The sequence below is a fragment of the Dromaius novaehollandiae genome, chromosome 1 (genome assembly GCF_036370855.1).
Source record: "Dromaius novaehollandiae isolate bDroNov1 chromosome 1, bDroNov1.hap1, whole genome shotgun sequence".
NCBI classification, from domain to species: Eukaryota; Metazoa; Chordata; class Aves; order Casuariiformes; family Dromaiidae; genus Dromaius; species Dromaius novaehollandiae.
In genome coordinates, this window is record NC_088098.1 from 90,882,462 (window position 1) to 91,025,702 (window position 143,241).

General features: G+C 43.5%; 3 protein-coding genes and 1 long non-coding RNA gene across 18 annotated transcripts; 2 read left to right on the forward strand and 2 right to left on the reverse strand.

Moving 5' to 3' along the window:
• The first annotated feature begins 18,006 nt into the window (after window positions 1-18,006).
• On the forward strand, window positions 18,007-50,748 carry B4GALT4 (beta-1,4-galactosyltransferase 4). Of its 12 annotated transcripts, none has more exons than XM_064520050.1 (9): window positions 18,331-18,394; window positions 25,797-25,902; window positions 27,372-27,435; window positions 36,386-36,875; window positions 38,618-38,850; window positions 42,369-42,556; window positions 46,736-46,858; window positions 49,427-49,531; window positions 50,040-50,748. In XM_064520050.1, exons 4-9 carry the CDS (start codon window positions 36,602-36,604, stop codon window positions 50,179-50,181), a joined length of 1,065 nt encoding a protein of 354 aa, XP_064376120.1. In that variant the 5' UTR covers window positions 18,331-18,394; window positions 25,797-25,902; window positions 27,372-27,435; window positions 36,386-36,601; the 3' UTR covers window positions 50,182-50,748. The 12 variants fall into 12 exon arrangements, with proteins under 12 accessions (XP_025966341.1, XP_025966340.1, XP_064376120.1 ...); XM_064520060.1 differs by lacking the exon at window positions 18,331-18,394 and adding an exon at window positions 18,624-18,701; XM_064520046.1 differs by lacking the exon at window positions 18,331-18,394 and adding an exon at window positions 19,865-19,944.
• A 783-nt stretch (window positions 50,749-51,531) lies between these two features.
• Window positions 51,532-64,650, reverse strand: LOC112989410 (beta-1,4-galactosyltransferase 3-like). 3 transcript variants are annotated; one of them, XM_026110559.2, is made up of 7 exons: window positions 64,475-64,650; window positions 63,713-64,174; window positions 58,171-58,406; window positions 57,140-57,330; window positions 56,395-56,517; window positions 53,408-53,512; window positions 51,532-52,222 (listed from the first exon to the last, which is right to left on the reverse strand). In XM_026110559.2, the coding sequence occupies exons 2-7, from the start codon at window positions 63,948-63,950 to the stop codon at window positions 52,081-52,083; spliced, it is 1,035 nt and encodes a 344-aa protein (XP_025966344.1). In that variant the 5' UTR covers window positions 63,951-64,174; window positions 64,475-64,650; the 3' UTR covers window positions 51,532-52,080. The 3 variants fall into 3 exon arrangements, with proteins under 3 accessions (XP_025966344.1, XP_025966346.1, XP_025966345.1); XM_026110561.2 differs by lacking the exon at window positions 56,395-56,517; XM_026110560.2 differs by lacking the exon at window positions 64,475-64,650 and having other exon boundaries at window positions 63,713-64,451.
• Window positions 64,574-70,130, forward strand: LOC135329919 (uncharacterized). The gene is made up of 2 exons (XR_010391567.1): window positions 64,574-64,919; window positions 67,585-70,130. It is a non-coding gene; the product is annotated as an uncharacterized LOC135329919 (long non-coding RNA).
• A 1,830-nt stretch (window positions 70,131-71,960) lies between these two features.
• LOC112989415 (galactosylgalactosylxylosylprotein 3-beta-glucuronosyltransferase 1-like) lies at window positions 71,961-99,698 on the reverse strand. 2 transcript variants are annotated; one of them, XM_026110568.2, is made up of 6 exons: window positions 99,599-99,698; window positions 80,460-80,608; window positions 79,522-80,060; window positions 77,885-78,181; window positions 77,280-77,387; window positions 71,961-73,568 (listed from the first exon to the last, which is right to left on the reverse strand). In XM_026110568.2, exons 2-5 carry the CDS (start codon window positions 80,569-80,571, stop codon window positions 77,301-77,303), a joined length of 1,035 nt encoding a protein of 344 aa, XP_025966353.2. In that variant the 5' UTR covers window positions 80,572-80,608; window positions 99,599-99,698; the 3' UTR covers window positions 71,961-73,568; window positions 77,280-77,300. The 2 variants fall into 2 exon arrangements, with proteins under 2 accessions (XP_025966353.2, XP_025966354.2); XM_026110569.2 differs by having other exon boundaries at window positions 80,460-80,604; window positions 99,599-99,651.
• Window positions 99,699-143,241: the final 43,543 nt, after the last annotated feature.

Below are 143,241 nucleotides of genomic sequence, written 5' to 3' on the forward strand. Positions count from 1 at the left end.
CAGATGCTTTACATAAGCAGTTAAGCAGAAAAGGATGAAAAAACTCTGAAAGGAATAACTTTAAAAGCCACTTTAAGCCAAATTAAGCTATTATAAAAACTGTGCAAGCTAAAATAATTGATCTGATTCAACCTACAAGGATGTTTATGATAACGGACGCAATACCCAGAAGCTGGTGATCTAATTAGAGGTATTAACAGTGGAAGATACTTTATGCCATATTCAGTAATTCATGCAGATAATTTAACAGCTTTCATTTGTATTATTCAGTTAGTATGCTTTACATGCTCATCAACTTAGACACTTGGAAACTAAGCAATCACACTTTCACCCTTTGCAAACCAGTAAAATGCTAGTGTCTCCTTGTAAAAAAAAAATGTGTATAGGAAGCAGCTCTCTTTAATGCAAGTACACTGTATTTTAAATGCACTTGAATAATCCCTTTCACAGTGATCTATGAACATACAGATTGGGCTAACCTATGAGCACAGTTACTAAAGCTGCACTTCAAATAACTTGTTGACTTCACTGGACTCTGATCAAGTTTGGCAGGTATCTGTAAGAGCAAGATCTCCCCAACAACATTTTTTTTTTTAAACAGCCAGATGAGATCAAAGCTCCCTAGATCAAGTCGAACAAAGCAGCGAGACCACAGATCAGTTTGACTCTAAGCCGGCATTTTTTGCCTTGAACGAGGCAACAGTCCTCCTTTGAGGGAAGGGAAAAGCCTCTGTATAGCTTTCAATTCTTAGTTTAAATTAAGGCATGATTCTACTGTGAGAAAGGAATGTGTAAAAAAAAAAATGCACTCATGACCTTTTACTCCAGTAGATCAGATTCCTGTGTGCATCCAAGTCATAATAAGTTCTCATAAAGAGCCAGCAGAGCAAGTTGGGAGCCTACCAGGCTCCCCCTTCGCTCTTTGTAGGTCCCTGGGTAGCTGCACGTCAGCATTTTTTATTTTACATACAATCTCAGATGCAAGAAGTGAACAACAGTAGACAAAAACTTTTCCTGCCAAGACTCTGTAGTCCATTAGTCTGATTCCACATTGTTTTGAGGGAAGTTGTAGGTGAGCTGGGAGTAACAATGATGTCACACATTTGTAGTGCCTGCCTCCTCAACATCCCCAGAACAGAAACGGCCTAGTTTTCAAGTTCTCCTCTCTCAGGCAGATGTGGACACCATAAAAACACTCGAGAAAGCTTTGAGAACTGGCTACAGAACAGCGGTCCTGTCCATGCAGGTGGAAAGAATATGAGTATGGACAGGTCTTGGGTCACTCTTTCTTCAGGACAGAGACAAAACCTTCAACCGTGATATGGTTAACAGAAGATCCAGGAATGAAATGCACCAGATCGTCTTAGTTTTGATTTATGCATTTAGGACTACAGGAAATATTTAGACATTTTATTTCTCCCTGCCCCCTCCATCAGCTCCTCAGCTATCTGGAAGAGGCAGGATAAAGGCAGGCAAGAACCACTCTTGCAAGCAAGCCTTTACTGATGAAGAGCTAGGCAGACAAGCTATCCACCAGGTTCAGAGGTGAAACAGCACACCACCTCATCCTGCTCCCCAGCGACCATCACTCAGAACCATATTCCTGCATCAGCAGCTGTCTAAACAGCACTTACAAGAAACAAATCAGAAAAGAGCCAGTGACTCATCAGAACGAAAAATCTGCCTGGTTCCCCATCTCTTTGCTGGAAACGCTACAGTGCTTAGCCAGTTATTTTGATGACGTTAATGCTTTTTAATTGGAGAAAACTCCAAGCCTCCAGTCCTCTTGGGAAGCTCGCTGCACTGAGGTCTGAGAACTGCCAGACCCTGGAAAACATTCAAGAGGTTCTCCTTGACTCCAAAAGGCCTATAACCAGAAACTCTTAAGAGCAGAAGAGGAAGTGCGGCGGCCACCCTCATTTGTAGCAATGCGGCTTGAGAAGACCACAGGCCTCTCATTGCAACCCTCCATCTCGATCAAAGCAGTCTTCTTCCTGCCTGAGCATGTGACATCTTGGGGTGAAGCAACACATTGCCTCTGTGGCCATTTGTGAGGGAGCTCGGCCTGCCTCTTCCTCAGCAACGTTTGAGGTTCCCTGTGGTCTCTAGGTCGCTAGCATGATTTTCCATTTGGGGTGCACACACTTTACAGCTAAGTAGGCATCACAGCACACCTGCCATCCGAAGAGGTGCTGCTGAGCTGACACTCTCACTCCCTCGCAGGAAAGCCCAGCAGGCTGCCCCCGCGGCACAGCTGAACACCACTGGCAGTGCTGACATGAAGCATGGGGAGCTACCAGTGCTGACACAACACTGTCAACATCTCTAGACCCTCAGGGTACTGCTGCTAATACCTAGGACCACAGCTAGCATCAAGTGCAAGACAAAAAGCATAAAGAACCATAAGCAGCACAGGAAAGGAATAAGCCAAGGAGTGCAGCAGAAGCCAATGTCCCTGCTATGGCTTCCTTGCTATAGGAAATGGCAGAGTATGTCTCAAAGGCACTCCTGCATCCAAGCACCTAACAGTCCCTCCCACCTCTATACCATGTGTCTAATCCCCTGCTGTTGGGAGCGGTGACTTCTATGTTATTTTCCTTCATAAAGGAAACTATCCTGGGACAGAATTCAAAGGACTGCCTGAATAAGCTCCCACGCTCATGCTTCCCATCCACAAGGGCAAAGGACCATTTAAGATCTTGGCAGTTCATCAGGCTCAGTGAAAATCTTTTTCTCCCAGTGCTGCCACTGAACAGCATAGCCGGTATGTGTAAAACTTTTGGGGATACTCACGGCCAGTGCCAATAAAAAATGCTACAGGTGACAACCACTCACTGTGTGGCAGACAGTGGTTTGTGTATAAAACTTTCTTTGCACAGCACTGACAGGGCCTCAAAGACAGTTACTAGCCACTAGTGAAATAATTTCTGAACAGATGGGAGGAGAAAAACAGGAAAGGATTCTCTAACCTTTGGGATTAAATAAATACTGTAACAATCATGACTTATCTAGCAGATGAACAGCTCTCTCTGTCTTTCTCCTCTTCTTCCTTCCCTCGCATTATCAGTCTCCAGAACTGAAATAAGCACAGTGAAGAATCTTGTCTCTTGGATTATAATCACTGTCCCTGATCAATCTAATCCCAATTTTGCTTTTTTCCTGCAATCCTAACTCCTTTGCAAATTATCAGTGAATTCGTGTGGTTTTCAAGTTTTCTTCGGAACTGCTTTAATCCTACTTATTGTGGCTTATTATTTCCTTTAGGTGTGAGAATTTTATCTCTTTTATAAAAAGAACATTTTGACAGATGGGAAACTTAGATGCAAAGTTGGTAACTGATTTACCCAACACAATGCAATATCAAGAATAGAGCCTAGGAATAGTTATGACTGCACCCATGCTTTGATCACGAGGCCACCTTGTTAGCGCTGTCACATCTGCTGCAGCTAAAGCTGAGATGCCGTGAAACTTCAGCAGAAGCGTTAACATCGCAACAACCAAGTGCTTTTTCATTCCCAAGCCCAGTTTTCAGGGGGAAATAACTGATAGGTTATCAGACTGAAAGCTAAATATTTGGCTTGCCCAGACCTCTCTCCCCGCGTACAGTAAACAAGACCTTTGAACTCGGCCTGGTCACACAGGAGCACACCTGCCACCTGGCGCAGAGCTGGGCGTGGGGAGGCAGAACCGGTTAGGAGAGACATCTCTGAAGTCAGCACATTTTCCACGTCCTCACGCCATACTGAACTCTCAGGAGCAACAGATTAACAGGGAGATGTCGGCACGGACAGAGACAGAAATACCCTAAAGCACAGTCAAGGGTCAGGCTGCCGGGGCACTGAACGCACAGAATAAAAGCTGTGAATCACCACGGTCAGGTGATTCATTATCAAGACTAATTTTTGCTCGATGACTAAGAATCTCCTTTGTAATAACAAAACCAACCAGCGAGACCAAGTTAGCACAGGGTTTTCTGAGAGAGCACAATTCTGGCAAACAAAGAGGATCCATCAACTGGTCTTCTGCACGTGTCCCAAAAGCAAAGGGAAAAAGTTAGCAAGAAAAAGGCAAGATTTCACAAACTGCAACATGCTCTATCACTGATTTCAGGCATCTTCAGGGAGGAAGGCTAGAGCTAAGCAGACAAACAAATGGGGAAAATAAAGCTCTAGCTAAAGACAATATGAAGATAGCACCTGCCATTTGTAGCTGCCACAGTAATTCCAATACCCACTGAAGAAACTGAAGCAGGAAAGCCTATTCTTCCATGGAAAATCTATCCAGGGTAAAATGCAGTAAGCTCAGTTTAGCTCATTCAGCAGACATATTCATGGAAGATGGGACATATATTTGAGTTCTTAATACTCTAGGCCAGTAAAATTATCCAAGAGACTAAAAAAGCCATTTTTAAAAAGCACAGAGATTTCCAACCTGAATCCTACATTCCTTAGAAATCTCCTCAAATACCTTATTTCTGGGGGTGTGAGGAAGAGATTTCCAGAGGCATGCAGGAGATATGGTCCTCTTCAGGATACAGATAAAGTCAGGTCTTTGTGAATTGGACAAAAGGAGATGCATGCTCTAAGCACTCTTAAGGACATTCTGACTAGCAGAAGAAAAAAGCTGCCATTTCTAGACTAATAAAATACTTCAGAACCGTATAATTATCTTGTGTAACTAATTGCTACAGGATGTTAAAACAAACAACTTAGTAAGACTTTAATGAAGAATTATAATAATTTTATGAATGAACTGCAATTAGGTTAAAAAAAAAAAAAGACAAAGTCCTTGGAGCTTATCACCTACAAGTGGCCAATAACACACTTCTCACCTAGAGGACAGTATCGCACAATTAGCCAGATATTAAAATTTTCTTTGGACTCTTCTGAGATATACAGCAATGATCACAGCTAAAAACTGGATTTGGGAATAAAGAAGGCATTTGCTTGTTCTTGCATGAGAGCAAGAAAGAATTGCAACGTTCATCTTTTCCGGCACCAGAGGGAAATGCAGGCCTGACTAGTTGGGTCATGGTCTATTTTTGTCTTACAGTTCCTATGCTCTAAATCATATGGAGAAAGGGATAGTAATTCCACTCTCAGAGAGCAAGAGATTCAAACTGAAGAGCTGGCAGGAATTACTTGGCTAGACGTATGTTTCTCGAAGACAGCTTGCATTGTCATCTGAAAGCCAGAAAGAGTTTGAGATCCAAAATAGGATTCAGATATCTAACAACACAAAAGTTTTGACTTCCAGTTTCATAAGCCTATCACAGATAAAAACAGATGTTTTATCACTCTAGAAATGAATACTCTCTATTTTTCTCCATAACATAAGTTGGCTACCAGTAGGCTAGAGGGTTTACAAGATACCTAGGCATTTCTAGTGTGTCATAGATTCAGAGCTAGATTAGCGTATGGTCAGCTTTGAGGCAGACTAATACTGCAGCAAATAAAGAAGCAATTTAAAAGGGACACTCATTCAAAGGTTGGGAAGTTACGCTAAATCACAAAGATGACGTATTAGCAGACAATATAAGCAAAGCCATCAAAGTCTCCAGTTAATAGAGTTTATCAACACGCATTCTTAAGTTCATCTCACACCGAAGTTCTTTAGGAAATACTGCATACCTGCACAGCACTGCTAAAACACTGCCACTGCTGATGGGCAGAGATACTGCTCTCTGTTACACAGCGCAGTGCACAGCAACTGTCAAAGGAGGGGAATTCGGGATATGGGCACCAAGTTTTTCTTTTCTAACCTATCGGGACAAACATACAGCAAAACAGACCACTCCTGAAGGGAGGGGAAAAAAAAGAAAAGAAAACAAACAAAAGAAACACTTGCCTTAAGAACCTATCCTATAATTTTCAGACAAGTAAGCCACTGAAAGCAGCATTCTCTTCCAAACCTCACAGCACGCGTACACATGGTCTAATGGCCTGAGTACAGGATTGTAAGCCAGGAACTCTTTGCCTTCTAATCTATGCTTTTCAGCTTACTTGCAGGGAAATTGTTTCATCAATTCAGGCCTCAATTTCCTTATTCCAAACAGGATAAACATTTGAGCAAGTATTTATCCTCCCAGGGGTCTCTGTACGTAGCAGTGAAGATTTTTATAGCATTATTTTAGTGCTTGACAAGCTTTGTTTAAACAAACAGAAGCAGCTTTCCTGCTGTTTAGGCTCCTCTGCCAACCCCTATGTTTAATTTAAAGGAGATCAGCCATGGTGACAGATCATGGGGAGTCACTAGGATTTTCTATTTGTCCTCACATAGCTAAAAATAGGGCAGGGCCATCTGTAGCAGTGAGTTTGAAGACAGAGTAGAACACAAGAAATACTTCTCAAAGTCATTTCACATTTTTTCCTAATGGTATCTAACGCAACTTTTACTGGTTCTATGCATGGATGGGTGTGTCCAACTGCACCTAATCGGAATTCATCTAGCAGCTACTCTGAAAGCCCTGGCTTCCTCATGCATTCAAATCAGCTGCGAATTACTTGAGCCTTACTCCAAGTCATCAGACTGGAATTCATATTAGACACTAGCAGTACAATGATGATTTACATATCCCTGACACCGTGGAAAAGTGAAATTATGATAGGGAATTCTAAATAGATCATCCTGAAAACATACTTTGCATAAAAGCATAAAACACACATAAAAATACATTAACTCCCCTCTACCTGTGTCTTGAATAGCAGGTATAGGTAATGTTTTAATCAGCAATCATTTCGTATGATTTCATATGATGCCCTGTGCGTATGCAAGTCTCCAGCAAAACTGCAAGGGCCTTCAGTTCAATTCCCTTTACTCTGGTGGACTTTGTTTCCTGAGTGCTAACTCAGAACCTCATATGACCATTTACAGAGCAGGCAACCTAGCACGTCAGGAAAATTCAGTAGGATATATGAATCCTTTGTATTATTTATTATACCAAGAGTAGTTTAGCTGTCTGAATTTACATGCATGCCCCCTTAAAAACATTTCTGGGCCACAGAAATCTACTGATAATTTTGCTTTAAATCAGTCATTTCAAACCTGCCAGCATACACGGATGCTGTTGCACCATGTTGGCCAGCACAGCTTTTCTGACTAGGTTGCATAATACCCACTTCCCACCAGAAATCTCTTTTTCCGCTTGCAACATGTTTAGTCCAAAACGTCCAAAAAGGTTGGAATGAATACACCCAAATCACTCAAATGAATACACCTCAAAAAGAATGGCAGGAAATCTGTTAGTTGAGTTTGTGATAGCTCATAAATGATTCAGCCATGTCACACAGCAACTAGAGATTTACCTCCAGTTTTAAAAATACACCTATTAAAAGCACTTCAAATTGTAATTCAGCTAGAAAAATCGACTAAAGTTTCCTTCAGCACAAGAGACCTACTTGTGGTGAGGTGAACAAAGAGGAGAACACTAGTTTCATGGCACTATCCATTACCATGGTAGGCCACACTCTGCAGACGGAGAGTGGATTACTGAGATGGTAGAGGAAACGAATCACTGAGAGAAGAGGAAGACTGACTGTCAAAATTTCATATCTTCCTCAACATTTCTTGTGCATAAGCTAACACTACAATATCAGCATTAAACTGCATCAGTTCTCCAACTGAATAGCAGCGCAAAACAAAAAATGGGCCTAAAAAGGAAAAGAAATATATTAAATAATAGAACACTGTACTGCAGAGTTAAGTACAACAGATCAAGTAATATGAAGTCTAAACAATCCAGGCATTTAAGTAGATTCTGCAAGCTTAATTCAACTCTCTGATGTATTTCTCAGTCCATAAACATAACAGGACATGAAATTTTACATTGGACGAACACAAGAATGGCTAGAAATAGATAATTTTTTAAACCAGGTATTCAAATACTAAACACTTTCAACTAAATCTAAAAGTTCAAACAGAAATGGACTGATTTTTCACAAGTGCTAAAAAGGCATACCTCTTTATGTTGACAAAACATCTCCGATTCATTTAGATTCAGAGTATGAATCCAATCAGAGTTTCAGGTTTATAAACTAAAACTGAACCGCATGCTTGTAATGTAACTGACAGAGAAAACTATTTTTCCAAGATTTCATGATACTGAGACACAGAGAAAGCACGGAGAGAGAGGAGTGGAAAGGCCTCAGTCAGTACTGTCTTGTTGCATTACACCATACCCATCTTTAGGAGTTGTAACTCTATGGAGTAATACTGTGTGCTCAACTGGCTTCTGAGCTGAGCGCTCATTGAAACCGGAAGCCAGCTTAACAAACACTTCTAGCACATATTCTCTTGCTCTATTTTCAAACATCCAGATTTGACGCCTGCAGAAGGAAAAAAAAATGTTCATTTTACAATATTCAAACTTGCATTGCAAATTGATTTGAACAACTCAACAGAAAAATTCATGTTCACTGCTGCCTAATTCCAAAACTGACAGAAAATTCCTCAAATTCTACACAAACAATTAATCCTCCAAAAGACCAAAAAGTCATGCCTGAAGAAAACATAGACAGAAAAGTGAGGAAGCCTGTCTGGTTCTGAGTAATACATAACAGTGTAACTACATTGGTGATGTTACATCACTGCAAATATTGCTAATATAGACATGGCATTGAGAGGAAAATAGCTTTATTTGCTTAGGTGTTCAAGGATGGCATTAGTGTCCCTGAGAAAGGAATAATTCAAAAAGCTGCTAACCTATACATCTTAAGAAGGTCTGCAGAAAGGTGCTATCCTATACATCTTAAGAAGGTCTGAAAATAATTTATATTCTCACACCAGAACAGAAACATACCCTGCAAAAGCAGCAAGTAAAATGTTTTATCCCCATTTTATAGTCAGAAAGACTGACACAGAGAGTAAAAGGAAAAAAAAGGGGGATGGCTTGGCTTTTCTAAATTATCAATGATTTTGAATGCTTAGGCTGAGACAACACAGGCACCTCTATCAATGGGAGTGTGAATAACCAGACTTTCTGAAAATCAGGTGTCAATTGCCTGCAAGTCACTAGATCTGTCAAAAGATGGACAAAAATGGTTTGTACAAGAGGTATACAGCTGCTCTCTGGTCTTGAGACTAGGAGTACACATCACATTGGACAAGGCTAACTGGCCAAGCCACGTTTCCTTAGCTCCGCTTTGCCTCCAAGTAAGTTAGCCCTGGATGGCATTCCCACCCTACAAGCTGGTCTGCACTGCAAAACAAGAGTAAAGATGAGAACTGAAGCAAAGAGTACGTGTGTCCACACCTTAAGAAATTCCAGCCTGATAAGGGAGTGGATGAAGTCTCAGCACAACTCTCGTATACATCAACATTGCCTGGCTACCACTTTGGCTTCAGTGGGCCAGCTTTTATCAGCAGCACCATCAAAATGCCACACTGAGCACCTCGGCTGAAGGCATCCGTGCTCCAGAGAAGCAGCTAGAAGGAGAAACGAGCGTCAGAAACAAAGCAGCATCAACGAACACAAGTGCTGAGAGGTGAGCAAAGGAGCAGACAGTGGTTTAAAGGCTTGGTGTCCACTTCCTGCTCTGCTCTTGACATCCTGTGAAACCACAGCTGAACCACTCCAGCCCCAGCCCTGCAGAACTGTATCCCTCTCCCCCCACCCCTCCAAAAAAATCCTGCCGATTGCAGCCAGTCAACAGACCTGAATCGGTTACAGAAAGGACACCTTGTCTCTAAGAAGTTTACAACTTGCCACGTTGGAATACACATATCTCGTTCCTTCATTTACAGTCATAACAAATGCCCATGATACAAGGGGCCTGGTATTCGCAACCAAAAGGCACGCACAAGAGCGACCATACATTGCAGGCAAAGCTGCTTCTGTTTCTGCGGAACATTTGTGTGTTAAAACGATCCCAGGACAGTTAAGGAGCTACCTCATATTATAAGCAAAACCATCAGCGCAACTGCTATCCTGTACAATGGAAGATGATCAAGACCGTGTAAGACAGAGCAGCAACAGAAATACAGGCACACACGTTAATTCTGGAAATGATGTCTTACTGCAGGCTAGGTTTGCTTAGGCTAACATTTTAATACGTTAAATAGAGGACTGTCTCTGCTCTGTCTGTTCCCTGTCACGGTATTCTGTCATACGGCCCTGCTGGACTGACTGTTTAAGGTCCACGTTTTAAAAGCCCAGAGCAAACCTACACATGACCCTGAACAAACTTTCTCATGTTTAATCCTCATAACGCGTCTTTCAATAACATGCCTAGACCTCTTTTCTAACCCAAACATACTGCTTAGGTATCAAGAAATGTCTAAAAAGCAAAAGTTCAGGGCCCAATGTTGCAGTGAAGAGGAACCCAACTGAAAAAAAAACCCAAAAAACACCCAAACCCTCCCCGCTCCGGACTCGCTGAAAACACAACTGCGACGCACCCCAAGGCCCACCGCTCCAGCCGAGCCCGCGGCGCTGGCCGGGGTAGGCAGGGGCACGGCAGCCCGGCTGCCCCGGGGGGGGGCCGCAGCCCGGGGGAGGAGGGAGGAGCGGCCTCCCTGGCCCCCCGCGGCTCCCAGCGGCAGGAGACAGCTGCCGCGGCGGGAAGGGAAGGGGAGGGGAGGGCGGGGGGCGCCGTACTCACACATCCAAGCGCCGACGGGGCAGGCGGCGGCGCAGCTCAGACATGGGCTGCGAGAAGGGTCCCCTTCTACCGGCACCGGCACCGGCACCCCCACCGCCGCGCCGGGCCGCGCCGGGCCGGGCGCTCCCCCGGCAGCACAGCGCAGCGCGGGCGGCCAGAGCCCCCTAGGCGCCCGCGGCGCGGCGCGGCGCGGCGCTGCCCTGCACAGCGGCTGCCCGCGCCGCTGCCGCAGCTGCCCAGGAGACGTGGCAGTGAGGGCTGATGCTCTCATCACAGGGCGACAGGCAGCGGCGGCAGCAGCCACCGCGGCGGCGGCGGGCAGCGCCCGGCCCACGAGGGGAGCGGCGCCGCGGGGGCGGGGCGGCCGCGCCACGCCGCCATCTTGGTGGCGGCAGAGCAGCGGCGGAGGCACCTGCCGCACGGGTGTGATGTCAGAGCCGGGACTGAGGCTCGCGCGTCGCCGCAGTGCTTGGGACGAACCAAGCTGAGCCTTGGTCTGCGCGGAAGGAGCTCCCTCAAGCTCACTTCTCCCGGTTTTTGAGCTCCCTGCTTGCCTCCTCTGCTCCAGAAGTGCAGAGATCATCACCTTCTCGATCTCTGGCAATGCCAACAAGTTGTTTCCTTTCTCCAGCCCTGAAAACATCCTCCTTCCCAGAGGCCTTAATAACTCAGTGGTGCCAGTTCTCCATGCCTCTCTGCAATGCTAATACAAATCAAGCACAATTCAGAAAGTAACTCAAAACTGGTGCTCAGCATCGCTGCTACTTCATCCTTCTGGCTATCCGCATGTTGGCTAGACTCAGGAAAGAGTCTCGAGGGGAGACGCTCTGTCTCTTCGTTTGCTCTTTGCCGTGCCAAGTACATTTTTGTTGCTATAGAGTCATGAGTAATCCAGAAAACTAGACATTTTGCATCACAAGAGGCCAAAAATATAATTCACTGCTTCATTACAGTCAGCAAAAGCTATTTATCCCATGACTGAACAACAACAGCTGAAAACTCCTGCTGCTGTTGCCACCTCCAGATGAGGTGTGATGCAGATGCCAGAAGACCTGGACCACCTGAACATGGAAGCAGGTTACTCTCCTTTCATACAGGCACTCAGGATGGTAGTAAGGCAAGGGCAGAGACACCAAGTGAAAAAAAAACTGGGAAGAAGGAGTATTGGATAATATTTGCAACAGCCACCAAGTGGCAGCATATAGTCAAAGGTAAGTTGATACCAAACCAACTAAAGGCCGTCTTGTGCAGGGTTCAGGAAGGGACTTCTGGGCCAGCTGGTAGATGCTGTCCCAAAGCAAGGAGACTGTATTAGTGAAAAGGTATCCCACTGAATGATTATCTTTCACAATAATAAGAAGAATACTCTTCCAGTCCTTTTGAAAAAAAGGTCTTATCATAACATGTCAAGTGTGAGAGAGGAAATAATGGAGGAAAGAGATAATCTTGAAACCCAATTACACTCAAGGCTGACAAAAAGGAGATTGTCCCTCGTTTCCCATACAGCAATAGCCAAAAATTAAGGAAGAGATGAAAGTTTAGTAGAAATAACTTTACAAATATCTGCAAAAGTCTGCTTTCTAGCCCTTCCACGCATTTATTTTCATGGTCCCACACATTCATTCTCTGGGCTGAAATTTAGTGGGCCCACTGTCAGCCTAATGATGTTTGTCTTTGTTAAAATTCCCTCAGTGTAAAATTTGTTATTTTTAACTATCAGGGTAAACCCCATCTTTTCCTATAGAGTAATTCACACCACCCTTTTGAAAGACAGGCTTACATTATCGCAGAATTCAGTCCAGAATCCTGTTGCCTAATCCTCTATACCATGTGTGAGCTGTAGACAATTCTGCCCGGGGACGCACTACTTACAAGCTTTACACTGAGCACTTGGTTACTCAGGCTGGGCAGACTCCTTTGCTGATCAGGCCAGATGTTTCTATAATGAATGGCATATAGCTGGCCTGCCCAACTCTCCTCTGTTATTCTGTTTTAGTTTTAAAATTATGGTCTGGTAGGGGCTCTGATATGGTCTCACTGGCTCATCAGTGTGGTTGGGCTAGTTTCCAATCTAGAATACATACATACATTTTCCTCCCATCAGTCTCAAAAGCATCTTCAATTAATTTTCATGGCTACAAACCAGACTACAGGGGGTGCATTCTGCTGACCGCATATGCCTCACTTCCTGCTAGTACTACATACATCAGCTTTGCTCATCTTTCTCCCTTTCGCTTAGCATAGATAGCCACAGAAATGACCAGTGACATCCCAATTCTAGCGGCAGATTGGTTGTAGTCCCTGTGTCTGTATCTCTGGATCACTCATCAGTGACAAACTCTGTGTAACACACATACACCTTGTATTAGAAAATCTCCCAAAGAATTTTCCTGTTCTAGATCAGCAGGAAAAAAATCAAACTTGGGTTTCCCATCTTTCAAAATGTGAAGTCTTCAGAAAGTAAATTGTTCTTAACCTCAGTCCAGGTGCTTCTTAGGCCTGAGGTCCATGCTGTAATGGAAAGCTGCCACTTTAGCACAACATGTCCAGGAGATCTTAGCTGATGAACCTGTGCAGTACTGCACAGTTGGGTAACAAACAGAGGTCTGGGTTAATTTGATGGGGGGAAATTCCTTCCTAGACACAAATCTGAACATCAGTCTAAGTCTGGATACATACACATGAATCTTACAGCTACCGAACATTTTGACTCAAAGAAATAACTTTATCATGTTATTTGTAAAATTTAGGCTAGTGACCTGACAACAACTCTGGATATTTTACAGACATACTGTAAACATACGTCCCCCCAACATACTACTTAATACAGAATTCAATGAAGCGTTATAGAGACCTGGAAGCCTCCTCTTTCCCTTTCTGACTCTTGCAGGCAAACAGTATGAGCCTGGGACAATAGGGGAATGAGAATTTTTCCCATCAGTCCTTGATAAATCTGTTTCACAAATTCCTTGCACTTATCTACCAGGGTCTTTGCAGCTGTGTTGTATTTTTATCCCTGAATCTATCAGTGAGAAGGATTTGTGAAACTTTGGTCCCTGCTCTCCTAATACCTGAGAGGAAATTAATCCAGACTGAGCTAAGGAAGCTGGTACTGAGGAACAAGGAACAGCTCAGACAGAATATGAAAGATGAGATCATCAGTACTGGTATCACATTGCTACCTTTTTTGAAATCCTCTCCAGTGTTTTAACTGATCCTTGCATAGGGCATTATCATGTGAAGCACTGGAGTGAGAAGTGAGAAGTCAGTGAGAACCCCAGGAAAGTACAGAGGCTCATGTTCAGAAAGACGTTTCCTTTCTGATTAAATGTTTAATTGCTACAGGGAGTTCTGTAAAATACACACACAGAGTGACCATTCCACCACTTTCCCCACTGGCCAACACACCGGCAAAAAAACAGCGGAATAAAATTCAGACTTAGCGCACTGTCAGCCAGTAGCACATACAATTTTGCCTATCTTTACCTCTGCTCCTATTTTCTCTTAATTCTCATTTGTTTTCTGATGTTTCAGGTTACTGCCCTTTTCATCTCCTCCCTTCTGCCATGCTTTGCATTCGTTTTCTGCTGTCCCTTAAAAGACCTGAACACCTTTTCTTTTCTGTCAGTCCCGTTCTCTCCTGTTTCAAATCCCTTCTCAGTTTCACTGATTTAACTCCTTCCCTTTTCATTTTATGTGTTATGAAACACCCTCCCTACTGTTTTACTCCAGAGCTATTACCCCACAGCCTATAGGATGTAAATGGGTCCTGCCCTGAACAGTCCTGTAAATTTACCTGGGGATACACCAGTTTTTTAATTCAGAGTTTCAAAGCCTTACCTGACAAAGCAAAGCTGTAACTTCCATCTCATGTAGACACATCCAAACAAGGCTGGGGTACCACTAACAGTGCAGCTGTAGCAATACAAAATTCAGCATGAACTAATTACTTGAATGTTCACCCGTTTCCAGGATGAATGTTGAAGCCCACTCTAAATTCCTTGCTGTTGTCACCACACTGTTATCAGCATCTGAGCCACTTTAAAGGCAGCTCTGCTTCATCTACATGTACAACTGTGACAGTAAGTCATGTCAGGATGTATATCCATATAAATTATTTGTTGCTGATTGTTTGAAAGATGCTTAGTGTGTGCTAGGATTTGGCTCCAAGGTTTAAAATAAGGTGTAGGTAAATAAGATACACTAAAAATATGAGTACAGAACTCTGGATTTAACACAATGCTAATGCCATTTCAGAAGATGCAAGTGTCACTGGGTTATGAGTCACTGATGTCTAAACACTTGAGATGAAACTTGCTCTGTACCCACACAAACGCTAATTGGATTTTGTGTGCAAAACACTGCCCAGGTAGACAAATCTCCCTTCCAAAGGTTTCTTTGTATCACAGCTGCATAGAAAAAATGGCTACCGCTGCTGCTCACCTTTCAAGGCCACATTGTACAAAGCAAACAGCTGTTCTCTAAAGGATTTATCAACTAAAAGGACTAAGTATTGAAGAACAGGAAAATGTGTTTAAACTGTGAGATTCAAGAAAGATTTAAAAAAGGGTGCTTTCACACTTTCTGCAAGGAAGAGTCTTATATGGAGTTGTGACCAACTCTGTTCAATAGTGCTTCTGTACATCTCCTACAAGCTGTATTATGGAACAATTCTATTTTAGATCACTGATGTCTGTGTGAATGGGAAACTAACCTGCATGGTCTTAAAATCTACTCCTGCTCAGCAAACAGCAACACTAATAGAAACAGTCCCAAATGACCCACATTCTGGTTCTGTTTGCTCTGAAATTCCAATACTTCTATGATGCTGAGAGATAAGCTACATCCAAAATGGCTTCATTGGTAACTTTTTAGTAGCATAAGAACCTGCTATTATAGATTTGTTTTCTGAGGGAAACTGTTTATGCTGTGCTAAAGAAACTGATAAGGTTATCAGGTTTTCTCTTTGATATCACTGCCTCTTCTAGACAGAAAAAAATGTCCATTCATCACCTCATATCCTCCTCCAGACTGGAGGTGTAGAATTCCACTGAATATCTACTACTAAGTTTACAGATAATTATGCATTGGATGGAATTATTTCCACAACTAATGCTCTTTGTTTTTTTTTCAGATATTTGAAAAATATCATTTTACACTTTGAAAACCTTGAGTCACTGGGACATTTGGAAAAATAGCTTGTACAATATTTAGTAATTTCCATGTGGCGTAGTGCCCAGTGATGCATTGCTAATATTCTGGGCAGCTTGAATTCAGTGCTTTAATTCTACAAGTGGATTTGTGATCAACAACTAAAGATCTCATCCAGGACAACGAATTTTTGAGGTAGAGGAAAATGTAAGGTTTTGTTTAATAAAAGGTTAAAGATGGACCACTGATGGAGGCCCAAGCCTCAGAATGGGCCCCCTCTCAATACAGACTCAGCTCCCTTGACTTCACTGTGAGGTCTTTTGGTAACAAGCATAACATTTAGCCCAAAGGGAAGAAACCTATTTAAAGAGAGTTTGGAAAATTTTACATTTGCTAAATACAGTGCTTGTGGGGGAAAACATGTAGAGCAACTTTCATAAAAGCATACTCACAGTTACTGCTTGATTTTAACAGTGTTGGGTGAGTGAATAAAATGAAGTACGCCATAAAATGAATTGCTCTTCTCAGTGGATTTGTCTCCCACACCCCCCACAGTGCCTTCATTGCAACAGCCCGTTTCCTACATATTCTTTATGTTTCTATGATAAAATATCCTCATTTCTCCAAGTCCACCCAACAACTGTAGGTCCTCTGCACATCTCCTGATTCCCTTCCAGTGTCTTCCCATGCACATTTGGCCATCTCTCCTCTCCCTTTCCCTATACTGCAAGACTACCACTATAGTAGTTTCAGGTCTTACCATTCCTATACCTATCTTTGTTTGTCCTGTGTAATGGGTAAGAATGTGATTTGCTGAGGGTGCTGGGACTTAGACACATGCCGATTAAATACGTAGTATGCACGCAGACAATGTGGATAATGCCAATAGACTCTTGGCCAGGTCAAACAGAATGGCTGAAGCTCTCTGTCCATCTCTCAGCAGAGAAGTGATTTCAGATCTCCTTGTACCCAGTTCTGATTCCCACAGTACTTACCAAATCATACTATCTTTGAGAAAGATGCCTCTTTGACAAATTTGATCACAATCAGCGAGTAGCATCTGGATTGGACAATTACACAGTATTAATCTAATTTCTTTAGAAAGCCAGACTAAAAATATCAATGGGTGTAAATGATACCATTACAGCAGAGGTCACTCATAGTTTTCACTGAGTGCCACTTACCACCATCTTAAGTGCACAGCCTTGGACAACTAACTATACATCTTTTAATTTTGGATTACCAACATCCTGCGCTATTTACAAGCTGAGGGAATGTAGGACATAGTTCATTCTCCTTCACATCTAATTCTGACAGTTTTGATGCAGGCATTTTGCTTTGTTTACTTTCTTACACTTTTAAACTGAAGATTTTCTCCTCTCAGGTTCTTTTCACAGAAGTAATTTCCTACCTCAAAAGAAGATGTATTTTGCTTTTTTCTTTCTTTCTTTTTTTTTTTTTTTAGTGCTTGACAGCACATTACTCTTGGGTGCTACAGACCTAGGACCTTGCTGAGGTCTGGATGAAATGTAGTACATGCCCAGCAGGAGCTGGAGCAGGACAACATATGCAGGCTTGCCCTAGAACTGAGGACTCACTCGGCAGGGTTGCCATCCCACAGTGTAGAGGGCAAAAGCAGCCAGCAAGCCTGCTTGGGAATGCCTAATCAGCCAGCCAGCTGCTCTCATCTGGCTTTTCTTGCCACTGTCAGTGAAACAGTTTTGGTGTTTTGAACAAATACTCAAAGTGATTGTTTCTTCTTTATTTGGTTTATGCTGAAAAGTTGTCCAGGGGAAAACAGCAAATTTTGCACTGTAGTGATACAAACTTTGGTTAATCCAAAGGGTGACTTAATTCCTATTCAACATACCTAGCTTGCAAAATACTGCAGGCAAAAGTACCTTTGAAGCTTTTAGTTCTTAAAATATTCACAAGTCTTACCAGTAACAGATGAAGAAATACTCTCAACCATCTGCAAATACCCATGTGGGCATGCCCACTTCAAGGGGTTTTGTTTGCACTCTGTCAGGGTTTGGACGCAAAAAGCCCTTTCATGTTTCCGCTTCGGATTAAGGAAGGAGAACACATTTCTCTCTAACAAGCAATTAGATTTTGGAAGCAGGTATTTTAAGTTCTGATTGCTGAAAGTCCTGCCAAATCTCATATAACTTCACTTTACAGAAGTCCTGAATAGGACACATTCTGTGAGAAAGTGAAACTCAGCTCTCCACAAATACAAGCAACGCAAGTGCTGTGATGTCAAAGCCCTCAGAGCTCTGCCAAAGCTTCAAACCCAGACAACCCAGCAAACTGCCCTCACGCTCCTGGAAATCACAGAAGCTGGCACAGTCTCTGGTACGCAGCCATAAACTATCCTAGGCATATTTAAACGCCGGCACACCTGACCTGTGCTGATTAAATTATACCTCCCGAGTTTGCTCTGCGCCGCTAAAGCAAACAAGCAGATAAGGCGTGCAGGCCGGCTGCGCCGCCATAGGGCGGCTGCCCCCGCACGCGGTGGGGCCGCTCTATTCCTCCAGCGGGGTCTCTGTGGCAGGAGGCAGCCGCTCTAGGCTCGCTCTCGATGGTTGGCGGGGGAGTCGGGTGGGAGTCGGTGGCGCGGCGGCAGGGAGGGCGGCTGGCAGGTAAGGACCGGCTGCGGGCCGCGTCCTCCGCCGCGCCGCCACCGCCTTCCCCCTTCCTTCCGGCAAGGAGGGTCCGATGCCCCTAGGGGCAACGGTGCCGGCGCGCCGCCTCCATTCCTCCCCTCAACGGCAACACGGTCCCTCGGGGAGCCGTCGGGAGCAGGCGCCCCGGCACCCGGCGGCGGGAGGGGGGAGGGGGCGCGCGGTGGCTCCGCGGCAGCTGCGCCTGCGCGGGGCGGGGGGCGGTGGCGCGGCGCGGCGCGGCGGGGGCCTCCCAGGGCGCTGCCACCCCTAAAGTTTGGCTCGTGTGAGTACGAATTTCGGTAAAGCCGGCGAGTGATAGAAACGTGCCGCCCAGTTGAGTGTCTCATGGGGTCGCAGGTGCCAGCAGCTGCAGCGGGGGTGACGAAGGGGCCGCAGCCATGAGAACGTGAATGTAAAACGCGGGCGAAACTGGTATAAATTGGTGATGGAGGGATGAAAAGATCAGCCCAAATCGTAGCTGCTGACTGGCTTTCAAGAATCACTTCAGTTTTGAATCGTTAGCAAAACCGTTAAGGACGTTTGTTTAATCGTACCTGATGTTTTTGGATGTTTGTATGTTGAAAACACTTTGGCCCCCATCCTGCAGTTGGTCGCTCTTGGGCTGTCCTGCAAATATGCAGGTAGCCCCCTTGAAATTATCACTAATGTATCAAAGGAGAGAATTTGGGCTGTGATCCTGAAAATGCTTACTTTGCTATGGAACTTCATTGTAGTGTAGCATTATACTACAGTGTTAGCATGTTGGTAAAATTGAGAATAATTGCATATCAAAAAATTATGGATAGGCTTAAGTGCTTACCATATTGGGTTTAGAGATTACAAGTCTGGAGGATGGACTTGGTCTGGTGGTGTTTTCATTTTAATTGATGCTTTTGAGCAGTCTTGTAATAAGGCAAGTTCAGTACTCTACTAGGTTTTATTTTCTCCACTTCACACATGGAGAATGTGAAGCACATGCAACTCATACAGCTCAGTTAAATGTTCTCATTGCTGTAACATAAACTCCTTCACTCATTGCTCCGGGTGTTATTTTGGAGGATCCTGAATAATGATCAGAGGGTTAAGAGGGTATGTGCACAGGTTTGTGGGAGTCCTCAGTTCATGAAAATGCCCCAGGTGGGTCACTGGTGATGAATGTGCAGTTGAAGGCCTTGAGGGGAAGCAGAAGTGGGGGTAGTAGCAGGAGTATTTGGGAGGGGTTGTTTTGTGAGTTGTAGCACAAGTGGCTTTTTAAAAGTATAGCTCTGATAAGATTAGAAATGTAGTAGACTTAAGACTTTCACAGCACCATGATAGCGATACTCTATCAAAGAGAGTAATAACGTTTTATTATATGTAATAGGGTTTTCTTAACATCTACTTGACTCAGATAGCAGCAAAGTTGCCTTTTATGGATTTAACATTCTTTCTACCCCTTCACTGAAGAGCTAAGGAAGTTCCCAAGAGATGGCTGAGTCATTCTAGAAGATCTCAGTTCTCAAGAAAGAGGGTTAGAGAAAAGAAAGGTAAAGTTTTGATGTCGTTGAGATGGCTAACATTTAAAAAAAGAAAAAAGGAAGAAATAAGCTTTAGGACTTGTTTATATTCTTTAAATTTAAAAAGTTGTGTTTACTTTTTATCAGTAAGGCTTGTAGCGTTATGTCAGATGCCCTTTCTCTAAGGTATATATTCTGTGCAACTTGATGACAATTATGTAAGTCTTCTATTAATTACAAATATTCTGGTCAGATTTAGGATGCTGGAAAGCAGGTCTTCTGAGTTTTGTTTTATTCTCTGTGACTCTTTAATTAGTGAGATACACTTTATGAACCTTTCTTTAACCCAGCGAAGTATCACCTTTCATCCAAGCTGCTGAACAATGATTGTTCTTGATAAACACCTCTGATGGGTTTGATAGACGGTATCTGCATGAACATGTTTTTGATTTATGTGGGTATTTCATTGTAACTTTTTTATAACAGCTGTCTTTAATTTTTCACAAGTATGCTTCTAGTTTGTGCCAAGAAATTTATTCCTTAAACTTTAGAACGTTTGGGTCTTTCTTTTTCTTTTGAGTTGCCATGTTCTTCTATTTTAAATAGTATGGTGAAAAAAAATTTTTGTTTTTTTTTAATTTCAAATTGCTTTAAATCAGTTTATAATTGATTTTTATTTTTTATTACATGATCCTAACCCTAAGGTGTATGAGTGAGTTTTGCAAACTTGGGTTTTGCTAGTTGAAGATGATATGCCTTAAGATTCTGAAGTTCGGTCAAATGACCGTCTGCTTGATGCAAGGTTTCAGCTCAAAAACTGCTTGCTCAGGCAAGTATGTAGGCCAGAATTCACCCAGCAGGCTACATAATGATGCTAGCTAGCTTTTTGGTTTCAAAAGCTGTGTTTGTAGTGCTGTGTATAAATGGGACTTTGAAAATTTTATAAAACAGTGGGAGAGAGTTTCCATCTCCTCTTTCTTTATAATTTGTAACGTATTTTAGGTGTTTTTATAAATATGGTGCAACTGTACTTCTTTTGGAATCGCTTTGGTATACATACATGGAACATGCCTTACAGCTACGATTGTGTCATCTTGGAGTCTTTCAGTGTTGTTGTTTTTTTTCCATATTTATTTACATATTCCGTATCTCAGCTGCTGCTGAGAGCAAGATCCGCTGGGTAATATTCATTTGTCAGGCAATGAAATGTGGGATAAAGTTATTATCCATCATAATTCAGCTAATTTTCTTGAACTGATAATCATGAAGATTCTAAATGTGCACATTTCCAAACAATAACAAAGTTGTAGGAACTGACATTGCTGGGGCACCTGCAGTGTTAATCTTGTGTTCCTCCTGCTGTACCTTCATCTCCAGTCCTGTAGTTGACTCCCAGACTTCTGCAGCTAATCTGATTACATCAGTGAGATGGGGAGAGGGTGACAAGACTTGTTCAACAGTGAGGAAATGAAGGGTGGCAGAGTTTCCCCCTACTCCTCTTCTGAGCTGAGAGTGTTCCTTTCTGTCTCTTGCTCCTGGAAAGAGCTAGAGGCCAGCTGCTGTTTGTGTGCGGAGTGGCTGGGGAATTGTGTGAGCAGGAGTGCTGTAGAGGAATGGGAGCTCCTTTACCCTGAGGAAGAAGGAGAGGAGGAGTCTGTTCTCCAGATCCCCAGCAAGATCAGATGAGAGGTTAGTAAGGGAGTGGGGGGGAAAGAGATGCACTACCTCCTGCTGCCTGAGCTCTTACTTAGCTACTTGTCCAAAAGGTTCAGTAGTATCCTTATTCTTGGTGGTACCATGGTAAGTTTTTAGAATTACTGCCAGAAGTAGCTTGAATACAATTGCTCATCACTAGCTTGAACAAGAATTGCTGAAGCAGTTCTGAGTCCTGTCAAATACTGTTCTAAGCTGCAGTATTCCTGAAGGATCTTATTTAGAGCTCTTATTTTTTACATCTGGAAGTTTTCTCCTGCACAAAAACACATCTGTAATTGGGCTGAAAATCTGTGTAGCTCTGAATTGTGTTCAAATATGGAAAAGGTCCTGTACATTTAACAGCTTAACAAAATTACGCTGTCAACACTGTTTCCTTATAGCTGCCTTTGTACTAGGCACTAACAATTTGTAATCCTTACTGAGAGAAGACTGCAAAAATAGTTGTAAAATTGTTAAAAGCTTCAACCGGAGTGTCTCAGGTGCAGTTTTCATACAGGAGTACCTCAATGAGAAACAGAATGGGATTCTGTTCTCAGTTATGCATTCATGATATTTGTATAAGTTCATTAGTTTTCATTTTTTACAACATGGTTTACAGATAGACACTTGTAAACTGAAAATTATAAATGTATTTAAATAGCCATAGATCTCTACTACTTACCTCAATTCCAGTCCTATATGGCTTTAGCTATCTGTGGTTGATCCTTTGGCTTAAAAAAAAAAAAAATTGTATTCTGAAGTACTTAAAGCTGCAGTAAGAATGTGCACTGATTTAATTCCATGCCTTTCTCAGGTGTAGTTTAACTGGCTGTATTATTTTCTTTGCAAAGAAAGATGAGTGAAAAATTTGGCTAGAAATGTGTTTCAGCATTGTTGGTTTTTTTCGGAGGGGTGGGTCTTTTTTATGTAAAGTGGAGTAATCTGTGACATCTGGCATCCATACTGGCTGATGCCACTCCAGCAAGGCAGCAGCTGCCAGAAGAAGGTAGAATATTGCCAAGTTGAATCTTAACCTTAGCTTTCCTGTGCATGAGATTCTTGTGTGAGCAGAAATCTGTTTTACCTTTTTCTTTTTCACAGTATTACACTGAGCATACGGGGGAAGGTGTTCTTAAACTATGTTGTAGTTTTAAAAGCCACTTCTATGATGAGCAATTAGGGAGTTAGGGAGTGTGCCAGTTCAGTTTTCTGTTTTCTTGTTCCACCTCTCTGACTGCGCTCAGTCTGACAGTGCTGTGTCTTTTACAGTGAGGTCAGTGGCTCAGCTGTAGTTGTCTGACAAGGGGAGCCATTCATAAATGTGTTTCTTGGCCTGGAGAAGCTGGATTGCATTTTGCAGCAGAAAATCAGAGTTCATTACATCTTAGTGAAAACTCTGCAGTGATATTGAAATAGCACCCACTCAGTTGGCCTGTGTTTGATAATGATGTTGGGTCACTTGCAGCAAAGGCTCTGTAAGTGATTATAAAAAAAGCATAGGTTTTTTGTTAGGCAGTCTCAGAAATCTTAATGTGATGTTCTAGGCGCTGAGTAATTACCAAGAATTAGGCCTTTGTTTGTAAGTGAAACATGACTATATAAGAAAATGTCTCTTTTTGTTCAACAGATTGTCTGGGGGTGTTACAAGTAGCTGTATAGCCACTCTCTAATATTTGAGGTAAAAGGTGGAAAAGACTTTTTATCAACTGTGTGTGCTAGTAGCCAGAAAATGATATATATTCTGAATAAATATACATGACTGCTCATTAAGAAGCCATACATCTCAAGCAATACAATGGATCTTTTAAAGCACTTTGTTAGGTTAGTATTTCACTACCTTCTCTAGTTTTGAGCTAGCAAACAAGTTCTTTCAGGCTTTTATTTTGTCATCGTAAAGTGAATAGATCCATCCATTGCACTGGTCAGATGAGGAGCAGAAAAGAAAAGAAAGGCCAGTTGTGGCCTTAGAAACAACCCCTTTGGTAGTGCATTTTTCAGTCGTTCTCTGGCCATTTCAGCTGTTGTGAGAGGAGCAAAAGTTGTTTTCATATCTTAGTGCTCAGAGGTTTTTACAGTAATAATGGGAATTCTGGTAGTGGGATTAGACTATGGAGGAAAGAAAGTGGGCAGGTAGTAACTGCAGGTGGATTGGCATTGCCAAGAACCACTCTGTGCAGTTCTACAGACTGTCTGTTAGTTGTGGTGCTCTTTGTGGTGAGAAGACATTTGAAAATGTGAATTTGTGTTGGCTGTACCAAATTGAGGCCACCCATTTTTGTTATTAGATGCAGGAATTCTGGATTGAACTTTTCAGTTTTTTTTTTTTTTTAAACAATTAATTTCAGTTGTACAATGTATTTGGATTGTAAAATGAATTTAATGATCCTGGCTTGGCTCTTGCAACTGAGTGCTCTAGGGTATTAAGCTGCTTGTTCACTTGGTGTGCATTTTTAACTTCTTCCCTTGGAAAGCTGCTTATTCATGCGGCTTTATCTAGAACAATGTCAGCAGAAGACTTTTGTAATGTGTCGTCTTATGCAGCATTTTTTTTTTTTTAGGTGTGACTCTTGTCCCTGTTTGTTTTGCACGCCTCTGCTCTCTAAACTTAAAGCCTTGGTAAACATAATACATAGGCATAGAATCCACTTGCGCTGCAGCTGTTTTGATCTTTAGGGAATCTAACATAATTGAATCCTAGGGGAAACTTCTGTAATAAATGAAGGTATGTGAATATCAGAACTCAAGAACTTTAAAATCTACATTTGTCAAACATTTAGCATTAACTTTAGTAGTTAACTTTTAACATCAGCCTGCACTCAAACTTCTTCAGTAATGGGAAGCTAAACTAGCAGGTGTTTCTTGATGCTTTGTGATCTGAGTGCCATTCCGGAATGGAAATGTTTAAGTCTGTGAAATTAAATACAGAGAAACCAGAAGATATAAAATCAATGTTTCCCTAACGTGCTCAAAGAAGAAGCTAGATGTTCTAGGTAAAACAAAACAAAACACCTAGGAACTCATCTGTGTTTGGATGCTAGATTTACCATACAAGCATCCCCTTCAACTGACTGGGCTCAAAGTGTAACATTAGGATGGACAAGATTGTAATGAATTACCATTTCCTATATTCTGTTCTGGTTTTGTTTCTTCATATTTTTCTCACTGTGATGATTGTAATGATTTTGTTCCTGCACTGGCCAAATTCAGCTAAACTTGACACAGGAGTCAAAGTTCAGTACAGAAGTTCCTGTATTTTTTGCAAAAGTAGTTGGCCTCGGAGAGGGAAGAGATCCTGAAGGAAAAGCTCACCTCTCTTTAGAAACCTGACAGCCCATGTGAAAGAGAGAGATCTTTAGAATTCTCAGCTGTGGAGGAAACTAATTGCATCTTAACTCTTTAGAAATTAAGGCAAATCAGTAAAACATAAATTCAAAAGAATTTGTCCAGTGCATTTGCTGTTGAACAAGTTCTTCAGATCATTGATTATAAACTAAAGCATGCTGGAACACAGGAATAGCAATCTTCATCTGGGGTAATACTGCGCAGAAAAGCAATGGCATCCCTGTTGGAGCCTCACTATCTCACTTACCCCTCTGATTTTCTTCTCTTTGTCCTGCGTGTCAGAGTTGAAGCTGTTTGGAGAGTCCTCTTTCAGTGTTTTTTTGCTGTAGTGTTGCTCATGTGTGAAATGGCTTTGCAGTGTTTGGCTGCCAAGCCTTTCCTCACTTAAGCCTATTATAAATATCTTTTGTGATGCTCACGCACACGGAGACAATTTATGTAAACTAAACCTCTAGGTTATTTCCTCGTATGTTAAGTCATCTTTCTATTTTTTAATTTGTAGACTAGGGAGTTGGGGCTGCCATTACTTCGGTTGTTTTACACTCAGCATCAAACAGTTATCGAATAATAAATAACAAGAAAAGAACGCGCAGCCAGCACATCTGCTTATATTCTAGACACAACTGAAATGTTTTCACTGGCAATGGATTTTATTCTAATCAGGCCCCACAGATGCACTTTGGTCTGTTTCTTCTGAACTCATGCATTTCCTCTTTACAATTGGTTTAAGGCAGTTTTTAGAATGTTACCAGTTATTGCCTGGAAATGTATTGTTTTATTATCGTCCTAAAATAACTGTCCCTATTAAACAGAAAGCTGAGCTACTCTTTTTTTTCTGCTCCTAGTTGTACCATGTCTTTTGACATTCTTCAGCAGGAAGAATAGTCAGAGGATCCCAGGTGGTTATTAGAAATACTGCTTGCTTCCTGACCTGGCTTACCTCACATTTGTGTAAGTATTAATGCTAGTGCAAAGGACCTACAGTTTGGGGGTAGGAATGGGGAGAGAAGTGATACAGTGAAAGTCAAGATCCAGGCTGATCTGAATTTATATGACTGTGAGAACACTGGTTAAAAGATACAGTAATTCTAAAGGTTTTTTCCTGTGTTACTGAGTATCTGAAACAAGTTGTTACCCAAAACTTTGGCGCAGCCCTAATAATGAATAAGCTTTGTTGCGTAGAGAAGACCTACAGGTAAAGCTTTGAAATATCTACCATACGTTTCAAGTATGTGTTGCACAAGGAGTTCAAACAGCTATGAATTATAGGAGATTAACATTTGTTATCAGGCTGTAACTATCCTTTCTCTCCCCACCTCTAATACAATCTGTTCTAGCATTGTACTCTGTGGGTACTTCGGTTTCGTCCTTACTGTATTATTTTGCCATTATCACTATGTTGACTGGAAGCATGAGAAAATTCCACCCCTTAACTGGCATAGATGTGCCCATAAATTCCTCTAATGTGGGCGCAACTCTACCAAAAGAAATGTCTGACTGTCAGCTTAATATATGGCCGTCAGGGAGGAGGCCTGGGTAGGTTGGCAGGAAAAACCTCCTGGCAGCTGTGCACCATGTGCCGAATCAGGGCTCGCCTAGCACCGCTAGCACAGTGGCACTGCTGCCCTAGCAGCCTGCAGACGCCCTCATGGGCCACATGGCTAAGAGATGCCTCAGTCACTTATGCGCTGCTGATTCTGCTAGGTTGCTGGAAGAAAGTTATGGGGCAAAGCCGTGGAAAAAGCACCAACAAGAGAGAACCTCACAATAAGAGTAATGTAGCGAGTTACCTTTTGTGGAAATACTAGTCTTTAAACCAGACAGTCTAAATACCCTCGTATAAAGTGCATGCTTCTGTCACTGATGACACTGTGCTTACCAGATGTGACCAGGCGATACGGAGAGAAGTGTGATAGGAATGCCAAGACTTCTCCATGGGTGTGGATGTGAGGAGGGACAGCTTGATCTGTATAAGAATGATATGAGTTTTAACATTAAAAATCCCCAAATAGAACAGGTACCAGAAAGGCTCAGACAGAAACTGTGGTTTGCTTTAGCCTTTGTTTCTGACCGTGGTTTGTTATAATTTGTTTTGCAGTACTGCTTTTGGCACACCGCTCCATCCAGATATGCCTGAGCGTCCCGCCTGCGTGCTGATTCTGTCATGCAGTGGTGCCCAGGGAGAGGGAGGGAGGGAGAGAGGCTGCCTGCCTTCCCTCCCTGGGATGTGGGCAGAGGGGAGGAGCGTGGGGGACGGTGCTAGGGAGCTTCGCTAGGGCTGGAGAAAACCTGGAGGTATTGGCTTTTTACAGTCATCCTGCGAGTTTTGAGCTGACTCTTTCCTGAAGCCTGTTAGTTGTAACAGAGGTCTCTTTATGGTGTGGGGTTTCACAGCTGAAAAGTGTCTGCTGCTTGCATAGGGCTCTCCGTACTTCTTGGAGTGACTGCTCTACAGGAAGGAGGGATGTGGCAGCAGCAGCAACAGTGAGTAATTTAACGTGCTTCCTTTCGGCTTGAAATCCTGAGAAGTGAAAAGTGGGGCAAAAAGGGTGTTTATCTGAGGATTGTTAATATGTATATTTATTTTTTACTGCTGATGCGTTCACCATTTCTCAGTGCAGTTAGTATTTCTTTAATAGGTGGAGGTAATAGGATTATAAAGCTGTTATATAAAAGGGGTGCTAAAATGTGTTCGCTTAAAGCCCAACTGGAAAACTAATCTGCTAAAAAAGACTTGTGAAAGGAGTGGCTTTAGACACTTATAGAACTCAAGGACTTGAACTGTCTTGTGTAGAAAAGCTGACGGTATACATTGATCTTTCTACCCTGTCAGCTGTAAAGAATTTAATTCTTTCTTGGAAGGTTTGAAGAAGGTTGCTGTATTTATTTGTGATACCCCCAGAGCAAATCCCTTGCTGCTTTGAATTTGGGCCCTTAAAAAGTACTAAGTAAGTCTGCACAATATTGATCTGATAAATGCTGTCCTAAGGAGCTCTTTCGTGCTTCATTTCCTGTTTGGAGTTCTGAGGGGTTTTAAAGTTAGGTTGAAAGGAATCCTTTTTGCAGCTGTGGAATTTGTGCATTTCACTGAACTTGAGAAAGCTGCAGAGGGTTCTGGAAAATCCTGTATGATAGGGAACCTCTCCTTACTGGGGAGCGCGAGACAGGCAGAATTGGAAGGTTGCTTTGTGGAAATTCAAAAAAGCTTCCACTAAATGAATTTTGCATGTGTGAAACAGAAGGATCTCTCTAGAGCTGCTCTGCAGGTGTTCTGTACAGGGTGAATTGTTTTAAATAGAAAACACTTGAGAAGTAAAGTTTAGGCAGCAAGTGTTCTGCCTGATTATTTATATTGTTTATATTGACTTAGCTTTTTCTACAAATAACCATGTGAATCTAGGCCTTAAAGTAGTTGTCATAATGACAATTTTTATTTAAAAACATATCAGTGAAAAATAAGTTTTTGAAAAAAAAGAGTTTATCAACCCCAATTGCATGTCAAAGTTTGTTCATAAGATTTTATTTCTTCAGGGCTACCAATAATCCATCTTCCTGCTGACCTTCTCTTTGACTACATAGAAATTTTGTCTAGATGAAAAAGAATGGCTATCAATCTAGAATTTGTGGGTATCTCTCAGCTTGGTTATGGTAGTAGCTTCAGTGAGGCTGCTAGACAAATGCCTATTTCATATGGGCAGATTGACCCTGCAGCCCACATGCACGGGGAGCCAGCTGCACGTATGCTGCTCGTTTGCTATGTGCTTGCACAGCAGATCTGAGTTGGTACACGTGCCTGTGTATTTCTGTTGGGAAAACCCTGAATGAAAGTGGATGGCTATAATCCAGTTGTTTCGCTTAGAAAAAATCTCGTCCATGCAGGAACCTCACTTACTAATTTGGGCTGTCTGCGGACAGGGGCGAGATAGGGTTTTGTGTTCTTGCCCACAAGCCCAGGGATCGTGATTTGAAAACCCCTGTTCACTGAGGGGGTCAGACAGCAGTGCATTTCTGACTGATTCCTACAGGTACCTTATTCTGAGCAGTGCTGGGGAGCCTTGGAAAATGTAAGTAGGGTTTGCCACCTATTTCAAAATATGTAGCAGGTTACAGAACTTGAGCTCACAGACCAGCTGCAGAGCACAAGGGCAGCTGTCAATACAAATAAGATGTTAGGTACCCAACACATCATACGGTATTTATGTGCCTTAGTATGATCATGAATTTATTTAGAATGGTGTTTGCAGTGTCTGCCTAGATATGGATTTGTCTGTCTGTATATGCAGAGAGACCTTTCTCATTCTTTGTAAAGCCTTTGACTTTGAAATTCTGGCTGACTTCATTTTTGGATAACTACGTTATAATTTTTTCATGGATTTTGAAGTGGTACCACGGTCTTTTTAACCTTGTGGCCTGAAGTGCTGTGTTTTTGTTGCGCACAGCTAACCAGCTGCAGCTTTCTAAACTAGGTTTGGTCATGCTTCACTGAGAAGTTATATCACAAGATGAACTGCACTTTAGGTCTGTGTGAAAGGTCCTTGGGTATGTGTGATGAAGGTCAGATCTAGCTAGAGAGAGGTTTGACGGCTACGAGAAGAGTTTTGTTGCACCACTTACGTTTTCACACCCATATTCGAAGGACAGATACCCAGAATTACCAAGTATAGAAGAAGGAAGAACTACATTTCGAGCATCTTGGAGATTATTGGTTAATTTTTGTAGCAAGATTTGTTTAGTATTGTATTTTTGTTTGAATTATTTTTGCACATATTTTAATATCTGACCCAGTGATCTTTTCCTTCTCTGGTGTGTCAGCAGCGATTTGCTTATCATCAGCCTGTACTTAATAGGCGAGGGTTTCCTTTTCTGTAAAGGTTAGGAAGTGCAAAGTATTTGCATTTCACATAAATTGCAGTGTGACCATTGGCCTTTATTAAAGCTGGAGTAGATTCTGCATGACTATTCTGGTCGATATTTTATTTTATTAAGGCTGTTCCATTAATGATGATCTGATGGATGTGCTACAGCTCTGGCTTTTATCCTCTATTTCTGAGTATAACTTTCTATCACTAGCCTCTGGGCCTAATACTTTTTTTCTTTTTACAAGGCCACAACTCTTACTGTTCTTGAGTCAGGGTTAGTTGTCTTAGCAACCCAGGAACACCAATCTTTTAAACTGGCTGGTGAAAAATCACCTTTTCAAAATAAGTAAGCTTTTACTGACTAAGATAAAGCATGAAGAGTCCTTAGCATGAAATGGTAAAGTAAGTACTCCAAACAAGCTTTTATTAAGGCCTAACCTTGTGCTCGTCCTTTTATTTCCAGTTACGGTCATCTTATGTTCACGGGTTCTGCATCCTTGGTGGAAGTCATAAGTGTCAGCTCTTCACTGCTTTTTTTCAGTTGCTGTCATTCATGAGGGCAGAGCTTGTAACAGTTCATTAGTATAGCCCTTCTGTGCACATGCCATTTCCATGTCCCAGGAAAAGACTAATACCTTTTACTTTATGAACTAATAACGTAAGCTGATTGAATTAATTTGTGTATATTTTTCCATTTAACATACCTGAAGCATCTTCATGCTTTCCATGTGTTGCAATACAAACTATATTCTCCATAGAAGACACCAAAATACCAAACTGCAAGCTTAGTTGTTTGTATATAAAATGTTAATTATGCCCTTCTGCATGTGTTGTGATGAGTTGAAAACGACTAATTGTTTGCAATTATGCATGCATATTTATGCCACTTTTATAAAGTGCTCAAGTATAAATATTTTAAGCAAGAATAACGTTCAGCTATTCTGACTGCCATAGAACTCAGAGAAGAAGTTAAGGTATCGTATATATATGATATGCTAACTATCAAACTATATGAATTAACTAATGTTGACAGTAGTAAAATCTGAATATGCGTCAGTGGCAAGTACTGTGAACTTCTAGTAACATATGCTTGTAAATGGCATTCACAAAATTGACAAAATCTGTACACGTGATATTCTACTTAACTCAGTGTGAAGGGGGTACAAATCAGATTGGTGCAGTGAGTTCAGAGTTTGCTTTGTTTCCATAAATTGGTATCTTTGTACCTTAGCAATTTTACATCTGCATGCTCTTCCTGATATAAAAGTATTTCATAAGTTTGTTCTTCTGACTGATGCCCCTGATTGCTTCTTGATGTTTTGTTGTTTTTTTTCATGGGTAGCTTATCTTTACATTTTTATTTGTGAAAAAATAATTTCTCATGGAGGAGGATCTGTTTGCTCCAGTTTATGCATGAGTGGTAAGCAGCTATTTTAACTTCTTTTAGAAAAATACAGTCTGCTTCTGATACTGTGGGGGGCTGTGAATTTAATAAATTGATTTTGATCATTTTTTTTGTCCACTCTGGCTGGGCAGTGGATAACTGCACTTTTATTTGCATCCCCATTGTTTGGGTGATAAGGTGTGGTGGGGCAATAGGGTAAGGGTCTTTGAGCAGTTAATTCTTCAGTTGCTGCAGTTGCGAATCCGAGTCGTAAGAGACAGAGCTGAACTTCGAACAAAGCTATGGTCCAGAATCCCTCCTGTCATGCAAAAATCTTTCTTCAGTATGTATGGCAGGGATCCTGCAAAGGCAGAAATAATTTGATGAAGCAAACCATATTGACAGCTAATTAGGAAACAATGCTTGGGTGAAAGGGATGAACCGATGTTGCAGCAGGCAATATTCAAAAACAAATATTATCCTGTTAACTTCAGTTTTGAGCTTGACTCTGAGCAGTTGTTTAACTCAAGTTATATCAATGTGATATTTCTGCTGTCACCTCTCAGGGCACCATAACTGCAAATTTGTATTACTGTGGCATGTCTGCCAACAAGACTAAACAGAATGTCCGAAGTAAAATTTCATAGCTGAAATAAAATATAATCATAAAATATATTGATATTGAAATATGCTGAAATAAAAATAAGACTGAGATTTTCATTGAATATATTTTGTCTTTCACTCCTTTCCTGTAGATTTTTCCATTTAATCTCATTCTATTCATTTTTCTTTTCCTTTTTCATGCCTCTTTCCCTTTGATATTTGATACATGATAGTTTTATCTGCATCTCATTTTCCTAGTTAGGGGCTTCCCCCCCCCCCCCCCAATACGAAGATTGATTGAGTTGGGACTCTAGAAGTATGGGGGGAGGTTAAACTGGATTTAATTTATTTTTTATTTTGAGCCCATTTGAAACTTTTTTTTTTAAATTCATTTTTCTTAACTGTAAAACAATGATTACTCTTGTCTATTTTCCTGTGCAAACTCAAGCTTTCCTTTTACTGGAAAGTGAATCCCACCCCCTATCTGTGCTGTTTATCTCTTAACTGAGACTTTCCTCCTTCCTCTTTTCCTGTTGCTCTTTCACATTTTAGTTCCCTCCCCTCCCCACCTGCCTGCAATCCCAGTAGTGTGTTTTGGGCATTCCTTCAGTACTTCAGCTGTAGCCTGCAACTCATGTGAGGATCAGCAAAATAAAGTGTGTATCAGTTACTGACAGCAACTGCATTAATATTTTTAAAAGGTTAAAAAAATCCTCAAACCATTATTTGGGGTGTATATGGAGACTCTGGATTTAATTTGTGTTGCCATACATTTGACCAATATAGTATAGATTAGAATACTGAGTTTCTTGCACATCACAGGCTTTTTAGGACAGTAAAGTCCATCACCTTATGTCTGTCATGTGCATAGAGGAAAAAAATAAGTTTTTTTTTCCTGTTTCTTTTTGTTACATTGTAAATGCACCTATCTTTTGTAAAAATAATGTCTTCAGATTCAGGGGAGACATGAAGAACGCCTGTGAAAGGAATGTGGCCAGTGATGGTTACCCACTCAGCCGGGGCAGAAGGGGATCAGGCAGCCTTTGGCGGACCCTAGGGAGGAAAGAACAACAACTTGTTTTTTCTGTGCAGTTGTGATGGCCCTGTTTTCAGAAATATACAGTGGGAGTAAATGTGTCTGGGATATTACCAAAATGTTAAATCTAAACTTTGGAGGGGTGCAAAAACAATTGGATATCTGAAAATATCATAGCATTGGTTCCAGCTTGCTGGCCACCCTGATGTTGTAAAATGCTGCTGCTGTGTTGGTTTGGAGTGTTTGTATCCCTGTGGGCTCATCTGCTGAACAACAGGTACTTGCAGAATAAGGTCCCTAGAGGCATGATTGTTTGTAGTAGCCCTTAGTATGGAAAATGGTGGAATGAGGGCTCTGTTTCAACCTTTAATTTTAAAATATGTAGAAGCACCACACCTCACAAAGCTGATGATGCTTTTCTAGAACAGATTCATTGGACCCCTCACCCTTCAGGGACAGACGCTGGAGTATCCATCTGTCAGAGTCCAGTACACTCTGACCAGGTTCTTTTCGATACTCCACACATGGAGAGGGCAATGCTTAATATTAAAGTTTACTTTGAAGGTATTTGATGTTACACAGGGTTTCTGATTTAGCAGAGTGATACAGCAGTATACCGAAATCTCAATACAAGTGTATACACTTACACAGTTCAATCACAATACCAATATGCTTGCCATTACCAGTCTCTCTAATATGCTCACCATCATGATGCTGGGCATCCCCAGTGGCCAGGAAGGAATACGTGAGTTGAAGCCAGCTCAAGCCTGTTGCTCTATTCAAAATTCCTTTGGTAGTTGTTCAGGTTTTATACTCTGTGTTGGGCTGAGCCATGTATACGCTTCCCCCGTGCTGGTCTGGCTATCTCAAGAAGACATTCATGTTCTTTTGATAAACTCAGGAAGAGTTTACACCAGTTGATCCACTCAACAGAAACAGCTGCTTATCTAAAACAAAAGGTCACCCTCTGGTCCCTTTTGAGTTGAGATAAAGTCAGTGCTCTGTGCAACAGCTGTGGTTAATGGATCACATCCTACATTATTCCTGAGCTTCATGGGCACTTTGCCCTTGCCCATCTTCCCTGAGACTTCTTCCGTTGTAGGGGTTTATTGGTCAGTCACACCATCTCCCTTGGTACCTTCTTCCTTTTCTTTCTCAATTTATGGATTCTGTTCTGAATGCCACAGAGGCTGTGTTAGGACTGTTCACAAAAATCCAGAACCAGTGGGAAGATGGCCAGGTCAAAAGAAGTTTTGTGGGTTTGAAGTGGCCCTTTTTTAAATAGCAAGGGGGGCAGATCCTCGCTGCTCTGCATTGATCTCCAGGCTCTGGAATATCTACATGACAGTATTAATCACTGCTAATCTCTGAATCTGGTTGGGTTGCAGGCCAGATTTCCTCCCTTTTTTTGTAATATTCAGGATGGAGTTGTTTCCAGAGAGCCACGGAAACACGGAAGATTTGCAGTTGGATTTGCAATAATGGTTGTACCCCCTTAGGCGCTCAGTCACTGTGTGTTGCACCCTGTGCTGTAAGTAACAGTTATGTGACAGGTACCAGAAAGAGAACCGGGCTTCCAGATGAACTGGTGCAGGCTGGCTTGTGTGCATACTACTCAAAGTTAGCGCCATGTGGAGCAGATCATCAGCATCACTGCAAAATACTTAGGGTGGATTTAGTCTGGGTCTTGTGTGGTGACCCTGAAACATAACTGCTGTTTATGTGTGTGTGGATGTGTGTGTTAATGTGAGACTGTATTGAGGCCTGCCAGAGTGGTGGAATTATAGCAGGATATTGAGGATTCCTGAGATGTGGTAAAAGGAGTATGAGGTGTCTGGGGAAACATGGCTTGCTGGGGTAGTTACCAGCAGTGAGAGTGGTGCTCTTCTAGGTGTATGCAAGACCCCTGCCAGCTAAATCTGCAGTAAGAATTCATTGGACAGCTCTGACGATAGAGATGGAGAAATAAGTTCATAGTTCACTGTTCTGCTGTTGATGTTTTTGACTGTATAGGAGAAAAAAGTGAGCAAGGCATAGTTTTACCACAGTATCTAAGTGAATGTATGAAGGAGGTGTGCTGAGTAAATATGAAGATTTTTAGAACTGAGGTCATGAGGTTTGTTTGCATTTGGGTCTGAAGGATGTATTTCTTTTCTGTTGGATAGTGCAGAGGTAGGATATATTAGAGTGCCAGAAAGGGAAAAACACTGAATGTTTGACCATGGAAAACAAGTAATCAAGCTTACCATGTCCATGACATATGTTATAGATTGCCCCTCACAAAGTTGCTTTCCAGTTGTTTATCACAAGATTTGAGATCCTTTTGTGGAAGGCACTGTGTACTATCAGCATACAGCTTAGCTTTGCTGATCATCTTGGGTTTTGCAGATGTATATGATAGTCCTTAACTGCACAGATTTTCTACTTCTGTAGGTGAGCTGGGTATCAGCTGTTGCTCTATGGCTGCTGTTTTCTGTTCTGTTCTGGAAACAGCTAATGGGTGTCAACAGAGGAAAGACAAGTTCTGGCTAGTTTCAGACCATTTTCAGACTTCCTTGGAGAGTAGTAGAGACCTATGTTGTCAATGCCTTACAGACTATTCTGACAATTTTCCACACAGAAAACCAGGGAAGAGGGTATAAATGAGAGCACCAAGCTTTTGCTTTGCTTAGCCTCAGTCCTTGTTTTTTTCTGCAGGTGGCTGTTTTCATTTGTATTTTCCTTATCAAAGCTCTCTCTATTGCAATTTCATTCTTTCTCTGCTATGTTCTAACAGGCAAGAATATTAGCATTGTAACTCTATAGTATGGTGGCAATGAAAGCCTGTATGAAGATGGAGATTTTGAAAGAGGTGTCAGGAGACAGAATAAAGGATTGGATCCTTGCAGACCTATCATGGAAAACTGAACCTTTCCTTATAAAAGCAGGATGATTTACCTCTGTCCTGTTTATTCCTCATTACAGCAGCATGTGAGAGGGGAATACTGGGCAATGACCCACAAGGTGATAATGTCAGGCAGTAGGTATGGAATAGTTTCTGATGCCAATTAAGCATTACGTGGTTCACACTACAGTGTATAGCAGCATAGCATTGATAATATTCTCTCTCAGAAGAAAACAGTTTAATTCTTCAGAGATAATTTCATGGGCTCTTCATTTTGATGAGGGGAGCTGGCTTTACCCATGGCCAGCAGAATCTGTGGCCTTGCAGCTGTTGTTAATTTTGGTAGCAATAGCGGTAATTAAGCTTGTGTAGTGCCAGGCACCATACACAGACATAACAGGGGGCAACTGCTGCACATTCTGATTTGAAAAAGGACAGACTGGGAGTGAGGAGCAAAAAAGAAAAGTATTTTGCCTAAAATCATGCAGCTGGTTTGTGACAGAGCTAGGACCAAAGCTCAGTCTCTCAAATTTCTGACCAGTAGATACTTCTTGTTCCTTTTATGTTGTGATGCTCTGATTCTTTGGCTTGTTGTAAGTTCTTTTCTTGAAGTCAGTGAAGGTACAGCATTAAAAGCTAACTTCCCATCCCTCCTTTTTTTGGTCCAGGTTAAGCCAAGTTTTCTGACATTTCGAGGACAAACAGCACCAGAACTCCTTGAACTGCAAAACCAGAGGAAGTGTGGCAGCCATCCTTACCTCCCACTTTCCTTCTCTACTGTGACGTTATTCTTGGGACCTTTGATTTCATCCCCAGTGAGTGTGCAGTGAAGGGCCTACCTCAGGAAGAGAGCTGAGGAAGCAGTCTGCGGACCTGAGGGAGCCATGGCATTGAGCTCTTATGTCCTTCACTTCTTCTATAAGTTCAAAGTGTTGCTGCTTGTCACTTTGTGTTTGATGGTGCTATGGGCCACACTCAGTTACATCGTGGACTCTCGACAGGCAATTCCTAAAGCTAAGAGCGTGGTGGAAAATTTCAGAAAGGTAACCAGCCTGGAGGAGGAAGAGGACAGTCAGAAGGAGAAGACCAAATCGACTGTGAAAGTTCCCACAATGCAGTCATCTCAGGGTCATTGCCCAGCTGTCTCTCCATACCTACGTAAGTGATACTGTTTTCATCTTCTTTTAACAAGTTGCATCTGCTTAGTGCTGCTGACTTGGTTTTCACCTAGCTGTTTTTCAGTCTGGCCTTTTTGCTGTGAACCAAATAACACTACCAATTGCAATAAGTACTTCCGGATGAGGTAGTGACTTGTGGCACTTAGTGCCTTAACTCCTGTAGGAAGATTTGGCTGATGGCATTGGGTAGGCTTGGAAGGGGGCAGGGGAACAGTACAGTGCACGGAACTGAGGCTGTGAAGTGTGGCGATGTAGAAGGTTTCTGGATAGGGCAGGGTGTAGCTCTTTGCCGTGGGAGAACTTTGGAATATAGCTTTTAATGTCAGGAAGCTTGACCGCCTCTGCATTTTCAAGTTGAATGTGGTAGAAACCCGTTAGTCATTCTGCGCTGCTTGTATTTATCTCTGTTGTCACCTTGTATGTGTTCTGGGTGAAAGCCCCTATCCTACCACTTTTGGGATAAGATGAAATGGAAGGCATTCCTACTTGTAGGTTAAACTTGATACTCTATTGGATGTCAGGAGGAGAGGGTACAAAGACAATGGAAAGTCCGTCAAAAAAGCTGCAATAACCTAACACCTATGTATTAAACTTTGCTCTGGACTGCTGACTAGGTATTTAAAAGAGCGTGGACAGTTTTCTTCGCTGCTTACAGCTCTTTAATCTGTAGAGCTGGACAGTTTTTCTTCTGAAACTGTGAACTCTACAATGACAGCATAAAGAAAGATGAGCCTTATCCCTATTTGCCAGTTTCACAGATTTCTTTTTTCTTTTGTTTATAGTGTTCCATTTTTCTTCCACACAAGAGACTTTCCTTTTCATTATCAGATGTGCTTTCACCTCTTTACCTCAACAATTGAAGGTCTTAAAAACTGCTTTGGGGGTAGTACTCCCACTTAGATCACTGTATCATTGAACTTTTGGGGGTAATTTATGGTGAAGGTTCAAATAGGTGACTTTGTTTCCTAGTTTTAGCTGTTTTATTAGACCACTTCTACTGCCTTAGACACCTTGTGCTAGCAGCACCAGGCATCTGTTTTTCAGTACTGTGTCGTCGTCGTCCTCTTCTTCATGAGCCCAATTAGGTACTTGTTTCTGAAACGGGATTCTTCCCTCCTCCCTGATGTAGTCCAAAAGGTTACTGTCTAGGTGCATCCTCCCTCCCACCCCTTTAAGTGTATTTGTTTAAGGTAAAGCCATGTACTCTCACAGTTGCTTGCATTGTTCTCTTTCGTTGGTTTGCTGAATGTGAAGGGGCTAGAATGACAGATCAGTGCAAAAGAAGTGATGAAATTTTAATTTGGCTAGAAAGGGCCCTGGTATATTTTCTCTTATGTATTTCTAGTCTTAAGCCTGAGGTGCTTTTGTTCATGTTTTAAGCTGTGGTGACTTCTCATGGCCTCAGCCCTACATCTCTTTCCGCTTTGCTGTCCTCCTCTTTGTCCTGGCAGCCATCTCTGGTCAATCCTCCTGCAGTAGGCTGGAGCTTTTCTTGATTTTTCTTATCACTGTTCTGTATCAGTTTAAGTGACTAAACATTTGATATCCCCTCCTTCCACTGCCTCTGTAATACCATTGTAGCTCTATTTTTCTCTTTGAAAGCCTGGGAAACGAAATGCTCGAACCTGGGTTTCTTATGCTGGTATCAAAGTACCTTATGAGGGCACTGGACTAGCCACACCCAGAAACAAATCAGGAAAACTTCCTGTGCTTCTCCTGCAGGAGGTGCCAGCAAACTCACCTTCAAAGCATCTCTCACACTGGAAGAAGTAGAAAAGGAGAACCCTCAGGTAGCCAAGGGCCGGTATCACCCCAGAGAGTGCTCAGCATTGCAACATGTGGCCATCCTCATCCCGCACCGCAATCGAGAGAGGCACCTACTGTACCTCCTGGAGCACCTCCACCCATTCCTACAGAGGCAGCAGCTGGACTATGGCATCTACGTTATTCACCAGGTGAGGCAACTATACAGAGACTTGTTTGGGTGGGGGGTGACATCATTGCTCTGCAGTCCGAGGAGAGGTAAGCTGTCACCTCTGCTGTCAAGCATCAGTCCTTTGAGCCTGCTTTGAACATTTCCGGTTGTTGAGGGTCTTCTAATTGTGGTGGGGCTTCCAGCCATTGCTGGTAACACTGGATGATATGAGCTGCTGTTAGGAAAACTTGGAAGTATTAACAAACCCTGTCTTTAACTGTTGTCCATTTCTCAGTCTAACATAATATTTCTGAGTTAGTGTTCAGATCTTTTGACAACTCACTTTTCCTGCACCATATATTTACACAACTAGGCTGAAATATTTTGTGCCTTTAAATTCGGAGATGTTTGAACTAAAGGTCTCAGTTTATATCTAGCTCTTCTCTCCCATCTACTTACTAGCTGTCATGCTTAGTAAGCTGCACATATCGTGTGGTTGTACTTGTTGTCTCGTGGTAAACATACTACCTACTACCTGTAGGTACTGTAGTTGCATGACAAGAGCTGAGGGAAGGAACAGTTATAACATTTGGTTCTTGAAAGACTTAATGACTTCCTTTTTTATATTCTCTTTAGCTCTGCTGATTCAGTGGCTAAAACTTGAGCATTTAGACCTTTGCCAGGTTCTTTTCCATCTCATATGGTGCATATGTTCTGGTGCATATGTTCTGGTCACATGAGTTAAGGCAGCATAGATTTCTCTCTTGTAATATGTTGTCTTTTCTTTGATCTTTAACTGTATCAGTTTTCTTTTACTGTCATTTACTTATGTGCTCTGCTTTGACTGTAGACAGATTTTTCAGACAGCAGGACACAAATGAAGTGATAAGTTAGTGAAATTTCTTTTCCTTTCTGTTTAACTAGCCTGGAGTCATTTAATCAGGAAGAAGCAGCACATTGTAGGAGAAAACTTACGTTTTTGCTCTACGTCATGGCAGAACAATGACAAAAGTCATGGCAGGATTTACTTTCAGTTGGAATATACTGTTCTTTCCTTGTTTATAGTCATCATGTGGACTGTAAAGTAGAAAAGTGGGGCTTTTTTCTGCATTAGTGTGTACTGTAATTGTACATATAATGGCTGAACCCAACTAGCAAGCAGTGGTTAAGAATAAATCATTGGAAGAATGGGCATCCTGGGTTTTTGTTTTATTCTGTTTTATTGAGATATGTGAGGTGGAGAAAGGCTGTCATTATGTAAGCAAAAAGTAATAAGGAGTTCTGAAAGTTTTGTCTGATCTGAGCAGCAATGTGAAGTCTGGAATTGTTCTCTTGAACTTTTTACTTGGAAGATTGGGAACTTTTGCTTAGCCTTTCATGGTGGATAGGCACACCCATACACTGGAAGGTGAGTCTAACTAAAACTTTCTTTTATGGCAAATCCATTTTCAATTTCCATGTTTTATGTATCTTTGAGGAAAGAAACAGATAAAACCAGGATTTAACTATTAAAATATACTACACTATGTATGTACTATACTATACATACTGTAAAATACATTAAAATATAAAAGAGCCTCATTTGGAGGAAGATTAAGAAATGGGCCTTTTATATTTTCTCAGTGAACCATGAAAAAGGCATACATAACTCCAGATTTCTTCTTTATGGTTTGGTATGCTATGGTACTCTTGTAGTCACTCTTCTTCCCTAGAAGAAAAGGAGGAGGATTCTCCTCCTCTCTATAAAAGATGAGAATAGACTTTACTGTTTGTTCAGCATATGGTCCAACATTGAAATGGCCTTTGATGGAAGGCAGTAGTAATTGTCTTTCAGCTATTTTTGTACAGCAAGGGGGTCGTTGTCGTGGACTAGAATGGCAAAGGAGACAGAAAAACCAACAGATAGTAGATGTTGCTGCCGAGCTATGCTGTATTTGCTATACAACATATGTGATGATCTCTGTGTGTTCTTTACCAGTCATCCAAAAAGTTCTGTTGTTCACTCAGTCTATGTTTTTGTCATCAGGAGCTTTTCTGTCAGATTTTTTGTGTGTCCTGTATATGAAAATACTCGAGGACTTTGACATCAAAGATTTTGAGTGAATTGTGTCTAAGTTTTTCTTGGAAATGCACTCTTTCCCTGACTTGAAATGGAAGCAATTGATTCTCCCTCTCTTAATTTTTCAGAACGGGCCCTGGGCTTCATTTCCCTAGCTGCAGGTATGATGAGCCATAAATTCCATGTATCTTTGTGCAGGAGCAGATGGCTATTGGTAGTGGTGAGCAATTTGCTTCTTTGAAGCAAAGTTACTTATTAAAACAATAAAACATGCTTTGCATATGCCTGCTTTTCCCTAGAGCTAACCATTTTCTGTCTGGGGAGGCCACCTTTTTATTCTTCCATGGAGCCTCTTTCTGTCATTTGCTAGAAACTGTCTGGATTCCTTTCTATGAAAAATTGTTTTTTAATCCTTTTAAGTTCACCAGGCTGCTAGCTCTGACAAAACTGACCGTCCTGTCCGCCTACAGACAGGATTCTGGAAGCATAAAGCTCATCCCTTTGATTCCAAAGCGAGGCAACTTCCCAGCTTGTCCTCAGGAGCAGAAAGTGTTCTGCTGGCTGGTGTGTGTGTACAGTCCAGTAAAAAATAAATAGATAAGTACTCATGTTGCTTCAGAATGAATTGTGTCATTGTAAGCTTACAAAACTGCCAGATACATTTTATATATATCTATATCTATATATATATTTACACATACATATACACATATATATAAAATCTCTCTCTATATATATCTATATCTATATACATATATTTTAAAAACTGGTGGAAAATGATATTTGTGAAAAGTGAAGATACACTAATGTATAGTAAAAGCAAACAGCTAAAATCAGTAAAAGTAAAGTGAGGCTCTTTGCTAGGAGGAGTCCCTGTGCCGTATAGTAACTAGGGTGTAGGTAGGAGTTAAATAAAACATGAAGAGGCTTACATTTTATTTCCAGCTCTGCCACCTACTGTGTGGCCTAAGGAAATACACTTGAACTCTTTTATGATCGTCCACTCCATTTTGCAGATAGCAATGTTTAATCACCTCTGTCAAGTGCTCGGAAATCTATAAACCAATCACTGTGGGAGTACCGTTATTTTTTTAAGCTTCCATAAGCTGTACAATCACAGTTGCATAGAGTGCTGGTTTCTAAACTGTCTACTGATACCTCTTTTGCTATGTAGCCTGATAGAAATTCCAGGACTGGAGCAATGATAGTAGTGGAATTGTGTCGTGCAGCACGCATACTTCTGGTAGCCAGATAACCGTAGCCTTTTCTGACCCTGACTGTGTTATTTAATGACAAGTAGACAGAAAGAAACACTTTAAATCATTGGCTTCTCTGATGCTATATGTAATGTCATGGAGTAGCTCTTTGTGTAGTTACTGCTGTAAAGGCTGTGAAGCACAAGTGCAATTGTGAACTATGTGATTAGAACAAAAGCCTGGGAGCAGTTCTGGTTAAAAAGGTTTGACTTTTTTAAGAGATTTTTCCTTTCTTTTCCACAGGCTGGCAGCACGAAGTTTAATCGAGCTAAGCTGTTGAATGTAGGATACCTAGAGGCCCTGAAAGAAGAGAACTGGGACTGTTTCATTTTCCATGATGTGGATCTGGTGCCAGAGAATGACTTTAATATTTACATGTGTGACAGACAACCAAAGCACCTTGTAGTTGGCAGGAACAATACCGGATACAGGTAGGAAATCAAGACTGTGGAGAGAATACCAACTGGAAAATACCATATTACTGATAATGTTCGTCTTCTGATGGAGACGTTTATTAGTGTTATTAGTACATTTCCATCTGACACCGGATTTCTGGTGATAACATTCTGCGTCCCTGGAGCTCCTTCTGAACAAAGGTCCTTACAGACTCCTTTGAAGTTAGCCCCTTGGTCATCTATGCAAGTGGTCATCATCACTATTCCTGTTTCTGGGGTGATGTAAAGGCAGTTCTGAGTGTAAAGCAACACACCAGAGGTTGAAATACAGAAATATACTTGTAGCCTTCTGGTCCTGTGGTTTAACAGTATGAACGGTCAGGATTGTGCTAATAAAACTTTTCACTTAGCTTTTGCTGTTGAAGAGGTAACTTCTGGTATTGAGATCTCAAGTGTGAGAATTTGCCAAGGGATAGAATTGCCCTTTAACTATTTGACTGTGCAGTGCCTAACACAGGAGTGCTTCACATGAGTCCTCTAAGTGCTGCTCCTGTGATACAAATCATTTAAAGTGAAGAAGTCAGGTCTAGTCCACCTCAGAGAAAAGAGACTCCTGAGATTAGTGATTTTAATGACTATAGTGGTTTGACTGAACCTCTTTCTTTCAAGATTCACCTCTTAGTCATGTCACTCTAAATATTAATTAGAAATGGACTTTTCAAAAGCTAATCTCGGAGTGCTTTGAAGTGAAACTCTGCTTCATTTCTGGATTTTCTTTATCAAATATATGAGAAAGAGATTGGCTGTGCAAGTTCTTATATAGAATAATATTTACTTTACCAATTTTTTAGTAAAAACTGGAACAACCAGAAATGAACTAGGCTTGCGACAGATTTTTGGAGTAGTGTGCATTGCAAAGAGAATACTAAGGACTGCAGGAAGGTCAACACACCAAAGCAACAAAAACACTGCTTTGGTTATTTGACAGACGTGTAGAATCCAGACTAGTAATATGAAACAAAGCTTGAGGTGTTTTACTCAACTTCCTATGCCTTAGTTACTGCATGGGTTTTGATTAGCTAAGCATGCAGATGGATTTTTACTTTTACTAAAGGGTCATCTTTTAATTAATTTCCTTGGGTTTCTCCTGTCTGTGGAAAGGAGCTGATAGCCTTAGGTGAACTTTAGCCTTTGGTTTAAAAAGTCTTACACTGACAAAAAGTTTTTGTTGTGAATACCTTGCACTAGGTGGTACGACTTCAGTTCATGCTTTCTCACTTGTGTTGCTGTCTCTGTTCCCACATCTGTGAGGTGGGGATAATAATTGTCCATTTCCAGGGAAATTCATTGGTTTGTCTGAAGGAATTCAGATCCTGAGCCCATTAAGTACCTAAACTTAGCTGACACCACACATTGAAATCCCAGTTGGGTGACCTCAGCCTTCTGCTTAGGCTGAGGTAAGCATATTGAGACATGTATCTCAGATGAAGTTGAGAAAATGGAAACCATACTTGTTCTGCATTAATACAAAACATCCTGGGCAGCAATGTGGATCTTTTGAGGGGGGCTTTTTTGTTCATTTTCATAAAGGGGGATATCTTCTATGGTGATGCAGTGCATGGTAGTTTTAGCAGCTGCGCTTCTGTGGAGAGCAAGTATGCAATAGTAGTGTTGAGTTATATAAACCACAGCTTGGTTTTAGATTCTGTGAAACAGAAAAAGGTTTACGTATTGAAACCTTGATGGTGGGAAGTGTGGGAAAATTCTTTCTAGCTTAGCTATCTTATTTCCTTGAGACTAGTACAACATCCTTTTCTAATGACCATTTTTATTGTATGGTTTCTTCGGTCTGATTTTAAAAATCCCAAAGGAGCTGATGTTTTCTTATCTTCAGGGAAGAGGTTGTCGAACAGTGATTTGGAGGTGCAGAATACCACACTGATACCTGCTGGAAGGGCAACATAGCAGGGCATAAGCAATCCAGGAGACTTCTTAAGTGCACTGGTGGCAACTTCCTGATACAGGTCATCAGAGCTGATGAAAGGAGGTGCTTTGCTGGACCTCATAAACATGAAAGGACTGGTTGGGGATGTGAAGGCTGGAAAAACAGAGGGAAGGAGGACACAAAGCAAATATCAGGATCACAACCTTTGTACATGAGGAGAGCAGGCTTTGGCCTGTTCAGGGATCTGCTTGGAAGAATCCTATGGGAGATGGTCCTGGAGAGAAGAGAGGTCCAGAAGAGCTGGTTGATTTTCAAGAGTTGCCTCCCCCAAGATCAAGAATAGTCCATCTCCATATGCAGGAAGTCAAGTAAAGATGGTAGGAGGCCTGCACGGTTGAACAAGGATGCTCCTGACAAAACTTAGACATAAAAAGAAAGCATGCAAGATGTGGAAGCAGAGTCAGGTGACTCAAGAACATAGAGACATTGCCCTGGGGGGGGCTGCAGGGGTTGGGTTAGGAAAGCCAAAGCCCATCCAGATTTGAATCTGGCAAGTGGTGACATGACAGGAAGGTAGAAGGGCCTGTACAGGTACATCAGCTGCAAAAGGAAGATGAGGGAAAATGTGGTCCCACTGTTGAACAAGGCAGGGGACCTGCGATACTCAATGCATCTTTGCCTTAGTCTTTACTGGTAAGGTTTGCCTTCAGGAGTCCCAGGCCCCTGAACCAGTGGGAAAGCCTGGAGCAGTGAAGACTGACCTTTGGTAAAAGAGGATCAAGTCAGGAAACATTAAAAAAAAAAAAAATGGACATACACAAATCCATGGGACCTGATGGGATCATTCATGAGTGCTGAGGGAACTGGCTGTTGTCATTGTGGGGCCACTCTCAACTCTTTGAAAGGTCATGCTGATTGGGGGAAGGTTCCTGTGAAGGGCCACAGAGATGATTAAGGGGCTGGAGCATCTGATACATGAGGAGAATTTTAGAGAGCTTAAAAAGAGAAGGCTCAGGGGGCATCTTATCAGTGTGCATAGCCACCTGATGGGAGGGAGTAAAGGAGGTGGAGATGGAGACAGAAACTTCTCAGTGGTATGCAGTGAAAACCAAGAGGTAATGGGTACAAACTAAAATAGAGCAAATTCCATTTAAACAGGAGAAGAAACTTTTTTACTGCAAGGGTGGTCAAACATTGGAGCAGGCTGCCCCAGGAGGTTGTGTAGTCTCCATCCTTGGACATATTCAGAACCCAACTGGACATGGCCCTGAACAATCTGTTGTAGTTGACCCTGCCCTGAATGGGGAGGGTGGACCAGATGATCTCTAGAGGTTGATTCTATGACAGGAGCAAAAATCAGATCAACCATCAGGGAAAAAATAAGGTGTGTGTGTGTCGAGTGTGTGTGTGATGAGTGTGACTGTGACTTTTTTTTCCTTGATTTATCTATGAAATAAATAATAAGCATTTTCACTTTCACTTATTTGACATGTAAATTACTGTAATGTATATTTCTAGCTCTGCCAGTTTGTTCATCTATTTAGATTCACATACATCCACAAATAAAAATATAATCTACAGCCTTTTGCACACCATGTCTGAATTTGGCAGTGGCAGTGTAGCAGAGGCTGTGTTGTAATGGTTACCGTAAGGGCCAAGCAAGTGGAGGATGTCATAAAAAGCAATTACCAGGGCAGTATAAGAAGATAAGTAAACATGGTATGTCATTATTGTTGTTATTTTTAAGTAGATGCAATTTCTAGGACAAGGAAGGTAGAAGTTAGAAAGTGATTTCCTTTTACTACACTTTACCTTGGAATTTGTCTTGTAATATTGCTAGCTCTGCTGAGGAGCGGTTGCACATTCCCCTTAGTTCTTCATCTTAAGTTTTTGAAATTTAGCTGTACGATCATTATTACAAAGGAGAAAGCTCTTGTTGCTTCTTTTATATTATTGCATAGCTTTGTTGCTTTCCTACTCATTTAGAGTCCTTGAGGTAAAGAGCCTTTTTGACTGGCAAGGGAAGTCATGTGTAAAGGAAAAAAAGAACTATTCAAGTAAGAATGCGCCAGTCTCTCTGCATCAGTTGCTTTGGCCTGAAGAAACACTGTATTTTTGGCAAAAGAGGGAGAGAAGAGATTCTGCTCTTGGATTTGTGCACCTTGAACTTTGCAAAAGTCAGGTCTGGATCCAAAGCCTCAGGGTAATATTTTCACCATTAGTAGAGCAAGACTTCTAATTCTTCATTCTCTCTTCTTATGCACTTCTAGGTTACGTTACCAAGGTTATTTTGGAGGTGTAACTGCTCTAACGAGAGAACAGTTTTCCAAGGTGAATGGATTCTCTAACAACTACTGGGGTTGGGGTGGAGAAGATGATGACCTTCGAATCAGGTAAAAAGGGAGCTGGAGGGAAATGGGTATGGGAGGGTGAGGAGTGGGTTTAAAAAAAAAAAACGAACAAAAAAAGCAAAAAACTTGTGTGACTTCACACCTAGCCTCTAAAGGTGATGGAACACTATAGGAGTCTTCAGCTCTAAAGCTGTATTGCTATAGGGATTTGGAGTGTGAGAGGCAATTCTATGAACAGATTCCTCTTTGAAAAGATTAGGCATGCCTGAAGCCTGGTCCTCCTGTTGGGATTGTGTTTTGAGAGGGGATGGGGTGTTGGTTGTTGCTAGTTTTTTGGGGGGTAGGGGAAGGGGAGGGAGGGAGCAGCCTCAGAGCATTTGTATTCTTGGTTTGGGAATAGATTATAACCAAAATAATAGGATTGAAGTGTGGAGTAGTTTTTTTCAAGAAACATAAATGAATTCAGCTCCAGTACTTTGCAAGAGAGTGGCAGCTTTTGGTTTGGGGGAGGGGAGAGGGGTTTGCATTCATTGACTGTCATGATTTCCTCTGAGCATGGCTTAGTTTTTCTGTAAGTGTTAAGATAGTCAATAACTTGCATTTTATATAGACTGCATGTATCTGCTTTATGCCTGTTGCTGCTGTGGTTAAAACTAGTTCTGCAGACTTGGTCTGTTGAAGCAGGAGAAGCTTCTTAGTTTAGTGGGGCAAAGAAACCAATGGAAGATGCATGTTGATAATCAGTCAGCATATATGTTGATGATCAATAAAAGCTCAACGTTGAACTTCTGCCCTGTGCTTTGGAGAAAACCGCTATAATCCCGCATTGCTGTTAGTGCAGAAAGAACGGAGCCTGCAAGCTCTGCTGGCAGAGCCTGTCAATTTGTAACCTGGTGGATAAACTAGTGCTTATCCTTTTCAGTTGCTTAAATATGCAAACAAACATTTCAGGGACATTAAATGCATACTTCTGGTGTTAAATAATTACATTGGAGAAATGAAGCATGTTAAAGTTAGGAATTCCAAATGAAAGTTTTCTCCATGTCAGTCTAGCATGACTGATGTGCTCAGGCTGTGTCTCAAGAAATATAAAAGCTCTAGTGGTAACACAGATTTCGGTCCAATCACTTTTTTTTTTTTTTTTTTTTTTTTTTTTTTTTTTTTAAACCCCTAGCTACAGACACCAATTTGTCTGTGGTAATGTCTTGCGAGTTGCCTTTTTTAGTGGCAGGGAATGGCTTGGTCAAGTCTTATCCCTCAGCTTCCTGAAAAGTGTCACAGTTCATGAGCAGAGATGATGGTGGTGTTCTTTCAAACATTCATGTGATGCAGAACTGGCTGTGCAGCAGATCAACAGGATTTACTGATGGTGTCTAGGGTGTTTGTAAGTGGCTGGAATCAAGTGAGGCTGGCTTGTGCATGGCACCTGATAACTTTGCAGCCATTGTGGTCTGGGTGTGGAAAGGGGTGCACAGCCACGTGACTGTCACCAAACTGTATGGCCCAGAGAGTGCACACTGCAGTGGACTTGGCTTATGTCTCTCCTCTTGGGTAGATCTTGGACTGGGCTGTTTACGCAGTTTGTGGTCAGTGAGTAATGGGAAACTTGCTTTCTCAGTAGGTTGTTGTAGGGAGAGATCCTTGCAGCCTTCCTCTGTGAAGGCAGCAGATGGCAGCATCCCCTTCATTATCTTCAAGAATTCAAGGCTGGAGTGGTTCTGCATTCTACTGTGTTGCCTCAGTGCTAAATGGGACGCTTTCTTTTGGGCCCTTTCCTAAAATGAGCAGCACAAAGAGAATTTCAGATTGTTTGTTGCCTCCATTTGATAAATTATTGCTATATACAGTCATTGAAAATCTGTGGAGGCTCCGTTTCTCAAATTTTTGGTTTCCTATTGCTCTTTTAGGTGCTTTTTTCAAGTAGCAGAGGCTCAGGGTATTCCTTAATTCCACTGTCATGAAATTAACCCTTTCAGCTGACAGCAAAATTGCTGTGTTCCATAGATAGGTTTAAGGCTGAAAGTTCCAAGGAAATGCCTGATATTAGGCACTTAAATCCATCCAGGGGACTTAATGTTTCTAGCAGTATAATCAGAGATTTTTATTCATGTGAACAAAGGTTAAAAATTGCACAGCTGTCTGCAGACCATTAGAAAAGAAATGGACTCTGTTCTTTTTTTGTGGAGATCTACCAAATGTAGGGGCATTACTGCAGCAGTTGAGACAAACTTGTTGCAGAATGTGTGGAATCTTGCTGCAGACCTCCTAGGATAATACATGGCAATAAGAACTACACCAGACAATACTAATTTAAATGTATTCTGTTGTATAACATGTGCTCTACATGATCCCTACTGTAATAATTACCTGCTTCTGTGCAAAAGAAAATTATATCTGTCACTCTACTGGACCTGCTCTCAAAAAACACAAGTCTTTGAGCTCCATTCCTATGGCAAAATGGAGCATGGAAGAGTAAAGATAAGTTCCTTACAGTTCTTGATGTGCTTGTTTCCACAGCTTCTACAAGACCCAAAGTCTCCAAATGTCTTTTTTGCCTTAACACATGGTTTACATGTGGTGTCTTGCTCACTGCACTTTCGCTTCTTTCAGGGTTGAGATGCAGAAGATGCGAGTGATGAGGCCGTCCCCCGACGTAGCCCGGTACACAATGATCTTCCATACTCGAGACCAGGGCAATGAAGAGAATGGAGAGAGGTGAGTCGGGGACTGCGTTCCACCTTGCATTGTCTTGGTAGCTGGCTAAGAGCCAGGGAACTGGTGGCCCAGTTTTTCACTGTAGGCCAAATAGGCATTCTGTGGTACCAGACTCTCTGGGGGACACCACTGTAACACCACTGTTCACAACTGGCAGCTGTGGTTTTATGCATGACATCTGCCTGCAACTGCCTGGGCAACGTTCCTTAAAAACTTCCAAAGTTACAGTCACATAGCTATGATTTGAGCATGTGATTTCAGACGGTAAATGGTTTTAAAAAAAACCCTAAGCCCCACAAAACCCAAAGCCTATTTTCCCATGTCTGACTGAGCATGCATAGTGATGACAGAAAAAGAAAAAGCAGACCTTGATGTTCCCAGTAGACCCAGAATGGCTGTTGCTTCACCTGCAAGTTTACTAGTAATAGGGAAGAGCTCAACACTCCTCTCCTATGCATTTTAATTTTGTGCTGTTATGAAGATTAATTCTTCTCTGTTCTGTCCTCAGGATGAAGCTGTTACGCCAGGTGTCTAGAATGTGGAAAACAGATGGGCTGAATTCTTGTTCATATAAATTGCTCTCAGTGGAACATAACCCTTTATACATCAACATCACAGTGGATTTCAGCATGCAGCCTAAGATCTCGTAAGGGTGTGCACCACACAGATTCTAGGAGATGGGGACGCACCTTCTGTTTGTGGTAGCTGTTACAGCAGCTGAATCCAGCATTCTGCTTGAACGAGTACTTCAGTAGCACAGAGGAAAGTGTTTTTCTTCACAGCATCTAACTGATTGGTTCAGAATTTCCTTTTGTTAGGACTGGAGACGTGGACTGACCTTAGGGACAGCTCCTGGTGTTGTTCTGTGCACTTTTTGCTGGGACGTATATATAAGTTTCCTTGTTTGGGCTGGTCCAGTGGAAGGACTTGAACTACGCCTCCTGAAAAATTTCTGCTCTCACAGCTAAACTTACTGTTTGTTGTACTGGAAAGGCAGCCTAGCACTGCCAACATTGCCATGACTTCAAAAGGAGCAGGCCAGTCTTTTTTCATTCAAAGCACAAGAATACTTCAGCATCTACAAACTTGCTGAGAAGAGCTATTTTTTTCCAGCCTAAGGAAAAGCTGCTTATGTGTGATGGAAGGCAATAATGGTAACAGTCGAGGGGATGTTAAAAACCTCTCAATAAAATAAAACCCATTTCATTCAAAAGGCATCTCTTGTCCTTCATAAGCTCAACTCACCATGCAGTGGGAGTGCTCAAGTGTCGTGCAGCAAAATGAAAGGCTCACTTAATTCCGCAGTAGTCTACAGACTGTGTTATTCTGGAGAGCTATGTAAGGAAATGCACTGGCTAGCTATAGGAAATGGAGAGAAACTGCTGGGTTTTTTTTTTGTTTTTTTTTTTTTTTGGTAATGCTTTGTGCCTCACTCTTGGCACAGTGCATATTCATATAAATACCCAGGCCATTATTATTTGTGTTTTTTGTTTTAGAAGACTGGTGGAGATCTGCGGAAAACTAACAGTTCCAGTATGCAGCAGGATTTCTGCTAAAAATTTGATGACAGCAGTAATGAAAAATAGCTGTCTCAAGCTTGCAAAATAGGTAGGCAGTGCTTCTGACTGCCTTTATAGAGAGTAAGATTACAAAAAGGGCAAGCTTTCACAGTCAGGTAAGTACCTGTGAGGGTCATAGCTCATGTGACTTAGTTATTCTCTGGTATTTCATTTCTCAGAAGTATTTTATGTTGAAGACAGTTCAAGCTTGACAAATTACAGAGGTGATTGAGCAACAGCTGAAATCCTAGATTCATTTCCCTGCACTGAGCAGGCTGGACTAAGTGATAAGCCTCAGGTCCCTTCCAGCCTGAATTATTCTATGACTACAATAACATGTAACTACTGATGGACTTGGCCAGAAGCAGAAGTAAGGATATGACATCTGGTTTCTTTCAACTTTCTCCTTCATTAGACTCTTAAGTAGTATTCTAGAAAATCTCAAACCAAACAGCTATCTCAATTTATTTTACTCAAATTCACAAAAGATATTTACAGAAATGTAAGAAGTTTCAATACTGTAACAGTCAGTGAATTCTTTTTCAAAATACAGTATTTCAGAGGAGCTGTTGCTCCAACAGGATAGGAATGTCTGATGGCATGGCTTCCATCCCATTTACAATTTAAGTAAGCAGCAGGATAGAGCTATCCAGCTATGGAACACAGGGTACTAGAAAACTTGCATCACGTTACTGTCAAGGAGATCTTAATCCTCAAGGCCTGAGGTGCATCTGGCTCAGTAGGTATTGTTTTATAGTGCTTTGATAGAGTCTTTATACAGTAAGCCATATCCTATTCATTAGCTATCATTCCCTATTCCTGAAGTCTTTTCTTCTAAGTCTTGTACACTCAGAAGAGAAGTGAAATGCAGGAGACAAAAGGATTAGTTTCAGGTGGAGCATGCGCTGTACCACAGGAAGTAGAGGCTAAATGCCCATGTGCTGCCACAGTAAGCTCAAACTCACATTTTCTTTTCAAATTTTCATTCCCTTAAGAAAATGGGGGAACATAGCCAATGTCCACAGTGATGTTGGTATAAAGAGGGTGTTTCCTCCTGGAAAGCAGCTTGAACTCTAATGAGTTCATTCCATCATCCTTCCATGTTTTTCTGGTGTTATGCCGGGAAGCAGGCCTGAAGAAGGAAGAATACCTGCAGTTAGTTGCAAAAAAAACCCCACATAGGAAATGCTTGCAGGTGATGCTTTAGAATAGAGGCAGGGAAAGAAATGGTGTTCCAGATGGCAAGAGCTTAGCAGATGAATGAAAGCTGCTAAGCAGAAAAGCTTCAAGAAAATTCTTCTCTCATAAAATACCTTCTCTCTCTAATCTATATTATGAGATAAACTGGAGTAACTTCATGCTGAGTCTTATAAACAAGGAACACAATTTGGACTGGAACACAGGAGATGAGTGAGGTGGCAACTATACTCTGCAAAAATAAGAAACTGGCAGCAGCTTAGAGAGAGACCTGGGGCTACAGGAAAGAGGTTTGCAGTAGGTAGGTTTAGTACAGGACTGTTATGGAAACCTCAGTGTTAAGATGATGAAAGGGAAGCCTGATGTGTCAACAGGAGAAGCCTCCAGCACACTTTAACCAGCACCCTCCTCCAGCTCTTTTATGTAAACTAGGTCATTGTTAAGGGTCTCTGTCATGCACCTTACTCATTTCTTTGAGCTAGAACGCTGCTTTCCACTATTTTAATGGGTCATGGTAAATCTGCAATGATTTTAATGTAGTATAAGCCTTGGACAGAAGAGTAAATTTTTATCATATAGAAGTTGCATAAATATTTTTAGAAAAGGCATAACAAAAGGATCTTCAAACTCAATTTTCTCTATTTACAAGGCAGACTGAGGTGGCACTTTAAAAATTTAGTGCTCAAGTTTGACCCTTACTGGCAGCTGTCTATCAAAACAACACCTTCCTACTAAGTAAGATGGAAGGAAACAAAAGTAATGCATCCACTCTTCAAAGGTAGAGACATGAACAGTACAATTCAGTTGAAACTGACTGGGGATCTGTATTAGCTTCTAATATAACTTATGTATGTGTTGGTGGGACATCTTTTGCATGACGTTAGTCTAAGCGCTACCAGAAAGATGCAGTAATCTAAATTATCACAAGGCAAAATAATATTTTTAAAATAGAGCATCCTCAAATCCATCAGTAAAAACAGGGAGTTTGCTTTATATAGCACCATTAAAGCAGAAAAATAAATGGTGGCATTAGATATACTTTCTGCCTTGTTTGAGGAAGATGATGGTTACAGTAACAAGGTACAGAGTGGCCATCTAGGTGCTCCCCCAGAACAGTTACCTTCTCCAAGACTCTTGGATCTCTGTCTCTTTCTTGTAATCCATCACTCTGTAGCGTCCAAGATGAGATGGTGTCCGGACTATTTTCATTCCTGCCAACTGAATCCTTTAAAACAAAGAATAAAGTGTTTGCCTGTGCATAAGGATGCCACCTCTAGGCTTAGCTAGAGTAAGTTCAAGGGTAGAGATGATTTCCAACATTAATGCAATTTCAGCAAAATGCAGAAGCTGAAAGGAGCAAGTTTAACAATTTGGTGCCAAACTATGTTTCCTAGGGAGTTCTAGCCAGGTTTGGGATGGGAAGCTCCTGGTTGCTATGGGTTTGGACAAGGAACAAAAAAGAGTAGCAAGCAGGGAATGAACAACAGTGTACAGAGCCATCCAAGACCATCTTCCATGCCTCTGACAAGTGAGCATCACTTTCACTTCTTCATAAAGGCAGAGCTTCTACTACCTAGAGGTGGCTCTGTTCAATTTTTTTTTTTTTTTTTGAACACGTGCAGTTTCTACTAAGGAACCTAGTCCTGAGTCTGAGCTCTAGATTAAGCTTCTTCTTTTATTAATGCCATTTGTAGAAAGGGTCTGATGAGAGGACTGACTTCATGAAAGAATAGTGATAAATAAAGCACACCAAAGCAATAAATGCAGGCTGGTCAGCTGCAGTACGATTTGCCAAGCACCAATTGAATGGAAGCTTCAGAATTTCAGCAGAGAGTTGCTAAAAGCTGCATTTTGGGTGACTTTCAAGAAACCCATTGCTGATGGCATCTGTATTAGCTTACCAGCAAAAAATTGCCAGTAATAGTGCTCAATCTAGCAAACCTCTGTTACCACAGGATGGTTCTTCTGCAAAGAAGATTTCTGTGAACATGTATTACAGTGAATGTTTGCTCAATTTAATTCATCTAACTGGTATGTTTGTAACACTTGATGGCCTTCTGATGAGATCTAGTATAGCAGCAAGCTGCACAGAAGTAGGATTGGTACAAGGCTGAAAGGACCAGACTAAAGAACTTACTTAAGATATCTGCTAGTCTAGAGATATCAAATGATTACAACAGTTCATTACGAGTATGTAAGCATTTGATAACATATTATTCTGCCATCCTGGGTTTTAGGCAAGACTTATTTTCTGGACATAAGCATATTACATATTCAATCAAAAAGAAAGAACAGGCAGGAATGCTGAACTAGTTTTGCTGTTACAGTTTTTATATTGCAAGATTAAACTAATAACCCAACAGGAAACAGTTAACACAACATTCATTTACTGTTTTAAAAAGAACTTTGCCAGACCTTTTTCTGTAGTTGATGTTAACATGTAAGTGGTTCCAATTCAAGCAGTGTTTTCTTCTAGTAAAAGGTGAGTGGTGGTGCTTGCTAGGACTAATACTTAGTTTTAACAACTAATATAATAGAGTACTGCAGTCTGGGCCAGTTATAAGTAGCAGCCAGCACTTCTTGGGGGGCTAATTCTGCTTTAATAAGCAGCATTCCAACATGAAGTCTTTATAAAAGACAGGTTTCAATGTCCAGTTTCCAATACTGATTTATTTTTGTTGATCTTTTGTAGGAAGTGCTTGAGCACTTTCTAAAATTCTAATCCCAGTAGGTGTATCATGGTGGCCATTCAAAACCAGTCACCTCATTTCCTGACTTTGGAAAGTTGAATAATCATTAACAGTCACTGCCCATGACCTCTGTGCACCTATGAGCCACAGTACTGCTAATCATTTGTATAAGTTCTCACAGAACACCACAAGCTTCACCTCCCTCAAGAAAGGGCTATTTTGGGATCTACATAACCTACTTACCTTAAGCACTTTCTTAAGGAAGTGCACTCTTACGTATAATTGGTATGACTCTTCATCACTGGTATGTGAAAACCAGACTAAAGGCCTAAGCTGTACCGAGAGAAGAGCTGAATAGACTCAGCATTGTAGTGTTTGATTTAAAGATCTATTTTCCTCGCACTTCATTCCTCAGTAAATGCCGACTCGCTAAACAATTGCATACTCTTAGTTAGCTTTCCTTGAAAGGAAAAGGAGGAATTATATGTTAGAAAACCTAACTCTCAATTCCCCAAAGAATACTGCTTTGTAAAAACTCCCACAGTCCTTGAACAGAACGTTCCACTGAAATTGTATAACTTGTCACACTGTACAAGACCGAAAAAAAAAGAAAGAAAGAAAAAAAAAAAGCCTTTATTGTCAGTTTATAAACTCCCCATGAGCGTGCCTCAGTACACGATGATAAAGGTACACTCCAGATGAAATGCTGCAACAAAGCTGGATAAAAAAGATACAGCCATGATTTTGTACTCATAATGTGCATTATGTAGAGTACTTGGAACTAAAGTCATCAAATTCACTTCTATAGCATACTGCTGCCATAGCAACAAAGGTACAAGAAAAAAGTTTTTTTTTTTCCTGTCACTGACTCATAATAGTACATAGACCTCTCAGTCATCCAACAATGAAGATGGAATTTCTTATGTTCCTGAATTCCAAGTACTAGTGACTAGATAGTATTTACAGTAATATGTATATGCAATGTATCTTAAATTCCCAATTGTTTGGTAATTAAGAAGTACCTGTTTTACTACCTTCTTGGTTTTCTCATTTGTCAAGCTTGTACATTCCTTCCCTTGGGGGCTCTTAATGTCAATGAAGTTACTTGTCAACTACTGGTGGTTATAACCCTTTGGAATCACCCCAGACCAACTGAAGGCACAAGGTTGTGGATTAACATTCTCTACCATCCAGAGTCTGAAGAAAGTTTTGTCCTCCCAGTGTACAATGATTAGATTCATAGTGCCTAAGCATTTTCTGACCTCAACCATTCCAAATGCCAATAACATCTGAATTACAGTGCTACTGCAAGCATGTTAAGGAACAAAGTTTCTTAGTTCCTTTCTTAGGGTAGTGCTACATGTTTCACTACCTATCTTGGTTCTGTTGTAAGAGTATGTGTCCTGTGCATCAGTACCTTGTAGCAATGTCGTCATTTTCACCATCATCGCCCCAGTATGTGTTTGGAAACCCATTCATCTTCATGTAATGCTCTGGAGTCAAAGCAGATACACCCCCAAAAAAGGATTTATATGGCAGACTAAAGGGGGGGGGGGAAAAAAACAACAAAGCATCAAGACTGAGGGCCAATACCAATCCTTCACAAACTATCTAACAACATCATTCGAGTCACATTCATATTAATCTTGTCTTACAGACACTTACAGACCTTTTTTTGTAAAAGTAGATGGATGAAGTGGCAAGTAGTGGCAAGTTTGCCATTGTAATGCCAAAACCCAAAATAGCAAATTCAGTGTAATTCCTTCCCCTGCACCCCCACCACTAGCCCAAAGTAAAGCTGGTTTTAAAATTAGTATCTGATTAGTACCAAAGACCTGTATCATATCACACATATTTGATGGAGTCTAATAATTCCCATCCTATATTTTTATTTTGGAAGGAAAGGCAAACAGAAAAGTCTGCCAGTGTGTACCAGGCTGGTGGTAGGATCATCTGCCAACCTGAACTAACAATAGAATAAGGAACTTCAGGCAACTGTTCAAGATTGCAAGCTTAGGTTAAGAACATCCTTTTCTGGTGAAATCACTAATACAAAAAGCCTCTTAAAAGGTATGTTTTTCATTGTCCCCGTTCATACTATCTGTATCCTGAAAGGGAACCAATTAGAATACATACCTCCCAGAGCAAATGGAGGCACTTACTTGTACTGAAACTTATCCATGGCACTAGCCATATGTTTGGGATAGTATTCATCACAAACATAGAGATTATAATCATTTTCAGGTACTAGGTCTACATCATGCAGAATAAGGCAGTCCCAGTCTTCATCCTTCAGGGCTTCCCGGACACCAACATTAAGCAGCTTTGCTCGGTTAAATGTACCATTCCCCATCTGGAAAAGAAAACCTGCATTTTGTAAAGACGATAATTCCATTAAAATTGATGTTAGTGTAAAAGCCTTATTCAACTGAGTGACACTGGAGTGAATCAGTTTTGGCTGCAAATCTAATGTCACAGACTGAAAATTTTATCCACTCTCTTCACAATATTCTCATTAATTGTTATAAGCTTTGCTGCGTCAGGGGTTATATACCACAAACACACAAAGAAGGCCAACTTTTAAGAGACCAGAAAGTCAATTCTCAGGTCTAAATCTGCGCATCAACACTTTTGTCCTTACTGCTGATTATTAAAGGTGGGAAGTGAGCAAACATCTTGATGATGAAAAAGCTTCCTCCCTTCCCAGTCTGCTATCAGTTTTCCTTAATGAGCCCCAGACTTCCCCCGTCTCCATCAGTAAGTAATAGGTGTTTGACCTGCATAGGTTGGCCCACAGCAAGGTCAAGTCAGATGTTTTTATTTGATATTGAGCATGAACTCTCTATTAGCATTTACTCTCAACAGTTTACTTAGCAACTGTACTGACAGGCTACAGACAAACCACATTTCAACCCTCCCAACAGCTGAAAATACAAGTTACCATTTAAAAATAGCTTTATCCCTTTAGCAGCAAAAAATCAGATCAATAGCAGAGTAATGATGATCTTAGCAAACAGAAAGATACTCCAGTCATTAGTAGCCATGCAGACAGAACAGGATGCAACTGACCTGCTCTCAACCCATTACATAAAATGTTACTTCTACATTAGATGATTTACATTTCTCATTCAGAACCTAACTCCATAACTAGAAAGCTCAGTTACATCACCAGACACATCCAACTTAGATTTACCTGCTGAATCAAGTAGATGCTGTAACTGAGCTGCTGGCGCTGCAAGAAAGGATGAAGATAGTAGAGAAGATGGCGAAGGTACTTCTCCTGGTTCCTGTATGCTACAAGGATAGCTGATTTGTAGTGGGCTAAGCAGTGAGGAGGTCTGTAGCGGCCACCAGACTGAACAAGAGGATTCTTCTGGATGATCATTCTTTCACTGGGCAGCACCCTGAAGGTGACAGTTAATGGACCAACTGCAAGAACAGAGAGACAGCCCCCCCAGAAAAACAAAACAAAACAGAAATAAGGTCAGTGATGCTTCTCAACCATCATTCAAGCCAATCAACTGCTACAGTTCCAACACACACAACATTTTGAGCCTGTACTCACCGACATTCTGTTTAACTGACTCAGAAGGTAGGAACATCCCCTCTCACTACTACATTTTTTTTTTTTTTTTTTTTTTTTTTTTTTTTTAAAGAGAGCTAACAATGGCTGAGGGACCTAACTTTGGAGTAAGATTCAGGCTGTTTGTCCAGAACTGGGAAATGTTTTGCCTGTATGTAGAAGCTGGTATACTTCACATTTCTGACAGGCAAAGCTATTCTCCACAACAGTCTCCTTTTCCTCCTCAAAAAAACCCATACACAATTGCACTTCCTGAAAGGCAGTCTATGCAGCAATGGATCCCATTCTTCAAACTTTCACGAAGGACTAGCCTCTCTGAATTCTACTTTACAGTTCCCCCCCCCCCCTTAAAAAGGAAAACCTGAATTTACCTTGTCAGCAAATGACAAGGTGTTACAATACCAAACTCTTAACTATTACTTTTAAATCCTGCCCTCAGCTTCTAAAAGACAGTGGGAGTTTGAATTTGACTCTGTTACCTTGAACAGGAATATGAAAGTATAGCAATGTATTTATGCCTGAAATAGAATAGCAGTAATTCTTCAGAGAAGCAGACTGAAGGCCCATGAATCTAGATCATATTTATTGCTAATGTATCATGTTATTATCTATGAAGTCAGTTTCCTGTTCTGCCTTTACAAGACCACATTTCAGCTCAGCATTGTTTTTAACTTGTCATTTATGGTGCTTTTTTTTTTCCCCCTGAACTCCCTCATTATCAGTTCTTTTCACTAAAGCACCATTAACCACTGATTCAGCAGCAACTGGAACTTGCTGAAGAGACGTTATATTCAGATTAGATCATTGCTCCAAGGAAAATGTAAGAAAAGGAATTCAACTCTTTTATTCTCCCACAAAGGCATGATTTTATTTTCTCTAGCACAATCAGGGCCCTTCATATTGCAGGGTAGAATTTGCAGTGTTAATCCTCAAATTCCAAAAATCAAGTCTGAATTTGGACATAAGGGTAAGATAACGTGCAATAGCTTCACTCCCATCTCCTTCCATACCCAGATACATGATTCACGAGGGTAACATCTACATTCATCCGGTTTTTCAAAATGTCATGTTCTCCTGAGCTGCCTGGCTCCATATCCCAAACAGCTCAGCTCAGAATCTCAATCTTAACATGTTCCAAGGAAACACAGACAAAGAATTTAAAATCTGTGACTTATATCCCCAAAACCTGTGGCTGCCCCACATTCCTTGGCTATAAACTAAATTCTGGCTCTCAAACCTCCTTCCTGTCTAACTTCAACTAACAAAAGACTAATGCACTGTAATCCAATTAAATCCCAGATGTGGACAGAACAGTTGCAAGCAGGTCCAAACAGGCAAAAACAAAACAGCGAGAGCTCAGCTTTAGGAAAGGAGGCAAAATCCATCTTAGACATGCTAGAGAGCACAAAATTCCAATTCAGACGCGATACAAAATCAATACCTTGAAGTGTCCGAACAATTTTCTTCTCAGCCTGCTTCCTGAGCTCTTTCTACATCTGTACTGCCAAATGGAGGGTGTGTAATATGAACAGCAAACTTTAGTGCGAAGAGTTAAAAACCACAATTCCCTGTCTACATTGTTAGCCAGTTCCAGTGACAGCACACTGCACTATCTGCTTGTTTTACTTTTTAGGCAACATGTTTGAATATTAGGGGGATCTATTGCTTTTGATCAGACCTATTCCACCTTATGAAAGGAACTGCATGACTTCTAAACACCTTCTTCCTATACATTTAGTTCAGAGCAAGCAATTATAATTACTGAGTTCAACAAGGATAAGCAAAACTTCCACAAGCTAGCCAAGCGGAAATAGTAGGAAGGATGAAAATCTCAAAGAGAAAATGCAGTAGCACACTGTGTATTACTGTAGTTATATTTGTATTATTCTACCACCACTTGGATGAAAAATATAAAAAGCAAAAAGCCTTAATTTAAATACCAATTTCCAATGCTAGACTCTGACACTGCCTCAACAGCAGCGAAAGATAAATCTCAGCACCACTACCGCACTTTTTACTTCTCTTCAAATACCAAGGAAAGAAGCTTTAGTTAGGAGAGCATCCATTAAAAAGCACAGCAGGAACTACTCATTACCAGAAGAGATGGACATGCTCATGAAAAGGTTATGACAGATGGGAGGAAAAGGGAGTAAATGTTGTAAGAAGGGCTTGGAAAAAGTTCTTCCATGGCATGAACATATTTAAAACATCAGAGTTACAGACAGAACTTTGACCTATTAAAATCTGCAAGGGACAAATCAACTCACACAGCACATATCATGAAGTAAGGCACCTCTTAAAAAAAATCCCAGTTCTTCTAGAGTCAAGCTTCTTCCTTGTAAGAGGAAAAGATAAATTGAAAGAGATAACACAGCACAAAGTGAGAAGCATAGACTTCAAACATAAATGCCAGTAGGCAAAGTCTGAAAGGCTCAACTTGAGCACATGAATGCTTTGTTTTTCCAAAAACAATGAAGAAGGAAGCAGGCAACTGATATTTGTGTAGAAACCTTTAAGGGAACTGAAGTAACTTATACAATGAATATCTAGTACAAAGGCTTAAAAAGTAACACTAGTCAGCAAAAGTTCAGTTCCTCACAGGCAAAGACATTGAGCAATTATACTTTGAGTTAATTCTTACTCCACTACCCTGGAAGAACCAAGATACTGTGGATTCAGGAGGCTGGAAAAAGATGAGCTGCAGGCTGATCTTACATTCAGAACAATCAGAGAAATGATCTGCTGTATACATAAGTGGAGAAAGTGCTGTACTTCATAAAAGCCCCAATCCAAAAACCATTTAAGGCATTTGGCATTCTTCCAGTTACTTTAACACACTTTGGAGTGGACACAGTGACTTATTACCAGCTCTGAATTGGAGACTGGAGTCCACAAGAATTGATTTGAAATTTCATTTAGTGGAGTTTATGAAATTAATATTAAAAGGCATCATTCTCTCTGATGTAAGGTTTCCAACAGAGATCAGACCCATGAGAGAAGATGATAATCAATCAAGACATTTATGAACCATTTATATATTTATTCATATGTGTCCATCACATACAAAATTGAAGGGCAAGTATCTGCGAGTAGCATGTGCTTTTAGGAAAATAAAACAATCAAACCCCTTTCTCTCCCAAAAGAAAACACTTGGAAGAAGCTGGCATATAGTAACACTAGAAAGAATAACTTGTTTCTTATATTGAAATAAAAATATAATCAAGTAAAATTTAAGGTGTAGCAGAGTGTTTTTTCTTAAACTGAATCTGTATCAACACTCCAAAAGATTATTCAAGTGCTTCACAGCAACAACACTTCACACACTCACTTCTAATTTCTCATACAGCAACACTTCCTTAACATTTTGGGTCATACTTTTTTCCTTCAAGTGAACTTTACTGTTCATTTCTGTTTATAACTAACACCACTATGTTTTCATTTTAGCTCTGGAGTATCACATGCATGCCACCCTCTGTTCTCAGTGCTCCCTGGGATGAAGGGAATAAGAGGTCTTACAAAGTTTCCATAGCTCTAAGAGCACTGATTATTCTAGTGTGATTTTACTCTGCATCTGCCTCCTCCACACGTACCATGTACTGTTGCTTATCTGATGGTTTGCAGGGAAACTGCAAACACACACGTAGTTTTTCAGTTAGACCAAAGCTTCCTCATCTGTCTCTTCCAGGACAGCAGACTCTTGTCAGTAATGGAAACAAGCAGCATACAAGCGTTATTTCCACTATGCTTTTAAGTAAAACAATTTTGGGACACAAAATTGTAGCTTTGCAAAAGAATTGATGGGTTCTAGTTAGTGATGAACAGAGACTACACTAAGACCGTCACAACCAGCACCTGTGCAGAAAGGCTCTACAGTATTAGTATTTCAGTAACATAGTAGACTGGTTTCCAAGTGAAACGTGGAAGTATATACCGAAAAGTTATCCTACAGTTTCATCATACATGCTGCACATATTTAACTGCAGTAACAGAGGAAGAAAGAAAACTCCCGAAAAGAACAAGCATCAACATGAATACTGCAGAGTCAAAGGGCTCATCCACAGTGGCCCAGGTGAGTCTTCTAGCCTAATTATGTAACTTGACACAAGTACACAGCACCAGTTTTCCACAACACTTCCTGTGAACCAAGATCAGGCATCTACTCTTACCATGCTCCAGGTGAAGTGATTTGCTTTCCTACAACACTAGTGCAATCACTAAATAGTACTTCAAGACTGGTTATATTTAAGATTCTAATATACAGTATTCTGTCCAATCAGACAATTCTGTCCAATACAGAAAAACAGAAAAGGGTTACTTACTACACAGTACACTAAGAAGTAGGAATAGCCAAACCAGCTATATGTGCATGGTTACAGAATTTATCCATTTTTTAGCTATCTTGGTGGAACTGATTCACTATTACCAGAGATACTAACTACACTCTAACAGACTTGCTTTATGTGTTTGACTTTGCATTCACTCAAAGTTTCTCAACCATTTTAGTAGCGCAGTAACTGAACTAATGCTGCCTCTAGAAACAGCTCTAATGTGAAACCTGTGACCAAACTTGCAGTTTTAAGCCTAAAGGAGAAGGCCTAGGAAGCATTAACAACCATAAGCCAACAAGGTCACCAAGAAAAGTAAGATATCAAGCTTTTCAGGGTGCCAAGTCCCATTCTCATAGAAACTGTATTTAAAGCCAACATCACCAACTCATTAGAGTCACAGGCTCAACATAAGGCTGAAACAAAGAACCCAGATGAGTCAAAGAGCACAGAGGTCACAGGTATCCAGTTTCTAGACTTAAGATGATTCCCAAAGCACAACTGTTGGCAGACATTTGATACATGACCACAAGTTAAGAGAAAAAACAACTGTATGACAAAAAACTTTTCATAATTTAGTATTAACAGTGTTGTTTTCATTCTTGTTCCCCTACATCCTCTGCAAAAGCCTTAATATTGGAAGGTTTTATATCAGTAAAATACATTCCCTGTTATATCCTATAATTTTGTCAGTGTAATTATAACATTACAACAAAGCATACTGCTTTTAAAAAGGAACAGGTTTAAAAATACAGCTTACTTTTATGAAGCGTGTAATGTCATTATACCCCAAAGCAATATTTCAAACACTAGTGGTTCATACATACCAAATATTGGCGACTGCACTGAGCAGTATGGCATAGCTTCTTCATTAGGAGCTTGGGTAAAAAAGCTGAGGTTTGTATACACATCATGAGTTTTTGAGTAATCCTGAATCTGATGTGACTCTAAAAACCCACGGAACACGTTTGAAGGTCCACCTTGGTACAGTATCAGGATAAATATCGCTTGGAAGACAAGCAGGAAGAGCAGAAAACAAGGATTTTCAACACGGGACAGGGACATCGTTTTTAGACCATGCTCTGGAGTCAGACTTGTAAAGAGTTTAGTTGCCTTTCACAAACTACCGTTTTACTTTCAGGGCTACATCAGCGTGTGTAGAAGAGCTCATCCTTTTCAAGCATTAACTTTCTCAAGCAGCAGCACGCGCTTCCAGCAGGGCTTCCTCAGGACGCTTTGGGCCCCCGCCCGCTGCGCTAGAGCCGAGACACCCCTTCCCACTGCGTGACCTGCACGGCAGGCAAGAGGAGAAAGACAACCGTTAACGGCCATCCAGCACAGCAGTCGGCAGGGCCGACACGCGGGGGCGGGGCGGGGCTGCCCACGCGCCGGGGAGGGGCAGGGGAGCAGCACCGCGCGACGGCCCCCAACGTGCAGGCGGGGGGGAGGGGGAAGGGCGGGAAAAGGCGGAGGTGCGCACGCTCGCTGCCTGGAGGGGGGGCCCACTCCCCCGGCCGCCCCCGCGGGAGGCGCCCGACCTTCCCCGCTCCGTCCCCACCCGCGACGAGGCAGAGAGAGAATCCCCTCACCGGGCGGCGGAGCTGGCCGGCAACGGCGGCAGCGGGGGCCGTTTCCGCCCAACCGTCACGCGGCCGCCACCGCAGCCACGCCCCGGGCCTCGCGCCCGCGTTTCGTGTGAGGGGGCGGCGGCGCGCCGCCGTGCTGCCGCGCTCCCCCCGCCGGCCACACTACAAGTCCCAGCATGCAAGGCGGGGCACGGTGGTGCGCCGGGCGTGGTTGGCCGGAGCGCGGCATGCTGGGAGCTGTAGTCCCCGCCCCTCCGCCGCCTCAGCGCCCTCCGCTGTCGTGGCCCTCAGGGCCGGTGCTCTCTGCTCCTGCAGACTTCCGCAGCGACGTGCTGTGGGCCCATGTGAGGGTGGCAGGGCTGCCCGGCCCGCTGAGTGACGGCCGAGTAACCCCCGGAGGGGAGCAGCCGCCGCTGGAGGGAAGAGGGGCAAGGACCTCTGCGAAGCTGTAAGATGGTTTAAACACGAACATAGTATATAACATGCAGTAATCCATGGTGTCAGTTTTTACATTTACATGACAAATGATTTTTTTTTAATTTACAAGATAATTTTTGCATGGTTCATGTCAAAGTGCCTTTGGGTAGAAATTAAAATTTTGTAAAAATGCTGAAAACAAGCACTTCAAAATTGTTTTCATTAGTTAAAACTTCACCATAGTATTTAGTCTGACTATGCAGAATACATTAAGTTATTTTTATATTTCATACTGATTTATTAAGGAAAGGGAGCAGTGTATGTAAATGGACAGTTGAAGTAACTCTTTCTAGCCACTGTATTTTTCATAATTTTAGAACAAATAAATGTCACGTCACACCTAGTTTTCCATCATAGACAAGGAGTGAGTGAAAGCTCTTCTGTGCTTTCAACACACAGTCGTTTTCTTGACTTTGAGTTAATTATTGAACTGAATTAAATTAGATAAACTGAAATTAATGCAATAATCTCTACCTAGACTACAGCAGGATTTCACTTGGATAGACTGCACAGTGAGGAGCTTTCTTTAACGGCTTAACTGCCTATACAATTTTGGCTTCTACATCTATCTCTTTTTTGGCTGATTTCTTAAAGGTGCTTATGTGATTGTGCTAGCTCTTGCCCTGCCTGTCTTCTCCAATAATAAATTTCAAACGTGCTGTCCACTTTCGCATAGATTTCACAGAGGAAAAGAAGTCTTACAGACATTAAATTCCTACCAGTCTTTAAGAAAAGTCAGTGCCTGGATTTGTACTGACAAGAGTAGTAAACCCCAAATTTGTGCTTGCAAAATGCGGCAGGTTGATTTAGCTCAGCCTCCTGTCCCTTTCTGAGCTGCAGCAGCCAGTGGGGCAGCTGGCTCCTGTGTGTGGACCTGTCAGCCAGCACACGTGGCTCCAAACCAGGCAAAACACATGCTGCTGTTTGCCCAGCCACATGGAATGTGTCACGGGGAAAAGTGTACTCTTGCTTCAGAGCAGGACTAGCAGATCCAGGACACAAATCTATAGGAAACTTGACTTCATTAATTCTGCTGCACAGAACACCCTGTTATTCAATTGAAGTGGATTACTTAAAACCTGGATATAAATTGTCATAATTTGACATTTAAATTACTTGGTTTTAGAAGATAAAATGTACTGAATATTTCTCTTGCCTGGGCAAAGGCTTGTTTTACTGAAACCTGCCCAATATTGCTGCAAAGATTGCTTTTCTTGCACAACACTTTGAATCACTATGTTTTACTTTCTTCTTTTGGCATTCTCTCCATTACCATGTCAAACTCACCTTGTTTGTCTTCATTTTCAAGATTTGTCCTCACCTTACCTGGCATTGCTTAATATCATGAGATCTGCCTGTTCCCATGTCTGACCAGCCCTGAAGATACTTACTCTCCTTTCAAATCCCTCCTTTCCCATGATGTTTAGAGAAAACTGCTGTACTGACATAGCAAATTGATTGCACTAGTCATTGTTAGCTTATTTCCTTGTAATCCTCATCTCTCGTCTTAGACTGTAAACTCTTTGTAGAGAGAATGATTCCACTTGTTCACCATGCGTAGCAATTGTTTACATACTGTCTGGTCCGTGACCAGGACTCTTAGGCATTCTTACTGTACATATCATTAAATTAATAAGCTGGTGACTCAGTAAGTAAAAAAGTAAATATCTAGTTTTACATACCTGGGGCCTTTCCATCTCTCACCATGCTAGTCTTCCACTAACATTCACTAGCATTTATCCTGTCTTCAGATAAGAATCAAGACGTATGTTCCCTCTGCAGTTTGAACCCATGTTGTTTGCACCTCCCAGGTATAGTCAATAGCTTGGTTTGTGATACCACTTCAATGCCACTGTGGTTACACGATTTGTACCAGAAAATATTAACCCTTAGCTTTCATTGAAAGCTGAGAACCTGCAGGAAATAGCATGGTCTGCAGGGAATCTTTCAGAAGACCCCAAATATGTAAACTTGGATTTCTCCTTCATTCAAATTCCTGCTTGTGCTGCTAATGACTAATCCTTTGCCTGGTTTGCAATAAAACAAGGAGACGCTCACTGCTCTGTTGAAAGCTCCAGTGCATAAAATACCATGGTCAGGAAAGAATTAATTGCTGCGTCAGTAGTGAACCAAACAGAGGAACCAAGAGTTCAGTGGTATAGCCTGCGGTTGCTGGCAGCAACTGCTTTAGGACCTGGTACTGCCTGAATTTATGCTTTGGTTGCAATCCTTCCTTGGGTCACAGTAGGAAACCATGGTGTAGGAACAACCTGGGCAAGGCCTGCCTGCCTCTACCCATTTCTGAGGCAGGGAAAAGCCGGGCACCCTGGAACTGACCTGCACCAGCAGCTCAGCTAACTTAAACTGGCAACCACGTGCTAGTTGTTTTGGCTGTCACCTTGTGCTTGCTTCCAGGCACAAGCAGGTCAGTTGCGAAGGTAACAGCCTCTTTATTTAAATCTGTGGGTATATATGCTCTCAAGATTGGAAAACTAACATATAATCAGCTAGACTGACTGTGTGCAAACGGCACGTCTTTTTGTGTTGCCTGGGAGAATTGAACCTCTGAGATTGCCTCCTTCAACATCCTTTCAAAATCAAATACAAGAATTATGATTCCTGTCCTTCCTTTTCAGCCACCATCACCGAAATGGCTGGATCAAAACCCACCATAAGCTTTTTTCTCACCAGAAAGCAAGTGTGGACTGGAGAGCTGAATACAGAACAGAACTTCGTGGTGCCAGACAGACCCAAGACACAGAGCCTTTTCAAGGTCACAGTATCCCTGTTCTAAACCGAGCTGTGGAAAGCTGGGGGTTTTTTTTGAATTCAAAATGAATTGAATTGCTTAAATGAAAAAAAAAAAGAACTGTCTCTACTGAAGCATGGAAGGGAGATGGCAGGCATTTTAGCAACCCCTGAGCACAAATATATTGAGGGCAGTGACGGAAGAAAACAATGTGAGACTGGATCCATAAGAAGCAGGCACAGGGCTATCTTCACAGTCAAAGGTCTGACTTTCTCATTTTCACACATCTGCCTGAGAAATTAAACGAATGCATACTGAAAAAAAAAAAAGACAAACACCATCTTCAACAGAGCTTGAAATTAAGTTTGTGCAAGAGCCTCTGGATGTCCCAGGGGAGGGTGCTTCCCCTCCCTGCAAGTGTAATTTCATCTCCAATCAGTCTTGAATGTGATGAGAGACTGAGAGAAGTACTTCACACCATTTAATAAGATTCATTCTTATTCACCTTTCTCTTTCTCCTATTTCTGTCCCCCCTCTGCTCCCTTCTCCTGGGACCTGCACCAGTTCCCTGTTGAAAATGCAGCAGAGTGGTTGGGAAGCTCAGCCTTTAAGGTGTGTGGCAAACAGAAGGAAGGAACGATGCCCTGGTGTAACAGAGTGATACCCATCAGGGTGGTCAGGCGGTATCAGACAGCGTTACTTGTCTGCTGCTCTCCCCATCCCCAGAGTTTCTATCAAGAAAAGAGGAAGATAGCGTTAATCCTTGCTAAAGGCACTGTAGAGGCTTTCAGCCACCATAGCCAAGCAGAGCTGTCTCTGTTTTTTTGTGGGGAGTGACTGTATTTTCTAGCGGAGCGGAGGTTTCAGGTACCTTGAGCCACTGCAGTTTTTTCTCAGCCTTTCTCAGAGCCTTTTGCTTGTGCACCCCATGTTTCACCTTAAATGATACCTTTGCAAATGTGATTGTTATGACATAAGCAGGCATGGGTTTGGCCTGTCATCTAATACACTAAATTCTTAGCAATGCTTCCTCAAAAGAGTTTTAAAAGTTCTTCCATTTTTCTGAGGGGTAGGTCCCTTATGGTTGTAGAAAAACCCAAAGTTAGAGATAGTTGATGGCATGTACCTTGGCCTAAATGACAGAGCAAATCAGTGACAGCATTAGAAACAGGACCTGAGTCTACTAGCTTCTCCCAAACTCATGGATTAGCCCACGGTGAGGTGCCATCAAATAGGCCTATCCATTTTCCTGCTGCCTGGAGGGTGTAGTAACAATCAAGAGACCAGAGTTGCTTCTCTATCTGATCCCAATGACATCTAGTGCTCTGGTGAGGATTTGTAGACTTTTCCCAATCAGTTGTGGCTTACTAGGAACCTGAAGGAGCAGGAACTGGTAACAATGTGCGATTCATTAGGAAGACAAGACCTTATAATGCCTTAGCCTACTCTTCCTTACCCTGTTGGTGCTGCTCCTGAATGTTTCCCTCTCTCCCCAGGAGATGCAGTTGCACAGGGCCACAAGCTATCGCCCTGGCTGCTGTTCACTGCTACCTGTCCTAAGCAACTGATCCAGCAGGAGGAAGGCAGTTGAAAAATGTCTCTTGAGGGGTTTCATGGCCTCCAGAACCACTTGGGGAGACTTTTCACATAGCACACTGGCCAAACGGATACATGAGCATGGATCAACTTTTGCTGAGACCCTAGATAGCTGATGTGTCGCTGCATTCCTGTGAGGCCACCTTACCATCATGCTGCCAGGAGCTTGTCCTGGCTCTTCCCAGGTGGAAGGACAGGGTGCAGGAGCTGGCTGGCCCTACAAAGCTGGAGTGGGTACATTGCTACCTGCAGAGCAGACTTAAATAACATTACCCAGCAAAAATTATGTAGTCTTTGCTCACTGTCAGCAGCAGCAGCAGCCTTGTTTAGGTATGACTGAGCCATACAGCTTGTCATTGCATTAAGACCCTTGTGATGGAGAACTGCCCTGTGTTTTGACCACCACCCACTTCTGAGTTTTGATCAGCCCTTTTACAGGGTAGTCTTGGTAGGGATTGTCACCACGTCACTCGAATGACAGATTGTGGCTAGAGATGCCACGGGACTGTGTAGTTTAGACAAAATACCCATGTTCCTTTCTGTCTCTTTCCTTGACCTCCATAATGCAGGCAACCTCTTCGAATCCCAGGGAACTGAAGTGTTTTTGCTTACATTTCTCATGTAGCATTTAGGTCAGGTGAAGACTGGAGAGAATAGCTTTGAAAGGAGAACAATTAAACGTTCTTCATTGCAGAGTCCGCTGTTTTCCTGGAAAAGAAGTAAGCACTTACACTGCAAGACAGACAATGGTGCCATATTGTACTATTTACATCATATTTAATAACGCTCTAGTACCATTCAGTATAAATAAATAACCATTAAAAATTACTTCCTTGACATTCTCTTTCCCTTGTCAATAGTATTTTCTGCAACAGGAAATGTTAGTAGTATTCATTGGTTGGTGAACTGGATGAATCTGAGAGAACATGAATATCAGATACTAATATGCTAGTAAAAACAGGAGCTGTGATGCCTTCTCTTGTTTTAAACGCCTTAGGGTCGATCTGCAGCTTCCCTCCCTACTGTACGCGTGTATTTGCTTACCCTGAACCCTGTGGCCCTCACTGCTGCTCCATTCTTGGGCTGACCCACCAAGCTCTGCTAGCAAATAGCTGTTTTAACTTGTATTACCTCTTACTCATCTGCGCTTAGCTGGTGCATCTGGACTGGCAACAGTCCTTGCTGTCCTTAGTCTGCTCTACAAAGAAGGAGTATTTGTGCTGAACAGGTCCCAATGTCTGCTAGCCTGGAACAGTAGTTGTGTACATCCACACTGCCCATACAAGGCTTTGGGTCTGCACAATTTACAGTGATTAATTTCTTGATTCACAGAATTTCCTCCCTTGGAGGGCTTCAGGGTCAGACTGGGTCAAGAATGGAAATGGTGTGAAGGGTCTAGTCCTGAGAGCAGGCTCAGACCTGCACTGAGCTGACAGTGTAGCACAGTTCACGGGAATCCAAGTTCCCAATGGGAAAAGTAGGAGTAACAATTTCACTTTCTTGTAAGAATGCAGAGAGAAGAAATCCCTAAAAAACATGTGTTGGAAGGTGTCCTTTACAATGGCAATAGACCTTTGCTACAGACTTCCTTTAGCAATGCCAAAACTCTATGTAGGACCTGCAGGAAAATCTCAAAAGCTGGATTAAAGGCCAAGGAATCAGTCACCATATCCCCTGCTTTTCATACGGGCAGTAACCTTGCCCATCTCGGAGGGGAAAATGGAGGATCCTAAATAACTCCTTTATTCCCTCTTGCTCATTCATTAACATCACCAAGAAGGTCACTTTCTTGTTTCATTGCAGGGTGGGATCAGTGAGCCTGCCAGTCAGTTGGCAGGGACGGATGGGCAAATCCCACCAGAGGGCAAAGCCTGTTACCTTATGCAGAGGGTGGGACATAAAGCTCTGACAAATGGAGAAGAAAAAATATTTTACAGAAGCCAGGTTTCCTCCCTGCTATCCAGTTCCAACATGCCAGACCCTTGTAAAAAATAGTAAGGACTATTTTCTAGGGTACAGAGAAGACACAGTTTTCATGGTACAGTTAGTGTTCCTTTGTGCTGAGATGACTGGCAACATAGCTTTTTCTCCTGGGCGTGCTTATCTCTAGCCTGAGCCCCACTACATGCAAATTAATGGCAGCCTCCATTTCTCTATTTGCTGCCTATTCTCAATTTCTTGTGAATTCTGCTCCGAGAGGTTGTGCTTTACTCCCTTTCCCCTTTCTTGTACTCTAACCCCCCTCCCATAGCAGGATGTGCTGCTACTAGTTCCACGCAAGGGAATATGGACCGACTCTCTCTCTCTCTCTGTCTCAGATATCCTTTGAAGACCCCTCTTTTTGGAAGCTTCCCAAAATCCCGTGGGGACTGTCTGCTGAGTGAGGCAGTCCTTTGCACGTTTTCACCTTGCTATGACTGCTCGAGAGCCAGAAACTTAGTGCCACCCATGCCTCTTGCATAAAGGAATGGTCGTTTCCCTTGCTATACTCATGTCCTTGCTGTGTTTCTGATTATTTTGCCAGTTTAAGATGCCATTGTAAAGAAACCTCAGGGAATGTGAAACATACGACATCCAGCAGTGAATGCAAAGCTCTACTATTCTTCTGTGAGCATTTGGGGTGAGGGGGGAAATATTCTTTCTTCATGAATATGTTAGATGAGCTAAGCTAAAATGCAGAACAAAACAAGGAATAGGCAGAAAAGAATTGTAGTATAAATAAATCAACAAATAAATAAGTCTCCTGCCAGGCCAGATTTTGTTGGGTGGGGAATGGTTCAATTACTCATAACTTTCCCCCAGCTATGAAAATTCTTAATGTGTTTTGAAAGCCTAAAGCCCTGTTTCTCATGGCTTGAGTGAAGATGGTTTTCAAGATGTGCTTAGAGGGGTTTCTGGGCATTCAGGTATCTTCATGGAAGTTGGAGTGATACCTGCCCCTCTTCTACGTGATACAAACGATTGTGCTTTTAATCCAGTGCATCCTCTAGTCCTTTTTTGCTACCTCTTCCTTTGTGGGCTGCCTTTACCCTCACTGTCCCCCTGTTTTATTAAAGGAAAAGGAAATTGCTCTGGATGACAATCTCTCTTCTCTCTGTTCACAGGGCCAAATATGCCTTTCAAAGTTCACCTGAAAAGCCTTGTCACATTTGCTACTTCTGTTGTCATTTATGGTGCTCAAGAATAGTTTCTTGATGGTGTCTCTCCACATTCCTTGATGTTGTCACAGGAGATGAGCACAGGCTCAGGGTTCCTCTTCTCTGAGCACCTCTCACCTGCCTCCACTCCAGAGAGGTGTCTCTGTCTGTGGAAATTGAGGAAACAACTCTATATATCTGATTTGAGGCTACTGAAGTGCCTGATGAAGCTGCAGCGGGGTTCCAAGCTAGCAACAAAACTTCCAAGTCCACCCATCTTTTTTCCTGCTTTCTGGTCTCTCCAGTGGCACATGGAGGCATGGCCTTTGAGGTACAGTACTTGCCAGGTCTCCCTGAGGGGGAGAGGAACTTCATCCAGAGGGCTGTGGGTCTGGCGATCTGGTATGGCATTTTCCAAAATGACTGTAATTTAGGGCAGTTCTATTCTCAGCTGAAGCAAGAAGCTGAGGTGTAGGCACCAGATCCCTACTTGGTACCTACATACCTTTCTGAACTCCCAAACTGAGAATGAGGTGCTTCAGCACAGTTCCTTCCCCAAAACTGAAGGCTGAGCCACGTAGGTATCTGAGTGTGTCCATCAGAGGGAGAACCTGTCTTAGGCTAGCTTTGTTTTTAAGCTGCTTTGAAAGCATCCCATTCTCAGGCTGACTGACAGATGTGCTTCTGTGACAACTCCGGCCACTGAATCATTGTAGCTCGCCACAGCTGTACAGCTGTAGTTTCACAAGCTGCCAAGAGAGATCTTCAGAAATTCCACAGCCACCCTGGATTTCAGCCTTTCCACTGGCAGAGCAGAGAATGAAGATCATGTCTAATAAATTTCCTGTTTAATGAATGAACACAGGGCCCACGGGGGAAGGGAAGCACTCCTCTTCCAGATGGGAAATGGTAGCCAGTGCGTGAAGTCAAAGGTAAAGATCTGTCAGCTCACAGGGCACCACATCAGCTCTGTCCCTGTTTGTTACCACCTTTCGGGCAGTGGCAGCTGATAGATGTGGCCACATTTGGGGGCATTTATCATCGTCCAGTGGTAGAGCAGAGTGCTGGGCAGAACAGGCAGTATGCATAGCTGTTGCGGTTGCTGTCGAACTTCTGGAACCAGCAGTGCTCTGTGCCTCTGTCAAAACAAACACAAGATAGGGTAAGGAAGGGAGGTAGGTCTCAATATCTTATCCACTACATCATGTCAAGGGATGCATGTTCAAGAGAGCTGTTTTTTGGCTCAGGTAAGCACCAGGCATCAGTAACTAGGTTCCTCAGCCATGCTACCATCTCAGGTTAGGGATATCGCTGAAGTGCTGTTTGTTCTATCCGTACCACAGAGTTCGGGGGTGAGATATTTTTCTTTATGAATTAGTAAAAGGTTTTGAAGGTTTTCTTTTTTCCCCTCAGTAAAATCATTTTTTACCCCCTCTGCTATTTTTTCAAGGAAAAGCAAGATGATTAGGTCTGAGGATCCCTGTTTCGCCTGTCTGGAAGCTCTGGAAAGCGAGGGAATTTCTTTCTCTGTCTCCAGATATCACAAGGCAGAAAGAGCCATGCTAAACTGAGTGAGGTCTTCTCTCTCAAATGCCTGTTATAGGTGATAACAATAAGAACAGGTAATTTTTAACAACACTTTTGAGTGATAGATTTCAGGATTTAACAAAGGAAAAATACTAAGCAAAACTAGTTCTCTCCTGCTCTCAGAAACCAATGTTTTTGTTTCTATGGAGGGTCCCAATACACAGTCTGCAGGGACATATGCTTTTGGTTGATATGTGGCCCTTGTCATAATACAGACAATCCTGAGGATTTCCCACAGCCTAAGCATTCCCCTTCCTACCCTGCATGTCCCCACAGTGTTTTTCAGAGAACAAGCTTATGGCCACTTTCTACAATATCTCCACAGTGAAAGTCTTAGTTTTGCTGAAGACGAGCTCAGAGAGCTCCTTTTTGCCCCTCTTCCTCCTCCACTTTGCATCAAATGGTTGGAGAAGCAGCTGAGGATCTCACTCACTGTCCTTAATCTCAACACATTTCAGATCCTCCCTAATGTTTCTTGGGGCAGAGAAAAGCAGAATTTCTAGTGCATAAAGGTAAAACACTTTCATTAAATTTTGAGCTCTTTTTGTTTTCTCTCATGAAAAGCAAAACTGTGGCATGTATCTTATTGTTTCCTCTTTTCCAGTCTGCTCTGATTTGGAGTGTATAGTTCTTCTCTCATAGATTCACAAACACTGCAGCGGTTCAGCTAAATGCAGCTGAGAGCACTGGGAATGTAGGTGAGGAAAAGAGTGAACTGCAACTGGGAGGATATAACTGCTATTTATGCAGTACCCATTAAAGCCTGATCTTTGCAGTTTACATGATCAGCACATCCCTTTACACTGCATCTGTGGCAATCCAGAGAGTATGCACTCATGCCCAGAGGCCATGAAAGTGGTTGAACTAAGGGGTTAACAGAGCACCAAACCCTGCACCAAGTGATGTCTGCCTGGCTCATGCCCCCAGGTGTTAAAAGGGAAAAAGGCCTCTGGGATGTCTGGGACTTGCCTGGCCTGATCTGACCCAAAATGAGGACACGTTCTCAGGAGGAAAGACAGAATATTCTCACAATTGTAGCTATAGAACAGAACATCCCTAGGGGAGGAATTTTACCTGTTTTTCCTCTAGCTTATCTAGATCATGTCTGCAAGATTCTGAAGCTCAGCAGTCTTGATATTAGGAACCTCCAGAGCACAGTCATCAGTGGGGATGTCAATTTAAAACTTTAAGGGAGAACATAGTGATTTTGCTTGACTGCCGAAAGACTCTCTCAGCTGAATCCACTAGGCTTCTCAGGGCAGCACATTCACAGTCAAGGCATTGCTCTGGAGTTGTCTCCTGGAGTGGGTGCTACTTACCCAGTTGGCAGGTCAGGGCAGGTGCCCCACATCATGAAAGATGATGATACAGAAGGGGCTGTGGGTCAAGTTCTGACCTGCAGGAAGCCATTCCCATGAGAAATCACTGTAGGTGAATGGCATATCTCTTAGAGGATGGTCAGTGTTTGCCCAGGAGGGAGTGAGGGTGAGGACAAAGGAGCAGACACATAGTACATTTGTAAAATCATCACACCCCAACACTCTGCATCTGTAATGGAATACTTAACTCCTCCTCTGATAAGTAGGCAAGCAGGCCTAATATGTCTAATTTTTTTTTAGTCCGCTCATCCTGTGTGAAGTAAGTGGTACCTCCCTATCAGTTAACTGGATCCTGGGCAGAACTGAGCTTGGAAAGTCATGGTTTTACTTTACTGCAGACCCAGCATGAATGGGTATATAAAATTAGCACATTTCTGCTAGTGGATGTCACACATGCACAGGCCAAGAGAGGTGCTGTTGCCAAGCATCTGGCATCATTTTAGTTTCCATAGGATATCTGAGATATTCATGGAAGGCTGGCACATATGACATAGGGTATATGCCCAACAGGAGGGCCAGGTAGGATACACCAGGGTCCCTACTCCCACCCCTGCAATGTGCAGGAGCCGGGGTTGCTTTTCATTCTTTCCATGGCTATCACTCAGAGGTGACAAGATGATGTGGAAATGCTGTACACAACTACAAGTAATACACACACTGGATCAGTGCAGAAGTTGAAACACTCATGACTGTGTGTATAAAAGCTGTCATTCTTGTTCCACTGGTAGATCTGAGCTGAAGTGTATGTTGGGGACAGGACTGAAAGCAGCCTTGGAATATCTTCCAAACGGGGTACAGGATGCTGAATGTGCCATTCCAGGAAGACCTGGATCCTCCCAAATGAGATGCCTTTATTCTGGGATTTGTGGGCTAGGATTCTGCTAAGGACAAACACTGAGATCAGAAGACAGGGCAGTCAATATAAAGAGGAGGTCATAGCCATCAGGTCATGCTGGGTTTGGGTAGCTGGGATAAGAGATACTCATCTGGCTTGATCTGCCATGGTGTCAGCGGTGCTGCTGCCAAGCTCACAGCAATGCAGAGAGCCCAGCTACAGCCTACCATATAGCTCGTACACATTTAGAGGTCAGTGTCTCTACAGCTCCTCTGCAGTCTATTCTTCAACACTCTTAATTTCTAAGAATGTATCACTGAGCTCTGATACATTCCTGCCCTCGCCTGTGGTGGTGGCTATAAATCCTTCCCTCTGCTGAACTTTCCTCTGTGGACCATACAGGCACTCCTAGTGCCTTCACTATTTCTCCTCAACAGCAGACATACCCCTTCCTCTGGTGATGTCAGTACTGGAGCCCCTCAGACTGTATGAGGGTTCATATAGGTTATTTTTTGCTGTTTTGAGATGGTACAAATGTCCCATCAGCCTTTACGTACTGCCCCATACCATGGTTGTTCATGCAGCACCTCTTACAGGACAGAAGCTGAAGGCAGACAAATGAACCACAGCAGAGGTGTCAGGGCTGCAAGGGAAGAAGCTCATCTGCAGGAGTGTGATGTCTTTCCACACACTGTAGAGCAACTGCCTCACTAAAGAGACTTTGGACCTGGTAGGAATGTCTTATAGGGGAGCAAGAACTTTGACTTGTCATTATTACTGAGTGAAACCATGAGATTTTTCTGCCATTTTTTTCTCATCTTTATGCAGGCAAAACTTCCATGTGAACTGCAAGAAGGCTTGAATGAGTAAGAAATGCAGACAGTAAGGGGGTAAAGGTGAGAATCTGTTTCTTGTGCAAAGGGTGAGATGATAAGCAAAATACAGGGACTATCTTATATATGCAGTCCTAGAGGAACTAATAACACAAATAAGGAAAGCAGTATAGATTATCTGCCTTGCTAAAAGTAATAAATACAAGGATACTCACACCCTGGAGCTGGCTCACTGCTTACACCTCTACTCTGGGGTCTGTAAATCCACGTTTGCCTTCATTAACCAAAGTAGGCCTCTCAGTTCTTGTGTGCCAGACTAGCACCTGCAGGGAATCAAAAAGAGAGTTGAGGGGCTCTGGATGCCATGGAAACACTGAGAGCAGCAGGTAGGATCCTGAGCAACCCGGGCTCACAGTTGTTTGAAGCACGCGATTCAAAGGGCTTGACTCAGGACCTGGGGGAGGCTAAGTGCATGAAAGAGTGGCGAGGAGGAGAGATCGTTCTGGACCAAAACCCCAGACTCAACCCTCTGCTAATCCTCCTGGATTTTGGAGAAGAAATCAAGGTGTGAATTATGCAGCTGAGGCTCTTTATTAACACAGTTATAGTGCATAGCACTAAATGTTCCTCAGCACTCATTGAGCTTCTCATCTGCAAAGCATTTGACAGGCTCTGTCTATCTCCCTTTGCACGATTCTGAGCTGAAATGCTCTGGTTCAAGAGCAGGCAGTAGAAGGTGAATGGGGCATAGCAGGAGGCTGCAGGAGAGGCCAGAACCGAGCAAGGGGAAGGCATCTTCAAGGTCTCTTGTCCTGCTCACCTTTGTGCAGTTGGCTGCTTTTGGCTCCAAACCATCCATAGTCACCAGATCCTTCAGCAAACTAGTTTCCTGGTAGCCTCCTTTAACTCCCTCCAACTTGAAACTGGCTTGAGGCTTCTCCAAGATTAGCTTGATGCTGATGGCAAATCCAGCCATGTCAATAGCGAAGGGTCGGTTTGGGTCAAAGACGGTTTTCCAGCCCACGACCTTCCCTGCAGGGCTCACTTTTGGGGATTCATATCGCAGACCCCCAACGAAAGCCACTGGCCAGACTGACACCCTCCTTGTGTAGCGCATCTGTGGGCCAGAAAGAAACAGTGCTGTGAGAATTCAGGCCTGTGACGTTTGTCCCAGCCTGTTAATATACCATCCCCTGTATTGTTTGGCACCTGCCCTCCCCCGTTGGCTTCCTACACAATCATGCAGCTCTAGGCAACACACACTCTTCTTCACCTATGCTACTGCTTGAAAAGCTACAGCCTGCAATGCCATGAGCTCTGTTTTAACACAATCTTCTGTTCTGAGCACCAAATTCGCTTCTTTTTATTACCTATTTTCAATCCCCCAGAAGAGGGAAAACCTTGATTTCTGATCTCATCTGAACTTTTATAAAATTTTTCTGAATAGAAACGTGCCAAACACAACTTCTACTGGGCCTCTAGCTCCCTGTTATCAACTCCACTCACACCATCTTCACCTTTTTTCAAGTAATCTACTTTCCTCACTGATGCATCTTTGCCCTTACTTACAGCAACTTCCACCCCTCACCCTACCTTGTTCTACCGTCCATGGCTATTTCCTAAGAGGGTGTGGGTTTATTGAAATTGCCTGAAAGGACTTGGAAAGAAATAGGAAAGGATGAGCTTAACAGAAATCTAAAAAATTGTGAAAACTGGAAATGTGTTCTGATGCATAACACAGGATTTTGACTGGTCCATTACAGTTTGGTTTAAATTGGTGACAAGTGAGTGTTACTGAAAAATCATCTTTGCAAGTCTGCAATAGACTTGACGTCTCACAAAAGCCAAGTCTCTAATAGAAGGCTGGGCAAGCTTTTCTGATCCCAGGGACACAGCTCTGATGTGGTGGTTGGAACTCAGAATACAGAAGGGCAGGGAAGGGGAAAAAGTGGATTAGACAGTCAGTCAACTTTTCTAACACCACCAGAACAGTGAAGATTTATGTTTTGGCAGAAGTTTGTCTTTGGTGCGTATTTAAACCAAGTCACTTCTCCCTGAACTTCTACTCCTCTGGGGCATCTATTCTATGATCCCTATGAAAACAGACCTGCCAAAAGGAGGCTGTATTTGGTGCAATGCTGGGTGAGTGTTTATGCATACCTGCAGCCTACACCATGGCTGATGTACTCTTTGCTCTTTCAGCCCTTTAAAGAATGGCTACTGGATTTGCATAACCATTGGCTTATATCTGCCCTATTCCCAGCTCCCACAGAGTGCAGAGAGGAAGGGGCTCCAGGCAGCATGCCAGAACCTTCGTCTTCCGGATGGTGCTAAAAGTTCATTTGGTAGTCCTGTGTCAAAGTACTGTTGCAGGCAGTACTTTGCCTTAAGAGGTCCAGTTGTATAGGTTTGCAGCTATATTTTGTTTTCTGTCCTGTGTAATTTTACGGTTCCTACCTCTTCAAAGAGCTCCAGGCTGTAGGTGTTATCATCATCGGCAAAATACACTACCCCTTCTGGTGGTGCAGCGTTGCTGAAGCTGTTCCTCAGCCAGTGCAGCCCCAGATTCCTCTGTAATGTCCCCCTTGGGGTGTGGGATGGGATCCAGGACAGGCCCAGCTTCAGACTCTTGGGGGTCTCCACATTGAGGTGGGTGAAGTTAAGCCCTGCCTTCTCCAGCAGGTTGGATACCAGGTTGGTCCTCCGGGGTGAGTCCTCCACCACCACCCAGTGTAGGTTCTGTACGTGTAGGAAGGTGTTGGCCAATCGGGTCAGCTCAGCTTTTTGCACTGGCCGGGTGTAGGTAGGAGTGATAACGAAGATGGTTGGCAAGTTGTCTGACCATGGGGGAGGCCTGGAGTACACATAATTCTGGATGACTTTAGGCGTTGCCACCATGCTCTGCTGCTGCCTCATGCATGATGGGAGGCCTTCCTCTCTCAGTGCCGAGGTACCGTTGACAAGAGCTTTAGAGGTCACATTCTCATCTGTCTCTTCTGGGGCAAAAGAAAGGAAGGAAGAAGAAGAAAGATGTTAGAAAACTAATCACTGCAGGGCTACCTCCTCTCCAGGGATGCTGGAGACCTGCTTGTCTGGAGTCTGCCTGAGGCAGAGATTTCCTGGCAACCCTCTTCTCGGAGTGCTCCCTCTCACAGGCACCGCAACAGCAATGCTCAGCACAGCAGCCTGCTCTCCCTGAAGACAGCCTAAGGAGCATTTTTAACATGCTCTTAAAGACAGCTTGGGTGCCTGGTGTAGCCAGACACTGAGGGGGCCTTCGAGCAAACTTGTCTTGGTTTAACTCATCTCATGAGGGAGAGTCTCCTACTGAGGGCTCTCACCAGCCATCATCACAGCCATGGGCATGCTGACAGCATGCTGAATCTTACACTTACTTTTCAGGAGGCTGAGGTAGCGGGTGGTTGGGTACTGATGCCACAAGGTTAGGAGAAGAGCCCATGGCAAGGCGATCAGGAGCGTGGTAAGAAGGTTACGTCTCCTCAGCATGCTGCAGAGAGCTTCCGATGCCCAGGCATCTCTCTACCTTTCAGAGCAGAGAAAAGAGAAAGGCCTCTGAAATACCAGTCACCATAAACACTAGGGCAGTAATATCAGAGACCAAACTAAAAGACTGAATTTGGCTTGCTTAGAGAGAGGCATAATAAATGCTGGAGATTATTATACAGCAAAGCATTTGTTGAAGTAAAAGTTTACAAGGAGGCCTATTAGGTTGGAGGCCTGACAATTCCTGGGCTATTGAGTATAAGCTTTTATCTATTTATGTTGCTATAAAGAACCTCCCGCTGCCCAGAGATGAACCAGCTGTCCTTGACTTAAGGTTGCTCACCTTGCTAAATCTGAGGTCTAAGAGGACTATTACTTGCCCCCATTCCAGACGAGTGTTTATTCCTGAGCCTAGTGGTAAACATTTAATGTGCTTAATTGGTAAAATTATTTAAAATCATGTGCAATATTTGCATTCCTGAATATGCCCGTGGGCAAAACAAAGAGAAAATGTCAGGGGTCCTAAAGATGCCTAGCTTCTCTTTCACGCTTGTATTTTTAATTCATTCTCCTTATGCAGACGCATTGATGCAGTCAATAAACACATCATTACCTATTAAGTTTTCCACAAAGCCCCTGCCTCAGTCATTCCACAGTGCTGGTGGTGCTTGCTGAAAGTTTAATTATTCCAGATCTCTTTCTACTGCTGGCTTGTGGTTTTTGGCCACTGCAGCATTTATTTTATATCACAGACTTCAGAATACTTTAATTTCCTTCATAGTATTTCTGTAATGTACATGACCAGAAGATCTGAGGAATCACAACAGTTAACATTTGGTTTCAACCCCTGCACTCCCCATAAGGTGAGAGGAGTTAAAGGAAAATAAAGAAAATTCAAGGACAAAAGTATCAGGAATAATCAACAACAAGGGGTGCCTTATTTACAGGCACTTCAAGCTACAGCAATCCTGTGCTTGCTTTTTCCCAATTGTTGAGCACCTTCGACCAGTCAATATGATTAATGAACAGCCAGCTCATCTGGAAATCAGATCCTTGGCTTCTCAAGGTAGGCATGCCTTCAACAAAATATCCAACATTAATGATCAGTTCAGAAAATACAGACTGAAGTCCTTGGATGTCTGTTACAGACCACTTGTTCAGAGACATAACTCAGTCGTGATGAGATCCCAGTCCTGGCTCTCCTGTTTGAAAGACCCTTCATAGCCTATGTGCAATAAGTCATATGAGCACAAGATCTCAGAGATGAATTCTGGATGTCCAGCATGCATAGTACATGTGTGGCTCTGACACACTGTCGAGAACATTTTCCTCCAGCTTCTGGCTTCTCTTTGGTCTCTCTCTGCATACTAAAGCTCCCAATCCTGTTATCGCACCCCCAGCAACAAAAGCAGTGCTTCAAAAAGAGGGATCCACTTTTGCTGCTGCAGAACAGGAGCCCAAGGAAACACTGAGTGGTACAGAGCAAAGTTGCTTGTTGCCATCTGAAGACTTGTTGCTATCCCTCCAAACAGGTTGCCTGATGATTGAGATCTGTGTTTGCTAGATTTTATTCCCTTCCCCTCCTGGTAACATCTGTGGTCTGTTTCCTCTTGGATTCCTTTCTGATGTCAAATATTTCTCCCAGTGGACTTCCTTCCTACTACAGAGATGCTCCCCGGAGGCTAAAGGGAGCATAAAACTTCCATTAACCTCCTACAGAGAGGTTTCCATTGGGAAACTGCAGTCACACTCCCTGGGAACTGGAGAGCTACTGTATGATACAGTCCCTCCAGGCTCACTTGCTCTCCTAGGTTGAAGATAATTCGAGGGAAGAGGGCTATGGCATCACATTGACACAAAAGAATGAAAGAGATTCAAATTGGTTGGCTCTAAATTTCTGCTCTGCCTTGGATATCCTAGGTGTGCTGCAGGCTGGTCATCTAAAACCAAGGTCCTCAAAGGGACACAGGCACTTTGAATGCAAAGGAAACTCCACGTGCAGGATTGAGGCCCAGCAGTACCTAATCTGTCCAAAGGGGAAGGATTGCCCTGCTTCAGCCTTAGAGAATCTGATTTTCAGTGACAGCAGCTACCTGGTACTCCTGGAAGATATCGGTGGGCATAATGCTAAATTCATCATCTGGGATCTTCTTGGGACCAGTCTTCAATGTTTTCAATGACATTTTACTTTGGTTTCCTAACAAAACAAGGATTATGCGATTGCAGGGCTTATCAGTGCCCTACCACCAGTAACTATCAAACTTATTTCAGCCAAATTTGACAGAGGGGTAGCATGTCCCAGCAAGTCTTCTGACAGGCAAGTAGATGCAAGAAGCCACACTCACATGCCCTAGTAAGGGAATTGCTGCACCATGAACTCATTCCTTATCAGACACCAGCTGCATGATTGCTGGAGCAATTCCTCTAGGCAAGCTACTTCCACTGCTCCTCAGACTAACTGTTCACAGTGATAATCCTTAATGCTCCTTAACCCCTCACTCAGGAAACAACCTAGTGTTTTTTTCTCTACCTTCAAGCTATGGAAAGCCAATCAGGCAGTGGGCCAAAGGATCCGCTTGGCTGGGGGCCGTACAGAAGTGTTTTGGTGGTGCCAGCAGCAGTCTTCTATGGCAAACATGCTGGCTCTTTATAGCTTTATCACTTTCTGATGGCTGAGTCCAGGGCAGGCACAAGAGGCTCCTTCAAGCTCTGGTGCCAGAGGTGTAGGTAAGCTACATGTTTAAGCTGGATGCGGGGCAGGATGGTGTCACCCAAATGGAGGCTGCTTTCCACCACAGGAAATCTCCTTCCCTATCAGAGCAGCAGCACAGAGCAAGGCTTCCTGCCACTCTGAGCCATGAGAACAGGCAGAGCCGCTAAAGAAATCCAGGCCCAGAAAAGGAAGGAGGACTCTGTGCTACCTTGTAACAGTAGCAGACACCCAGGTACCCCCAGGTCCTGGCTCAGGGTCATCACAATTCCTTGCTTGCTCTGGGATGCCTGGAATTACAAATGGCCCTGTGCTAGCATCTCCTCAGGCAGCTAGTGTTTCTTCCCGTTAATAGAAGGCCTCGATTATACAGGCACAGTTTCTATGCAGCAGGCCTGCCACTGCTGCAAACTCAGGTCGATTCTGGAGGGAAGGCGAGGGGGAGGCGGCAGTGGAAGCTGTGTTACCGAGAGAGCAAAGAGGAGAGCGGATCAGAGTTAGAAGAGCTTTAATAAATTCTCTTTCTCGTTCTTTCTCCTCCTCCTCACAGCCAGCCTGTTCATGCTTCCCAAACACTGCAAACAAGCAGAGATGCTGTCTGTTTGTGCAGCTCCCCTGATGCTCTTTGCTCATTTATTTCTATGTGCACCTTCTTTCTATTGCTTCTCAATAGCATGCAATGCTGAAGAAGTTAAACCCTGCATAAAGTACCAGGTCACCTGTGACCCTCACAAGGAGTCCGATTTTAATCCTGTTTTTAGAAAATCTGTCTTGAGATACTTTATTTCCTCTTTAAAGCCTTACCTTCTCTCCACTGTCACTCCCCTTTGCCCTATCATGCTTGTGCTGTTCTCTCTATTCCTTTATGTCTCTTTCACTCTCCTTTCCTCAGTCTTTAGGTGTCTCTGTTCCTCCCTGTTTCGAGGCCTAGAGGTATCCTCTGGCCTCCTAATAACACTAACCTTTATCTTGCCTCCTTCCCCACACAAAGGCCCTTTGCATTTTCTTAATGGCCACTGCACATGGAATATTTCCCACAAAGTAGTCCATTAAAGCATCAGTCTTGAAAACACTGCATCACAACCTAGTCACGTGTCAATGCCTCTGGGTAGGCTGCTGATGGCCCATTGGGGTTTATGGAGGTTTACGGCACATATTTTTACCTACCTCTTATAATTAAAAACAAAGACCCCTAAGTGGCTCAGATTAATTGCATGCCTGGCTGGCAGGCATTGCTGCATGTATTCTGGGCACAGCCAGCTATCTTCCCTGTGCCTTTAAACCTATTCAGAGTACATTCCACTAAATGAGATTTGTAGATCACAAGAAAATTTTGTGATCATCTAGACCAATCTCCAGCAATCATCCTGTAATTCCCGTGTTTAAACTGTAGAGGGCAGGGACTGTCTCTTAATGTGCTTATACAGTCCTGTACTGATCCCAACAGGGGCCTTTGGATGCAATTGCAATACAAATATTATTGATTATACTCTCTTGCTGTATCTTCCCCTCCCTTGCTCTTTTCCCTTTCCTGCCTATTCCCCTTTCTCCTCCCTCTTCTTTTTTTTTTCCTAGTGTCTCCTGAAGCCCTCGCTTGTGTTACGCACCCTTAACAACATTAGCTGGATGTTTGATGGATGCCTTCAATATGCTGCCTGTAGCCTTCTTGAGCTGTTTTCCAATTACACATCCCTCTTCTTAATTTCATCCATCAATCTTCTGTTCTCCATTAAAAAATAAACAAACATACACACACACACACACACACACACACACACTCTCATGCACACACACGCAGACACAGCACAAAGCTGGGTATGTTGAGGACAAAAGGTTTCTTGTGCTATGTGGAGTTCACCCGGCTTTGTCAGACTTCTCAATTCCTAGGACACAACAGTGTCCGGTCTCTGTTAAGCACTGTGCTGATGCAGAGGGCATTAATCTGACAGGAGCTGGGAGAAGAGAGTAAAAGAAGCACACAGGGAAGAGCCAAGGCTCAGGCTTGGGTGCCCCAGACTGATGCTGAAGAGAGGCAAGATGCGGCTGTAGCTCAGAGCATCCCATGTGACAGACCCCTCCGTCTGCTGCTGACTAATTACCAACGTGATACAATTTGCTATAAGCAGGGCAGTGCAGATGTTGGGAGAGGGTTAAGGACTCCCAAGCTGGGGAACAACCTAGGCAGCCTCATTGTTCAGATACAACTTTAAGATACTTAATTTTGTGGCTTTCTCCCTGAGCTGCAGAGTGATTTTAAAGGACACATCTGTGGATGAAAGGCAGAGAAAAGTGAAAGCTAGGGAGAGGCCTGGCTCACTGGTGTTTAGGAGCCTGTGATTTTGCTATAGCCCTGTTAAAAAGGTGCTCAATTTACTTCCTTTTTGATAATTCAAAAACTATTAGAATCACCCAGAGTTAGGCAGATTTCAAAACACTCCACTGACCAGATTCAGAATGAGAATAACACCTTTTAAAAGGTTTGCTCTGCAAGGAAAGCAATTTTGCAGCCTCCGGTTCAGGGCAGCCAGTCTGTCTGCCCTGGGCTCACAGACCCTGAGTGCTGGAGCAACCTCAGCCCCGGGACAATATATGTGTCATCTGAGACACAGACCCTAAAGAGCATTGTTTTCATGGAGGGACAATTTTCAGAGTTCACGCTGTTCCCCAGGAACATCCTGCCACCCAGTGTACAGACTTGTCTAGGCAAGCACACAAAGCAAACTGATCTCAGCTGATAGAGCCAAAAGTTTCAAAAAACACCCCATAATCTTGGTTTGTACCACGTTTGCAAGCCTACCATTCTGTGTGCACCTTGCGAGGAAAAAGGAGGTGGAGAGGGCAGGAGAGGGCTGTGGGGAGAAGGAGAGGGGCAGAACGGGAGCAGAGCTGCTGGCAGGTGTGGATGACTTAATTTCAGGCACCGGAACTGTCAGTAGGATTTTGGGTTTATTTTGCCTACGTTTTGCTGCATCTCCCCTCCAGCCCCTGGCCACCTTGAGGAAGTCCATGCAGATTTCATGAGTTCCCTAACTGCCGGTGTGGGAGATGCAATGCTGAAGGCAGAGCAGGGAGCTTTCAATTATTGATGAGAGCGACCTCTCTTTAAACAAGGAATGCATAATTCATGTCAGCGCCCGTATTTGTGGTGATCAGCAACGGCTCTGTCTCTGCTTGCTGAAATCCACAGAAAGTTGCCATCCCCTTGTCTCTATTCCCTCGGGCCCATCCCACAGAGCCTTGGGCCAAAGCTTCAGTGCTGCATAAAATTAAGGCCAGCCAAGATGCTTCAGTGCTTCCCTGCGCTGGGCAGTCTCCTGCCTATTACAGATGTGCACAATTAAGTGGGAGGACGGATTGAAGGAAAGACAGAAGTGGGTGGACTGGGTTTTTGCTAGCGGATTAGCAGGGGTAATTACTGGGCAAACAGTCACAGCAGGACATTTCTCAGCAGTGGGACTCCTCTGACCCTGAAACCGGTCTACATGCATGGGGCCGATGTAGAACAGAAAGGACAGATTATATCTAAAGGACAGTACTGGAGGGGTCACCTACAGCGCTATTTCTTGTGCAGAGTGGGAAACAGAAGGGGAGACTTGATTTTCTAGCCAGTCAGCAGTTCTCTGCTGGAACTGGGTAACTGAAAAGCAAAAAAAAAAAAAAACAAAAAAAACAAAAAAAACCCCAAAACAAACAACCCCCCCAAAAAAACAAAAGGAGGGGAAGATGTTTTATTCAGGGAAGGGACATTTTAATGATGGATCAGGGAAGGGAATGGCTCTTTTCTAAACCCATGGCTGGGACCTCACTTTCCGGTAGCACTTAGGACTTGCAGTCTTAAGGCAGAAGGGTGATCTCATGCTCAGGTAGTTGAGGACTGAATCCTTCCTCTGCCACAGACCTTGTGAGTGACTGTGGGCAGGCAACTCCTGTCAACTGAGTGAGGTGAATAACGATATTTCACTACCGCTCATGGGGACAGAGTGTGAGGCAGAAATAACTGAAGTCCACTGAGACCCCTGGAGAGATGAAAACCAGAGAACTACAAATAATAAAACAATATGGGGAAGGATGGTCAAGTCCTTCCGTAAAGCAGGAAGACAGGAGCTAGCAGCAGCTGTGGGGATGCAGCGTTTGGGCCCAGCTACACCCTGCCATTTGGCGCGAGGGCTCCTGGGGGGACAACTTCCCCAGGAAGTGAGTCAGTTTTAGCAAAACAGCCTCCCTTCTCAAGCCCCCACATCTTCCTCAGATGCAATGAAAGGCTCCATCCTGTCCTTACCAGTGCCGGTCCCTTCACCATATAAGACTGCAGTTACTTCAGCTCAGAAACCAGGCTTGTCCTTCACCTTGCACTCTCCTCCCACACCTCCACCCCCAGCACATCCCTGGGCCAAGCATCTTCCCCCAACCTCGAGTCTGTCAGCTCTGCAAACAGCTCGGCACGGTGCCTTTCCTCAGAGAGTAAAGCAGCTTCCTTAGCCCAGCTGGGCGGCTCTTTGCTAAACAGCACGAAGTGGGGGAGGGCTACGCTTTACACAGGGTTCTCTTCCCAAGTAAAAAGGGAAAAAAAGCAAAAAAGAAATGTTGAGGCAGCTAATTAAATCTGCTGGCTAGGTCCTGTGGGAGCCAATACTTTTGGGGCAGAGCGTGGCTCAGCCTGCTCTCCGCAGGTGGAATGAGGGTATCCAGCATTATCTGGGCTATCAGCAGGAATGGAGGTAACCCAGCTTAGATAAAGCCTAGACCTTGAACTAGACTGCAAAGCATAGCTACATAGGGAACCTTCCAGAGCCTGAGAAAGGAGGTCTAACGTGATATATGCTATTTTTAATCAGCCTGGACCCATATGTCCTTCCCGATTGACCTGTACGACCTGTCACTGCCTCCCTGCTGCCCTGCAATTTGGCAATGCCAGGCTATGAATCAGAGCAATGCAGCCTTCAACCCACTTCTGGTTTTCCTGCATCTCTGCTGCTTGTTCCTGACTGGACCGGTAATCCAGGGGTGCCAAAAATACCCAGAGGAAGATTGGCAGTTCAGGCCCAAACAGAAGCAGGAGGTACCAGATGTCTCCTGAGAAAGCCAGCTTTCTCCTGAGAGACCTGTCTGCCTGGAATTAGCTTATCTAAAAAGGAGCCCGGGGGCTTATTTAAACCATGACTTCTCTCCCCTGCTGCCAAGCACCAGCGGAACTGAGGTCCTTTTTAGGCACTGATGACTATTACAGAATAATCAGTCCAAATGTATCAGCATGAATCAGCCCAATATCCGCATTACCAAAAGGAAAAAAAAAAAAAAAAAAAAAAAAAAAAAAGCTTTCTTTTTCTGAGGAGGCAAAATAAGTCTAAGGAAGCAAAAACAATACTGAATTGTTCTGAAGTATCTGTACATTTCATCCAGAGCTTACCCTACTGAGTTAACAGCTGAAGCCTGTTCAGCAGGAGTGGGAGCTGTCATCTTAGAGGTTTCTTATAAAAGCAGAAAGGGAAAAACCCATAGTGTTTGCTTCCAGAGCATTATCAAAGATGGAGAAGAATTACTTTCTCAGAGAAAAAGGCATTAGGCGTTATTTGCAGGATAATTACATGTCACAGGTGCTTGTTTAGGGAAAAAATATCATGTTGGTCCCAAGCTCCTTGTAAAGATAAGGGGCACAAAGGCCAGTGCAGTTCCTCTGGTAGCAGCCAGGATGCAGAAATGGGCTTTGATCTTAGCTATGTGTCAATATGACATCAAATGCAGACCTTCAGAGGAACATGCTATCCCTAATGCACACTCTTGATTAATTAGACAGCTTGTTTTCCTTCTGCTTTCAAAGGCAATGTCAAAACACTCTTCCCCGTTGGACTTCCCTCTTACTCCTACGGAAGGCAAAAGAGACTGAAGGAGAACCTGCTCTGGCTAAAATCATACTGTAAATGCGTGGAACCGCCATTACACCATTTAAAACCCAGGCATAGCTAAAGATGTCAGCCATCTTTCTGAAATCTGCTGAAATACTGACATTTGTCAGTATTGCTGACACCCTGCTGGTGTGCTGGCACCCTGAAAAATCAGAATCCAGAGTCCTTAGTGCATGAAAACAGTTGGGGGCAGAAGAGATGTCTGCAACATCACACAAGATATGGGCAACAACCACCCAGAGCTTTTATTTGGGAATGCTATTGAATTACATGATCAATAAGCATGATGCAAACAGCAAGTTTGGGCAGAATATTTTTATAGGTGGCCAGCACATAGATTAACACAGAATGGAAACTAGTTGGCATTGATGAGTTGCCACCAAATTGAGCAGGCATTGATTAAGTTAGACATGGAATGAGGAGAACAACACTTTGGCCTACTTGATGGACACTTTTGCTGTTATAGCTCTCTGGTCTGCGTGAAATATGCTAGCTCTGTAACTAGCTGTAATGGTCCTAAATGCTAATTCTGATCTTTTCATCCAAATAAATCATCAGCAGTCATTAGATCTGCCACTTACTTTGTGGTATCCAAGTGTTGTGCAGACACTTTTAAAAGCAAATATCTAACAGAAAAATAAAGTGGTGCTTAGTAAATTTTCTTTTGTAATAGATGTATGTTATGGTCCATTGCTTGATTTGTACCTTAAATATCACAGCTGATCTATAAGCTTGGGTTTGATTAAAAATAAAATGACAACAAAGGCCAGGATGAAAAATAGAAAAATACAAAAAGCTACAGTGCTTATCCTCTGTATGGGAGATGAAAAGGGAGGAAGGGAGCAAAGAAAAGAAGTGGCAGGAAGATGATAGCCAGTGTCCTGTTGGGTAGAAAAGGAAGGTCCTAGCAGGGAAGCTGTTGACTCTGGACCATAATCAGGCCACAAAGTTTAGCTATCCAGAGTAGGTGCCCGGGCTACTATGGCATCTGAGATCAAGAGACCCATGTGCAACTCATACTTCCCACCCTCTGGAGATGCCAGGAGAGCAGATAGCTCAATAGTGGAAATAGCTTAACTAGGCACCAAAAATGGCTGGCCAGAAAATAGCCCTACATCATGCTAGAAAGAAGTTTTTCTTTCTAGAAAAAGCATTGAAAAGCATTTAAGCAGTGAACGCATTTTGGCAAATAGATGGAGCTGAGAAGTACTGAAGGCCAAATACCCCTTCCTGACAGCAATCCAATCCTACCAGAAAGAAGAGGTGTATGTTTTGGATTCTGTTTTTCCATGTCTTACACCTTTAAAATGAAAGAGGCTTGTCTGTCGGGAAGGCAAGGCTAGGAGGGAATTAAAGACAGAAGAGCTCGCAGCACGAGAAACAAACTTTGCCCTCTTTCTTAGAGCCTATAGGGCTTGCCCGCTATCTCTGCTGTGTTCCTTAATTGCAAATGAAAGGAACCTAGGCCAAAAGTGGTGCCTATAAGCCTTCCCTTGGGAGGTCAGCCTATGCTGTATTGTACTTAGAGCTTATCTGTGTACTTGTGTGCCTCAGGATGCTCAAAATCTGGAATCAGTAAGGGGTTTATGCTACCCTCCAAGATGGTTGGTTGTCTGCTCTGTCTGTCCCTTGAGCTTGGACTGTGGTCTCTGCCCAAACACGAGCAAGGAACTACTGGGAGATGCTTCTCCCCAGCTCTTATATCTCTGCTCTCACAGCTGCTGTCCTTCCTACCTTCTTTCCACATGCATGGGGTGACAGTTGACCACGGGCAGAATATCTGAGGAACAGATACTTTCAGTTGGCAGGGAGAGGTGAACTAGGCTTTTCTGGAACCCTTGGCTGTACTTCAGATTTTTAATTCTCCTCTCCTAGAGGACCTCTCAGTGAGACCTATATTGACCTACATAAGTCTCCTTAGCACAGAGGTCAGCAATGATGACTACATCTTAGCAAAGTCCTTAGCAGTGTCTTGTGCCTTCCCTTGTAATGGACTTTCTGATGCATACCCAAGTAATTAGAGATTTGTTGTATTTTCCTTAATGCTTCAAGAGTCATATTCTAACATGAAAGTTAGAAACATCTTTTTTACTGTAAAGGAAGTTTATATTATCATTTAATAATATGTCTCTGAGAGCTATAGGTTTTAGGAAAACAGCAAGTAGAATGAGAGTTGCTAACCTGAACTGGAAATGCACTGGGATTCCTGGAAGAGCTATGAAGTCCTATGGGCTGCTACAACTTAAGAGGTGTTGGTATCCCAAGGTACAGGGCAGACATATGAGTGAAGGCGGAGGATGCGGCTAGGATGGAGAGGACCCTTGCTGGAATAGGTAGTTGTTGTTGTCAAAATAGAGGCTGCAGAAGGCTTTTGGGAGTAGGGATGAGGAAGAGGTTCCAAGGAAAAAAGTGGGGTGAGGGGAGAAACATTGGCCATGCTGAGGTCTGTCACTTGATAGCATTGCCAGACCACAAATAATTCTTCCTGTCCAAAGATCCGCCAGGTGACACCCTCACTAGCTGGTGGCAGTGGTTAATGCCCCCACTCCCTTTCAGTTGCTCCATATTGATGGGGAGCGGGAGGGCATTCCTGAGGAAGGAAAGAAACTTACTGTGGACTTTGGAGCATTAGAATTTGTCAGTTTGGCTCTGACTCTGTGCTGCCTAGCCCTGAGATCCAGCTCAGATGGGCTCCTGAGTTCAGCAGATGCTGCCTGTGGGCTTTGTGGAGGTGCACAGAGATAATCAAGATCTGGTTTCTGTTTGCTTGCTAATTTGAGCCCCTGCTGTGAGATTTGGATGTTTCTGAGGATTTTATATTAGCTTTAATGATTAAAAAATTATTTCAGTGCTTAGTGAAGAAGATGCATCATCTATCACTGAAGCAGCTTAGAAACAGCGCTCATTATATTAGTGCAGAAAGATACCCTTACACCAGTGTCCTCATGGAATGACTGTCCACTCATCTAAACAAGATAAAGGTTTTTGCTGGCCTCCTCTGAGGCCAGAGGATAAAGCACTCAACTGTGAAACAAGATTTCTTCGTTCTTTTTTGGGCTTCAACTATGTGTATGTATGTGAGTCTGGGCAAATCATTTCACCTGCTTCAGTGCCTCAGTTCCTCCACAGGTGAGATAAGCACAACAATGTATAAGCAATTTGTGAAAATGACTTTCAAGTGCCCAAGCTCATTACAGAAAGAAATGTTGCGATGAGTAAAGACTATCTTAGCACTTTGACAGTAGCTTATATTATCTTTATACTATCTTCATGCATTTATCTTTTTTATATATATATATCTTTGTCTTATCTATATAATCTATATATCTTATCTTACATATATATTATCTACATATCTTATTGATATCTTTCCCTATGTATCTTCATATACTACCTTTATACTATACTGTACACTATTCCCACGGTACAGGTTTCAGTCTGGAAGCCCAAAGTATGGTTAACCAATTATAGGAGAGAACAAAGATCTTTTCGTAGCCCTTCACCAACTGATAGTAGCCATGTGGAGATGATAGAAATTTGTTATCTTATTAATAACTGATAATAACTGATTTTAGGCAAAGCCTAGCAAGGTTTTTCTGGTTACACTTCAAGGAGAGAAAGGGCCTGCCAGTTCTGGGACTGTAGGTGACAGGATCTTATTTTGCTCACAGGAACACTGATAAATACCATGTTTGAGAGGATAATGATAATACTCTGTTTTATCTCCAGACTGATTCATTAGCCCTCTCAGACAGCAATATTCTCCTTATTAGGAGAGAGATACTGAGGCAGGGAGGAGGAAGTGGCTATGAAAAGAGCTTTTTCAGTCTGAAGCATAGAGCTGAGGCATTTCTCGCTCCTGGACCTACACTCAGGACTTTGTACTCTACTTGAATGCACAAGCCTTGGGCAGACCTTAGTGTGAGGTGGGGGCAAGGGAAGCACAGGTGAAAAGACGGTGAGAGAAGAAAAATGAGGAGAGGGAACAGGAGAAGAGATGAGGTTAACGGGGATGACAGAGTGGGAGAAAAGAAGAGGAGAAATGAACAGGGGAGATGGAGCAGGGGACCAAGTGGGATAGCAAGCAAGAGGTACAGTCAGATCAGGGAGCATCTGAAGTCTCTCTGAAGAGCTTGCCTATTTTGCCTCTGTTTTTTTTTTTTTTTTTTTTTTTTTTTGTGATCCTGCCTTAAAATTGCAGGAATGTGGCAACACAGCATCAGCGCTCTGATTTATTAATTCCATCCCGTCCCACCAGCCCATAAAACAAAAGCATCTGTGTTTGCTCAAGAGGAGCACATGAAGGGCCTCATTCAAGTCAGAGGTGGAGAGGGAAGCTGGCAGATATAAGGAAGTTGTTGGCGCCTCCTTCCTTTTCACCTTTGTGTGGATTTGGGGTGGGGGAAGGGCTATGGGAGGGAGGGATCCACAGAGGTAGAAGGCAGCAATCCAGGGCATGATGTATCTGGAGGAAAAAGCTAAGATCACTGTGGCAGTCAGTATGGGCTCCTCAGTGGAAGAAAGAGGAGGGAAGGGGGGGGGGGCCGCAAATACATTAGGCTTGGCTGCCTCCAGCGAGGAAGCCATCCCAGTACTACAGAGTGGACGTGATGGCTGGATCCTTTGCTTCCTGTTGTGCTGGTCCAGCACTGTTTTAGGAGGTAATACTTTACATAAGTTTGCCTTGAGAAACAGCACTTCTATCACTATAGTCACAGCCAGGCCATTCAGGGAGCCATGAAGTCCCTCTTCCAGGGAGGCCAGCACGGTTGCCTAACCTATAGCTATGGACATAACCAGGTAATAATTGATTAAACCTGACAGCCACAGCAGAAATATCCTTTTCAAGTCATTTTTTAACATGCTTTCAGAACATGAAGATGACTTGGGGTGAGGTGAATATCATCTATCCTACTTTACAGACTGGTGCATCAAGGGGAAGGCTAACTGGTGGAGGAAAGCAGGCAACCTCTACTCCTTCATAGTCAAGGATCTGACTGTACCATTCTAGAAATAGGTACCAGAAGATTTCTACCAGACAAAGAGGACCTTGCTAAGACCACATCTCTACCTCTAACTTTAGGGGCAGTGTCTTCAGGAGCCAGGTTGCTCTGCAACACTGCCCTGGGAGCATCACCGCAGAGGGAGGAGAGTCTGCTAAGCTGCTGCTGCCTGCCTGGCCCTTGGCTTTTCCTTCATGTTCTCCCACACAAGGACTGCCTAGGAGCAATTCTGCTTTGCTAGCAAAACATGGTTCCCACGTGCCCTGTACTCCCACACACAAACCCACCATGAACTTACAGAATGAGACAGCATTGCTGCTTTAAAATTTTCTAACTAGAGCTGAGTATGTTCGACTGTTAATCCTGTTCAGCTCCAAGCAATAGCAGTGCTTCACTTGGCTAGCGGCAGGCTATACTGGCAATGAATGCCATTGCTCTCAGTGCCAAGGGGTAACATCCAAAGAATGGGACAACACAATTTTCTTTTATTATGCAGCATTATTCATAAACCAGCACCACACAAATTTGCCAGGCTGCTAGCAGTCTATTAAAATCAACAGCACAGGCAGAGAAAGCAGCAGTGTAAGCACCAGTGGACCAGTTCAAATCTCATCAGAACTTATCCTGAACCCTCTCCAGCTGACAAAAAGCAAACCTATGTGAGCTAAGTGTCAGCACAGAGGCTGGAAAACATAATTTTTTCACTTCCGCATAGAAAAGAATATCGGAATTGCCCCAGTGATTTTCACTCAAGCATGTCTGTCTCCTTTTGTCCTCTGCCTCTTACACTGATCAATGTTGTGTGTTTCAGAAGGTACAAGAAATCCTATGCTAGATTGTTGTGAAAGGTTGTAGCCTGAAGATTTAGATCTATTTCAAATTGGCTATCCTATCTGATGATGAATGATCTATGATCTATCAAAATGTCTCCCCCTTTCTCAAATCCTACACCCAGCCTCAGCAGCATCTTGTAGCAGTAAGTTCCACATGTCACTATGCATTGCAAGGGGAAGTACTTCTTTATCACTAAATTGCTACCTTTTGCATTTTTCCTGAATGCAACCCAGTTCATCTACTAAGAAAAGAGATGTAGAAAAGCATTCATTCTCCATTCTACAATGTTCATTGCTTTTTTTCACACCCTGATGTCACTCCTCATTTATCTCCCTGAACTAACTAGTCCCATCTTAACAAATCTCTCTGTGCATAAGGCATTTGTGGGATTATCTGCTGGGGGGGGGGGGGGGGGGGGACAAACAGCAAGTAAAATATAAAGTACCTTTGCTGAAGCTGTGGATCCTAACTCTGTGTCTCAGCCCTGGGAAACTGTGTCTCCTGAGGAAACTTTGCTCACATTTCATAAATTCGAAGAATTTGCAGAATGCAATTTTTTTATCCCTGGGAGAAGGATCTCAGGCAGCCCCCTGCACTATGCAGTGGAGGAAGCCAATCAGGCAGGTGATTGAACACTTGCAAATATTGGCAAAGTAGATAAATTCTAGCTCTTAAGACCCACGGGAACATTAATGTCACTTGAGAGTGAACTAGATAAGACTTCTCAACCAGGCTCTGAATTATGAGCCTGCACACCTTAAAATGACATGAAAGGATAAAGGATCAACTTCTTTATAGACATGTTGGCTGCAAGCTGGGGTACAATTTGGAATGAGATTCCAGCTCAGAGGAATCGGTGAGGTCTGACCAGTTTCCCTCTCAAAGAGTGGGGTTTATGCAGTCATGCTTGTTGCTGAGAGGAGAGTGACGTTAGCTCTAGGCCTCATCTGTGCCCTGTATTTATTAGTCTCTTTTGGTACCAGTAGGTTTTAATTGCAGTCCTGTTAGGCTGAGCTACTTCCCAGCTTCGCAAATGCTTCTCAGAGATGCAGGCCTCATCTGGGAGACGGACGATCTGGGGCTGTCTCAGCTCTGACGCTATCAGCTGCAGTGTCTCCCTGTGTAAAGTAGGGGTAGTCATACTGACAAACAGCTTTGTATGTGGGCAGGGAGTGCTCTTCATCACGTATGCATGGTACTTTGAGATCTTTGGATGGGAAGTTGTATGGATGAGCATAATACTTATTATTAGACAGAAAGGCCAGGAGCAAAAGGAGCAGAGTGATTTTTAGACTTCTCTAGGGCCCTGTAGGTGCGTTGGACCCTGACTTCCAGTCTGGCTTATTACCACCTTTTTAGGCTTTTTCTTGTATTAGGAATAATTAAATACAAGGAGGAAAGGGACAGATATCATCTTCCCTGTGTACATCCTGCAGAATAATTGCAAAGCTTTCCCAGAGCAATTTTGCATGCTCAGTAAAGGGCATATTTGGAGCCTATCAAATATCTCATCCCTCACAGGCATACATAGGCTTGTAGTGTATGTCAGGAGCTCTCTTTATTCCTGCTAAACATTGCCTTGCTGGAACAGGGAAGACAACTGAGGATGCTAAAGAGGAGGAAGAAGAGGCCTTGGAAGAAGCTCTAGGAGGTAGATGGGCTCATGGGGTGGCTCCTTGCAGCTGGGATGGCAGCGTTGCCACCTTACATGTTGGTGGGAAGCGGGAAGTGATGGTGCCTGCAGCATTGGCACCCTGAGAAAGAGGGGTAGCAGGGGCTGGAGCTGTAAAGTGGAGGCAGAGCAGGCATGGAGAAACAGGGGTGTGCAGGGCAGTGCTGCTGGCAGGTGATTACTGTAGTGAAGAGGGAAAGAAAACAATCTGGGGGTATGGCTACAGGGAACCCACTCCAAGCCCCCACCAGCAAGCTGCATCCCAGGTATGGCTTGGCTCTCACACCCTAAGGACACATCCTGGCCTGCCACTGAAGCAGAGGGAGTTTTCCTGCAAGAAAGCACTTCTACCAATGGAGAGGGTCTCACAGGCAAAAAGAAAGGATACTGCATATCCAGGAGACAGGCTGTCCTGTACCAACCTGGACACTCTGCAGGGAAGATACCATTAAACAGCACTGAAGTGCTAGTCACAAAGATATGCCCAAACCACAGAAGGAATGTGAATTTAAAGGCAATAAGGCTATATGTTGTGGAAGTATATTTTCTCTTACATACATTTAGCTGTTCTGTAGCTTTGTACAGCTCACTAGGCAACAGTCTTCCTAAATGACACTGAAACAAAACCCACAGGTGCGGGAGCCTTGCTCATTAAAAAAAATCTCTCCATGAGAGCAAGTGTCCTCAGCCCAACTGCTTTACTTTCTATCCCATGTTTGTAAAGTGTCTTGCAAGTCAGGCTGAGGCCCTTCACTGTAAAGGTGGCTGCATCTCAGCTGTGCTGCGTCAGCTGGTTGAATTGCTTTGGAATTGCAAGGTTGACTAAATGGCTTATCAATTATTGTAATTATTAATATTACATTGAAAATGTCAAAGAAGCCAAGAGCTTTAATTTGATATCATCTGTTTTCTGAAATACCCAACACTATGTTGGCTGCTCAGTGCGTCTGCCTCTGACATTAACTGTCCTGTGAGGCCTTAATTCAGTGCAGACTGAAGTGTCGTGAAAGCAATACTGAAGTAGTTCCCAGGAGGGAGGGATGGAATCACGGCCACCAAGCTCCTGGCCTCGTGCCGGGACACAGTGTGTGCTTGGCAACTAGCACTTACGTATAGAGCATGTCTCATGTATGCACTTAACAGCTTCCAGGAAATCATGAAGCAGACACCAACCAAAAGCTACCCTGGCCCCCAGATCCTGCTTTAAGGCACCGAGAGAAGGGGATTGGTGGTGTGCATGGCTACAAAGAGATGTGACACATGCTGTCATCCCCAGCTCTGCCAGCGCCCCCCTCATGCCCTGCAACCTTTTCCCCTACCTGAAACAGGTCTCCCCATAATTCCTTACCAAGGTATCTCACCTCTGAGTAATAATGGCCTTCTTTTTGCTAGGATCCCATAGTTTCATCTCTATGCACCCATCTTTCATCTTGTCACACAGTCCCTGATCCTAGGCTTGTCTGAGGCTCTCCCTCAGAGACACACTGCTCTTTGGTGGTCCAGGGATGCAAGGCATGAACCTCACAAGCCATTTTCCCATTTGCACCAGACAAGATTTGAACCCAAGTAGATGTGGATGACCAGACTTATGTGTGAAGCCACTGTTCCCTGCTATACTCTCTGCATATATGCTTTTGCACAGGGATGCCTCCTTCCTGTCCAGAAAAGGAGCTAAAAGTACCTGCAGATGCTGCATTGTTCATGCTCCCCCACTCACTTGCTGGGCTGTGTAAGCTTCAAGTTGCTGGATGGATATTTATTGCCAGCCTTTGTTGCTGTGCTACAGAGATGCTTGGTGCTGGCCTTGCTCCCCAGAAGATCTGAACACTCCTTCTCCTAGGCGCTCACAGAAATTAGCCCCTTGGCAGGTCTTCCTGCGGGGTTACTGAGGGACCGGCTGCTTCTTCCCAGACTTACAGCACCTCTGGGATTCCTCCCTCTCCCTCTCTTATGCCCTAGCTGCTAAACCAGCTTCTCCCCTCCCCTGGCCCCAAGCTGGATGGAGTGAGTGACAGGAGGGCAAAACAAGTAGTTTTCAACCCACCTAAGAACATCCATCCCAAACTCAGTCGCTCTAGAGAACCAGCAAGTGCATCCTTAGTGGACACATTTGTGCCAGGCAAGGGTGAAGAGGAGCAGAGTCCTTCCTCAGCCCTCCACTTCCTCCTGCTCCTGCGCCCTCCTAGTTTGCTTAATGCATCTCTGCTCATCCTGCCCTCTCTTCAAAGTCTTCTTGCCTCCTCATGGTGATGCTGGCCTTTTTTGGCCATCGCCACTAGCCAACACAGTGAAATTGTGTCTCCCCTTCCTGTGCTTAGACCCTCTTCTCTGAGGGGCTAAACACCTCCTGCTCTTGCCAAGGAGGAGATGGGCCGCCTAGCTGAGGGAGACAGGGAGCTGTACACTCAGGGTATGTATCCATCGTGGCTGCATGTGCCTGTGCACAAGTCTTGTTGCCTCTCCGGACTTTTGTTTCTCCTTTATTTGCCACAAAGAGGCATGATAAAACCTTTCACTGGGGAGCGATGTGCCTGGGACATCACATTTGGGTAACCTGGTTAGAGATCCTACCGTTTTTTCTTGGATGCTATAGCAATGGGTGGACAGGAATCAAGACAGGCAGTATCACCCTAAAGCTGGAAAATTCCAATCTGGATGTTGAATATTCCACATTTTGAAGGTCCTCAGGTGGCGGGGTGAGGAGGTAGCAGGATTGCATGGCTCGGTTGACGGCAAGTTTGGGGAGCCGGCTTTCGGTCAGCTCTTTTCTGACAGGGCACAGTAAATATAACAGCTGGTCATTAAACGAAGCGCTGGGCAGTCAGGGGACTGCAAGGTCATCTGCGCTTCCCTGGCGCTCTCCCACCCCGACCGGCGCCCGGCGGCGGAGCGGGGAGCTCCCGCTTACCTGGCGAGCTGCGTTGGCTTCGCGGGTCACGGGGCAGGTCCTGGAGAAGAGCGGGCAGCCCGGCACCCGGCCGTGGGCTGCCCGGGGAGCACCCCCCGCCGCAGGCAGCGACGTGCCCAGCCCGGCTGCAGCCTTGCTGGGCTCTGCCCACACGTGCCCGGCGGCAGCGGCTGGCCGCAGGCTCAGCCCCGCCGCGGAGCCGTCCCCGCTTCCCAGCGCCGGGAGCCAGCAGGTTTCGGGAGCTTCCTTACAGCCGGCGCTGGCGATGCAGCTCCACTTCAGCCTGCGCGAAAGGAGCCTTTTTAAGGCCACCCCGCCGGGGGAAGCGCCGAGGGCTGCCCGCAGCCGGCTGGCGCTCGCAGAGCATCCCGCTGCGCCACCTTAAGTGGGGAGCGAGGGAAGGGGAGAGAGCACGAGAGGGAGAAGAAACGGAGAGAGAAAAGCAACCCGGGAGGGAGGGAGGCAGGGAAGGAGGGAGGCAGGGAAGGAGGGAGGGGACGGCCGGGGCTGCGCGCCCGGCGCCTTGCGCGGAGCATCCACGGGCAGCGCCGCCCCGGCGGGCGGCAGCGGCGGGCCGGGCCGGGCCGGGCCAGCCCCCGAGGCCCGCTCCCGGCGCCCCCCGGGCCCTCCGCCGCCCCCCGGTGCAGCGGCGCTGCCCCGGTCCGCTCCGCTCCGTCGAGCGCCCCCGCAGCTGTGCGCGGGCAGGGGACCCGCGCGGCCCCGGGGCGAGCGCCCGGAATGCCCCTTCCCCTCAAACAGCCGTGGCTTTCTCGTCTCTGAGCCCTAGCTGATGCCCTCCCAATCACCAGCTCCCGCTTAGCGCTGAAACTGGGAGGGCGGCATATTTTGCCCATTCGTTTGTTTGTTTAAGAGCTTTTGTTTGCTTTTAACTGGATACCGGCTTTCTCACTCCCTGCTTCGATTCTGGCTGCTCTAAGGACAAGACAACAGATACCACTGCAAAATCTGAATGTCGCTAACACTAAACTGCTGCACCTGACAGGGCCCAGAGCCAGAAGACACAGCTCTTCTGGGTGTTGGCATCCTCACTCGTCACTTCATGGATCACATCATTGCTGTGTGCCTCAGTTTCCCTTTTAGCTCTGTGCTTTGCAAGGATCATAAGTGCAACCCACTTTCACCACAGCTGCTGCTGGATGATTTCAAATATTGGCCATGTGAGCAGCCACAGTGGACAGTTTGTCCAGCAGCCTCCAGCTAGGATCCAGCTATGTTGGAGAAGGCGGTTGTCCCTTGCCAGTCTCCCTCTGGAGCTGTGTCCCCTGGCAGAACCGTCACCATGATGCTTTCAGGAGGGAGGTGTGAAGCAGCTCTTCAGCCTCTAACCTGAGACTGAATGCGCAGAGGGCAGAGAAGTGAGAGCTGTCACACCTTGGTAAGTGCTCAGTCAGCTTCCAGCCTGATGGCTGTGACTGGCATGCCCTAGGAGTTTCTCTTGAAGAGGGTGCCACAGCCTTCAGCAAACTCAGAGGCACAGCAGGTAGCACAAGCCCAGTCTCAGATGGGACTGCTGATGAGGTTTGGCTTCAGCAGCAGCATGTTCCCCCTTAGGTAATAGGCTCCTGCTGTGGGATGTGCTAAGCAGGGCAAAAGGCCTTGAGATCCTTGGCTGGGAAGCACTCTTGGAGAAGAACAAGAGAGCAGTCTCCTTGGGTTAGTCGACAAGTCCCAGCTGCGTTTCTGGAGCACATATTGCTGGAAAGACCTTGGAAAGAAAGACATCAAGTGGCATTTTAGAGCCCAAATGACATTTACAAAGCAGCACACAGAGGGGAACCAGATGCAGGCAGCGTAGCGGGTGTGTGAGCACCAGCTCGGTCACTCACCTGCCTCTCTCCTCACCAAAGGGATGCCTTGAGCTGGGTGTGTTTTTCCACGAGGAGGCCCTGCTGCCATGCTCACCACTGCCCTGCTCACTTCGCTCACCTCTCCCTCAGCCAGGGTGGGCAGGAATTGTCTCTCTCCTTAAGCAAGTGTGTTGAAGGCTGAAGCAATCCTGCCCTGGCATCACAGGTTCTCCACACTAGGAGAAAGCAAACCAGAAATGCCGCCATCCTCAGTGTTAGAGGCAAAAATCATCAGGTTGCTCAGCAGGCACAGAAGAGTCCTGTGCACTTGGGGCTCAGAGCCAGTGTGTGGAGTCAGGAAATGGCTGGATGCTTCTCCACAGATGGCTCAGCAGAAGTCTGAATTAACCCTGCACTACTGGCAGAAGCATTATCCCACTCCAAGAATTAGCCAGCTGAGGTACTCCAGCTCTGCAACACCTTGATTTAAGCCAAACCTGCACCAACAAAATTATTTGCCTCCCCCTATAATGCATTGCATCTCTCAGTATCCCCAAGAGATAGGACAGAGATGTTATCTTCATTCCATGGGTAGAGACTTGCAGAGGGGATAAGTGACTGATGACTAGCCACAAACATCTTGTGTGACCAGTGACTTGGACCCAAGTCTTGGAGGAACACCTTAACCCTGGAACCTTTCTAGGAGAGGCTAGTTAACAAGGACTTTCTCTCCTGGGAATCTCTCCCAAGAGCAAAGGCAGGAGAAAGAGATTAAATCCAAGAGTGCTGGCAGCTCTGTCTGGAGGCCCAAGCCTCTCAGAGGTTACTTTAGTCATGCTCCAGGCTCTCCCTTTTTATGTCTACAGCCTTCGATGTGACTGTTTCACCGCTGTACATGGAGCCACAGTTTAGGCAATGCATCCTGTGGCTGGAATGGAGGAGCTAAGGGCTAGTGCTGCGGGAAGATGCTCCCCCACCTGCTTGGTCAGAGCTGGCTCCTGGCAAAAGCAGGATACTTCTGAATTGACACTCTAGTCCAGAGAAGAGAAGTCTGTGCAGAGCATTTCTCTTGGCTAGAGCAGCCAGAGTAGACTTATTGGAAGGGACAGGGGGGTGCCCAGTGTGCCGTAACATTCCTTGGCCCTGCAGAAAGCATTGCCTGTGGCAGTTGGTGTTCCCAGCCACATGGAAGGGGAGCTGCTGTACTGCTAAGTGTCTTCCTCCTCCCACCACCACCACAGCTGTGTCCCGCCCAGAAAAAAATCCAGCAATCTACACTCCAGTGCTCCATGTGGCAGCTCTCCCCCTGATGTGTCGTGCAATCTTAAGCTATCTGCCTCTCTCCCTACCTACATTTCCTACACTGAAAGTAAAACATTGTGTGAAAAAAACTACACGAAATCTCCATCCTGAGGGGCACTGTGAAGTTGAACTCGTTCCCAAGCATTGAATGCTTTTAGATCCTTCAAGATGAGGTGCTGGAGAAGGTGGCTTATTGTGATCTGTACACAATTAATTCTTGGAAATTTCTTTTTTTTCCCTGGCATGCCCTATACGGCCTGGTGCTGTGTCAGCCTTGAGGCAGACCCACAGACCACATCCCTGAATCTCTCAGCAGTAAGTTGCAGGAGGTAAAACAGTATGGCAAACATTCACTGACTTGTACTGCAAAGGAGTAAGCTATGCCTCTGTGCTCTGTGCCTCCCAAGATCTTACTCCATCTGGGCTAAGAGCCGGCAGCTGCTCCCTGCTCCCCTGGCTTGCCAGGCCTGCTGCTGCTGCTGCATGCTCTGCATGGCACAGTGCACGTCTGAGGCACGTCCTAGGACTGGAGGAGTGAGTAGTTCACTCATCCCATCCTCCCTTTTGCACAGGTATTTGGCTACAGTACAGCAGGGACCCTGACAATAACCTCAGCTGCAGGCAACAGAGTGATTTTGTGCTGTGGATACCTCTCTGTTAGCAGCTGTGCTGAGGACTTACCTTCTCATTGCACTCAAGCCAGCAGAGGAGCAAGTACGGCCATTACTGGTTCCCAGCTGACATGGTGTATGTCACAAAAAATGCAAAAAGGGAGGAGGAGCTGCCAGCAGGTCAAGAGGAGGGCAGAGAGAGGATGTGGAGACAGTAGCAGGGAAACCTACTGAAAAGGCCCATCAAGATTCCTGTCCACAGCTGAAATGGCTCCATGTCCTTAAAGCATTGCGAAGCAATGGCATCACATAACCCCTACAAATACAAATCTCAAGGCACTTTATGAGCTGAAGTGAGTGAAACCTTTGTGAGTGAAGGAAGTCCAATCCACTTTCTGCTGAGAGTAAGGTCGAAGCCTAGAGAAGACAAGTAATTTCCCCAAAATCACCCCTTAAATCAGTGCCTGAGGAAGGAGATGAGACCCCAGTGGTCTTGCCTGCCAAGCCCCTGATCAGGCTATTCCTGATCCTATTTTCACAGAGCCTGTTGAGCTATTTTCTGTTTAACCATGCTTCTAGCCCCAGGACAGAAAACCCATACACAGAAAACTTGTCTTCTCCCAGGCTTTTGGATGTGATGAACAAGCAACAGCAGGAGGTGTAGAGGGGAGTTGGGCATGTATCTCCCAAGGTCCAAAGATGTGGCAGTGCCTCTCTCCTCATTGTAAATCTGCCTCAGAAGATGTGTGACAGAACAAGCAGACCTTGATCTAAAACCTGCCATCCTTTGAAGAGCCTGTGCTTCAGTGAAGCAGCCAGCAATTGCTGCCTGAAGAAAGCTGAAAAGCTGCTCTGCAAGCTCTGCAGTTTCATTTCTCTCCCCTTGAAGCACCAGAATTGTACACTAATCAAGCTATTTCTGCTACAAGCTGGGGAGGAAAGAAAGAGAGATTGTTAGTCTTATTGCTATTTTTAAATACTTTGCAAGCTCTTGAATAGGGTGATGATGGGGGCCGTGTAAGGACCCAGACAGAGACAGATTGATGTGTGGTAAATGCATCTGTTATTCCTCAATTGGAAGGCAGCTCATTCAGTAGCACAGCTCCAAAGGTGCGGCACGGGGCTGCTGTGAGGATTCAGCTCTCAGGCCACTGCCAAGACCTGTGCTCTGCGTTCCCAGGGCTCTCTGCCTCATTTGTAGCTGCTCATGAGACACTGTTACTGTGGAGGGGCTCAGAGCTTGTGAAAAGCCTATGAATTGGCTGATAGGTACTCAGTACGAGCATGTTTAATGGTTGCTGTGGGCATGCCAGAGCCTTCATGCACATTCTGTATAGGTCCCTGGGTTAAGCAAATGCCTGTATTTGCATGTGCCTTGCACCTTAGAGATGGGCTCTGTCTCTGAAAGACTAGAGAGTCTGAGTGACCACCTTTCCTCAGGTCCTAGAAAAGTAAATCACTCCTACCCACCAACAAAAGAAACACAACACAAAAGAAAGTCTCAAGTGTCAGTGTCACCTCAGCAGTGGGAAAAACCCCCATGTGACTTGTGGGGGGAACAGGATGCAGACAGGAAGATGAGAATGAACATTATACTGATGGAGCAGTTTCCCTCTGGAAAAGTTTTGCAGAGAGAAAATACGTATTGACCTTTCAATCGATTTGTGAGCCATCCTCTATATTGAGCAAAGAGTTACATCCTGACTGTTGATTTCTATAGGATAGCTTACCAAAAAAAAAAAAAAAAAAAAGTCACTTTCTATTAAAATGTCAGCTTTAAGAACAATTTTCATACCATTCTGTCAGTCTCATCTCTGTTAAATTTGATAAGGCTCTTCCATAAAGGTAAGTAACTGCCTTTAAATGTTACTTCTTAAGTGCTATCCGTTGAAAGCATAGGCTTTCCGCCATGCCATTACACTGAATTGATGCAGGAGTAGCTTTTGAAACTGCTGTGATACAAAAACCGATCTTGTCGAGGAGAGAGAGTCAGGGCAAGCTCTGTCACTCGACAAACACTGACCAGGGCAGACCTCTATGTGCCGTCATTCATAACAGCAAATACTAATCTCAAGTCCAGAAGGATGCAAAGGGCTCTGCTTTCCCCACACTGCTTTACTGACAGAGATGTCAAGTCCTCCTTTTTTTCCAAAAGCAGATCATGACACATCCTTTGTCTGTTTCCTTTGGGAGGCGGAGGGAGGGTGGGGGTGGAGAACAGAGGGTAGTTGTCACCCAGCTACTCGGCTATATGAGAAAGTGGCTTCTGTTTCCGAGCTTCTCTTTGCTCCATGTCTTTCATCAACAGGGAATTAAACAAGACTTTCTTTTGTACGACAGGAATGAATGGTCTGCATAAGGGTCAAATAGCACTGCTTGCAAAGGCTAAAACCTGCCTCACACAGTATTGGCTTGTCCTGGAAACACAATCGCTATCAGTTATATGTGCCCCAAAGGCAGGCTCCCTTCCTCGCACTGGACACATGGGGGCAGAGTCCATACATCCAGAAGGGGAATGAAGCAAATGCCAGGCCGGTGCTGCCCTATGCAACATCTGTGTAACAACTAGCAACTGAGCAGGGCTTTTCTTTGCTTGATCCCTCCACTTCCCGGGTTTGTGCTTGGATGTGAATCTGAAGACACCTGCAGTTTGGCGGCATCACAGTGGAAGTGCTTTAGAAAGGACCAAGGCTTGGAGATCAGATCAGAAAATTCCCTAGATGTGGTTATGTTCTGATCTGGGCAACAGCTCTAGTTCTGATTTTTCATCATTAAATGAGAGGCAGCCATGAGTCTGAAGGGATTCACCTAGTTAGCCACATGCCTCCTCCAACACAAGCGTATGAAGAAATCCCACAAATGCGATAGAAGCTTTTGATCACCCCCTTCTAGAACAGAATCCACCTCCTGTGGTTTATGGAAACACAGAAAGATGCATGCTCTTCTTTGCTGGTATGCACTTAAATTTTTGTTCATCCGGTCTTGCTATTTGTGGCGGGATCCCTCCAGCTATGTCAGCTGATGCCAGCCTGGCCAGGTTGGGTAGCTGAGTTTGGGCAGAGCCTTCCCTCAAGGGAGGTCTGAATCTGTTAATGAGAGAGCAGAACCTGTCACCACAGACAAGTTCGTGGTACGCAGCTTGCTTTGCAACAGGATTTGTCTAAGCTTATGATCTCTTCCTCCACATGCACAGCCTTCACTAGTCAAATGGAGTCATGCTTAGGTTTCTACCTGGGAGGCAGCCTGGACATTACTATTTCAATGTGTTTAACACTCCACACTTGCTTTGTGGAAATCTCCTGAGCACTGTTCAGGCCAAGCTGATTACAGCTGTGCTGAGTTGCACTGCAAAAAAAAAAAAAAAAAAAAAAGAGCTGGATGCCAAAACATGCCATTACCATGTCAATCTAGCAGTGAAGTGTGTGTCCATGGGCAGAAGCAGGGCTGGAAGAGGACAGCTGGCTGAAAGCATGAAAGCATAATGTTCAATAGAAGTACTAGGAAGTCTTGGTGATTGCTATGTTGTGATGCATTAGCAAATAGAAGGGGCCCTGTGCTAGGCAGTTTGTTAAAGGGATTTCAGTCTTCAAACTATCACTATTGAATGCTTGTAATACGTGGCCAGGTGAGTCATTATTGCAACAGTAATATTATTGCAGTAACATAATGTTAACAGTAACATTATTGCAACTCTCTCCAGCCTGGGAAAGAGCCTTACAAAGTGGAGCTGGGACAATGTGATGTGACAACACCATGCAAGGGCTCAGAAAATTTCCAGGCTCCTGGGAGATCCTCTGTGTGGCTTGCAGTCCTTCTGACGGCATGCCTTAAAGCTCAAGAGGCAGTCCCAACCCAACCTGAAATGGGTGGACAAACTCTCTGCGCAAAGGAGTGCGATGGAGTCAAGAGCACTAATATGGAATTCCCTTCCTCTCCATCCTCCTCCATCTGCTGACCTCATCTTAGGTCTGAAGAGGCCACTCTGTGTAGGCAATTCAAATGGCAATTCAGTCTTTGGGCTTGTTTGGCTCTCAGCGCCTCACCCACACAGATCCTGCCAATAATCATTACTGTAATGTCTTCAGAGCTACTTCCAGTGAGAAATATTGGGAGAAAAATGATTGGTGGATGTAATGTGATGCACTGACATGACACCCCCACCCTCATATCCCCTCCTTATTCCAGTCTGATCCGTGGTGAAAGACCTCCTTGTTATTTCTGCACTTCCTCCCACTGAATCTTGCAAGAATCAGGATAAAGACATCATGAATGCACAAAGGCTGCATGTATGCATGCATATGTGTGCGTCTGTACACACATGAGTGCACACCAGTATTGCACACTAGTACTGCTCAGCAAGTAAGGCTGATGTTAACTCCTCAAACAACTCAGGATACATCCTTCACCTGTCTTTGCAGAAATGCTTTAGTCAGGCATGACTAATCTTGTCAAGAGAATGTCTATACATCACATTGACCTAAGAAGAGCTAATACTCTCAATAAGAAAAAAAAGTACACATTTACTTTTCTTTCCTTTAAGACTTGCGTATACTGGGAAGTTGACTAGTATGGCAATAGAATAACACTTATTGCTTTAGCTATGTTATTTTAACTCCCTCTTGTGCATAATCTATTTGGGAATAAGAGTAATTACTCCAAAATAAGAGAATGATTTTATTCTAGAGCAGCGTTTCCCTGCGGATGAATTATACTAACAGCAGAGAATGAACTAGTTTTTCCTGCCTTACCAAACTTTGGGATGCAAAAATTATTTTCTGATCTGCGCCAGAGTGAAAAATCAGATTCTTTTGACATTTCTCAGGGAAAATAAATCAGAGAGATCAGGAAGAACTCCTTGATAACCTGATGATCACTCGCTATGGGTGGTGGATCCACTGTCTGAGGTCCCTTGTCAATCTAATTCCTGGGTGGATGTTCAACCTAGCACTCCTGCTTAGAGAAAGTTGTCCTAACTAAAAACAGTTCACTATGACAGATGCATGTTCTGAATCTCTCTCTCTCTCTCTCTCTCCTTTTTTTTTTTTTTTTTTTTTTTTGGTAGTTGAAATGTGCTTTTCCTTGAGAAAAGTTTCAACTTTGATAAAATCACTTCGTATTTTCCAGTGAAACACTGGTATGTTAAAAAATTCATGACCAGCCTTAGTAGTATTAGCATAGATTTAATGGTATAATTATCTGACTATAGTTATGCTGGTCAGTTCCCTGAGGTATAAAAGCTCTGTTTTTTTTTTTTTTTTTTTTTTTTTTTTTGGCATGCACGCAAATAATAATACAAGTCAAGTAATCCCCTCCCCCAACATGAACATCTCATCTCTTCCCTGAAACTACCCTTGTTAACTGTGCTCAGCGGCACCTGTGCAATCCTGCTAGTGCCCCTCCTCTGCCCTGAAGCCCCCCCAGCCCTGTGCTCCCTACACACATGTACTAACATCCATTGTTACGTGGGATCTTCCTGAGGTTTCCAGCAATACCTCTTCTTTCTAATATGCAAAATCCCCAGCTATTCCAGGGCCTTACACCATTTGCTCTCTTATCTGCAGTATTGCTAGCACCCAGGACTACTTTCAGGCTGGTGACCTTGAAGCAGAAAGCTCTGTATCTCTTCACCAGCCTGCCTGCCCGCCAGTTTGCCTTTGCCTTCCCACTGCATCCTCCCCCTCCACAGGCCCACTTCAAGCTTGTTGTAGCATCTGCTGCCCTCTCATTTGGAGTCTCATAGTGAACACTGCTGCCCTCAGCTAACTGTCAGTATTTATCATGACATCCCATTAGCACGATCCACCCTAATGACTGTGAAAGATACATCCATTTCCATTTTCTAAAGGGCTGCTTCTGGCTGAAATCCAGCCGCAGGGTGGGGTTGGGAAGGGTAGCAGAGAGGACAGATCTTTGCGTTGACAGAGCAAAGCATACACATCATTACCAAGTGCTCTTCTCTCTAATAGGTCATTGGCTGTCACAAGAGTGAGGGATTCCTCTCTTGGCAGCTCGGCGCTACGTCAGGGCACGGCAAGGTGTGAGCTGGCCCTGGGAGATGGAGGAATCTCCTACCTTTTGCCATCAGCAGAGTCAGGGCAACTTTTCAATTACCCAGGCAGCAATTACCCAAAGCTGCCACTTCTCTTTGAAGCAAGTGCTAGGAACCAAATCCACAGCTCAACATCCAGTGTGGAAGAGCCACGAGTTAGGGTGTAAAAAGTTAGTAGGCAGCCCCTCGGCAGAAGGGGTGTACGTGGATGGTAGAGGGGGCAGGTTAGTGGAACCATGCTGCAACCTGCCCCTACCGTAGGGGCACTCAGGTCACCCCAGGTATGCAGGTCTCTGCTTTTAGGGTTATATGGCCCCACTTTGATTTTTCCTCTCTAAATGGCCCTCACTGAGGGAGAATTCACTCCTTCCAGACATACAGAATCCTTCCCCCACTCCTTTCTAAAGCCTTGTTTATCCAAATCCTGTGTGACCCTTTCATCTGACTGCATGAGACTTCACTGTAAAGAGACTGAGAGGCTTGATTAACATTTTTACCTGGAAGGGGGAGCTAGTCCCTGGGAGATGCTTGTAGTTCCTGCTTTGCTTTGTCATTGTAGGCAGAGATGAGAAAGTCAGTTCTCTTATAATAACACCAAAAAAGGAAGGCTGTAAGATATCAGTTTTGAATTCAAGCCAAACCTCCATCTCTTGCAGCAATGCCAGGCAGACATTTTGGTTCAGGTGAAGGTAGAAGCGGACATGGCAGGCAGCAACCCAGGGCAATCAGCTGTGGCGGCACTGTTCTGTCCTTCGGCCCTGACATCATTTCTCCTTGCCCCTCTCATGCCCTGGCTCCAAAAACTCACACTCAGTTTTGGCATGGATCACCCTATGTCACCCAGTACAACAGCCACCATCACAAGTGAAAAGGGATAGAGAGAGCAAACTGGGAGGGCTTCCATCTCTGCCTACAGAAAACTTTTCCATGACCTGGTACAGCACTGGCCAGGTAACTTTCCTGGCACTGAGTTGGAAATATCCTTTCTTGTTCTTAGTTATGCTTGCCTGTCTCCCTGCTTCCTTAGCAGCCTTGCCCTTTAGCTGTTGATGAATAGCTATGTTCTCTTTTGATCATCCCTTATCCCACAGATATAGATTTAACTTTTGTAATGCTTGCTGTAAATTTGACCTTCTGGTTCTCTAACTGGTCTCATCATTTTTCTCTGATCTCCAGTTCCAGAAATTGCCAGAAGTGCCTACAAATAAACAGCTTACGTAAACTATTGCCAGAGGAAGATTGTTCCCCATCTTTGTTAGGCACCCAAAGCAACAATGACCATTTTCAGCACTCTCCTAAGTTAAAACCTTCTGTTTAGTTGGTACTTTCCCTCTCTAGCACCTATATTGCCACCAGAAACATATCACGTATCTTCTGTTTGGTGAGTATGTGCTAACTATATTTTAGCCTTGACTGTTTTTTTAAAATGAATCCCATCTGGACACTTCCTGATAATGCTTCTAGTCTCTCATTATGTTCCTTTTTTGCTTTGGTCTTCATTATTTTATCCCTAAGGATCCAAGAAATGCTTCTAAACTCTTCCTTTGATGTCTGTCCTGCTCTCCGCTGCTTGTATATACTCCTTCTGCATTTTACTTCATTGAGGAGTTCCTTGCTTAGCCAAGTGGGCCTTATGCTGAAACACCCAGTCCTTCTGTACAACAGGAAGGTTTGTTCCTAAACTCTCAGTAATTTTCCTTTAAAAATCAACCAGCTCTCCTGGGTACCTTAACCCTTCATGGCAGCTTCTCAAATGATTCTGCCTAGAAAGTTCCTAAACAAGACAGTTTGCTTTCCAAAGGTCCAGAATCTTAACTCTACTGTTTATCTGTGCAGCCATGGCTCCATTCATGAGCAATGTCCCACCAAGTCTCTGTGATCCTGCAACCTCTGTGATGCTTCCTTCCTTCCATGCTGCAGTCTGAAAGGTAGAGAGGAAGCTGGATGTAGGTTCACTCTGTCCCTCCATGAAATTTCTCTTTTGGCAAGAAACTTCTTGCAGTATGTATATATCTTCCTGGCTATGTTTGCTTACTTTATGATCATCAGTACTGCTGTACACTGCTTCCCTTGCTGCAGTCCAAAAAACTCTACTGTCACCAGACTCTATTGTCTTGTGTTACTGAGCAGAAGGAAGTGTTTTCTGAGACACTACTGTGAAAGACCCTAAAATAGAGAAATAGAGATATTGAGATGTTCAGACTCACAATAGGGATAAAAAGAATAAATAGGCCTTGGCAATAACACATTTTGCAGCTGTAACCTGGTTTTCACAGCTGCCCTGTAAGATGGGTACTATACATTATATGCTGTGACAGAGTGGTCTTTGCTAAAAGCAAAATGATGTGTGATGTGAGTGAGATATTCACAGTGTGTTGGAGACTGTCTTGTCTTGCTTGTCTGGCTGAGCTCTGTGTGAAACTGATACACTCGGATTATCTGTGATGATATGACCTGATGGCCAGAGGGAGCTCCATTACACAGCACTACAGCAAAAAGAGCTCTGCAGGACTTGGTTAAACATTTCTGAGTAGGCTGAGAAACTCGGATGGAGCAGAGGACTATTTACAGCCTTCTCTCCCCCAAGAAAAGCTATTTGAATGTCTTTTGATCATCACTGGATGGATAAATTAGTAGAGAGGATGAGTCAGGCCCTAAGAGGAAACCTAAGCAGGCGAGTGGAACCCAGGCAATTTTGTTCTACATTTTGTTTGTTCAGTGGGAAGTTGCATAGGCCTCAGCTGGACCTTCTCCATTTGAAGTGTTGTATGGCTGGCAGCCTAAGGCCTCCTGGACCTCAGTCCAAAGCTAAACCCCAAACACTTCCAATACAGTTTCGAGATAAGAGAGAGAAGCTAGCAGAGAAAAATCTCAGACAAAAGCAGGCAAGGCAGGCTGGTTGATAAAACTAATGAGTCTGGAGATGAGGGAAAGCTTTGTTGTTACTACCTGCAACAGAAGATAAACTGCTGGCAAAGTGGCAAGAGCTATTTGTGTGGAGCAAGGAAGTGGGATGCAGTGATTATGAGATGGAGAAGTCAGAGGAGAATCTTTGACATTAATTTACTGTGACTCTGGCCTGAATGAAACCCCAGGAAGCTCTGAGCTGTACTTCAGAAGTTGGAAAAAAAACAGGACAAAACTCCTTTTTCCTCTACTCTGAAGGGACAAAGGCATGAGAGGGAAGGGGGAGGATGTGGCCTGAAGGGACAGCTAGTGGGAAGAGATCACAGCCTTAACAAGTTTGGCATGGTGTTTGTACCTAGGCAGAAGCAGACCAAGGCAGGTCAACACTCCATTGGTAACAAAAAGACATGCTTCTCCCCACAAACAGTCCTCCCAGCCTAGGGTTAAGAAAAGAAACAGACACAGGTCTTGGTGTCAGGATCAGGCAGAATCACAGGCTTCTCTGTCTGTTAGTAGCATTCGGTTCTTCCCAAGAGTTAAATTCTGTCTTAAAGCAGCACAGTTATCCTATGCTTCACCTAGATGATTTGCTAGATCTGCAAAGCAGAGCAAGATGCATTACCATAACAGACCTTGCCAGTGGGTATGGCAGATTGCCCTGGAGGAGGCACCCAAATGCAAACCTGCTCTGCCACCTCTAAAAGGCTACACTACTCTCTGGACTCCGGCAGGCACAGGCGACCTTCCAGCATCTCATGAATTTATTTCTACAGCCCCACTATGAGGATATGGCAGGCAGATGACATGATCCTTTACAGAACTGACTGAAGCAATGTTCAGCCTCCCCAAAATTAGTTCTAAATGAAGTAGTTGAAGCTAGGCTGACTGTCAGCCTTCTTTTCCCTGTCTTCCCTGCAAAGCACACACCAGCTGGTTCAGGGATCCAATACCCAAGGTATCTGCTGGGCACTGGAAAGATTAAAAACAAGTAGTTTCTAAAGCTGGAGTTGTAGGGGAAGTGCTAAATTCCTAGCTCCAAAAAGCAAGACAGTTTAGGGGTAGAATGTTATTATCAGGGATCTATTTCTAAGTTTTTGCAGACTGCCATGTCCCTCTGACCAATTTGCTGAAAAAAAGCCAAAAGAAAAAAAATAAATTAGATGGAAGAACATCAATGCACCTTTTATGCAATAAAACAATCCCTGAGCTCAGATCCAATTCTGATAAGCTCTGATTTTAAGAGACCATTTATAGCACAAATGTATATGACCAAAATAGGACTGGGAGCAGTGCTAAGCCAAGAGAAGGACATGAAGCACACTGTATTTTATATCAGGAAGAAAATGTGCCCTTGGGAGCCAGGGTACAGTACTGTAGAGACACTGTCCAGCAGTAACACAGTTCTGCGGTGCTTTCAGGTCTATACTTGTTGTAGTGATAGGCCAGTATCCTCCAGCTTGGTTGAATACACAGAAAGACAAGGATGTGCAGCTAAGAAGATGCTACTCCATTTCATAGACCTGAACTGAAAAACAGAACAGGAGACAATGCAAAAAAGGTTCATTATGGAGAGGATGTATTCCATGCATTAAGGGTAGCAACTGCACATGTGAACTGCACAGAGTGAGGGAGACCGTCCTGTCTGTGGTGGCAGTGTTTTTTCGCTTCCCCAAAATCGTAATGGTTCTGTTGAGAAACCGGTAGGTTAACTGTGTTGACAGGTAGCCTGAAAAAGGAAAATAAATTGCCCACTAGTTACTGTGCAGCCAGGTGGGGAAAGCTAGGGCCAGCAGTGAATTAGAGAGAAAAGGATCTGCTAGTTCTCGGATGACAAAATCCTTGTGTTACTTTCATGAGTAAATTAGAACAGCTGTAAAGTGTTTCCAGTTCATGCTTGAAATAAAGCTGATCACTATTCCTCACGAGAAAATCTCTTCTGCTTTTATTAAGCCACATCTAACACTGGACTCTGCCAAATGCTACACACACCCCTAATTGCTCAGCATCAGCAAGAATTATTTTTTTTGCTCAAGGTAGTAAGTTTATGCTCCCCATCTCCACCTAGATATGTCACTACCATCAGCCCCAATGCACACACAGGAAAACAAGCTCAGCAAAGGGAGGTGATTTCCATACACAGGTCATGTAGCGAGTCAGCCTCAGGCTTAAAAAAAAAGAACATACGACTTTCCAGATACATGCCCAGACCTCTGGCTATACCTCCTTACCAAACCAACCCCCCCAGGCTCGGTGTGGGATTTCTCTGCTCAGTCAAGGCACAGCACTGTATGTTAGCAGAGCAGGGGCACAGAGGGTTACTGACAGGACTTGACTTCACCCCAGTGATGCTGATGGTAAAGCCCCAGACTTTTCCCTTTCTTGTGCTGATCTCTCCCTAAATGACTAGGCAAAGAAATTGCTATGGACAAAATGTCGAATATCAAGCTGGCAGCCTTGATGCAAAGGGCCAAAGCAGCCAGGTCTGGATGACATTAATCCTTTCAATGAAAGATTGCAGCAATAAATCTGCTTAAGGGGTGGCGAGGTCTGATGTATGAAGACAGTTTAAAACAACTAAATATGTGTACCGTAGCTTGCTTGAACGATTCACACCTGCCAAGTGACACCCACACATTTCATTGTGCCTGTCAGTCTGCCCAAGCCCCAGAAGGAAAAAGAGTATGTTTTCTCTTGCTACTCTTCTTACTGCCCCTTTTGGGTGCTTGTGGGGCAGGTAACCTCCCTTCTACCACTGCTCCATTAGCTGAGGTGGTTCTTGTGCTGAGAAATTACATTTTCAAGGATGGAGCCCAGTCAGGTAGGGTATTTTTGGAAAGTGTCAAGATGAAATTGCAGTAGACACACATTGAGGAGCTGTTGTACAAGGGCTTCTGAGAGGGTAGAATAGATGGGAACTTAGCTTGAAGAAATGCTACAGAAAGATGATAGTTTCCTATAGCCCTGACTTTCCGAGACCAGAACTCCAGGTCCTGAGCAGTATTGCTAGAGTACTCATTTTCTTCCCAAACCATGTGATTCCTGTCTGGCTGCAAGTCCTGAAACACTGATGCTTGTCAGAGTGCAAGCCATGCCTGGGGTTTGAAGGGGCAATCTTCCCCAAGCTTGCCTGCCTCCTGGGGCAGAAAAGGCAACAGGAGATCCTGCTCCTGCCCCCTCTTTCTTACTCCCCCCCTCACCATTATCTTCTCTCAGGAATGAGAGGAGAGATTTTGTGAGGTAGGGGGAGAAGAGAGACAAGTAGAGGATGCATCTGCATTCCTCCTGCCCCTCCAAATATAGACAAATGCAAAGGGAACAAACTGTGTCCAGAGCTACCCCTCTTTTCAGGCTTGGGAAAGGCAGAAGAGCATATTGCAGCTGCCACCTCAAGAATGCAGGGTTTCAGGAAAGGAATGAAGAGCCTGGCCAGGATCTGCAGGAACAGATCTAGAAGAATGAAGCTACTGTGGAGCTGAAGGTTTCAGAAGCAATGGCTGGGAACCGTGCAGAACATGCACACGCATATTTTAGAGGTGACCTGAGAGGGGGTGCAAACACTATTTGGACGAAGCTTTGAGGGGAAAGTTCGGAACTTTTCATTTTCATCGAGGGCCGAAATCACTTTGGCTTTCTGCATTTTGAGTGACACATTTTTTTTTTTTAATTCCTCCCACCACATACGGCCCTATGTGCAGGCAGGGGCTGAAGTCCCTCCATGTATCTGTGTGTGAGTGAGAGAAAGAAAGAGAGACAGACAGACTAAAAAGCACACAATCATCTTTTTTGCTTGATCTAAGGTATGTGGGGAGGGATCTGACTCAGCATTTGGGGTTAGGCACTCCATAGAAGAGAGAAGCATCTCAAGAAAAAGTTGGAGAAAGACACAGTTGCAGAGAATTTTAATCTAAGCAATACAGGGGCTTCGTAAATATTGTTCCCATGGTTCCCTGATTCACAACAAGTAATGTTCCATCTAAAACCAAGGCAATGCAGAGAGGTCTGGCTGTAAGACAAGAGGAGATGGTCCAGCAGCCTGGCTTAGTGCTATATCATTTAAACAGAACTCTGCATACAATACCTCCCCAGAGATTTCATTCATCTGATTTAGCACCCTAAATAAGATATCAAATATTAATATAAAATATTACCTCTGCCTCAGGGACTCACAAGCCATTCTTGCCATATACTCAAGGCTTTCATTAAACAGCTTGGGGCTGCAGCTGTATTATTTTTCAAGGAACAGATCACTTTTTCTATGTCAGGGCATTTCTGTTGTAGAGCTATGAGACAAAGAATATGAGAGAAAACAGTATGGAGCAAGAGTGATGATGGAAGAAGAAGAGAAAGAGATATGGGGAACACAAATTGGAAGGTAGGAACTGGGGAGGGAAGGATCAGAGAAAGGAAGGAAGGTATATGAGGATGGAGAGGGGAAGGGAGGCAGAAGTACAGAGAAAGAAGTGACAAAAGAGAGAACAAAAAGCTTATTTCTGATTCATAAGACTAAGGCATAATCCTGAGGAGACCAAGGAACTACTCTGGAAACGATGGGAAACCACATATGATTAATAATTAGCTACAAAATGGAGTTCATTTTTCCTCTGTGTTTTTTATCCTTCTTCTCCTTTTCCCTTTGCTCAGAGTGCAGGGAGAAGTTAGTCAGTTTGACTTGCAGGATCCAGTCCATGGGCTGGCTGGCAGGGAACTGCTACATACATTCTTTTCTTTCTTCAAATCATACCTCAGATTGAAGGTGAGGTGCAGCATTCCCCTTTAAGCGGACACTAGCACATGATCCAGCTCGAATGTGTCAGTGGTGGAGATCCCCCTTCATTTAGGCAACTCTTATCCTCCTACGGTCTGTGATACACAGACAGTCTGACCAGATGACTTAAATGGTCACAAACTGTTTCTGAATATGCATAGAAGTATTTTCTAGGATTGCAGTGCTGTTTTGTCCTGGGAATTAAAGACCTTTTATGACTCTGTGGTTGCCTTTTGCTGTTCCTGCCCAGCACAAATTCTTTCTCTGCTGCACTACAGCATAACACAATATGACTGAGTAAAAGCAAAGGGTATTAAAGAAGAGAGTTCAATGCTCTCCACAATGCTATGCCACAGATGATCTTGTGCTCCTGTTGTGCTGATTTTTTAGGGGTTGCTAGTCAAACCTCAAAAGGAGACAAACATAGACGAAGCAGAAGCACAGTTTAAACTAATCTAAGCTCTCCATCAGCTGCCACGGCAGATGATCAGTAGAAGAGGATAACACATTTGCAGGTGGCAGGAATGGACCCACTCTTTACATTTTGGAGATAAGATTGTTACATCATGGCTCATTTGACCAAGTGAATGCAAACGTAATTCCTGGGTCTGCAGAGTTTCAAGCTAAAAGGAATCACAGTTTGATCAAGCAGTCTGACCTTTTGTGCACTGTGGGTCTTTCACATTTTTATTCAGTTGCTACTGTAATGACAGAAGGAACTTGTGTTTGATGAAAGCATCTTTGTCACACAAGTATTTACTCTTGATTTGAAGACAGCAGGGGATGGGACATCCATATCTCATACCAGTGGCTATTTCCTGGTTAACCGCCCTCTCTGTTGAAACTCATGCTTTGTCTCCAATACAAATTTGTTGGGTTTCAGCTTCCAGTCAGTGATTCCTACTCTGTTTTTTCCTGCTAGATTAGAGAGCCCTTTAGTAGTTGGCATTTTCTCCCTGTGAAGGTACTTGTACACTGCAATCAAGCCACTTCTCAGTCTTCTTTTTGATAAGATAAACAGACTAAGGTCTGAGGCTCCTGTTATAAAGGCACTTTCTCCATCTCTCTAATATTTTTTTGTGGCCATTTCTGTTTCCTTTTCAATTTTCCAGCATCCTTTAATGTGTGGATACCACAACTGAACATGTTATTCTAGACTTAAGTCTCACTAATACTGTCATACAAACATAAAATAACCTCTCTGTACCAGAGAAGTAAAAAAAAATCTTTTTTTGCACATTCAAGGCTCCAATTAGCCCCTTTTTAGCACACTGTAGTACAAAACAATCATCTCTTGTCTGCTATTGCAGCTACATCCTATTCAGAGTTAATATGTACTGAGGCACTTTTGGCAGAAATGGCTTCCAATCCTTCTTCTTAGGTTTGCACTGGACCATGTTAAAATGCATTTTCTCTGCAAGCACCCACTTAGTGTTGAATGCAAGGCAAGGCCTATGACTGCATTTTTTCTGATATTTACTAATCTGTCAAATTTTATGTCTCCATAAACTTTACTGGCTGTGATTTTATATTTACTTCCAGATCATTAGGCATCAGGCCTAGTTCTGATTGTGGAGCTACGTGAGACATAGTCCTGATTTGAGGAACAGTTCTTAGTGACAACTCTTTTTAGAGCTCTTTCAGCTGTTTTTTCTTAATGCATTTATGATGTGCTTCATGGATATTGAAAAATCATCAGATGACTCCCTTTTAATCAGAATATCATGCACTACTAAGTGAACAAAAATCTATGTGGTTGTCTTCATCAGCTAAACTTGCAAATCCAAGAAAATCACATAAGGTTTGACATGTTATCTTTCAGTAAAAACACGCTGATTGGCATTAATCATATTTCTGCCCATTACTTTGCCAGCAGCAATCTGACCTACCATTACTTGGAACAAGCTGCTTACATCTCTTGCTACGTTAACAGAACATTAGTGTTCTCCAAGTCTTCCGAGATTTTCCCTCTATGCCAAGGTTTGTTTACTGTATGTTACTGTCTCTAATCAATAGGTAACAAACACAGTGAATGCTTTAGGACTCTTTGCTACAAGTCATCCAGACCTGGAAACTTTAAAATATCTAACCTTAGCAGGTGATGTTTAATATCCTTAGACATTAATGGACTGGAAAGTACTACTTCATCTGCTCATAATACTTTTTTTCAAAAACAGAAGCAGTACTTAAGTTAGTCTGCCTTTTTTCCAATACACTAAAAAAATCATCTCCATTAGTCGTGGACCTGTACAACTGATGGAATTTATTTTGTTCCTAACATACTTAAATGCCTCCTTACAGTCCTTAGCTCTACTATTCACTTGTTTTTAACTTGTCCTTAGTTTCCTTTATCAATTTTCTATATTCATAACTTCTACTTTATATTGACTACTCCCTATTTCTTGATAAAGCATAACCCATTTGTCATACAAGATTTTTCAGTTTCTGATTGCTGCTTTGGCTTTGCAGCTGAATAAGGATGATGAGATCTCAGCCAAAGTATGCCTTTTGTTGACTGAAAAAACATACTTTTTTCTAAAAAACTCTTCTTTAAAACCTGCCAATTTTCATTCATCTTTCATGCCTAATTTTTTCCCCATCAGTTTCACTTGTCTTTTTCTTCTAGTTTTGAGAAATTAGCTCCTTTGCCACTGCCCTCTGTTTGCCCACATTTAATGCAATCATGTCACAGTCATTATCATCTGTAATTTTAGAAACCTTTAAACTCTACCAGCTCTAGCACATCTTCACAATTAAAGCTCCTTAGAACAGAGCTTTCCCTTTTTTTTTTTCCTTCTGCAGTAGGCACAAAGATGACACAGGTGCTTAAAGAATAACTCATCTTATTTTTCTGATTTGATTTAGTGGTCTGTAACATCTCTGTACCAGCCCGCCTGCTGGGTTTTATTAGGTAACACATTAATCCATACACATCCAACATCCTTTGGTTCTGGATTATCAATAACTATATCAGGTAATGGCATCTTTAATGCAGACTGCCATGTCCACTTCTTTTATCTACTCGCTTCTTCCTAACCTGATTAAAATCATGGTTTTTAACATTCTAGTAATGAAAGTTGTCCCACCAGGTTTCAGCAATGCCAATTATATCAATGAGAATTTCAAATTTCTTTTGCTTGTTACACAGTCTCTTTGTGCTGGAACATAAGCAGACAAAACATTTCTTTCCTTATATGCTGCCACATCAACGCAGCTTTTTTATGATGATCTGTGTTTGATGTCACATTTTTTACTCCTGCACTGTGTGGCTAGACTCTCAGGGTATGGAGTATGTGATCCAGTGTCAGGGTTGCATAAACAGCATTCTTGTATTATAACACTTCTAGAGGCCAGCTTTGGAGATGGCTTGCTCTTTTGCCTACAAGAACTGTAAAAACTGCTGCACTGGAACTTGGCACCTGTCAAGTCCGTCCATCTTCAGTAAGCTCATGATATAAAGCATGGCAAAAATGTCTTTGCTTCTCATATTTACTGCTGCAGGGAGATCTGTGGTGAGTTAATGTGAGAAGCTAGTTCTTGTACTTTGATCCGAAGATGATGAGCTAAAGAGTCCACAACACCACTGAATCTGTGCAACTGCTTTGGCGAGTAGAGAGTTTCTTAGCTAGTGGCTGTAAGGCAAGTCAAAATCTTTCCCTCTATGCTCCAGATAAATGTCTTTCTTGTCTGAACAGCTCTCCTTCTAGTTAAATATCTCAGGGTCCATTCAAATTGAGCAACTGATGCTGGCCATGTCATATTCATAATTATTCAGCAATAGAATGGGAATCAATGACATCTTCCAAGGGTTTTCAGAAGTAGTGTATTAAGTTGTGCACTTCTGAGGCTGAAGAGCAACTGTCCATCATGACATGATGTCTCCTCTGTAGCCTCCCTGCGAGCAGATTGCAAGGACTGTTTGCTGAGCAATGGAGAGAGTTAAAAGGGAGAAAAGTCTTTGCAGTAGAGGATGTCAAACACTAAATAATAAATTTGAGAAAGGAGATCTAGCAATGCTGATAGTCTTACATGTATAGATAGAATGATGATGTGTGTGTTGGATGTTTCAAAACTCAAAGCTAGATCAAAACTGCAGTAAAATCCCTTGAAAAAATCATAATCTTTTTAAAGAGCCAGTCCCACACATCTTGAGCTTTGACTCCTCAGTTTTGAATCTTTGGGATCACCAGTAAAGGCAAGAGCGACTGACCTGACAGATGGATTCCCAACCCACAGCAAGCTTGTTGCATACTCACAGACCAAGCTGGGAGAAGAGAGCCTGTGTTCCAATGTTTGTCCATCCTGGAGCAAACCAGTTCTTTACCCTGCTAGTGTCCTCATCTTCTCTGTAAGGGAAAGACTAATTGGCCATCCTTCTTGGTATGCCTCCAGCAGTAGCAAGTAGGGAACAAACGAAGGAAGACAAAAGAAATCTCCCTAGTACAGCACATACTTCTATCAGAGCCTTATTCCAGATTCAAACTGATAGGTAATGTAGACTCTCAACCACAGGTCTCTGACACTCTTTTCGCTAAGCGCAGTAGGATCCATAGCTGTTAATTGCTTGTATGCCTCAGTTTGCTCTTGCACATCATAAACAAACAAGAAGTTCAAGAGGGCAATAAGCAGTTTATCTGGGAAACGCAGTGCGTGAAATGATGATTAGACTAAAATCTGACCCCAACATATGTTCACAACAGAGTCTTACTACAAAAACATGTGGAATATTGTTGACCAGCTTGCTGCAAGCCAGTTTCCACTGCTATTTCATAGTCATTGAACCTGGGTCACAGTAGGTACCTTATTCTTTCCCCTAGATTGCAATTACCTTCTCTGTCTATGATTCATCTCTTCCCCTGTCAGACTGAAGCATCAAGTCACCAAGTTCCAGCCCTTTCAGGGCTGAGGAAAAGCTCAGGTGCCTGCTCCAATGCAAATCATTCAAGAGATGCTTGGTCACCTCTCAGCTGAGTCAAGCATTTAAAAGAGAACAATCAAAGGAAGGGACACATCAGCTGTTTCCTCAGCCTTTCATACTGCTGCCTGCTTGATGAAATAGAAAAGGAGCTCAGCTCCATCTGAACAGCATTAATCATGGCTGGATTGTCAGCAGCACCAGAGGCAAAAGGTTTAACAGTAGTGGGGCTGAAGAAAAACACGTGTCACTAATCCCCAGGGCTCCCCTGATGGTGGCAGGGGGTTCTGGAGCGAAACTCCAGGCTGATGGGGAGATGCTGTCAGGTGGCTGCCCCTGACAAAAGAAGCATTGCATTGCATTGCAACATGCCTCAGTGATGCTTAAAGAGCGATCTTGTAGGGAGCTGCCTCAGGACATGGGTACCACAATTCACACTGCCTAAGCTCTGAGCAAAGCATTGATTTGCACCCCAAGCCTCCCTGTGCAAATGTGCTCCATGCCTTCAGGAGTGAAGTGTCAGCATTCGTTCTACTGGACTCTGTGACAAATTGGCATTGTAAACTAGGCCTCACAAACTCCACTGCTTCCCTTTGCATGTCACTGTACTCTGCTCCATCAGTAGGGTCCCTCTTTATTTCAGCAGGACAGCTGAGGGAATAAGGTATTACTCATTGCGAATAAAAACAATAGCAGATAACCTTTAAGGATACTAAGATGAGTAACTGTCTCATGGGTCAGACGTTTAGCCTACAGCAGGGAAAACCAGGAGTATGATCAAAAGTTTATCTTGTGATGGGGCAAAATGCTGCATGGTTTCCTATCACACAGGCTTTGTTAATTAGACAACTGGAAAATTTTGCAGATAAATGTGCAATTATTTAGGAACATATGAACACAAGAGCTCTCCTAGGTGGCTGAATCTAGCCCTTGCTGACATAAGCAACTATATCACAAAGCTTTTCATAAGCTGATCAAGTTCCAAGCAACTGTTTGGCTTGACCCCTCCCTCTCTCGCTCCTCGTAATATAAGACCAAACATTATGAAAGACTTTGAAGCATCTAAACAAAGACAGGCAAAATCTGCAGTACTGGCAGAGAAAGTTCAGCTGTTAAACACTATCTAACACATTTGAAGGAACCTTCTCAGTGAGCCTTAGATGTTACAGGACCTAAATTAGTGGTCCCTAATGATCAGGTCAATGAAAACTTGTGCTTCTGTGCAGCATTAGTTAAAAACAAACAGGAAAAGGAAGGAAGAGGCACGGCACTTCTGTACATGTTGCTAGAAATAGCTATTAGAGCTTATGTTCCATGTATTTGATTACAGAATTTTTATTCTATGATGGCTTGGGCTGGCTGAGAGTGGTTAGAACTGTCCTGCAGGACTGTTAGTCTGAATGCTGAGCTGTTACTTCATGTTTTAAGCTTGTCTATAAAGCACACAGTGTTGAATAATGCTGTATTAAACATTTGCAAAAATGATCCAGGCTGGGTGGGATATTTCATGGCATTTGTTTTACAGGAAAGATTCCCACAAAATGCTAATTCTACTTTTCCTTTTCCATTTGCCAATTAATATTCCCATAACCTGACTGCTTTTATTTGTCTCTTTAATTTAAATAGTTTAAGCCTCTTCAGTCTTTCTTCAACAGGAGCCTTCCAAGCAGATAATCATTCATGTCACCCATCCCCAAACTTCTTCCATTTCTACTGCAACAGCTTTGAGGGTTGGTGACCAGGACTGAACATAATATTCCAAGTGGAAGCACACTATTGATTTATTGGATGGCTTTATATTTTCAGTAATCTCTTTCACACACCCTTTCTGGCTTCTGATGCTAGAATAGTAAATGGATAAAAAATGTCCCTCAAGTGCACTAAAATGGAAAATCTAAACTACAATCTCCTCCTTCCCCCTGAAAAGTAACACATCTGACACCCTCCCTGTTGCAGAAAGTGTATCGGCTTTTCAGAGCTGAACTTTTGACTTTGGTCAATGTTGGTATTTATTTTGTTACTGTGCACTTTCAAAGTATTTGGGTCTTATTTATAGAGGTGGGATTCAGTTAGCTGAAAATGTGAGTTTCTTCTATTGTTTTGAAATATGTTAAAGGATGGGATGCTAAAGGACTTTTCTTTGCCAGTTACCATTTCTGTAGGTGAATTTTACCATTAAGCATCTTTAACTGTTTTAGCAAAGGACTCTTTCTTCACACAAAATGTCATGCATAATATAATATCTTATAAATATTGAGGCATAAAAATACATACCAAAGCTGAGTTCCTGAAATCCGGCCCAGAATCCATGCCTAGGCACTCAGATTAGGCATTAGAAGCCTCTTTTTCTTTAGGTACTTTGTTCTGAAAATTGTTTCCAAGTATGAATCACTCTCACACGTACACCAACCCTTGGATGAAATGTAGTAGCGGACCAGAAGTTTATTATACCCTGAAGAATGATTTTAAAGGAGTGAGAAAAAGAATAGTGTATCCTGCTGAAGATAAAAAATAAGAATTTTTAAGAAATCAAGGGTCACCAATTCCTTCTGCAGAAGGTCATCTCTTGGCACTCTTCTCTGCCAGCTCCTGGATTGCTAAGATGTGCAGTTGGACTTTAAGAGTATGGGGAGCAGGTTCCTTGTATCCCTAAAGCAGAAACACAGACACCCTCACGGACCGCTTTGAACTGAATGTTGGCAGCTTTCCTGCTGACTCTGAGATTTTTCTGCTCTTATATGGACTTGAGGATGAAGCTTTTGACATACAGGAGTTCAGACTCTATCTGCCTTGGCATATGCCAGTGTAGATAACAGTATATGGCTATGCGCTGAAGCTGTCTGCTAGAGCCAATTGACAGGAAATAAATGAAAAATGTAACTACTGTCATTATCAGCAGGTGTTTTCTAGACAATAGGGATCATCTTCACCAACTAGAAAACTAATCTTACAGATCCCCTAATGAAACAGGTGGTAAGATGACTCTGCACCTACCTTTCTGCCTGTTGTCCTCTCCAATGTCCAGAATTACATTTTCTTAGTGTACAGTCACATTGCATGGTCCATTAATTGATTCAGGACTTAGTCCTGCTGAAAATAGGCAGCTGGGTTAATAATTGCAGTTACACCAAATTCACTTTTTTGGCTATTGAAGGCTAGCTGAAGTAATTGGTACTGGGGAAAAACAAATTGAGTGCTGGAGAATTACCACAGCTTGCACTATAGCCATGACTACAGAAATGAGTACTTTGAAGTTTGCAGAACTTAACCTCTCACTTGCAACATCAAATATGTTAGACAGGTTTCCTGTGCGCAAAAATCTTCCCGAGATGCTCACAAAAAATATTTGGCTGTTACAATGGACTTGCAAGTGTGAAATAGGAATTGTTAACATTGAGGGTATCTTTTGGGATAAGAGCAGTTGTTGCTCTGAATTTTATGCTGTTCACAGTGCTTATTTGGTGTCAGCCTCGCTATCAGCAAGTGGCACAGCTGATTAACAGACATGGGTCTACAACAGCAAAGTTTTAGGAGGCTTTCCATGCAAGTACCTGCGTATTAAACGGTATCTTAGAGTTTGCTAGACATGATGAATTTTAAAATCCCAGAGGTGCTCAGTCTGTTACTCAATCTTGATCATATGATTAACAGTGAATGCATGCAAATCCTACAGTGAGACATCAGGGAAATTGTGGTCAGCAGAATAGTTATCTGGCAGAGGCAGCTCCTCTCTGAACAGCTCTTTAAGCACCACATTCTCCCACTATGAACGGACATACTGTTGTGGCAGGAAGATGGGTCCTGAAAACTTACTATAAACTCTTGATCTGCAAAAAGCTTAGGAATGGATGCTATAGGGATGAAATAAGGGTGAGGATAAATAAAGGTGAATGCTTTACACATCTCAAACCAGTTTTAAATCATTTTTTCCCCTTATTATTACGTATCATTAATAAAGACTCTCTTGAGCATGAATGCAAAGCTAATCTGATCTCATCACAGTTAGAGAAAGACCTTTTCTCTAATTATTGGAAGTTTTGGAAGCAGAGAACCCTATGGGATTCATGTTGCAGGGAAGGGGGATACTGAAAATTTCCAATAGTGGGAGACAGAAACAAAGATTAGCAATAAGGAAGTGGTGACAACTAACTTCCACACTAAACTTCATCTCCTTTTAGCAGTGGAAATTCAGACTCCTTAAGGCTGCAAAATGGTACTGACATTCAAATGGTGCAGATATTTTGGGCTTCCTCCTAGACTAGAATTCCTATCTGTGCCACATCCTTTCCTGTGACAAGAGCTGACACTTCTACCCTGGGGCACAGGGGCAAACATAACACCGCAGCCCCTTATGAGTGACAGAGGATGATCCACTTCCTTCTGTCCCAAGGTCAATTCTTAGAAGGAAATTCTGGTTTAAGCTTTTCACAAAGCTTGGAAATAAAGCTCTGAACTGGTCCTTCTCCATCACATGGGGGACTTGTGATTCTAGCAGAGTCTAGCAATTTCTAATGACCTCTGACAGCTATTCCTGATCAAACGGATGTCTTTGATATTGTGTCTTCACTTGACTCCTGATTAGGAAGTGTGAAGCACACATTCATCTGGTGCTAGGGAGAGACTTACATTAACTGCTAGGCCTGGAGTGCAGCTGGCAGAGCACAGCCAACAAAACCAGTCAACAGACACCACTATTTGTTCAGCAGTTTGCACAGAAGGGAGATGGAAACTTTCCTGAAGGCAGTGTATGAGTGCTTGGCTTGGGTGGTGGAGCACCTACCCCTGGCACATCAGAGACCTTGACTCAAACAAAGCTCCAGGGGGAAGATGCAGTTCTCCAGGTCTTGGGCAATAGGGAGAGTCTAATGTCTCTCACTGGTGTTGGGAAACAGGGAGATAGTATCCTTGCCTGCAAGAGGTGTGCACTGGTTGAAGAGCTGTGTCACCAAGTTAAGAAGCTATGGGAGGAGGCGAGAAGGCTGTGCAGCATCAGGGTAGATGGAGAAAGATTGACAGGATCTTCTGAAACCCTGCAGAGACAAAGGCCTAAATCCCGAACTGCATAGTCAGAGGAGCAGCCAGAGTCTCTGCTCAGTGGAGTGGCAAATGGAAACTCATGATGGGGAAGGCTGGAGGCTTCTGACTTCTGGTAACAGGAGGATGGCTCCTTTTCCACCCTGCAGATCTGCAGCTACAGAATAGCTTCACTACCCTGATAGCAGATGAGCTGGAAGCTCTGTCTGGGGAAGCATCAGAGCAGGCCAAGCCTGAAGCATGCAGCAGCACCAAGAAGAATCTGCAAGTGATCGTAGTGGAAGTCTCCCTCCTGTGGGGAATGAAAAGCCCTAACTACTGACCTGACTTGCTATCTAGGGATATTTGCTGGTCACCAGGGTGTTGAAGAGAGACTGCTGAAGTTGTCCAGCCTTTGAGCTATAACCTTCTGCTGCTTATCCACATGGGCACCAGTGCTACTGCCAGGGGGGACCTTGAGCATATCAAGAACAACTACATGGCTCTGGAAGTGAAAGACCACGGGTGCTTGAATGGTATTTTCCCTCAATCCTGCCAGTGAAGGGGAAAGGCATGAAGGGTAAAGGACAGATCCTGAGAGGCAACATCTGGTTGTGCAACTGGTGTTAAAAACAGGGATTTGGTTTTATGACCACAGGACCCTCTTGGATGACTGAGCACTATTAGGGAGAAATGGGATCCACCTGACAGAGTAGAGAAAGAGCATCTTTTCCAAAAGGCTGGATAACCTGGTGAGGAGAGCTTTAAAATACATTATAAAATGATGTGGAAGGGAGATGGCAACCCACAGTCAAATGAGAAAACAGTGGACCAGGTTGGACAGCAAAAGATGAAGGGTGATGGGCACAGGAAAGACCTCAATAACAACAAAACAGGGCAAAAGGGGGCTTACCTCAAGCCTATGCACACAAATACATGCAGCCCGGGAAAAAGCAGGAGGAATCAGAGCTCTGTATGTAGTTACAGAACTGCAGTGTCATTGGAGTAACTGAGATATGGTGGGACAGCTTGCACAACTGGAGTGCTGTTGTGGATGGATACAAGCTCTTTAGGAAAGAGGCAGGTAAGACAAGGGGGGATGGTGTTGCCCTCTGTGTGAAGGAACAAATTGTTGTATGGAGCTCTTCTGTGGGATGAACAACAGGCTGGTTGAGAGCTTGTGGGACTGTGCTGCAGAGCACCTGATCAGAGCTGAGGAAGTGGAGGAAGCCGTCTTTAAACAACTTGTGGAAGTCTATGGATCACAGACCCTGTTTCTCATGGGGGACTAACCTCCTTGATATCTGCTGGAAGGAAGGGCAACAGCCAGATGCAAGCAAGCTCCCTGGTGGAGGGTGCTGGAAATAACTTTTTGATGAAGACACTGGATAGGTGTATCAGGGGTGATGCAGAGCTGGATCTGCTGTTCATGAACAAGGAAGAAATGGTGGAGGACATGATAACCAATAACAACCTTGAGTGTAGTGACCATGGTATAGTGGAGTTCAAGATCCTGAAGGGAGTGAGGAAGGAGAGTAGCAGATCCTGGACTTCAGACCAGCAGACTTCAGCTTATTCAGGAAACTGCTGGGAGGCAGCTCTGAATGGCAAAGGAGCTCAGGAAAGCTGGCAAGTCTTTAGTGATGGCATCCTCCAAGCACAAGAATGGTTCATCCTGGTACTCAAGAAGAGCAGATGTACCAGAAGGGTTGCCTAAACAGGGAACTCATGACAGAACTCCAACACAAAAAGGCAGCGTACAGGAGGTGAAAGCAGGGACAGGCTACAAAGAAGGAATTTAGAGACATCATTGTCTGGCATGTAGGAATGGTGTCAGGAAAGCCAAAGCTCAACCATAGTTGAGAATTGCAATGGACATCAAGGGCAGCAAGAAGAGCTTCTATGACTACACTGGAAGAAAAATTTAAAACGTGAGCCCTGTTGCTGAATGAGATGGATGATTTAGTGACAGCAGGCACAGATGAAGTTTAGTTACTCAGCATCTTCCTTGCCTCAGTCTTCACTAACAGGATCTCCCAGGCTTTTGTGACTCATTAGGCCACATGGAATCCAGTTTTTGTCCCCCAGTACAAGACACATAATCTGTAGTGAGTTCAGCAGAGGGCCACCAAGATGGTCAGGGAGCTGAAGCACTTGCCCTATGACAAAATGCTAAGAGAAATGGGCTTGTTCAGCCTGGAGGACAGAGGGCTTTTGGGGGGGACTAAGAGCAGCCTTCCCACACATACAAGGATATCATCAAAATGGAACCAGGATCTTCACAGGGGTTCATGGTAGGAGGACAAGAGGCAATGTGGGTATGTATTGAAACAAGAGAGATTCAGACTGTATATAAGGAAAAACTTTTTCAACATGAGGATATTCAGCAGTGAACCAGGTTGGCCAGAGAGGCTGTGCAGTCTCCATACTTGGAGGTTTTCAAGACTGGCCTGGATAAAGCCCTGAGAACCCTGCTCTGACCTCCTAGTTGACCTTGCTTTGAGCAGGAGGCTGGACCAGATAACCTCCTGAGGTCCCTTTCAACCTGAATTAAATTACCTTATCATCTTTTTTGGAATGAGAATCATGCTCCAATCTGTGCATTACATAAGAGCCTACAATTTAACAATAATTACCTGGCAGATTCTGTTGTATCAGTGCTCTGATCCCAGAACACCCTCAAGGTCTCAGCACACTTTCTTAGCTGACTACAATCTTGCTATTAGCTTCACTTTTCACAATGTATACTTCGAAGGTGTTCAGCAGCCAACGAAGCTAAAGATCTGGAGAAAGAGTAATATCAACAGGGAGTCCTTTGCTGTGAAATTCACGAGCAGAGAACAGACTAAAATTGATGAACAGCAACTACAAACTGTATCACTTTATCCGAAGTCATCTACCTTTTGTTAGGACTAGCAAAATGTGGTGGCTGTTTTCAACACATAACCTTTTTCCAAAGTCCCCCCCCAACTTTGTTTCACATAGGAATGAATAATAAATCATAATTTGTTTCATATGGATCATCTTTACTTAATCATATTAGGCAATTTCATTCTATTTCAGTTCTAATGGAAAATGTTTGCTTGCTTTAATACCCCTTCCTCAACTTAAACAAACAAAAAATTGGAGAAGAATCAAATGCTTTTTTGATCTGAAGAATTAAAATCTCTAAGGGAACACACATTTCTCACAAGCATCCGTTTCTTTGAAAATTCATTTTTTTGCCCAGAAAAGAAGTCTTTGATGAACACATTAGCAGCTTACTCTAACCACAATAAGAAATGAAACCCTCTGGAAGTAAAAAGAACCAAATAGCCTCTTGAAATGGATAGCTGCCTGCGTTAGCTTTTTATGGACTGATGAACTAGGCACAGCATGCTCCCACAATGCTTCTGCAAGACACTCTTTCCCACCTCCAGCTTAGGCCTACTGTGCAATAGAAATCCGTGTACGATGGCAGAAATCCCTCTGTGAATGGCTTCCATGCATCCCAGGGCTATATATAGTCTGAAATCAGGTTAATTGTCTATGATAATGCCCTTCGTTCTTTTTGTCAAATTTATTGTTGCTGAAATATGTCAGCCCAACGACTACAGAGATTGATATCCCCCATCTTCCACAGGAAAGAGGACTCTAAATGTAGGGCAGGATTCAGTGCCTTTTCATTCCCAGCTGAGGCTGATGATAGAAGGGGACAATTGTGGTGACAGTTTTGCAAGCTGAACAGTTCATCAAGAGCAGCAGGACAGGATCATCCAAAACAAATAGCTGTTATTGGATAGTAGCCACTTTTGATTACTTCCGAGTGGAATAGACTTGTGGTAGTCATTATTCTGAAGTCAGAAGTTTCATGTTTTTCTATAAAAGCAGGGTTCTGCATCTTTTCAGCTCTGTGAACTCCTGGTGCAGCACTGAGAGTAAAAGACAAATCCTTAGAGTATGCTGTTCAAGGCATAAAGCAGCCAGGGGGATAACACCAGGGAGCAGCAGAAGCAGGGCTGCTCCATGAGGGAGGACAAGCTGGGAGCCCAGGATGACTGCAGCAGAGGCAGTACCCTCACCAACTACAGGACAGTCCCACAGGACCTTGACAGAGTGGTAACAGCATCCACTGGCAGCTGCAGGCAAGGCCATGAGTCAGGTCTTAGGTCCTTCCAGATAGTATCAGCAGAGCCAGAGCTAGAACCATAACTATTTACAGTATAGATTCAGAGTCTCTGCAGAAAAACAGTTCAGCAAGGCAAGACAGCAAGGGACAGAGCTACAACATAGTGCAGGCCTGAGCTTAAATGAAGCTCCTAGGCCAAGGGGCAGAGGGTGCATGGCTGGAAGGCCCAGGTGAGGCTGGTCAGGGCAGTTAAGGCCTATTAGTGCACTCACGGGCCTGACAGATAAAAGGTTGTACATAAGGGTGAACACTATTAAAAAGCAAATGTGGACATTGAATCTTAGGGAGCTGGTTTATACTGCCTTGAGAACAATTGCCTTAGGGCTAAGTATGAATAGATTATTCCACTCTCTGTTTTTAAAGGACTGAAAAGATTTTTTTTTTGCACTGGGCTACAAGCAGTAGTACATGCACACAAAGGATACACATCACTCAGCAGAACATCTGTGAATTCAGAAGAGAGCAACCAGGTTTATTAAGGGGAAAATCTGTGGTAGAGGTCAGGTAGAGCTTAGCTCATGTGTGCTAGCTAGTAGGTGAAAACAACCATGGCTACCAAATTGTCCTCCTTCAAGGTTTAAGTGGATCATCAGCTGTGGTCAGGTAGGAATTTCCTTCCAAAGGCTACATGAAGACATGAGATATATCATGAGCAATTTTAATATATAGAATACATCTGTCCAAACATTCTTAAAGACAGAGTACTATGACAGATGATGAACAGAGCTGTTCTAGCATGAAAACTGCTATTCCTCTGGCTTTTTTGGATATGCCAAGCTCTATGCCCCAAGGAGAATAGGACTGGTGGAACCCTGTCCCATCAGAATGTATTAGGGACATAGGTATGAAGATAAGGGAGCAATGGGGACTATAACAATCATGAAGATTTTTATTTCTGCCTGGAAATGGTATAGGGCTTTTTATCTTATGTGGGGCTAGCCCCTAGAAAAATGTGGCATATCACTGTCTCCTAGCACTCCCTGCACACACTTCATTTGTTCTTTGTACATGAGGAGGAGACCTAGACAGCAGATGCTGCAGAAAAGGGAATCGGTGAATATTTATGAAGATACTGCACAGCTGCTCAGCTCTACTCCTCCCCCACTCTCTTTTGTTTCTTATTCATGAGCACTGGTGTGAATGAGGTTCTGCTTGGCATGTAATGTTTGGGACACAGCTGTGCCAGCGGTATTTTGTGCATGAGGAAAGAGAAATCTTGTCATTAAAAGAATTCTGACATGCAATTCAAGAGAAGAAAAGCACAGCACATCACCAAGGGAACCACTTGCATGCCCTGAACAGGAGAGGGGACCAAGTTGCAGACACCTCCCACAGACTGAAGTTTATTTGCATGAACCATTCATGAAATAATTACGAAGAGCAACAAAAAGCAACTCTGTTTGCTAATGATTCATGAGCTGGATAAAGGGCTGAATTAGTCAGATAATTTATTTGTAAAAATAATCTAGCCAGCTGTAATTAAAAGGCTGGATACAGTGATCTAGAGAGAGAAGGGAAGCATTCCTAACAGCACGTGACCTTCCAGAGAGTATCATTACTTTGACCAGAAGTATTCCTAAGAGCCTATGAATTTATCTGGGTGCAAGTAGATCTGGTAGAGGCCTGGGAAGCAGGATGCTTTCTTTTGGTGTAGGGATCCCTTCCTTTCTTTGCTTTGGCCTGCTTGAGCACTATTCCCAGTGGCTCTTGGGTGTAGATCAAAGCATTGCTGAAATCGCTTTGAAGTTAAGCAGAGAGCATTTGGAATTAGATCAGCAGCTAGCTTCATTTTAAAAGAGTTACAGAGTTTCTCTGGCGAGAAAACAAGGTTTTTTTGAAAAATAGTAGAATGTTACTTCTTTCCTGGAAGAATCTCTGTACAGTCCAGGTCTTCTCTCCCAACTCCAGCTTTATGTCTACAGAGGCTGAGACAGGGATGCCCCTTGTGTGAAACCCCCTTCCTCTGGAAACAGTGCATCCAGCTCAGGAATCCATCGTGAATATCTATAGGCCTATGTGTGGATAGATCCCAGCACCATTCAGTTAGCTTGCCAATGAGTTGAGCTCAAATGATCCTTTGTCTGCTAGCTGGCCTGACTTTGACACCAGCAGTGGAGGCTGATGATCCTGCGTTGTCCTTGGCCTTGCTTTGGGGCCTTTTTTTCTCAGCTAAGTGAAGAGTGTGGAGGACAAAGAACTTAGATAAGAACAGGAGGAGGGGAAGTGGGGTCAGAGGCAGGTAGGAAGCTCTTGGTGGGGTCACAGTACTGTGGAGAAGAGGAGAAACCTAGCTGTTGCTTTGTATTGTCAAATCCTTGTCACAGCACTTGGCCATCAAGCTAGCATTGGACATGTAACTTCCCCTAAGCAATCACCTCCTGCCATGTATGCACACTAATAGTCATGATTATGGTGGACAGTCCCTTCTGGATTCTATCTGCCTCCTCTGGGCCACTGTGGAGTTCCTCTCTTACAGGTTTCAGCCTGGCAAGCTGTGTGACTAGAGGCAAGACCCTCCTCTGTCAGAAGTAAAATCCTCTGGAAGGAAGACAAGCACTGGCTGACCTGGGCATGAGAAGTTGTGTCAAGCTCACCTCAGCTTGTCTGTAGCTTAATCATCCCTGTTTCTCTGGGCCTGCTCTGAATCACTTGGAACAAGATTCAGAGGGGCCCTTCCTCGAAGCTAAGTGTTAAAGGGACTATTACAGCTCTCCATTACATGATGAGGCAACAAGAGATGATAATACGACAACTGTGCCACTGATTTTCTAACAAAGGGCTCTTAAAAGCATTCTCCCTCTAAACTATGATGTGTCCTCTCTCCCAGCAGGACAGGCGACAAAACTCTCTTTCATACTCATGGGATGCTGCAGCATGAGCTAGCCGCTTCCTGACCTTGCACATTGTTGAAGGGAGCCCTGCTCTGTCCTCGCAGCCCCCTTCCTTTTGCTGCTAGGGAGGGCCAAGGTCCATCTGTTGGGAAAACCCCATACAGAGGTTAGAAGGACTTTATGTGGAGAGGCCTATTTTTGACCAACTATGCAAACCAGTGTAATCCTGTCAAGAACATTAGAGATTGATATTTTAAGGTATATTTGGGAGTCCCACAGAATTTTTCATCTCTCCCAGGGGGAAAGTCAGTAGAGAAGCAAGTCCCTGAAATACTGAGAAGCAACTGTTTGTTGCCCTCTATATGACAGACCTGTAGAGAGGAATTTGAGAAAAGGTGGGTGGGAAGGGTTTCCACTGGATCACGAAATGAGTGTGAATCAACAATGTCACACTGTTGTGAAAATGTGTAAGACCATACTAAAGGGTATGAACGGCAGCCTACCCTGAAAGACTTGGAAAGTAATCCTTCAGCACTGGTACTGGTAAAGAACTTAGCTGGGCGAGTCGCATCACACTTCAAAACCTTTGTGGATCAATTGGGGAGAGTCCAGGAGGAGTGTGCCAAGCAAGATCACTGTGAGAAAAGACAAAAAGAATTAGGTTAGCTTAATCTAGAGAAGAGATTGGCTGAGGAGGAGGATATGATGAACAGCCTTGAAGACATGAAAGACCGCTGCAAAAAGGATGTGAATAATATCTTCTTCATATCTACACTGCAAAGGACAAGTAGTAATGGCCTTACACTGCAGCAAGAGGAATTCAAGCTAGACATTCAAGTTTTACAGGTAAGGAAAGAGATACACTGAAGTAGGCTGTCTGGGGATGGTGTGCTTCTATCATGATTAACTTTAGAAAGAGATATACTAAATATCTCTCAGGAATGACCCAGATATACATAGTTCTCTTTTGGGCAGGAGATCGATAAAATGAATAAAATGAATGCCTGAAGTCCCTTCTAATGCTTTTTTTTTTTTTTTTTTTTTTTAAGATTCCACAGTCAATATGATAAAGCCTCACACCAGCCGCACAGGAGATGGGAGTTTGGCACTGTGTTAGGGGGGAGAAGAAATGGACACTCATTCCAAAGGATACTATGCTTTGACAAAGGAATCACAGAGTATCCAAGTCAGAATAACAGATCAAAAAGGATCCATTTCATGCTTTAATAAGCCAAGCAGAATGCTGTCCATACATCACTGGAAGTAAAGGCCTTTAAAATCTGCTCTATATTGTCACAGTAGACTGTGTAAAAAAAAAAAAAAAAAATCATTCTCCCTCACTCCCAGCTGCACTGCATTGGCTTCTGAACAGGATGTGTTTGTCACTCTCCACCCCAGTGATGGCTGCCTTCCAGTGGTGCTGCAAGTATGAGAGAAAGGTGTGCAGAATACTTTAGGATGAAAGTTTGTCCCTGCAGAGCCATATGGCCACAAGCAGATAACAGTGAGCAGCATTCATTAACAGTTTCCAAATCTGCAGCAGCTGGAGCGTGGGATCATTTAAAACATGACTGATTTACTTCCTGCAGCCTTGAAAAGGAGGGATTGGTTGGAACCCAAATGCACCACACACTTTCTTGGACTTATCAAATGAAGCCACATGCCTCTCATTACAAACACACACTCGCACACAGAAGCTACCTCTTGGGGAGAGTGCTAGAGACACACACAGGACAGATGCTCGACAGAGCATTGGCAGACCACCAGGTGCTCCAGTTGCTGGGGCGGTTCCAGAATCTGAACATAATGGTACAAGAGGAAATAATATCTATAATAATGCTGGTGAAAAAAAAGTATCTAGCTACTAGTTTATTTTAGCAGCAGCAAGGCAGCTATAAAAGCTGTCAGAGGCAAGGACCATTCTTTCTGCAAAACTGTTAGTTGGAGGCTTGCAATGAGCTGCACTCCCCTAAAAATACTGTACAAGTTAACACAGTGTACCTTAACCTGTGGGATGGTGATCCATCTTTGCACCTGCCAGATGTTGATGCATTATTGACAACAACATAGCATTTCTATAGCACTTTGTAGTGTTAAAAGAGTTTTATAAATAGATAGATAAAAAAAATCAATCAATTTTGCTAGATAATTGACTGTCATCCACCATTTTGGTCTGAAATGATGCCAAGATTTTTTTTTAAACATGCAAGAAAGGAGAGACTGAGCTTGCCAGAAAAAAAGAGAAATGCTTCCAACCTGAAAATGTGGAATAATTTCTGGATGTTAAGCAATAGGGCTAAATGTTTAAAGCCTCCAAAAACTTTGGGCACCAGGATGGAATTCATCTCCCTCAGCTTGACTGAATGCAGACATTTGCAGCTAGGCTCGCTGTCATGGGCTCCCTTTAGAGTCAGCGGAAAGAAATGAACCATGCCTTTCAAGTGCCTGTTCCTTTCACCTGGTCATAAAAAGAGATACTGTAGATGACAAGCGCAGACATAGACATCTCACATTGTGGGGAGAAGAATCCTCCCCTATGAAAATCAGCCAGGAAAAACTTTTCAAGCTGTAACCCTGGAGCTGCTGCAGTTTAGCTCTTTACAGATGAGGCTGGACTGGGCTCAGTGGCACGGCTACCAGGCACATGATGGGCACACAGACACCCAGCAAGCACACTGGGTGCTCCCCGTGCTAAGAAGCAGTATAATAAAGGCACCCACCAGAGGGCTTCAGCATGGGTTCTGCCTGTGAACTGCACTGCTGTGGAGAACAGGTTTCTGAGGTCAGGATTATGAAGGAAACTTGTCTAGAAACGGAAGGCAGGCTTCACTTGGCTGTTTGGATCATATTTAAATTGTTGCGATGGTGGGGCTCTTGCCACTTGCCACTGGAAGCACAACAGTAGTGATCACCGACTGCTGCAAACACTGCTGTCCTAGCTGTGGGCTTTGTACTGTCCAGGTGGACTTGGCGAGCCTAAGGCAGTAGAATAAAGTCAGTATAGCAATAAGCTGATGGGGCATTAGTGACGAATGGAGACAATATCCAGAAGTGGATCGCAAAAACTTCCACTCGTTGTTCTTACAAAAGGCATAGCTTCCTACAGCTGTTGCTCTGTAGCAAATTAGCTAGTGTTTGGCTGTGCCTTTTCAGATGTAAGAAGTCAGTTGGGGAATAAGGGTGCAGAGAGCTGATACTGAGCAGGAAACACAATGTTCCCTGAGGCTGAGAGACCTGCAGTGTAAAACAGTAGGACCAGGATCCCCTCTCTGAACAGCAGAAGCCAACACTCACCCAGTTCAGGATTTTACCTTCCCAACCTGAGAGATGATTATAGGAAATGGCTGTTACAGGAGCCATGAGGGGAGAAGAAAGGGGAAGGGAGAACTTTTCTAAGCAAAGAGGAAAATCCTTCTTCTTCCTCCTGTTTTAGAGGCCAAGACCAGGACAGCTCTTGCCTTGCTGGCAGCAGGGTCCAGCCCCACCAGAACTTTATAAACTTCCCTAAAACTTTCCTTAAGAACAGCACTGGTTATTTATTATCAAGATAATACTAACAAGAGAAAAACATTTTGTTGTTTATGCTGCAAAACAGAAGACATGGCCATTAGCTTGTAAAGGACCAACCTTTACAACCTTCTCCTATACAGGCCTTTTTGAGTTCAACCTGAGTTGCCACTCTGTAATGTATTTAAGTGTTATTAAAAAAAAATACCTATGGAAACTTGCTACAAGTGCTTGTAACAAGTTTCCATAGATATTTATACTTTCTAAGTAACGCGTAAATGTTTTAGAGTTTTTCTACATTTGTGCTCCTGGGCAGTAGCTGTCAGTGGGGATTTCAGTGGCTACCCCCTAGGCTCAGAGACAGGCATATGGCAATGCAGGCTGATTGTGGAAAGGGGCATGTAGGAGAAAGTTAAAAGGTCTTTTACAAGGTAATGGCCATTTTTTCTGCTTTCCACCCCCCCCAACTAAATATTCTTATCTTGTTAATAATATCTCGATTATGAATAACCTTTCACTGCTCTTGTCTTCACTTCTTGTCTTTCACTTTTAAACCTCCACCATGCTATACGCACATAAGTAATTATACAACAAAATTATCTTTTGAGATCCCCACCAGCTAGAAAGCACTAGAGCTCCCCACAGGCCAAGACACTGCTTCTTTTGCCCTGGGTCTTCTGTTGTGGCTGGTTTTTCTCCTCCTTCTGTATCTGTAGTGCCTAGTTTTTAGAGGCAATGATACTATGTTGTTTGTTTTGTGCCACAAATGTTTGCGGCACCCTCCTGGCACATAGACAGACATAGTACCTGCCCTGAGGATCTTTCCAGCACAGCTAGGTTTAAAAAAAAAAGGAAACAGAATAGAAAGAAACAAACCTAATAATAGAGGGAGGAGATGGAAATGCAAGTTTTTTTTAGGGAAGTGCTTGTGTAGAGCCACAGATTTTCTCTTCTCCGCACTGGGTGGGGAGGATCTGTATCTCTCCTCAGAATTAAGGGTCTCATTAACGAAGCCATACCAGCTCGTTTGAATGCCTGTGAGGAAGCAAGCAGCTGTGAATTGCATATCAGAGCCATGAAACAGTCTGAAGCCTTGACTGATATACTCTCTTACGCTCACTCAGACCTTGTGTCTGTTTATGGTGTGTGAATGGGCCACAGTAAACAGCAAGAACAGAGTCAATAGGAGATTTCACCAACCACAGTGTAGTGCTCACTGATGCTTCTTGCTCCTATCCACCTCTTGTACCTGGAGACCTCTGCAACCTGGAGACCTCACGGAAGAGAAGCCTCGGCTCCCATCCACCTCACAGAGGAAAGCAAATCACTTTTTGCCTGAGTGGGTAAACAGAAAGGAGGATTTCCAGGCAGGCAGGCTGATAGCGGGCCACTGCTTTTGGCATTTTCATTTAAACATCTTCCTGTGTATGTGTTGGACACTTCCAAGTCTTGGGCTCATTTCTACCAGGAAAAGGCTGACAAGACAATTTTCAGGTGACCGACTGAGCTATATCCTGGGGGGAGTTAAAACTTCCTACTTCAACACACTCGAGAGACTGAGGATTGCCCCTCAAGGAGCAAACATCATTTTACAGCACCACAAAATGGACTTCAAATGTGGTTTGCACTGTAGCATATAGGGTTCACGTAGCAATACTATAGAAACTGGGCACTGCCCCATCTAATACACATGGAAAATAGGTTTACCTCCCAGAGGGCAAAGAGGGAATGGAGTCTTTCTACTCCCCTACATCTGGAGGACAGGGTATCTGATTTCATCAGCTCTAAACCATAAATGCTATTCTGATTTAGGCATTATCTGTGTTTTCTTTCTCTAAAAATAAATAGAAAGAAAACAATTACCCTAAATGCTCCAGAACTCTTAATACAATTTCTAATTAACATTTATTCTTTTCCTTTTGGCAGCTATACAGAATAGGCCAAATTCATCCCTGGTAAAATGTTACCAAGCCCTCTACACTTATCTAATCTAATGTTTGCAGGGAGATGAAGCAACTGCCTGACCATTACCTACTGAGGTAGAGTTTAGTTGCAAGAAGCAAATCTTGCAAGTTCAGAGGTTCTGCTCACCCTTGCACTCCTACTTGAGCTTCTTCAAGCTAGAAACCAGGCCAAACTTTTCAAAAGCACATGATTTCCCTATGAGATTCTGCACATAGGTTGAGCTAAAAGAATAAGACACTTCCCCATTCTGACTGTAGGAAATGTGGAGAAGTATGAAAATAAGGGAGATCTCAGTCTCTTTGTAACCCTCTGGAAGTGTTAGGTTGGGCTGCTGCTCATGTCACCTGAATCATTTTGCTTTTCCCTATGTTTTCTTTTAATAAAGACAGCTCTGTCTATGCATTCATTATTCAGCTCCTAGCAGCAGATCAGCTCCACAAGACTCTTCTGGCTGCAATTGTACATGGCACCAATCAAACCTGAAGTTGAAATATCCATAATTTCTTTAAACCTGGCCTCCTAGCAGACTTCCAAATTAAGTACCTGGACATCTTCTGTTGCTTTACTTGGGTCTAAACCCTCCTGCTATTGCTTCATTAGCATGCTAAAAGCATGCATAATGATACAAGGCATCATAAGCAATGAGATCAAAATACAAATCTTAAAAAAATGTTACTTCTCTGGATGAAACGTGACCTGTACCTATTTGCTCTACCTCTCAGCTGTTTTCTTCTCTTAATCAAATGTCAATGCAGATAGAAGACCCATAATACCAAGGTGCGTGGTTGTACATAGAGCATACAAATGTGTCAATTGCTGATGGACTGATCCTCTCTCAGCATATTTTACCCACAAATGTGACCCTTGAACTTCTGGTGAGCTCTGGGATTATACCATACATTACCACTAGATGTCAAGCTCTGTCTCAAATCCCAGAAATGCTTCCAGTCTCAAGTGAGGAAGCTCCTACATGCTGTTCCTGCTGCAGCCATTTCAGCAACAGTGTCAGGGTGGATTTTAATTTTTCCTCAGAGGAAAATGACTGACATGATTAAAGGTCTTTAGCTACTGCAGACACAGGGATTTCTAAAGGGGTACTTTGCCCAGAGGGCCAGTCTCAAGGGTTACTGACAGCTACTGACCATGGCTTTGTTCAAAAATTAAAGCTACCTGCACACATCATCAGTGAGAAAAGCAGTTAATATAGGTGGCTTCGTCTCTGGAAAAAAGTTAACATAGCAGCAACTGACGCTATATTTTTCTTCATTCTCTCTTGGCCAGTTTGAGTTGCTTTGAAACCAAGATCAATAAAAGAAAAAGCTGAGAAGCCTTTAACTTAAGACTGCAGCTTTAGCAGCACTCATACGCTAAGCACAGAAGTCCTGATCAGCATTTGGATCAGCGATTCCCCTGCATGCAGCAACGCCCACAAGAGCAGCTGATTCATCAGGGTGGCTTAGTTTGGAAGTGGTGTGGATCCTCCCTTTTACATGAGCTATAATATTGTAGCCCCTAAATAAGTGCGTTTAATAAAAATCCTATGTTTCCTTCCTCAGGAAAAGTCTGTGGTGCTGTTACTCTGGAAAGGTTTGAATTCACTACCTTCCATGTGTTGAATTTCTCCAATACGTGCTTCTTTCCAGGACCTGTGGTGTTAAATGATGACTCTGTTCCCTCCCAGATGGGGTTGCTTCTCAGCAGGAGGTGAGGAGATTCCCATCTAATTAAATACCTATTCCATGAAAGCTATTATGTAAAGGATGAAATCTTGCCTTTATCATGTAATGGAAAATACATGGTTTGTTAGGTGTAGGCTGAAAGGACACCACTTTGGGCTCTTTTTGCCTCACCAGCAACCTTCCTGTTTCTACCAAAAATAAACACAACAAGGCTTTTCTTCTCCAGCACTCCCAATCTCTCTTGGCTTTGTCACAGGTTGTGTCACAGGATGTTCCACAACACCACAAAAATCATAGTACCACAGCATGACACTGTCTGAGATCAGCTCAGGCCTCTCTTGCATGGGGATGTGGTCAGGCCCCCTCCTGCCTCATTTCCTCATCTCTTTTCTGTTGGTCAGTGGTCACCAGGTCCAGCGAGTGTAGAGCCAGCATGGAGTATGTGCTCCCTCCACAGCCTGGGCTCATGGGGAACTAGCAGTCTTCATCACCTCATCTTCACCTTCTTGTTTAACAGCTCTGCCTTACACTGCTGAAAGGACTACAGCAAAACTTCTAACCCTCGTATAATTATATAAAAAAAGAACGACGTCACAGTGCCCCAGTCTGACACCATCAAGTTCATCTCGTCCAGGTCATTCACTGGTCATCACCGGGGAACAAACCATTCAGTTCCATAAAGAAAAAAAAGTGGGTTTAACAGGACCTAGTGTGAATAAATGCCTGAGGCTTCCTCCAGTTCCCTCCTTGCAAACAGCCATAATCCTTTCCCTGTTACCCTCCACATAGGCAGTATGTACAAATAACATTTAGTCACGGCTCACATCCCTGATTGCTTTGGTACCTCCTCAGTACCTCCTGTGGTCCTTTTCATTGACTAGGAGGTCTGTAAGAGGCCCTGAGGTACAGCTGCATTAGGAGAGAGGGGACTATCAAACATGGCATTGGTGGCAGTCTGCCTCCTGCCCAGGGAATGGAGGCTTCAGCTGTAGCGGACAGTCTGTGTGGAAAAGAAAGGCTGTCTTGGCCTGAAGGCAGGCGTTCAGTCAAACCTGTGATATTTATTACCTGAAAACCCACAGCAGGCCCTGCTCGACAGGCCTGCTTTTGTATACAGAGCAGCACATCTGAGAGAAGGGTCTCTTTAACCAAACAGGCTGTAGAATAAATGCAGCAGAAATGCTGCTGCTGCTGCTGGTTACTTGTCCCCAGAGCTATCTTGTCAGCCAGAAAATTTCATCTTGACATGAGGAAAGTCTCCTTAGCAAGTGTGATCTATCAAAACTAGGGAAGAAAGGGCCTTGTGCCAACAAAACCAGGCCTAAACTATGCTTCCAGACCTCCAGCATGCTTAAAAATATCTCCGGGTGCCTGTACATCCCACTTCTCCTGGCTTCCTTTCTAGCCTCCTCCTTGATGTGAGGAAGGAGTCTGTGCTAGCCAGGGCTTGGGCTGTGGCTGAGATGTTTTCGTGGTAAAAGGGTGGAGTTCCCTTGCTTTATTTTTTTCCCCCAAAGTATTCTGGCTCTTAGTCACCAACTGTTCTAAGAAAATGTCACTATTCCTCTCCTCTCCCCCACTCTCTTTCCATCACTGGAAAGGTAAATTAAGGAGTTCAGGGAGGATGGGAGCCTGTGGCAAACCTGCATTTCCCACCAACCCTCTCATTACGGCAAGGTGAGGCCAGCACACAACTCGGGAGGGCAGCCAAGTCAAGCACATCCCTGCAGGGGCCCTCGATGTTATACCAACTTTGGGGCACTCCTTCATGGGATTTCCTTACCATGGCAACCCACATCCACATGGTGTTTAAAGCAACAATGATTTTGTTTTTTCCTGTGCCACTATCTGTTCTGTTTGCCTGCAGGGTTGCCTCCTGCAGCCAAACAACAAACTTTTGAGGGGCCGGGAATGGGACATTGAAAAACACCACGGTGCTCCAGGATTTGAAATGAAGTGACTGTTGGCAGCAGGACAATACCATTTCTCAGTCATAATTTTTCTCTGTATTCTGTTGTGTCATATCGTGTTCAGAATATAACACAAAAGTTATTCTCCTTCATTGACAGACAGTTCTAAATTTAAATGATCCTCCTTTCAGTGTCCCCTCCTTATGTTCACTC

What these genes read in the sequence shown, in the direction of transcription:
- LOC112989410 (XM_026110559.2), bottom strand. Translation starts at nt 63,950, where the DNA reads ATGTCCCTGTCCCGTGTTGAAAATCCTTGTTTTCTGCTCTTCCTGCTT. An exon ending in GCATCTACTTGATTCAGCAG is followed by an intron (nt 57,331 to 58,170) that starts GTAAATCTAAGT and finishes TTTCTTTTCCAG; the next exon opens with ATGGGGAATGGTACATTTAA. An exon ending in ATCCAAGAGTCTTGGAGAAG is followed by an intron (nt 52,223 to 53,407) that starts GTAACTGTTCTG and finishes TTCCTTCTTCAG; the next exon opens with GCCTGCTTCCCGGCATAACA.
- B4GALT4 (XM_026110556.2), top strand. Translation starts at nt 36,602, where the DNA reads ATGGCATTGAGCTCTTATGTCCTTCACTTCTTCTATAAGTTCAAAGTG. An exon ending in AGGAACAATACCGGATACAG is followed by an intron (nt 42,557 to 46,735) that starts GTAGGAAATCAA and finishes ATGCACTTCTAG; the next exon opens with GTTACGTTACCAAGGTTATT. An exon ending in GATGATGACCTTCGAATCAG is followed by an intron (nt 46,859 to 49,426) that starts GTAAAAAGGGAG and finishes CGCTTCTTTCAG; the next exon opens with GGTTGAGATGCAGAAGATGC.
- LOC112989415 (XM_026110568.2), bottom strand. Translation starts at nt 80,571, where the DNA reads ATGCTGAGGAGACGTAACCTTCTTACCACGCTCCTGATCGCCTTGCCA. An exon ending in CTACCTCAGCCTCCTGAAAA is followed by an intron (nt 80,061 to 80,459) that starts GTAAGTGTAAGA and finishes CTTTTGCCCCAG; the next exon opens with AAGAGACAGATGAGAATGTG. An exon ending in GCCTGGAGCTCTTTGAAGAG is followed by an intron (nt 78,182 to 79,521) that starts GTAGGAACCGTA and finishes TCTGGCCCACAG; the next exon opens with ATGCGCTACACAAGGAGGGT.